This window comes from Mercenaria mercenaria, chromosome 11 (genome assembly GCF_021730395.1).
Source record: "Mercenaria mercenaria strain notata chromosome 11, MADL_Memer_1, whole genome shotgun sequence".
NCBI lineage: Eukaryota > Metazoa > Mollusca > Bivalvia > Venerida > Veneridae > Mercenaria > Mercenaria mercenaria.
In genome coordinates, this window is record NC_069371.1 from 68,334,878 (window position 1) to 68,479,056 (window position 144,179).

The following is a 144,179-nucleotide window of genomic DNA, read 5'->3' on the forward strand; positions in this document are numbered from 1 at the left end:
TTTCAATTATTTTAGTAAATTTAATATTTTGCATTGTGAAACAGTCGTACAGTCGGGAATTTCAAAATAATCTTTGTTTGACGTAGGACAGTATCAAGTAATTGATTGGCTTTTGTGGAAACGTACATGTTGAACAAACAACTGGTATATGGTGTATATTATACAACAAAGCAGTCATAGTAATATTTGTATTGCTATTTATTCCACTGCCTTGAAATAATAAGATCATTTATGTTTTTCAAACTTACTGCACAGCAATAATGTGATTTTATGGGTGTTTTATAAAATTGCAATACAGGAATGAGATACATTGTGGCGTCCATAATCCTGCGGGACAATGCTCTTAATTTTTGCTTTTTATCAGATCGTAATACAGAGACATTATTTTGCTGTTCATAATACTACATGGCAATAATAAGATATTCTGTTATGTTTTAATCGCACTGCAGAATGAAAAATGATATATTTTACGCTGTTCCTAATACTGCAGGACAATCAATAATAATAATATCTTTTTTTTTAAATTTTGTTCCTAGTATTGGCTGGCAACATAATGATTTTTAATCTTTTCTATCATACTGCAGGACAATAAAGATATCTTTTATGCTATTTGATGTTCCGCAAAACAGTGGCAGGGTCATATTTTGTGTTTTTGTTGTCTTATAAACACGTTCTTTAGAGACATTACAGCATTCTTTTTTAAAAATAAACTGTCTGTGCAGCCACGAAGAGGTGTCTAACAGTCCTTTACCGTAAATATTACTATGAACACATTAATCAGACTTTCTGACAACTGAAATATGCAGACAAATTAGCAATATCCCAAGAGAGATATTTGCAAACTGCGTATGTCCGAATTGCATTAGCATGAAGGAAGTCTAAAATACTTTTGTGCAATAAGTAAGTTTGGTCTGGCTGCAATAAATTCACACATACATCTTACTTTTGTATTCTGTATTCATGAAGCAAAACGAAACGAAACTAGTGACTCAGAAGTCGTGTTAAAATGTATATTGTTTTACAAATTGCTTAGGAGCTTTTCTATTTTTTGTCGAGAACGAGAACAATGATTTAGTTACACAGAAACTGTGGCAGATGATTTATTTAGAAAGGACGAAACTTAAGATTTGTGAATGAAGCATCTGAAATTGCATTACATTTTCTGTAGGCATTTTGTTTATCTTCGAAATGCATGAATAATATTGAACATCAAGGTTTGCAATTTCAGAAAAAAAGTTATCAGATGTTTAAATATCAAAAACTCCAATACGAGATATAACATTGTCCTCATAGTGATTTAATAATTGGCATTGTTACTTATCAAAGTGTTGTCGTCTAGGCCTAAAGCAAGTCTGTTTTATTTTGTTGGGTTTAACATCACAACGACACAATTATAGGTTACATCTTGACTTTCTATTTTTGATGTTGGAGGAAGACGCAAGTTTTCACTCTTGGTAGAACGTCCGACCATCCGTAAGCCAGCTGGATGGCTTCCTCACATGACGAACGCGACCCCCTGAGTTAGGCTCGAACCAACATCGGTAAGGGGCAAGACAGTGATCTTAACCACACGGCAACGGACTCCTCAGACACATAGCCGAAGGCCAACTCCTCTGCCAGAGGACAAGCAAATCAATAGAAAATCACTTAACTAATGACAATTTTTCGTCTTTGGATATTATGAAATATTCGAGTTACCGTAAAGCAATTATGCAGTTTCAAACCATTATCTAGATTTTTATTTAACCCTGAATTTCGAAAGCATCAATGTTTCAGGCATGAAATCAGAAAAGGTCGTATGTAGTTATGTATGACTAATTTAAAAGTCTTGTATAGTCTCGATATAACTTGCAATAGTTGGAACTTACCATATACATTTACTCGGTATTAGCTCAGTTTGTTTCATATTTATTTGTGTTATTTACCTAATGTCATATCTTATATTCCATTGTTGAATAATAGTGTTTGGTAAAACAGAACAAATATCAGATGAATTTCAACCTGTAAGCAGATATTATGAACCATCGGTTGGCATTATAAACTACAAATACACGGGGAAAGTACATAACTACGCATTCAATGTAGCCCGCCCGCTTAGCTCAATAGGGAAAGCGCAGATCTACGGATTGCGGGGTCGTGAGATCGATTCCCGGGCGAGGCATATATTTTCAGTGACAATTTGTTAAAAGACATTGTGTCCGAAATCATTCTTCCACCTCTGATTTATGCGGGTGAGTTATGCTTACGTATGGAAAACAAGTTTAAGGTGGTACAGAATCCAGGAAACACTGGTATGTTAACTTCCCGCCGTTACATAACTGACAAATTGTTGTAAAACGGCGTTTAACCGAAAACAAACAGACAAACAAACACGTAGAAGTTAAGGTTTATTTTAATATTCCTTGCTCTTACTCGTAACAATGAATCATAGTTGGTTTTTTTTGGGGGGAGGGGGTGGGTGTTGGGGGCATGAGGATGGTGTCGAAGGGGCGGGGGAAGGGGTGGGTGCGGCCAAAAGTAATTGCAGTCGTCTGCTATTCAGCGTGATATATTTTTTCTTGTGACAAAACGAGTAATCGTAAAAGAAGATCTGTATTGGTTTACAACATAATATATCATGCGACTTTAACACTCCATTTTCAAATTTATAAATGCCAATACAATTTAAAACCATGCGTAAACTATAAATTCTGCTTCCGATCCCGTTTGACACGTGCGTTTGCTTGTTAAAGAAATTACGTAAAGTTTCTGCATAACTAAATGTCTGGTATACTCATTGCCTAATTATGTCTTTTTACAACGCCAACCCACAATTTAGGTTAGAAATTTGCTACAGTGATTGAAAGCAGAATTGATTTACTCACGCCCATCGTCTGTAGTCCCTTTTATAACCAAAATAATGAATACTTTCACCCATCACAAGAAGTAAAACCATAAATCATGCATAGATCTACAGAACATTTCAAAGGGTAATTTCTAGTTTCAGAAAAGAAAAGTACAAAACATATTTAAAGTGCATTATGCGGTTTATGCAAACTAAGTTTATTCTTTAATGCTCCTGAAGTGCATTATGTAGTAATTAGCTTTGTTTTACTCCTTTGAATTTAGGATTATCGCATGAATATATTGAAATATGAAAATGTTTCGGCAATCCTTTCAGAAACATTTCCCTTAAATATTCTTTACAAGGTTGTTTTTTTTTATTTCGATCATTTAATAAAATCTATGAAAGACAGTTTATTTGGCAGTATTTCTTTTTGATTGATATAGCTTTATATAATACTAAACGTTCACAGGGAATTCTCTTCTGCCCAGAATGTGTTGAAAATGAACAGGGAAAGGTTAGAGTTCTTGTTTACTTTCTAAAGCACGCAGATACTACAGTGGAACCTCTCTAATCCGAACCCCTCTAATCCGAAAACCTTTCTAAACTGAACGATTTATTTGGTCCCATTTTTTCCTATTCATTCTCTATTGTAAGAATACCCTTGTTATCCGGAACCTCTCTACTCCGAAAACCGAACAAATTTTTGCGGTTTTTTATATCTGTATTAAGTGTCTTAAGCACGAAAATACCTGATATGTTTAACTGGCTTATTATAATCGAATAACAAGTTATTATGTTGAGATTTCAAGTAAGTAAGTAGAAGTTTCAAGTTAGTAAGTTGAAATCACGAGTTGGTATAATACAAATCTGAGTAAATGAATAACACTTAGTCTAATGCTTTTCCGTAGAATTAAACATTTTCGCTGTTAACGTTTATTGTACAAAATAAAGTCTGCGATGTTTAATATACAACCTCTTATGTGACATAAGACTTATCTTGAGGTCAATATCTTGCAGGAGCATGTAATTATATAATGTAAAATCTATGTGAAATGTGATGTGCGTTATTGTCTGCATTCTAAAAATAGAATGAAATAATTCGAATCAATCCAAATTCATCGAATACAGGAAATTAAAATGTAAAAACATATCCTAGAGATCTGAGAGTTTCATCAAATATTAAAAGCTCAGTTCTACATTAGCTAGTTGTCATGCGAAAAATAATGGTACGTCGTCTTCACGAATTACAATGTATCATGACCCGCTTTTGGCATATATTTGCAGGATGAATTTGATTTTAACTTTAATTGAAACTGAAATATAAGATAGATAAGCAATAGAACCAAGTTAGTGTAAAATATTGAATAGTATAAGAAATAAAATATTGATCTTTCTTGAGATATTCCCACTAGTACTTTACTGCACTTTACATTTACCGGAGAGCAAAGTAGATATACTTTGAATTCGTGTTCTTGTGAATTGATTCATATGGAGTTTTTTTTTATCAACTTCAGCTTATAAATACTGTAGATTAATCCTTCGATTAGATATAGATAAAATATCGTGATTTATTCATGCATGGAACAATACTATTAGTTTTTTCTTTTTCTTCGTTTCTATGTGAAAATCAGTAAGTAGGGTTCTTTAAATATAATGTGGTAATTTATAGTTTCATGGAATTTCATAAAATAGTTATCGATACATTGACAATTTATAGTAGACTCGGTCGTGAAATTTATCAAGATTATACTTTCCAAAACCTAGGGCATGTCAGAACGGAAAGAGGCATTTACTATAGACGAAAGCAAACATATAAATTCAATAGATTGGTTACAAGCTCTAGCATTGAATGGAATCAGACAGGAAGTGTCAATATATCTGTGTAAGACGACCTTGACCGAAAAAGCTTAATCACTGAATCATGTTTTCCCATAAGAATTTATATATTAACATTCAAAATTGTGATTCGAGCTAGTAATTGCAGTTAAGTACCTGATAATAGAGTTCAATCTTCAAGTGGAGAATAATAACTTTGGAGACAACACGCCATTATTTTTAAATTCTAGAATGATGTGTTCCAAGACAGAATAGAAATGAAATATCTATACTTTAAAATTGAACTATGCTTTCTGATGAAGACATACTAAATTGTTTCTTTTTAAATAACTTGTCGTTTTGTTACTGTATGTTTAACCCTTCATATTTTTCTGTGCTCTATGACAACTTCTGTAACCAGTTTACAACTTTTACAAAAGGCTCAATAGTTGAGGCTGATCAGCCTTAGATAAATGTTCATAGCTGCCATCGGCAAAAGAACAAACTTGGAAAAATAAAATATATAAACTTTCATTTTCAGTACTGCACTTCAAGCTGAAACAGGAAATTAAGATTAAAAGGAAAGAGGGACAATGTATGTTCAAACAGGCTCAAATACAGCTTTATAATATCTCTCTATATATTATTTCTTCTTCATCAAACCAAATGAATATAATTCCTGTTACACTGCCAAACAGTTAAAATCAAACTATTTTTATCATGTCAGTACACGGAGTATAATTATAAAACAACAAAACTAGTCACAGACGTCCGCTTTGTTAGAAAGGAGTAGAAACTTAATAATAAGATATTAAATTTTAGAATTTCTCTCCCCGGGCTATGACTTTACGAGCATTACAATTGTTCCTTTAGGGAGGTTTAATACCGTGAGAACGGAACACTGTTAAAATACATCTAATAATGTGTGTATTTTAAATAGATTTTCCTAGATATTAAAAGATTTGTACAGGCAATCATAAAAGATCTATAGAATAATCTAGTTTTGCTTATATCTTCATGACTAACTGTTTATTCGTGATTGGTCCCAGGTTAATTTACATTTCTCACTTCGTACTTTAATTTGATTTTTATGAAATCGATTATGCTGTTTGGACAAAATTACAGAAAATATGTCAGTTTCAAACGTACATTATATCTGCTTCATTTCCTCTTTCTTGATTTGCTTATAAGTGTTGTTTTTGTAACATGGAATGCTAGCTGTAAGGGATGACATAGACAAGTTCCTCATTACATAATACCCTGTTATTAATCAAAGGGAGTTTGGATGTTTCCTACATCAAACTATGGAAGCCCTGGAGGGACCATTGATTTCCGTACTTCCCACTTCAGACTTCTAACTTTTGCACTTCTCACTTCCAACTTCTTGACTTCCTACTTCCTACTTTTAACTTTCGTACTTCTGACTTCTAACTTCCACACTTCTGACTTCCAACTTCCACACTTCTTACTTCCAACTTCTTGACTTCTTACTTCCTTCTTCTAACTTCCGCACTTCTGACTTCTTACTTCCGCACTTCTAACTTCCAACTTCCTGACTTTCGACTTCTGATTTCCAACTTCCACACTTCTTACTTCCGACTTCTTGACTTCTTACTTCCCTCTTCTAACTTCCGCACTTCTGACTTCTAACTTCCTGACTTTCGACTTCTGATTTCCAACTTCCACACTTCTTACTTCCGACTTCTTACTTCCCTTCTAACTTCCGCACTTCTGACTTCCTCCAACTTCCACTCACTTTCTCCTATTTCCTTCCAACTTCTGCACTTCTGACTTCTAACTTCCGCACTTCTAACTTCCAACTTCCTGACTTTCGACTTCCTGATTTCCAACTTCCACTACTTCTTACTTCCGACTTCCTACTTCTTAACTTCCCTCTCTAACTTCCGCACTTCTGACTTCCAACTCCTGACTTCGACTCTGATTCTCAACTTCCACACTTCTTACTTCCGACTTCTTGACTCTACTTCTAACTTCTGCACTTCTGACTTCTAACTTCCGCACTTCTAACATCCAACTTCCTGACTTTCGACTTCTGATTTCCAACTTCCACACTTCCTACTTCCGACTTCTTATACTTCTAATTTCACCTTCTATTTTAACTTCCGCACTTCTACTTCTAACTTCCTGACTTTCGACTTTGATTTCAGCTTCCACACTTCTTACTTCCGACTTCTTGACTTCTTACTTCCTCTTCTACTTCCGCGACTTTGACTTCTAACTTCACACTTCTGATCTAACTTCTGACTTCCGACTTCCAATTTCCGCACTTCTGACTCCAACTTCTCTTTGAAGTCGGAAGTAAGAAGTGTGAAGTTGGAAGTCGGAAGTAAGAAGTTAGGAAGTTGGAAGTCAGAAGTGCGGAAGTTAGAAGTCAGAAGTGCAGACGTAAAAAGAAGGAAGTAAGAAGTCAAGAAGTCGGAAGTAAGAAGTGTGGAAGTTGGAAATCAGAAGTCGAAAGTCAGGAAGTTGGAAGTCGGAAGTGTGGAAGTTAGAAGTCAGAAGTGCAGAAGTTAGAAGTAGGAAGTAGGAAGTCAAGAAGTTGGAAGTGAGAAGTGCAAAAGTTAGAAGTCAGGAGTGGGAAGTGCGGAAATCAATTGTCCCGCCAGGGCTTCCATATCAAACAGACGATTCATTTATTTTTCATTATTCTGTTTCAGTTACCTAGTATTCTTAATTTGGGTAACAGCAAAATGGGCACTTTTTTCTTTCATATATTTGTAAAACAAGAAGTATAAATCTACAATAAATACATTTATCTTGATGTAAAGTAAAATATTAACTGATTGAACTGGGGCCTCCGTGGCCGAGTGGTTAGAGTCGTTGACTTCAAACCATTTGCCCCTCATCGATGTGGGTTCGAAACCTCATTTGGGGCGTAGAATTCTTCACGTGAGGAAGCCATCCATCTGGCCTACGGAAGGTCGGTGGTTCTACCCAGGTGCCCGCTCGTGATGAAATATGCACGGAGGGGCACCTGGGGTCTTCCTCCACCATTAAAGCTGGAAAGTCGCCATATGACCTAAAATTGTGTCGGTGCGACAATAAACCCAACAAAATAAATAAATAAATAAATAACTGATTGAACTGAATTGTACTTGTTTTAAAGACACATCTGACAGTTTCCTATATGTATATAGGCAGGAACTTTCCTATGGACAGGATTTCTTTAAATTTGTGTACTGACTGAGAATAAAGTTCAAAACAGAAATATGTATTAAAAATCATAGGTACCTGTGCTTGATCTTGAATTATCCGCCCTTGAAAATCAGAAAATACGCCCCCCCCATCCCCCCCCCCCCCCCCCCCAAAAAAAAAATCAAATTACCAAGGGCAAATAATTCAAGATTAAGGCAACGAAACTGAGCATTTTAATTCATATTTCGGTTTTAGTTATTATTTGCATTCAGTGTACAAAGTTCAAAGAAATTTGGTCTATGGTGAAAGACCAGGACTTTGAGGTATCATTTGGTCATGCTCATAGTGAAGGACAATTGCCACAGTGTCTATATTGACATGGGGCAAAATGTTATTACAGATAGAATTTCTTCTTTGAACTATGTTTACTGACAGAGAATCAAATCAAAAATAGAAATCTAAAATAAAGCAAATCATAGGTACCCAGCCTTGGTCATGAATTGTCTGCCCTTGAAATTCGGAAACTACTGAAAAATCTATTTTCAATGGCAGATAATTCAAGATCAAGCACCGGTACCTATGATTTTTAATACATATTTCCGTTTTAAAATTGATTCTCAGTACACAAGGTTTAAAGAAATTTTGTCCGTAGGAAAGTTTTTGCCTTAAAAGGAAACATTTAGTGTCTAACATTTGGTGTTATAGCTTCTACTTAGAAGCACGGAAACTGTATTGCATCGATAATGAATGACTTTGCAGCGGAGATAATGTTATAAAATGGAAAGCCAAAAATTAGTCTGAGGCTCTCACCAATATGTTGCTAAAGCAATATTATTTGACACATTTAGGTTATAAAATGGCATTCAAGGTAGCCGTTAAAGGTACAGTAGCACATAATCATTTCTAAGTAAAGAATTACCACGTGTTTTACAAACATGAAGATTTCTTCACTTTGGACACTAAGCCTGAAATATAAGAAAATAATTAACTATTTTTGACAATAAATAGGTAAATATTTCTTAAATTGCAAGACAACCCGACCCAACGCAATAATTCACATGAGACATTGCTTAAAATCATACGGTTATGATTTACACAGAATATATAATCATTTAGATTGAATATCATTCGCGAAAATTTAAGTTTTTGCTATTGTTTGCAAATACAAGGAGGCACGAGTACAAAACAGCTTTAGAATGATATTGTACATAAATTATATCAAATAAAAGCACTTTACGATTTAATACAATTTCACAAGTAGGACTGTTTCATTAGGAATGCTTTAATATCAGACGAATAAGTTAAAAGTCAAAATGAAGATGTTTAACAAACAAGAGAGCATGACCGCCATGGCTCACACCCAGGCAAATCATACTAAAAGTCAAAATGATTTTTTTAAAAATATAAATACGTTGGTTAAAGTCCGTTTTTAGATGGAAATATTTTCTGAAAGATTAATCTTGCAGGTTCGTTTTGGCTGGTCCTAATATCGGTATGATTATCGTATGCTACTTGGTCGGTGCAAGAAATAACCAGAACAAAATGTTTACACTAAAATACATTGTTTTAACAACTATTTATGGAGTGTCGTCCTTTTCTGCTATTTTATATTACATATTCATTTCATTAAATAATACTTGCAGGGCTAACCTGTATCTCCCAGCAGTCACACGTGTGTTTCAATAAATAACTGCATATTCTTTAGCTTACATATCGAGCTTTGATGTCCGGTATTGCGAAACAACCACATCAACAATAACATTTATTAAGCATTAACGTTCGTAGTACCTCTTACAACAAGAATTATTCAATACTAGAATATTAATGCTTTATAACTATCTACACTGAAACATATAACTATGTGTATTGTATCCATTGTATACCAGTGCTCGAAATCAATAAGATTTAAATACAATTATTGTTGATATTTTACACGAAATCGGGCACTCTTTTCAGGATCACATGTAATATCTTCATGTCTTGATTTCCTAACCCCAAAAAACAGAAAACGAGCCTGCAGTCTTTTTTTATAATTTACTAGAAACACCATTCGGCGTTACTTTGAGCAGAATCCCTGTTGTATAGTTACTCTTAGGTTTTTAGCGATAGACACTAGGTGTAAAAGTACTGAATAGGTAATCAAGCAGCACTTCCGAGCTAATCGAATAATGGCGGATAAAAAAATCCTCGATTTTCCCACGTTCAGTGACATCTTCATGTTTTATGTAACCCAATTTCTGCTTTTATTTGATTGTGGTGCCCTATTCTTGACGTTTTGGCAACATTTCCAGGGAGACATTTGGCATTTGATGAAACGTAAACTAACCTTCTTCATACCTATATTTTAGCTGTCAGTTTTGAAGATAATGTTGACCTGTCATGTGAAAAATCGCTGACCCTACTTTTCATTCTTTTTGTGGTTTATCCTTTCATAAACATACATATAAGTAAGTAATATTCCTACCAAAATTGGCCTTGCAATGTGTTGCAGCTCTCAGTAGATTGTTTACTTTATATGCAACATAAAGAATAGCAATTTATTTTACTACTGTCCTATCAACATGTTGTAAGTTCAATGACAATGCAACATGTTCGCCCATTTAAATGACTAAACGTTTGATGTCCCCCGTACTTGGATTCAGTGTTTTATATTTTTGGTCCTTTGGAATCATGGAGTCAATTCAACATGTGTGTAATAGTGTTCCGCTTAAGCCGGTGCTACCTGTCATGAACAGACTCAATCAAACCGAGTTGCATTCTTTGCTTCCAAAGGATCTTTTATTAACTATCACTTTGTCAACAGCAATCTTTAAGTGCCGCGTGGCGGCTGTAAAATGTCTCCTCGTACTTGGATTATTCAGTGTTGTTATATCTTCTGTTCCTTTGGGATCATGGAGTCAATTCAACATATGTATAATAGAGTTTCGCTTAAGCCGGTGCTAAAGGGCGTGAGAGGTGTTGCACAATTCCATACCTCTCATGAACAGACTCAATCAGCCCGAGTCTGCTATTACTCTTCTTGGTTGCATTCTTTGTTTCCAAGAGTTTTTTTTACAGATTTTCTTTGTATCTTCAGTTTAATGTAACGCACAATCAAAGGGAAACAAAGGCAATAACATATAACCAGAAACTCCCTAGTTTTCAGTTGACGACAGGATATTACTATTTAATATACTGCCAAAATATTAAATGTTTTGGTCAATATTCAAAAAAATCTTCCTTAAACATATCTAATTAAACACAGTTTTAATAACGTTGTTGTCAAACTACCTATACAAAATGCTTCTGTATCTAGGTAAAATTATCAGACGTTACAATTTATATACCATAGCGTTAAACGTCATAACAGCGCAATGAAAATAAAACCCTTTAAAAAAACCTGGCAAATATTCGTCAAGAATATAGATATCGATCTCTGATATCTTATTAAAATCGGGAAACTACATCTCAAACAGTGATTTCTTCTTGAATAAAATCATTATTTGGCATTCGATTGTATTTAAATGACAGATACATATCAAGAAAATAACTGGAAACGCACAATCACATTTGGTAAATATACGAGTAGAAATAATCATATCGAGGAATTGACGTCAATTCTGACCTTTGAATATTTCCGCTTTGAAGGCTTAATTTTATCTAGTGTCAATGCGGTAAATGAAATCTTAAAAACGAACATGCTTCATTTAAAAAAAAAAATGCATGTCAGAAATAGATTAAACTAAAAAAACATTTAGTGCAATTGTTGCTTATTTAGACTACGTTTGAGTTTAGACACTGTTGTTGATTATTATGAATAGATTATTTTTTATTTTGCAGAAGAAATATTGTGTGTTTTTCAAAAATTAACATTTCACATGACTATACTTTTAAAATTTAAAATAAATTGCCCCTATTTAGACAGATTTAATGTTAAATTGCTTACTCTGCTGCAAAAGAATATTGTCTTAGAATTTTGGCACCATTTTGAGAACATAATATATCTTTCAAGAGGAACGTAAATTACTTCTTTCCCGAAGGATAGCACATTAGCACATAAATCAAGAAAATGTCTCCACATTTATTTCATATCTACAGCATGCAAAACCGCATTTAATTTAGAGGTAAACCTCTGAGAAATATTTTTGTCCTAATGAAGTGAAATTTAAAATTTAGCTGATATAAGAAGTTCCTTATAAAAGGCGTCTGAGAAGCTATGCTGATATCTCTATTGATGACCTGAGTGAATATTAAAACATTAAAAGCATCTTGAGTTATTACTGTATTGCGTGAGTGGTATCATATAATTTGTAAACTCAAAGGCTGAATGTGTTATTTTCGTGACTTACTTAATGTGTCTAGAGGTCAGATGATCAGCTTTCATATGCTGAACTTTCGAGACCTACGAAACCTGTTTACCTCATAGAGGTAGCTTATTGTTTGGTGAACCCTTTACTATTTATACATTATATCTGCATATTTTATGTACGGGTTCTTTCAAGCTGCTAAGATGTCTGCTTGGTATAACTGTTTTTGGATACAAAGTAGACAACTATTGTTTTGTGTAGAAGAAATAAAGTTCCATTTCCGACTGGTTACGAAGAAAATTGATATGATATAGCTTTACCTGTTATTCAATCACACAATTATGAGGAGTGTGTAAGATTTGTTACTGTGTCATTAATCCAATTTTCTAAATGTCACAGACGTCCCAGAGCGAGAAATTTCACAAAGATAAGAAACGTTGATTGAGTAACAGATGCTAATCTATATATAGAAATTTTCATTCTTAACACACAGACGCGCGTCTGTATGTTGTGAATGAAAATTTCAAAGGAACTAAACAATTCTCAATGTAAACAGTATGTCTAGTTGTGAAATCTTCGTATACAAATCTCGATAATTTTAGTTTGCAGTATTTCAAATGATTTTCAATGAACCTTATTTTTTACAAAAGGAAGCTAATATGTTCAATGTTGTTTTATTGTGTACTTAAATATCTAATAATTGTTTACTGAAATAATAAAAAAAAACATCATACGCATACTAGAGGTTTCACATGGTACCCTGGTTTGTCTTGGGATTTTGACGAACCAATGATGGATGAGAATGAAAAAAATCATATGCTTTAAGAGTTATTAATGAGACTTTAAATATTTTTTGGTATTTTATGACTTCAATAAAATGAATAAAAACATTATTTCTTAAATATTATTATGGAACGTAGAAGTCACCTAAAATATAATTCCCCAGACTTTCTTTATTGACTTCCTAAAAGTATTAATGATAGAATCCGTCTGCGCTTACAAGCTTTTATCGATATTTCCAAGGTTTCGGGAAAAAGTGTACATTTTGTTCGTCTTTTTATCTTTATATTAAATTATGAGACGCACATTATCTGTTTTATTTTTCCTGACAGGAACATGAGATAATCAAACATAACTAAAATGCATATCACGTGCTCTTATTTTCACTTTATCCGTTGCTTAAAAATCATTCTAACACGACCCGATTTGTTTTCCTATTAAACAAAGAAGACTGAAAACTGTGTATTATTATTCAAAAATTCATTTTTCTGACGTCACAATTATTATGCCATAGCGTTAGACAGCTTAGCGGCGCGCTGGAAAAGAAATCAGCAGAAATCAGGCACATATTTGATGGATATCGTCAAAGACGTACATAATAATCCTTGATAACGTGTTAGAATCGAAATAATAGATCTCAAACAGTGATTTGCTTATGAATAAAATCTTTGTTTGTCATTTAGATGCGTATTATCATATCACTCGGACTCTGTCCTCGTGATATAATTCCTTCGCATCTTAACGCCAAACAATGGTTTTATTCAATGACAAATCACTGTTTGGGATATATTATATTTTTACGTAAAACAGATATAGAGTGATACTGAAAGCGGTTAAAGAGCTGTGTTTTTGTCTTCCTCCACCATCAAAGCTGGAAAGTCCCCATTTGACATAAATGTGTCGGTGCTACATTAAACCCAACAAATACAGCTTAATATAAGATTTTTTAATCAGTCTAGCAATATAACAAGCCCACCGTTGCATGTTTGTATTTCAGTCTGTGAACTGAATTCTTCATTCCAGAAAAATACGAATTTATAATCCAACAGATTCATTGACACTTTCATCGGTGGCCTTAATCTACTTTACATATGGACATATAATGGTTATAAAATAGACACTAAACAATTCCGTTTGAGGAAACGTTATCATGGCAGTTAATATTGTTGTCTGTAGTATAGGAGTTAATATGCAATAAAAGAAGTTCGCTGCGTAAACAGTCAATATTGTTTAAAAGAAACGAGACTGTAATGTCAGGTTTAATTCAAATATACTCCGTGTTTCTTGTTATGTTTCATACATTTTATTCAGACAGTTTGTTTGCATTGTTGGGCTTAATTAAGATCACACCGACACAACTATAGGTCACAGTGGAAGATGTAAGGCGCCTGTATAGAACCAACGACTTTTTGTAAGCCAGCTTGATAGTTTCATCATATGAAAGAGTTCTACACTTCAAGTGGGGTTTCGAACTCATATATGCACCATTATTAGGTATGGAAGGGAATCTCCGCCAGGACATGCATGCTGCTAAATGACATTGCTATGTTATTTACTTACATATGCGTTCTGCAACATTGCAACTGCATTTTAGTTTCTTACATTTGCCTTACAAGAAATTCATTTTTAATGCTTCTTAATGCTAAGAAAACAGTCCTTTCATGAATATCGGTTATTCTTGCATGTAATTGACAAGTGCGTTCAACCTTTTTGTTTGCTTACTGCAATATTGAAATGTACTAGTATACTCGTGCTATTACTAACAACTGTATTCTATGTTTTCTTACGCGTATTTGACGTTGTTGCAACTGAATGTAACGAGCTATTAACAACGTTAATTGTGACTTGTGAATATTCCGAAATTTTCATAACTTGATTGTTACTGCTTTTTGGATTTAACATTAGTGATGTTTGCAACCACTTGGTTCTTGTTTATATTACAGTTTCCCGGCAAAAATAATATACTAAAACACATGGCTTTAATAAATATTTAAACTTGCAGTATAACAAAAATTTAAGCACGGTAGTGCATTACAACATTACAGGGAACCAACAAAAAGCAAAACTTTTAGCGCAAATTAGTATACACGGGAGACCACTCTCGACAGCAAATTCACGTGTTCGGTAGTTTCCGTGGGTTTAAACGGTGAGAGAGTCTAAACTTACCCGTGTATACTTGTGTTGTTTTCGGTGGAAATTACGTCCCTGGACAGCTGGAAATTATGAGTACTTTTTTACTAAAACACCGTTCATGGTTTACTGATTTTACGGAAACTGCCGGAAATTCTGGTTCCCAGCTTTCTACGAATTTCATATTACAAATGTTAAAGTCGCATTTGATTAACTTCGTGCTGCTTAGTGCTTACTTAGCACTGTTTTCGCCTTGCATAAATTTCAATCATTGCAATATTAAGAATCCATGAATTTAAAGTAGGGACCTACATAGAAAAGGTCTACAGCAGGGACCTATATATCAAAAACAAAAAACAACGGGCAACAACTAAATGTTAACATGCATGTGTTAGTTTTATATAATGGAGGAACGATTTAATCAATTTGAGAAAGTAAAACGTACAAAACACTTAGAACTTGTTCACATAAACATTTTAATATGCCACACAATGGATGCATTTGCCATTTACACGCAAGAATATGCGTTTTACATGCAGTGACGAAAGATGCAAGGTATGTGCCACTAACGGATGGAAGGTAACACAAAGATGCATGGATGTTGCATTTTGTTTAAAATGAATAACACAAGGCAACATGCATTTGTCATTTAGCAGCATGCATGTTCTGGCGGAAATTCCCTAAAATGCAGTTGCAATGTTGCAGAACGCATACGAGGGATGTTCGAAATGAATTGCTTATTTCTATCTGGAGACTTCAAATTTCAAGTTAGCCCAAAAGGGCTCATTTCATGCCCTCGAAGTACTCCCCGTGGCTAGAAATGCAAAGTTTTAGCCGATGTATCCACTTCTTGAAGGCGTCACGGTACGCTGATTTGGGCACAGTAATAAGGTACTGATGAATGGCAGATCCAAGTGCCTGTCGTGACTGGTATTTCCGCCCAGCAAGGAATGATTTCAATTTCGGAAACAAAAAGAAATCACATGGGGCAAGGTCTGGGGAATACGGGGGGTGAGGCAAAACAGTTATTTTTTCTTTCTTCAAAAACGCCGTAACTATTGCGGATGTATGAGCGGGGGCATTGTCATGTAGAAGACGGACATGTTTAAAACCAGTGGGAGGGCGTCGTTTCTGATAATACTTTTTCAGTTTCTTCAGTACTATGTCTTTGTAGTACTTTCCGGTGATGCTTTTGCCCTTTTTCACCGGCACTTGTATTGCGACTCCTTCACCAGAGAAGAAGATTGCATACAAAACCTTCTTTGCACTCAAAGAACGTTTGGCAATTATTGGGCGTTTGCTGCGTTTAGTGGCCCAGATCTTATTGCTAACCTTTCTGACGGGCTCAAAATAATGGACCCAGGTTTCATCACCTGTGACGACATTGGCAAACAGCTTTTTGTCATATTTTGGAAACATTTGAAGCAGCTTTTTGGCAACTTTAACCCGTTGCCTCTTTTGCTCATCAGTCAACAGATGTGGCACCCATCTAGCAGAAATCTTTCTGACTTTCAAATGCTTCTTCAAAATAAGGTGAACCGTTGATAGTGATATGCCTACCTTTCGTGCAATATCACGAACTGTAAATCTGGCATCTCCTTCAATGACTTCCTTTATTTTGGAAACGATTTCTTTACGAGATGCAGATTTTGGCCTACTTGATTTCGGTGCATTTTTGATGGACTCTACACCAGACTCAAATTTCTTTTTCCACCGCCGAACTGTGTCATAAGACACACAAGAAGGTCCATAAGCAGTAGAAAGTTCAGTCATCAGCTGCTTCAAAGAACAACCAAGTTTTGAGCGAGCTTTGATGTAAGCCCGTATTTCATCTTTCTTGTCGACGCTTCTACCAACCATTTTTACTACAGTGGTCAATGATTGCGTGTATTCAAATGGCAAATTTTATGTCTTACACTTAGTCTAACATGTACATTTATACACCGTTGTGTACGTATTGAATAACCCTATGCAGGTAGGTATTGGTTTTTATCGTGCCCCACGTGGATATCGAGCTAGAGGACAATAAGCAATTCATATCGAACACTCCTCGTATGTAAGTAAATAACATAGCAATGTCATTTAGCAGCATGTATGTCCTGGCGGAGATTCCCTTCCATAATTAGGCACCATTATCCATATAAATATACATGTAGTAGTATAATTTATTAGAATAAAGCTTGACTCAGAGCAAAATTATATTATGAATTTAAGAATGTTCTGCTATATATTCAAAATACTTATGGTGAAATACTAGAGGCATCAAAGCATGAAGTGTTCAATTATCATGGAATGGCTTTAACACGGAAATTATTTTGTCAATAGTATATCCTATTTTCCTGTGAACCTCCATACTTAAGAAAGATACCAGACGGACCGGTTTTCATTAATTAATTTAGGCATTTTCAACAAGTTCTATGATTTTCGTGTCTGTGTGACTGTGTGTGTTCGTGTGTGTGTGTGTGTGTGTGTGCGCGCGTTCTATAAACTTCGCGCGCGCGTGTGTGTGTTCGGATTTTGTGGCTTTTGCAACAGCTTTCAGTCATATGAACGAAGCTGTTCACTTGTAGCAATGATCACAACGCCCAACATTATAGTACCGCCTCCCTGGAATATCGCGCCCTAGACACGTGACATGAAGCCCCAGTCACATTGTACTGGCACCAGGATGACTAATCCTAAAACTACCTCGTATTGCCGAGCGCCGAGCCAGGAAGCTACAAAAACCTATTTTACATCTTTAGTATCACACCATGAGGGAGCAAACTCCCAGCTTTCAGTATTCGAAGCGGATGGACTGAGATCGATAAATAATGTTAGTAAATCTAGAACAAATTCGGTTTTATTTTACCTGAAGTTATATCTGACAAAGGAAATCAAATGTCTGCTTTATGCCAAGATAATTCACTGAAAACTTGTACGACTGCTTTCTTTTAATATTTCAAAATGCTCAAAATCATGTTTTATTGGTAATAGTATATAACAAACACAGTGTAGCTTACATTTACCCTATCCTACTCCTACTTCATATTCATTAAACAATTATCTCCGCTTGAAAGGCGCGACTATGCAAGCGTTTATTTTATCTACACATATACACAAAGTCTGAATTTTGTTCATGCATGCATTGCAATAATGGCTGCAGAAATTCAGCTTAGAGAATTCGCTTATTGAGAAAGTAAGAAATTGATCATTGCCTTACAAAGATAGCGACATCACTGTAATGGTTTAACCAGTTGTTAAGTTTCACGTACCAATTAATTAATTACTCCCTATAGAGAACTCGACCAGACTTACTCTAGGGCCACCTATACCGCGTAGTATCGGCGCTATATTCTTGAAACTACAGCCCATCTCACGAGAATTTATGTTAAGCACTTGTTGGACACCTATATATTCCTTTAGGTGTATTGTTACGGTCACGCTCTCAATTTATGCTACTTTACTTAAATGAGTGAAAGCAGAATTGATTTAGTCACGCCAAATATCTCCATTCCTTTCAAAAGCAAAATAATGAATACGTTAACCCATCATCATGAATAAAAGCATTTATCAGCCATACTTAACTTAATATAAAATATAAAGTCAATCTTATCACGTGATGTCTTAAAAAGTACATCAAGCAACCCACGCAAATATATTGCAGATACAATAGTATCTAAATGCCGCCGTTGTGCATAGTTGCATTAAGGATTGTATGAAATAGCCTTAAATATTCTACAGCTGTCTTGTGAAAGAGTGTCCTTTTAATATTCTGTAAACATTTTTTTCGTTAAGTTTCTTTCTATCACATTATAGCGTTGATAATTTATATGTGCTTAAAGTGAATACGTTCTAAGATGTGTGACTTTAATCCCAACAAAAAAAAACTTCTTTTTTTCTTTTAAGATTTATATATATTTATACAGTCGAATTTGCTTGAGAGACCACATGTATCAAGAGACCACTTTTCCAGTTCCATCTTCTCTTGTTAAAATATATATTTTGCAGTTTTAAGACCATTTGGGTTAAGAAACCGTTTTTTTGTCTTCCATTAGGTTTTCTCTTTATACAGGTTGTAGTGTATATAACAAAATACATATAAATATGTTATTATTGCAATTAACTTGCGAGGTGCGCTGATTGTATATATAGTTTTCCAATTTGATCGGAAGATAATCCTGGATATGCATTTCTTGAATCTTTATATAAAGTTGCCAACAGAGTGCAGAAATGCCAAACACTTCAGGAATCGTAATTAATATATGAGCCGTGCCATGAGAAAACCAACATAGTGGGTTTGCGACCAGCATGGATCCAGACCAGCCTGGGCATCCGCGCAGTCTGGTCAGGATCCATGCTGTTCGCTAACAGTTTCTCCAATTCCAATAGGCTTTAAAAGCGAACAGCATGGATCCTGACCAGACTGCGCGGATGCGCAGGCTGGTCTGGATCCATGCTGGTCGCAAAGCCACTATGTTGGTTTTCCCATGGCACGGCTAATATTATGGATACACTCGTTCCACATGTTTACCGTTACCATAAACTGCCTAAAAATACCACTAAATTTTACTATTGTATCTAAAATCTAATTTAAAGTTTATGGAGAAGTAAACAAAGAACACTTCTTTGACAAGGAATCTGGCTTTTGAGATTATTATATATACTTCAAAAGATTCTCTGTCGTGGCAATCTGTCGATCGTATTTTGTGATTTGTCTCAACGACACTTGATGCGGACTCTATAAAAGGCAATATATCCGACGTATCTCACCTGTTTAGATGCCTGTTACCTTAAATTAAATGACTACTGTAAGAAAATATAGTGAAGTTTTTCTCACATAGCACTATAGAGTGGTATCTGTCTCAAAATAATAAACTGAAAGCTTGCCGTTTTATAGTATAATTGTCTGAAGGGATGACTAGACTGCAATCCATCATAACATCGATTTTTGGTCTTTCTGGAAGATATTGCTAAATGTAAAACTTGTCTAATCAAATTGATCTGACTGTATGCTCTTTATAACGTGATCTGTCATATTGTCAAAATGGTTTATTCTGCCAATATCAAGACATTGCAGCTGATAACAGAATATAAAATCATGTTCAGTACAAACATGTATGTTTCTCTAGGGTTGACCTTATAACAGACAGGAGCATATTTTGTCACGAACGCTAAAAGAAGCGAGCGGACTCTAACCAGAGCAGTGTATTTGTAGTTAATGCACGTATAAAGAACATACTCCAAGAAGTGTACGCTGGCAGAAAAAAACCCAGACAATTGTTTATTTGATTGACAGTATGTGAGGTTTCCGGAATAGCACCACATCGTTCTAAGACTTATCCAAGCTGGATGCAATTTTTCATGATGATAGTGTGGCCAAATCGGTATTAAAATCTGATAGAAACTGAATCGTTTCGTAAATAGAATGCAGAGAAAATAGATAATTAAATATGCACTACCAGGTTGTTGATTGGTATCTTGGTACCACAGATATAAGCAGATATACTGTCGCTGTTTCAATGTGTCTGTCTGTCTGTTTAGACTAACCTTAAGCTGCGTAGTACATTTTGTATAAAATTATAGGCAATTTGACCATATTGAATGACTTGTCCACTCTCGTCAAACAAGACCTATACTTGTGTTGCAAGACGACTTCTGACATTGACAGATCGTTAATATGCACTGGTGTATGATTCTACTTTGTACTGTTCCATTTATTTCGTAGGGGTAAATCTATATAAGCATCTGACTCCTTATGGATCGAAACGTACTTGGTCTGCAGCCAGCTGCCTTTAGAGGAAATCCCTCGACTGCCTGAGCTGCATTGTAATCGTAATACAGCACTGAACTCAGGAAGCTGATTTTCTGAAACTCAAGATGTGAGGAGTAAGGACGACGGTCAGCAGCCATTTGGCAATAAACATTAGATATTTGACATTTTGCATTTTGCATTTAGTATCAAATGTATTGCATTTAGCATTTGGTATGTAACATTATAGCATTATAGCATTAAGTATTTTGTTTAAACACAATTTATTAATACAGTACAGTTTTACAAATATACAAACATAGAGGATTGAGTAGGTGCTATAAGCTTTTTTAAAAAGCTCTCTCCAAAAAGAACTTGAAATTCAGCATTAAGTAATTGGCATTTATCATTCACTATCTATCATTTAGCATTTGGCAATTAGCATAGCACACTGGCCTTCCAATTTGAATAACCCTGATTTATGATGTGAGGGAGCATCCGTGGCCGAGTGGTTAAGGTCGCTGACTTCAAATAACTTACCCGTCATCAATGTGGGTTCGAGCCACACTCGGGACGTTGAATTCTGCATGCGAGGAAGCCATCCATCTGACTTACGGAAGGTCGTGTTGGAATAATGCACGGAGGGACACCATCAAAGCTGGGAAGCCGCCATATGACCTATAATTGTGTCGTTGCGACGTTAAATTATAAACCTAACAAAAATAAATGCAATTTACTTTAATTATTTGAAATACTTGGTAATACGTCTTTTTATTCACAAAATAATTCTATATAGGATAAGCTATTATAAAAAATGTTGAATCAAATAATGCTACTACAACATGAACATGACTATAGTTATGGACTATATGTTGAATTAAACTTGACATTGCCGACTAGTTTTGTGTTTAAACATTATTGAAAGATCACACAGCGGACTTATTATATTGCGCATTAATTCCTATAAGAGTCAGTTTTCTACAGACAATAATATTTCAAATACAATGTTCAATGCCACAATGTTTCCTTATACGGAATCATTTAGCATCTGGTATTTGTATGGTCTTTAAGAAGGAAACTGTTCTGAACTTTACATCTACGTAAAAGATACAGTAAGAGTGGAAAAAGAATAGAGTTATGAGATAACATTATACACCTACTGAATAGCTTTTCATTCAATGGTCAAAACTGTTGCCAGAGGCCCTAAGGTCAGGAGCCATGACATCAATTAATTTTTAATAATAAACTTATAAGTCTAGATGTTTGTTGGGTATAAACCTGTAAACAACATAATCTATGGACCGGCAATTTATAAGGAATCTTGTTATAATTTCTAATATAAGGAGTAAAAGTTAACAATATTATATATAAAAACTAGTAGTGGGGATGGAAAGCATGAGGCATAATATCTCCCTGACAACCAGTCATTTACCTCAAGAAACATAATATAATTTTTACCATAGTTCGTTTCGAAAATGACACATATTTTATCTGAGTGTTTCTGATATCGGATTACGGAGCATCCAATACCACGAACGAAATTCATAAATAACTCAAGACGCTTTTAACATTGTCTGTATTTCCATTTCAAAGTCATTTATCTTTTCAGTCAATAAAAATTTGAATAAACACACATTCTTTTGACAAAAAGGGAAATTGGTTTAATTTGCTAGGTGCGGGATTGAAAAATAAAAACATTTTTTTTCTTCTACTTTTTCAGCAAAGCTGAATGCAAAAACATTGCTAATGTTATTCAACTACAAAATAATTAATATATTGTTACTTGCATCTGGAAATATATTTGATAAAAAACATGAAAAAGCCAATATTGAACCACTCTTGAGTGCGCTTCTGGAAAAACCAGTACTGCTGTCATATTAAAAGACTTGATCATGACCCTAGTAGGGCTCGAACCCACGTCCCCGGGTTTGAGTGGCCGATAACTTAACCACCGCTCTCTTTGAATATTTACTCAGCAATACAATGACAAACTCGAATAGCAATAGCTGCTTTTCAAAGAACGCATTCTTTTCAAAACAAAACCAAATAGTAGCAATAACTGCTTACCAAGAACGCTGTCTCCCCAAAACGAAACTAATTAGTAGCAAAAGCTGCTCTCCAAGAACGAATTCTTCCCGCAAAAAAACTATGTATAAGCAATAGCTGCTTTTCAAGAACGAATTCTTGCCCCAAAAAACTATGTATAAGCAATAGCTGCTTTCCAAGAACAAATTCTTCCCAAACCAAAACTAAGTAGTAGTTTATGTATGTAAGTGCAGGCGAAAGACGTTTAACAGCCATGTAAGTGCGAAGTGAAACAAGAATACAAAGATATAACACATGAAAGGATCACGGTATCAGAAGTCTAACGTCATAATTATTATGTTATATCACTACATTACAATTTTCAACATTAATCAAGATCAAAAGATACACAATATTTTTTTTATACCATATCGGCAGTGAATGCATTTGTACGCATAATTTCATATAAACAGTTATTTAATATCAGCAATACAAAAGTAACATAATATGTATTATATAGTTTAGCAATACAAATGTTGCAATGAAATGTCTAAGTGTGGTATTCACAAATATCTTTTATAGAAATAAATATCCCCTAGCATGGAGTTCAAATGGAACTAGACCTCTATGTTAGGTAAAAATATGCCATCGAAAGTTTGCAATTATGTCAGTACAAAAAATATGGTCGAAAGTTTGCAAGTTCAGTACAAAAAGCAGTTGTCAAACCTTTCCATATACATCTACATGTAACATGTTGCCTAGTCTTGATTTAAAATAAGGAATGATTTTAGAAGTGATCGTAAGTTTACAATAGATACTTTTTATAAAGTGGAAAAGCTTGCAAAGCAGGTAGAACAGAAATGGTTACATATAAACTAGTTGTCAATGATGTAATTTGTCATCTAGCAACCTTCCTATAGCAAGAAGTACATGTATAGGAATACGCAATGTTTTAACGTCTATTGGTGTCTTTTGTTGTACTTCAATATATGTCTGTTGTTATCACGCATGTAGAATGCATTAAGTGTTAAATCTCAGTCGTCGATTTAATATGTCCTTACATTAACTCCAAACCCCATTATCATTTTCCGTCTGTAACAGAGCTTCTGAGTAAAAATAGGTACCAAAGTCTTTCTAAACGCATATTCAAATAAAATTTATTCCAAGTTAGCATGTATAAGAATTATTTAGTTTTAGGTGCATATTTTTGTTAACTGTTCGGAATTCGTGTATACAGATAATTCATATTTGCTTCGTGTGTAACAACGTTGTTCGTTAATTGTTTCTGTATCATGTGCAGACACTTGACTACTGAGATCCGAGATAATTTGCTAAACAAATGTTAATCAAGACATGTAGTTTATAAGTCTTGTAAATAAGAATAATTCGCAAAGAGCTAGGGTTTTGGGGATGTGCAGAGGAACAGTTTCTACTTTCAGACAGCTCATGACAATGTTGGCTTTGTTTTGATAATGTATTTTCATGCAAAGGCAAGTGGCAAGATGGCTGTTAATTTCTTCAATGTTTTAGCACCTTTCGCTTGTAAAATTGCGCATTTACAGACTTATCTGTATGTACTGCAACTAAAATATCAGAGCATTGATTTGTGAAGATGTTTGCAAACATGACGTTTATAACACCGATGGTTCGACTTGCACGGCATGTCTTTCAAAACGTTTTTATGTCTGTACATTTTTCTGGATCTCGACAACACTTAAGTCCTGCAGAACTTACAAAACATCGGCTGATCTTTCATAAAAAGACGCATGAGCAAATCATGACAATAGATGTCCTATAACCAGAAGCGTTGGCTTTCTCGTGATGAATAATTAAGCGTCTTTAATTGAATGAAGGGTTCTTATTTTATAGACATTCTTCGACCAGGGACGTCTCTGACATTTAGGAAATAGGTTTTTGTCATCATCAAATCTCATATAGGCTTCGTGGTTTTGAAAAAGAAATTGTCTGATAGTGTTACGTGTACATTTAGACTTTATTTATATCCTTCATCTCAGATCATTTTACTAAATTCCATTGACAACATTTTTCAACTCTTTAAAGACCAATTTCGCTATATACACTTAATAATTCTTCTAATGCAACACTGCAACACTTTATTTTATGAAGACTTGTTGATCTTAATGAATCCATTAGAAATATATAAACAGCAAATTTTCAACTGAATTATGTAACTACAAAATTTATATATTTTATTTCTAAACCCGTGTACAAATAAATTGGATCAATTTAATTTAATCTTATTGGTGAATTGGATATATTTTGAATTCTTGTTTCAAAAGTGGCTTGTAAGATTATTACTCCGAAATCATTTTCACCTCTCGAAGGTTAAAATACTTCAAAAATGGGTAACTCATCCGACGACATTTGTGTATGTTTGACAGGTATTTATTTCACTTGTATTGTCATTTCCAATGCTCCACATAGTATCTTAATACAACTGTGACTTTTTGAAGATTTGTATTATAGTAACTGAAATTGGTTTTAGTTTTAAAGTTGGCCAATCAGATTTTGATAAAGTGATTGATTTGTTAGAAACTTCAGCGTCTGATAATCTACACTTATTTTGGTTCACTCAGCGCTTCAAGCATGTTAGGTTTTCACTGAAATTGATTTCTTATAAAGGATTACCCGTTTGATTCTCCGACTATATTCGTTTAGCATTAACACATGATTTACTTATGGAATGACATAAAACACATGTATAAAACAACAGTATAACATTTATCCAATATTTGCATTGTTACTTATATGTTCAGCAAAAATTCGTTATAAATGAAAGTTTGTAAATTTATTATTATCTGCCATTTGCCTGCCGGTTTTTGGTTGGAAATAAATAAATCCAGAGCTACAAATAAAACCATAGTGTTGCAATATTCCTAAAAATATGAAATTGAAAGGTAAAAGAAATTCTACTGAAATCAAATTTTATTTTTTAAACATGTCTGTGACTTAAGAGCAACTCACTCTCACATTATCCCTTTACTATGAACGACGTTTTAGTTAAATCCATTGACCATTTGGTTTTATTTATTTATTATAATAGAATAAGATGATAAAGTGTATATATCATAATATCAAAAATATATCTTTAAAGGATGTTAAAGTTTTCTGTTCAACTTTACTCTACATGTTTTGTAACAATCTCCTCATTTAACGTGGAAATAATGATTTCGATTTTAAATTATTTATACTTCGCAGACCTGTGTGTTTGAGGACAGAAATATTACAGAAGCAAACAGTTTTACTTTTTATCCGATTGTCATTGACAAACTCTACTGCAGTATTGTGTAATCAGATTTGCGAGGCATTTCCTCTCCCTGACAACAATTATCTGACCCATAGTAACATTAGGTCATTTTTACATCATTCGTCACTTCCTCTAGTTGTTTTGTTGTCAGTTAACATATTGTCTGATATCACTCACGCAATTCAGAAATAGCTCAAGATGTTTGCCGTTTCTCCCTTTTAAACTGATTTACGTTTATAAGACAATATCGCGATATTTAAACAGAAGATAAAATATTGCGATTCATTCAGTTTCAAGACGATTTGTTTCTTCTGTTATGCAGTCACTTGAGTCATCAATTTATTGCCTATGGTATGATTTTATTGATGTCGTTTTCTTATGTATTCCTCCTCAGGACAGTGATACGGTAATCTTTAGTTTTACTTTACTTTGTTTACAAAATCGTAAAATGTCCAATAGGTCAGCCAATGAGTATAATCAAGAGAATTATGTTCAGACCATGTGCATGAAGATACAGATTTACTTTTTCCATCAAAGAATTCATAAAAGTATTAGACAAAATTACAAGAGTGTTTCATCACATTGGGGCTTTGGGGTAAAATAAAAAATAAAACAAAATAAAAAATAGTGTTTTAAAGATTTTCTTTACCATAATCTAAATCAGTCCCAGACTGTGTAATTGTTGTCATTATAGGAAAAATGATATAAGCCGCGCCATGAGAAAACCAATATAGTGCGTTTGCGACCAGCTTGGATCCAGACCAGCCTGCGCATTCGCGCAGCCTGGTCAGGATCCATGCTGTCCGCTAACGGTTTCTCTAATTACAATAGGCTTTGAAAGCGAACAGCATGGATCCTGACCAGACTGCGCGGATGCGCAGGCCGGTCGCAAAGCCACTATGTTGGTTTATGTTGGTGCGGCTCATATGTGCACATTAAATAATGACAAAACATTGAATATTTTCCGACGTTACAAGGAACGTGTGTAGACATGTGTAAAAAAATCTGTATCTCAAAGCCATTATCAAAAATGAGTTTTTGTCCTAGATGATAGTGAAACAGATCAGATAAATGAGGAGCAAAGAAAAATGAGTAAATACTTTTCGAACAGTTTTTCTCATGAATTTAATTGAAATACAGAATTGTATTTTTATTAAAAAGGGCAATTTCAAGGTTAAAAAAGTAAAATGAATTTGGTGAAAATGGCCAAATAGAAGAAAATGTGTTTTCGTTTTTAAAAATATGCTAGGAAGCAACCACTTGAAGAGATGCCTTTTTACAACACGAAGAACATTGACAATTTGTGCTGCTTTAACAAGAAATATTCTGACATTAGAGTTTATTGACATTTCATCATGTTTGATATGAAACAAAAACATTAGTCGCCTTTAGCAGATTTTTCCTAAAATTATTAGTCAATGTGTTGTCCTTCGGGAATTTTTAAATTTAAGTTTCTCTTAAAGGGAATGCAGATTTATGGAAATGGTGCCAAATTGACAGGCAATATAATTCCTTCTTCAACAAATTAAAGCTTTTTACAGTAAAAACAGCACTTTAAGCCATTTGATCCTGTCTTATATCTGACATTGTACACTACAACATTTCAAATGAATTTCAAAACATTCTAAACAAAAATCAAATAAAGTATATTATTTCAATCCTTGTTCCTTATGTGAACTTCTTTATAATGCTGTATATTAGTTTTGTAATATTATTTACGAAAGAAAATAAGTTGTTCCCGACAGGAATTTTCCAAAGCAACAATTGACGTGGATTCAGCTATAAAATCAATTCTACTAGTGTTTGTATTGGACAGCGCCTATGCATACGTTTTATATCTATCAAAACATAATAAGTAAGGGTAGATTTCTCGGAAGCACAGAACAACACAAACACACACACACTTTTCTTTCTGTCATTTTTATTAAAAAGAGCTTATAATTGTTATCTAGTAATATACTGCAATGAACCCAAATTTATATAGTGGATTTTTTAAGACTATCGTGTTACAGTCTTACAATGTAGTGTACACTAGACGCGTTTTTTATGTGATTTATAGATCATCTGCTTTACAACTTAATCATCACATAAATGAGACGTGCCATGGGAAAACCAACATAGTGGGTTTGCGACCAGCATGCATCCGCGCAGTCTGGTCAGGATCCATGCTGTTCGCTTTCAAAGCCTATTGCAATTAGAGAAACCGTTAGCGAACAACATGGATCCGGACCAGACTGCGCGGATGCGCAGGCTGGTCTGGATCCATGCTGGTCGCAAAGCCACTATGTTGGTTTTCCCATGTCACGGCTCACATAAATATGAATATAAAAAGGGAAAGACAGGGGTTCGAGTCCTGCATCTGACTAAACAGGCATTATTATTTAAAATATTTTCTTTGCTTTTCATTATATTTTCTCTAAAGTGACAGCTTGCGCAAGTCCATGTTACCTCAAACTTCAAGAGTCATTTATTTTTGGCTGGACACAAGATAAGACTTTTCCAAACATTGTATCAAAGTGCTCGTCGGCGAATCAATAATATTTACTAAATACAATAATTTTGTATGCACATAATCGAGCACTTCTTTTAGGGACCAAATGTTATGTTTCCTTGTCTTAATTTCGTAACGCAAATGGACAGAAATGTTGTTTATGTTAAAATATTATTCCGCTTTACTTGATCAGAATCGTTGTCGTATAGCACTCCTAACTTTACAGCGATAGAAACTAGGTGTAAATGTTCTGAATATGTAATCAAACAGCACTTCCGGGTTAATCGAATAACGGCGGAAAAAACTTCAATTTTTCCACCTTCAGTGATATTTTCATGTTTTATGTATTAACTAATCTAGTTTCTGTTTTTATGGCGATGCACTAGTTTTGATATTTTTCAATGAGACCTTTTTGCATTTCATGAAACGTACACAAACCTTATTACACATGAGTTCAAACCCTTATCCTAGCTGCAAGTTTTAATGATTTTCAATATTGTTGACATGTAAAATGCGAAAGATCGCTCCTAGGAGATACACGATCCTAACTTTCTTGCTTCTTTTTATTTATGGTTCATACATGTTATGTTAGTAAAGCTGAGACAGCTGAGAAAATTGTTAGTTGATATAGAACATATGGACAATTTATTTACTTCTGTCCAACCAATATGTTGTAAGTACAACGTCAGCGTCACAGTCGAGCAGCATGTTTGCCCATTTAATTAAGTGCCATTAAAGATGTTATCTTCGGTTTAATGCAACGCACAAACAAAAAGACACCAAGGTAATGACATATAACAAGAATCTCCCAGTATGCAGCTGTATGGCAGGATTTGACAGTTCTGCGCGTTTCGTAGTATAGCACAGAACGAATGTCTTAACATAAAGTAGCACAAATATTTGCGGGAAAGAATATTTGGCGCGAATCAGTCATGCAGTTTAGTCATGTGATATTTAGCGGGTATTTTGATGGATTGGCGGGTATTATTTAGTTCTAGGCTAGACTTCACTTCGACAGGTTGAACATTTACTTTGCTATTCAAATTCAAAGTTTTTTTTATATAACTGTTATATACAAATTGATTATTAACATATACATGCTTGGGTTAGATCCGGTATCCAATTTTCGGAGGAATATTCTGAGAAATCATTTTGATTTCGTGCCATACAATTTTTATTGTAGCCACGGTGACACGTTTCTTCGTAAGCAAAAATCTGATATAATATATCATTTTTATTTAATGTGTGGGCTCTTAGGGAGTTTTTCGTGTGCGGCCAGTATTCCAGAGATGAAAATACGATCAACTTTTTCAAGTTGGATAGTATTCTGTTCATAACACTGCAGTATCATTACTGTTTTGAACTGTTTTAGTCTGTTTACAGCAGCCGACAAAATATTCCGATTAATTTGATCGTAGCATGTATTACACATAAGTGTTTTTCGAGTAAAAAAGGATGGATACGCTTTAATATGTATGAATATGGAGAGTTCTATGCTGTTTAAATGGAAATGTATGTTGTTATATAACATGCGTTTATCTGAATTGCAAACATGTAAATGAAATCTGCCTTTCTTAATAAACCTGTCGCAAGTCTTGCCCACTGCAAACTGGTGTTTGTTTTTTGTGCGGAGTGATGTTAAAGACATTACTTTTTAAATTGCCAAAATGTGAATTGTATTCTTCAATATTCTAATAAAGCTTCCTAAAAGTTGCATTATCGCATGTAATTACGTAACAACGGTTTGGCTGCATAAATATGTTTTGCATATATATCACAGTTTCAATAGGCAAAGTCATCAAAATCAACTTTTTGTACGTTACAATTGTTACAGCATAGCGTTAAACGACATAACAGCGCGATGAAAATAAACCCTTCAAAACAAAAAAACAAAAAAAACTGGCAAATATTTGGTGGATGTCGCCAAGAACATAGAAAGCAATCCCTGATATCGTAGTAGAATCGAACGACTGATTACTTCTTTAATAAAATCATTGTTTGACGTTCAATTATATCTTAAATGACAAAAATATGACAAGGAAATAAATGGAAATGCACAAACACTTTCAGTAAATATGCAAGCAGAAATAATGATACCGCGGAGTTGACGTCAGTTCTGACCTGTGGAAATTTCGTCTGTGAACGCTTAATTCTATTAAATGTCAAAGCGGTAAAAACCCATAAAAACGAATAAACTACATTTTAAGCAGTAAACAAATTAATTATTTGGACAGTCGACAACGATGCTTCAATGCAAGCTTTAACATATATTTGTTCTGTAAGAACTGGGACATGCAAGAAATAGGATAAATTAAAACAAGTTTAGTTTTCACATTTAGTTTAATTGTTGCTTATTTAACCTTCGTTTGAGTTTAGGAACTGTTTTTGACTTATTATGTATAGATTATTTCATTTTGCTGCTGAAGAAGAAATAAGCCGCACCATGAGAAAACCAACATAGTGCGTTTGCGACCAGCATGGATCTAGATCAGCCTGCGCATCCGCGCAGTCTGGTCAGTATCCATGCTGTTCGCTTTCAAAGCCTATTGCAGTTAGAGAAACCGTAAGCGAACAGCGTGGATCCTGACCAGGCTGCGCGGATGCGCAGGCTGGTCTTGGTCCATGCTAGTCGCAAAAGCATTATGTTGGTTTTCTCATGGTGCGGCTCAAATATTGTTGGGGAGTTTTACCACTTTTTCAAAGAGACTATACATTTCAATATTACAGTTTTAATGTTGATTTAGTACATTTAAAGTGCTGGCTTTGCAGAAGAAGAATATTGTCTTAGAATTTTGGCACCATTTTCAGAACATAATATATCTTTCAATAGGAACGTAAATTATCTGTTTCCCGAAGGATAGCACATTGACACATAAATCAAGAAAATGCCTCTTTATTTATTTAATATCTAACAGCATGTAAAACCGCATTAAATTTAGAGGTAAACCTCTGACAAATATTTTCTTTCCCAATGAATTGAAAATTAAGATTTAGCTGATTTAAGAATAACAAATGTTTTTCTTCTTGGCGTGAGAAGTTATTTTAGCTCATACGCTCGTATCTGTATTGATGACCAAAGTGAATATAAAGAGTTTTACATGTTGAATGTCTAGCAAGTCAGCTCCTACAAATACCATGTACATTTTCCAATGTGTTTCGCTTTCTTGGACCGCAGTTTTTCCTTTTGTTTGTTTTGGGGTTAAAGCAATTTTTCAACAGTAGTTCAGTTACCTAACGGCGGGCAGTTAAGTTTCTAGATTCTGTACCAATACAAACCTGTTCTCCTTAAGTATCTGCTAACTTCACACATGAAAGGACGAATGATTTCAGACAAAATGCCTTTTATCAATTTGTCACGAAGAACATACGCCCCGCCCGGGGATCGAACTCACGACCTTGCGATCCGCAGATATGCGTTCTCTTTACTGAGCTAAACCGGCAGGCCGCGTGGCTTACTCTGTTGGATATGCATACTTGTATACTTGTGTGTTTTCTTCAAATAGAAGATAAATCGCTTTAAATGATTAAAAGCATCTTGAGTTATTACTGTTTTGCGTGAGTGGTATCATATAATTTGTAAACTTACATCAAAACGATCGGAGGTATACCTACGAAATATGTTTAATTCATAGAGCTGATTGTTTGGGGAACCTGTTACTCTTTATACATTATATTTACCTATTTTAGTACGGGTTTCTCCTAAGTTGCTGAGCTGTCTGCTTCATAACTGTTTTTGGAAACAAAATAGACAACATATAGTTTTCTGTAGAAGAAATAATGTTTCATTTCCGACTTGGGACGAAGACAATTAATACGGATTGGACCTACCTGTAATTCAATCACACGATTTCCGTTTCAAGACCATGAGGACTGTGTTAGATTTGTTACCGTGTCATTTTATGACTGAAAAAACAATTTCCTAAATGTCGCAGACGTCCCAGAGCGAGAAATGTCACATAGATAAGAAATGTTGATTGGATTACAGATGCTAATCTATGTATGAGCTGACGCGCGTCTGTGTGTTGGGAATGAACATTTCAAGGTAACCAAACAATGCTCAATGTCAGCAGTATGTCTAGTTGTAAACGTTGCTGAAGGCTCTTTGTATATCAATCTCGATAATTTCAATTTGCAGTATTTCAAATCATTTTCAATGTGCGTTATATTTTACAATAGGAAGCCATATAGATTTAGCTCTTTTTTGAACTTTGTCTTATTTTGTACTTACATAATCTAATTGTTTACTGAAAAATAAAACCATCATTCTCGCATACCAGAGGTTTCCCATGTTTCCCTAGTCTTGGGATTTTGCCGAACCTCTTATGTATGAGAATGAAAAACCATTGGCTATAGAGTTACTAACGAGACGTCAAAATATGTTTAGTGAATTTTATGACTTAAATATTAATAAAAATGTTTCATTATTCGTTAAACATTATGAAGAGGATGCAAATGGAACACACTCTTAGGATTATGGAACGTAGAAGAATATTATTGCTTAGAGTTTCTTCATTGGCTTCCTAAAAGTATTAATTATAGAATCCGTCTGCACGTACAAGCTTTTACCAATATTTCCAAGGTTTCAGTAAATAGTGATAATTTTCTTGGCTTTTTATTCTTATATAATAATTACATGATAAGACGCACATTATCTGTTTGACCTTTCCTGACAGAAGCCATCAGATAATCCAACATAACTGAAATGCCTATCACGTGCTCCTAATTTCACTATATCCGTTGCTTAAAAATCAGCAAAACTGGTATAGAGTGATATACTACTGACAGCGGTTAAAGAGCCTTGTTTTGCCATTAGAATTTCAGGAAATTCACAGTCATTCAATTCTCACAAAGTATACATTTTTACATTTATTACAAATACTAAGACGCAATATTTCGTTAGCATGAAGTGGTGTCATTTTTAAAAGATTTACTTTAACATTAATCAATAAGTTTCAGATAAGGAATGCATCACCTACTATATATACTATATTGCAGGACAGTATCAAATATATTTAAAGCTCTATCCGTATCGATTGTTACAGATATGTAGGTGCTTAATATAAGGGAGGTCTCCGTGGCCAAGAGATTAAGGTCTCTGGCTTCAAACCAACGTTGTGGGTTCGAGCCTCACTCAAGGCGTAGAATTCTTCATGTGAGGCCCACCATCTAGCTGGCTTACGGAAGGCTGGTCGTTCACCCAGGTGCATGCCCGCGATGAAACAATGCACGGAGGTGCACCTGGGGTCTTCCTCCACCATCAAAGCTCGAAAGTCGTCATATGACATATAAATGTGTCGGTGCTACGTTAAATCCAACAAATGCAAATATGAGATATTTTAATCAGTCTAGCAATATAACAAGCTCACCGTTGCATATTTGTATTTTTGAATGTTTTCATAAAAATGTGAAAAGTTACTCGAATTCTGCTTAAAAGAAATATACGATATTATAATCCAGATTAATTGAAACTTTCATTTGTAGGCATAATCTATTTTACGTATAGATTCTATATAGTTCACATGTTATGGTCATAAAACAGATACTAAACGATTCCGTTTAAGAAAAAATTGTGGCAGTAAATATTGTTGTCTGTAGTACAGGAACTAATATGCAATAAAATAAGTCCGCTGCGTAATCAATCAATACTGTTTAAAAGAAACTTGTTTGTTATGTCATGTTTAATATGTTCTCTGTGTCTTGCAATGTTTCATACATTTTATTCAGACAGTTTGTTTGTATTGTTGGGTTTAATTACCAGCACACCTTCACAACTATAGGTCATATTGCGACTTTCCAGCTTTTGGTGGTGGAGGTAAGGCGCCTGTGTAGAACCGACGACCTTCCGTAAGCCAGCTGGATGGCTTCATCATATAAAACAGCTCTACACTCCAAGCGAGGTATCGAACCCACACAGGCACAATAGTCAGATAAATGAATTAGTATAATTCTTTAGATTAAAATCTGGAAAGTAGATCCCTCTGAAGCACCGAGAACAAGGCAAAGAGTGAAAATTGCAGACTCGGTTTGATTGAGTCTGTTCATGAACAGTAATGGAAAATGCAACACTGCCCATGCCACCTCGAAAAAGGTACTGCTATATAATCGAAATGTTTATTGTGAAACGCCTAGAGGCATCACAGAATTTAGTGTTCAAGAACTACATCTTAATGCCGATCACCAAGCCAGGAAGCTACAAGTAACTTTTCACATCTTTAGTATGACGCCGTCAGGGAGCGAACCAACGACTTTCAGCACGCGTAGAGAGGGCTCTACAACTAGGCTACCGAGGGCGTTAAATAATGTTAGTAAGTCTAGAACAAAGTCGGTCTGTTTTTTACCTTAAGTTATCTCTGGCAAAAGTAATTAAATGCCAAGATGATTTACCGAAAACTTGTACGGCATATTTCTGTCAATATCTCCGAATATTCAAATTTAGGTTTCATGGCAATAGTATATAATAAACACCCACGTAGCTTATATATATTATCCTTTCTCAACTTATTCTATTAGCATTTTATCTTCACCTAAAAGGCGCGAACAAGCCAGCGTTTTATTTTATCATGGTGCATTTATTACAAATATATGCAGATTTTAAATTGCTCTTCATGCATACATTGCCTTAAGCATGATGGCTGCAGAAATTTAAAACCAAATTATATTGTTTTCCTCACTTTAGAGATATCGTTCATAGAGAAAGTCAGAAATTGTTCATTGCGTTACAAAGAATGCAGCATCACTGTTATGGTGGTACCAATTGTAAGTTTCACATACAATTTAAGTAATTACTCCCTATAGAGAAGTAGGCCAGGCTTACACTGGGGTCACATACATCGCCTAGTATTGGCGCTATCTTCTTGAACACCACAGCCTATCTGAAGAGAATTCATGTTTAACACTATTTCAACATTTATAAATGGATGGAAACAACGTCACGGAACACCTTCAGTATTAAATATGCTTTACAATTAATGTTTTCAATTTAACATTTTATCGGCGATATATGACCTTTTTGTGTCGATTCGCCGTAAAACCCAACTCATTCATTCATTCAGTTACAGCTTCCGATAAGACGTCAGACAAACTACATTTTTATTACAATTTTTATCAAAATTTCATGTTTTCTACTTTTTACGCAAACTTTACGTTCTGTCGAAATATATGATTACATTACAGCTAATATTTCTAGTAATTACACATAATGCCTGAGTTCTTTTAAAATTGCTTTTCTTTTAATGAGTTAAAGAAATTGTAATATCGTTTCTTATTCAAGACGGACAAAGATTTGTTTGAAACAGCGTGCATTCTAATTTTCCACTGTATTTACTTGTGAGTCTTCTGAATAGATCGCTGAAAACAAGTGAGTGAGTGAGTTGGTTTTACGGCGAACCGACACAAAATGGTCATATATCGCCGAGGGTTGAAAACAAACTCGAACCAATTTACAGACAAAATTCCTTTGAAATAAGTGTTACAAATAGAACATGAAATGACTGGCAGTAATTTTGATTTTGTTAAAGATGCTTTTTCTTTATCATGTCTTTAAAAGCATGTGATTTTATCTCATTTAAATATATTTGAAAATTTCTTTTTGTATATATATGACCAGTTAAGTACAGCAATAGTACAGTTACGCAAGCTGGCCAATCTGACCAAAAGTACTATTATCACTTCAATAAAAAGCACCTTCAAAGATGGAGCCTCGGTTGATTTAAGTACACCTTGAAAAGTATCACTTAATTGGTAAACGTAAATCAGAGAATCTCAATTATACGATCTTTATATTTCATTTGTACATGTATAATATATTTGCATTATTATCCCCCCTGTCCCAGTACTATCAGTCGTCTAGAGAAGTCGCCAATATGGGTCGCGACTTCAAATAAGCTTGCAAAATATGTAGAGTATCTCTGCATTACGCTCATTATTTCAATCTCATATAAATGACTATGCTACAAAATATCATTTAAGTGATAGTCTTGAAACGTGCATTAAGCGACCGCGCAAATATATTGCAGATAAAATGGTACATAAATGCCGTTGCTGTTGATTTGTACATAGATGCATTGAAAAGAGTTGTATAAAATAAGCTTAAATATTCCGTAGCAGTCTTGCGGAAGAGTGTCCTTTTAATATTCTGTAAATATTTGTTTCGTTAAGTTTCTTCTTATGACATTATAACGTTGAAGATTTATATAGCATATGCTTAAATTGAATAAGTACTAAGATGAGAAGAAATAACTAACAAGTTTTAACTATAATTGTGTCGGTTGACTTTTACCCCAACAAAAACACACACAAACACACACACCTTTTTCTCTTTTAGATGTATAGATGTAGTATATGTCTATACAGTCGAACTTGCCTGAGAGACCACGTGTATTAAAAGTACACTTCCATTAAGAGACCACTTTTCCAGTTCCATTTTTGTTGTTAAAAAAAAAAATGTTTTGCATTAAAAGACTATTAAAATTTTGTGTAAAGAGGCAACTTTTTGCTCTTCCATTAAGTGGTCTCCTAATAAAAGTTTTCCTGTATATAACAACATAATAAATATGTGATAATAAAAACTGATTTGTAAAGAGCGCTAATTGTTAATATTGTTTTGTAAGTTCCACTCATTTTGATGAGAACATAATCAGGGCTATGCATTTCTCGAATGTTTAGGTAAAACATTCAACTGAGTGCAGCCATGCCACTCTCTTCAAAGATCGTAATTAATAAATTATGAATAAACTCATTCCACGCGTTTACCGCGTTATCATAAATTGCCTAAAGATATCACTAAATTTTTCTATTGTATTTCAGATCTAATTAAAAGTTTATTGAGGAGTAAACATGAAAAGGACACTTCTGTACAAAGGAACCTGACTATATGGGGATGTTATTGAATATATACTTTAAAAGATTCTGAGTCGTGGCAATCTGTCAATCGTATTTTGTAATTTATCTCAACGAGACTTGATGCGGACTCTATAAAAAGCAATATAACTGACGTATCTCACCTGTTTAGATGCCTAGTACTTTCAATTAAATGACTACTTTCTAAATGTAAGAAAAATAAATTGAGGATTTTCTCACATAGCACTATAGAGTGGTATCTCAAAATAATAGACTGAAGGCTTGCCGTTTTATCGTACAATTGTTTGGCGGAATGACTAGACTGCAATCCACCATAACATCGATTTATGGTCTTTCTGGAAGATACTGCTAAATGTAAAACTTCTCTAATCAAATTGATCTTACTGTATGCTCTTTATAAACGTGATCTGTCATATTGTCAAAAATTATTTATTCTGCCAATATCGAGACATTGCAGCTGCTAACAGAATATAAAATCATATTCAGCACAAACATGTTTCTCTAGGGATGACCTTATAACAGAAAGGAGCATATATCACCACGAACTATGAAAGTAGCAAGTGGACTCTGTTAGAACACTGTATTTGTAGTTAATGAATGTATAAAGAACATACTCCAAGAAGGGTACGCCAGCAGAACAAACTCTAGACAATATTTTATTTGATTGACAGTATGTAATGTTTCCTGAATAGAAGCAGATCGTTCTTAGACTTGCATGATGTTTGTGTGGCCTTATCGGTCTTACAAATGCAGCAAAAATAATATATGCATTTTTGTTTAGGCTCTACCAGGACGTTGATTGGTATCTTGCTAACATAGATATAAGCAGGTTCAATGTGTCTGACTAAAGCTACCATATGTCCTTATTTATATCTGGTGCACTGTAGTTTTAGATTAATATATGCAATTCTTCCCTTATGAGTGACTTCTGTGCACACTGCTACGATGAACCGGTTTCCGGCTGGTGGAAGTAGAAAGTTAAACGGTGGTTTTTATTGGATCAGTGTTATTTTTTTCAAATGAATGACAACGTAAGTTGGAATGATAATAGAGATGACATTTTGTAATTTCATAAACAAACACAAATGGTTTCTTAATAACTGTTATTTCGACAAAATCAGTTCTCTTGGTGCGGGTGATGTTACTGTGATCATCACTACGAAGTATACAGGAGTGTGTACATTTTTGTTTACCGTTTTGTCTGGACACAGCCTGGCTTGGATTTTGTCATGTTATAACGATCGGAGTATTGATTGTCTAACCAGCTTCAATGATGATAATCTATTTCTTCAACGCTGCAAACAAGGTCTGTAGCTGCCAGTGGTGGCCACCTGGTCACATTTCATGTTATGTCTATCTTCAGAAATTTGTTTATATCCAATCACTGTATTTAGTAGATCGCTATAATACACATGACATTGACAGGGCGATTTTATGCACTATGTTTTTGTACTTTGTTTTAAACTGTTTCTATTAATTGGTCACGGTAAATCTATCAAAGCTTACACATAAGCATCTGTTGTCTTATGCGTTTAACCGAAACGTTCTTGTGCAGTCTACAAACTTGAGATAGCGTGTGTAAGAGGAAATCCCTAGATTGCATGTGTTACACCGTAATGCAGCACTGAACAGACATTGAACTGAGCAGACTTTCCAAAAATCAATATGTGAGGAGTTAAAATGACGATCAGCGGTCATTATTTGGCAATAAACATTAGGCTGAGCTATATTTGACATTTTGCATTTTACATTCAGCATTACGTTTATGACATTTAGCATTTGGAATGAAACATTTTTGCAATAAGTGTTTGGATTTTAGCATTAAACAATTGACATTTAGCATTTAATATATGTCATTTAGCATTTGGATATAAGCCTGGCACCATGGCCTTCAATATAATTTGAATAACACTGATATGATGCATGGAGTTATTAAAATCATAAATTCTACATTGTAAAACAATTTTGATCCAAATGTGTAGAACTTCCTTAAGTAAGGCTGACCACTCGCAGCTTACATTTTACTGTAAATAATTGGAATACTTGAAAGTACATCTTTATGACATCTCCAATAGTGGTACAAAACTCTGAATACAATATTTGAAACATGACCATAGTTGACTACATGTTGTATTAAACCTGACGTTGCCGACTAGTTTTGTTTTTAAACAGTATTGTTAGATCACACAGCGGACTTATTATATTACGCATTAATTCCTATAAGAGTCAGTTTCCTACAGACAATAATATTTCAAATACAATGTTCAATGCCACAATGTTTCCTTATACGGAATAGTTTAGCGTCTGGTATTTTGTATGATCTTTAAGAAGGAAACTGTTTCGAACTTTACAAATACGTACATGTATAATGTATAGTAAGAGAGGAAAATCTAGAGTAATGAGATAACATTTTACACTTATTGAAGAGCCTGTCGGTTAATAGTCAAAACTATTGCCATAGGCCCGAAGGTCAAGAGCTATTTGATAAATGTTTTATTCCATAACATCGGTTTATTTTTAAAAATTGGACTTAGCCTAGACGTGTGTTGGGTATAGACTGGTAAATAACACAAACTTTGGACCGGCAATTTATACAAGGTGTCTTGGAATAATTTCTAATATTAGAAGTAAAAGTTAACAACATTATATATATAAAAGCTAAAAATTCGAATGGAAAGCATGAGGCATATTATCCCCCTGACAATTGATCTTTTACATCAAGAAACATGATATTATTTTAATCATAGTTCGTTTCGAAAATGACATATTATTTGACTGTTTTTAATGCCAATTTATGGTTTAGTTTACGAACACAATTCATAAATAACTCAAGATGCTTATATTTCCATTTCAATGCGTTTTACCATTTTAAACCAATTTTAAACCAATCCAAATTTGATTAAACATACACTCTTCTGTCAAAAGTGAAATGTGTTTTATATGCTTATTACAGAATTGAAAAATACAAACATTTTCGGCAGCGATGACAATGATACTGCTAATAAAATGTATTCAACTACGATTCATATAATTGCTACTTGCTTCTGAAAAAGACATTTCATCGAAGCATGCAAAGGCCAATGATATATCTTACACTACATTATATAATGTATTCTAATACAAATGTACGATGCTATAATACAAATACAATACAAATGGGCTATGTTTGTGCTCTGATAAATTATTTATATGAATACAAGGACAAAGCTTGAATAGCAGTAGCTGCTTTCCAAGAACGTATTCTCACAAAACAGAACCTAGTAGCAGTTTATGGATGAATGTGCAGGCGAAAGACGTTTAGGTCAAATAAAACAAGAAGACAACAGTAGTAGTGTTACTGGCACATAAAACACATAAAAAATCACGGAGAAGCATACTTCATATCAAAAGTTTAACTTCATAAGATTAGCAATATAACACTATATTACAGTTTTTATCATTAATTTATTTAATATCGAAAGATACTCAAAAGTTATTCATACCACATTGGCTACTGAGTGCATTGTACGTATCATTTCATATCAAAAGTTTATTGATATCAGCAATAAAAGAGTGGCATGCCTACAGGTTTGTAATACAAAGGTCATAATGAAATGTCTGAGTGTTGTATTAACAAAAATCTTTGCCCCTAGTATGGGGTTCAAACGAGTAGATTTCTATGTGTAGGACAAGTTTATAAGCATCTTTGTTAACTGCCAGGTAGAAATTTGATCGAAAGATGAGCATAAAAAGCGGTTGTCAAACCTTTTAATGTTCAGGTATCATGTTGCCCTTTCTTGCTTGAAAATAATGATTTATTAAAGTTATTGTAAATTTACAATTCATACGTACATATAAACACCACATTTTAGATAATATATAAACTTAAGAAGCAGGCAGAACAGATATGTACACATATAAACTATACATGTAAAGTGCCAACTTGCAACCTGGCTATTGCAAGAAAACGAATATACAGTCAAACCTGTATATAAAGACCACCCTTAGGAGAGCCAAAATGTGGTCTTTATTGGGAGGTGGTCTTTATTCACAGGTTAAAATACACTGTAAATGTTAAAATGGGAAACAAGACATGTGGTCTTAAGAGCCAGGTGGTCTCTATTCAAAGATGGTCTTTAACACAGGTTTGACTGTATATACAGAATGTGCGCTGTTTCAATGTCTACTGCTATCTATTGTTTTACTTTAATATATGCCTGTTGCCATCACGCAATGGAAAAAAGGCATTCTATGTTAAATTCCAGTAGTAGATTCATTACTTCATTACGTATAATAGAGTACCTCCTTTTTGAAGAGTATTAAATTCCTAGCATAAACCTACTTTGACTGCAATTTTCAGAGGGGCGTAGGTTCAAACCCGACTGGGACCAGAATTTTTTTTTCATTTTTTTCCTTTTTTTCTAGTAAGTTTTTACTTCTTTCAAGACCTATTATGCATGTATTGTACAAAAGTGGAAAAATTTCATTTTATATGCGATTTCTTGCTGTTCAAAGTGAAATTACCTCTGAATCAGGAGGGGTAGAGTTAGAAATCTTTAAAAATACTGAGTTACATACGTTAAAAGTTCTCTATTTTGCCTTCATTCTTTAGACTTCATATTGTGAAAGAAATGCAGGTAGGTTTTACTTATGCCCCAAGGTTATTTTTGAATGAAGTGAGCAAAAATCAAAACAGACCCACAGGATTCGACCTAAATATTTCAATGTTAGAGTTAGAATTCTGTCACATTTAATCCGTTTACTTGAGGCACCCTAGAAAAAAAAATATATTTACAGTTTTATTTTGTATTTTATAATTGTTTAACAGAAGTTTGATGTTTCTTTTATAAAAATTAATGCTGTAATGAATCTCTACAAACATTTTAGATAGTGGCCATCACATTGAAATTTGTCTCCACTTTAGCTTGAGGAAATACCATAAATTATACAAAAATTACCAAAAAAAAACAAAACGGCACGGTAAAAGTTGTTAAAAATTTGCAACACAGTGCGCAACATGGTCAACTTTAAGAATATACCAAGCAAATGTCATTTTTAAACATTACTATTAGGGGTCCAATACCTTAACTTCAAACTTTTGTAAGGTATTGAATATCATTTCGCGTCTGAAACAGAACCACGGCGTATAAACATGTGCCAATATCTTTCTAAACGCATATACGTATGTATTATACAATCTATGTTAGCATGATTACAAATTATTTATTTTGGAAGTGTTTATTTTATTCTTAGTTGTTAACAACTTTTCGATTAATTCTATTCAAAACTTTGTAATTTTATCGATGGCTTTGTTGGATAGATATATTTGTTGTTGAGTACAGGCGGTTGACATGAGGAAAGCCCACATTCTCAATGATTTGTCTCCATTGGGATTTAACACACTGGTAGATATAAAACAAAGACATTTATCACTTCAGATGCATTTTCTTACATAATGCGCCAATGTGTTTTCCTTACGGAAACAAGAACTTTATGTCTTTCTTGAACGCAATTCTATTTTTCAAATTTTGTGCCTATGCTTTTCGATCATGATTCTTTTTAGCACACATTCTATACCTACATCAAACATACTACTGTAAAAGAGGTATTGTATTATTTCACATGTGTTAGGAAAACCTTTTATGTAATTTTCAATTATTATTGTAACATCTCCATATGGATGCCATAAAACAAATGTATGCACTACTCATATATATCTATTTTTGTTGATAAAATACATTTGGCATATGTCTACATGCAATTTACTAGACAAATATTTGTAATATGAATTTGAACATAATACAAAATGTCCATTTACTCTAGTACTAATCAAAAACAAAACACCAAAATACAATTTATCAAATTATAATTTGATAAAATCGAACGAATAAATGGAAGATATACTATATTGTTAAAATCATACTTACATTATCTCTGGTCCTCATAGTTAAATGTTTTACAGCGAAGGCGGTTTCACATGGATCACTGTAGTTGCTGTTCTCGATACACGAAATCTGTAATAAAATTGACACGTTCTTGTACGTTCAGTGATTCTGTTCTGGATAAACGAAGCCTGTAAGGAAATTGACAGGTTCTGGTACGCTCAATGGTGCACTAACATTTACGTGTTTATAGCTAGATATTTTAGAAAAAGTGTGCTTTTCATTCTGTGGCACTGAACGTTGTTAAGAACTGTTTTATCGTTTATTTTTATTATACATTATCAAGTTGACAAACTGACCTTTGCATGTTTTATGTAAACTATTTAATTCAAATTAAACATGAAAATATTTCGAAATTTTGACATCTGAGTGCATTTCCATGTACATTCTTCCGCCAGTGTTTACTCCTTATCAAGAAGTGGAAAGAAGGAATATTATGCTCAGTTGTTCACTGTCTAATAAATATAAATCAAGGAATTTATAGTCAGTCAGACACATTCTACAAATGCCTTTGCCGATCAAATTGTGAAATGACAAAAATATTGATATATCGTTTTATAAAAGTTTGATCATTTAAAAGCAAGTAACTTGGTTAAGTATCTGTTAGACGATTTGTACAATAAGATAAGTGATGTTATATTACTGATGTCATTTTCAAATACTAGCACATAAAGTCGCAGAATCTAAATAATGCAAACTTTCAGTAATCCTATACTTCTCTTAGCAGTTTCAAAAACTTAGATTTAGAATGATGCAGTCATTGGCAATTTTCTTTATAAGACACTCAATTGTAAAATACGATCCGCGTAAACGAAATAAGGAGTGACTCATTGAAGAAATTTACTTAACTATACATTTCGAAATGAATCAAATGAAGATATGGCAGACATTTTGTGCAATTACGCATGGTTGCCTAAGTTTTTGTTTAATATTTCATATTCCATAATGTTTAGACTCAGGTTGTCCTTTCTAATAGTTGTGTACTTGGCGATATGTCTCAATTGCTTTGTAAATTATTGGACACATTTGAAAGACAAACTTAGAACATAGTTTCTTCATATAAAATCGTACCTGAAAAACGAATTTGTCTCACTAATATTTTAAAAGTAGTTTGAAAATTGTACAAAGTTATTTTAGCTGAAGTTAACGAGATTTTTGTACCAATGGAGTTTGAATATATCTGCAACTGGGCGTACTGCTAACAATGAAGCGTTTTCATTGAGATCTGGTTGGTTCCTTTGAAATTTCTTCATTTTCTAACATATTTCTCTTGTAGAATTGCGCATTCACAGACTTATCTGTGCGTGGCATTCCCTGTTTGATGTTTTTCTTTGTTTTTTATCTGTATTACATGTACTGCAACTAAAATATCAGAACATTCAATTGATTTGTGAAAATGATTGCAAACATGACGTTTATGACACCGATGGTTTGACTTGCACCGCAAGGTCTTTGACAACGTCTTGATGTCTGTATCCCGTAGTTTACCATTTTCTGGGGCTCGACAATACTCGAGTCCTGCAGAATTTGCAAAACATCGTCTGATCTTTCTTGGAAAGACGCATGAGCAAATCGAGATAATAGATGTTGTCCTATAACCAGAAGCGTTAGCCTTCTCATGATATAAATCAAGCAAATTTAATAGAATAAAGGATTCTTGTTTTAGACGTTTTTCGATCAGGGACGTCTGTGACATTTAAGAAATTAGGATTTTGTCATCATCAAGTCTTACATAGGCTTCGTGGTTTTGGACAGGAAATTGTCTGACTGTGTTACATGTATACCTAGGCTTTTTTATTTCCTTCATCTCAAATTGTTTTGCTAAATTCCCTTGACATTATTTCTCAACTAAAGACAAATTTCGCTATATACTCTTAATTAAGTCTTCTAATGCAACACTCAGACCTTTGTTTTATGAAGACTTGTTATCTTAATAAATCCATTAGATATATATAAACAGCTGAATAATGTATCACAAAATTTATTCATTTTATGCCTAAACCCGTGTTATAAATAAATTGCATCGATTAAAGTTAATGGTGAATTGGAATGTATATTGTATTCTTGTGAGATTATTATTCCGAAATCATTTTCACCTCTCGAAGGTCAAAACACTTCGAAAAAGGGGTAACTCAACCAATGACACATACGTAAAGATTAATAAAATTAACATTGGTGTTTGTTTGAAAGGTATTTCCGAGGGATCTACTTTCCAGATTTTATTTACTTCACAACAGCGGGTGTTAAGTGCTGTGTGGCGGCCGTAAAATGTCGGCCCGACTTCATCTCAGTGTTGTTATATTTTCTGGTCCTTCGGGATCATTGATTTCAACTCATTTAGATTTAAAGATTGAATACTGCTTAAGCCGGCGCTAGGGGGCGTGGGCAGTGTTGCTTTTTCCATTACTGCCCATGAACAGACTCGGTCAAACCGAGTCTGCAATTTTCACTATTTGTCTTGTTCTCAAGGCTTCCGAGGGATCTACTTTCCAGATTTTATTTATTTTACTTGTATTGTCATTTAGAATGTTGCAAATATTGTCCTAATCAAACTATGGCTTTTTTAGGATTTGTATTTTAGTACTTGAAAGTGTTTTTAGTTTTAAAGTTGGCCAATCAGATTTTGATCAAGTGATGGATTTGTTAGAAACTTCAGCGTCTGATAATCTACACTTACTTAGGTTCACTCAGCGCTTCAAGCATGTTAGATTTTTACTGAAATTGATTTATTGAAATAGGATTATCCGTCTTTTTCTCCGACTATAAGATTTTCATTTAGCATTGAAACATGATTTACTTTTAGAGTGATATAAATACACATGCATAAAAACAATAGTAATCCAGTATTTGCATTGATAATAATTATTCATCGAAAATTCATTATATGAAAAGAAAGTTTGTAAAATTATTATTATCTGTCTTTTGCCTGCCAGTTTTGGTCGGAAATAAATAAATTTTAGAGCTACTCTTAAAAACTATAGTTTTGAAATACTTAGTTTTCCTAAATATATCAAATTGAAATGTAAAAGAAGAATTTCTACTGAAATCAAATTTTTTTTTTCAATGACTTCAGAGCAACTCACTCTGAAAATATCCCTTTACTACGTACGACTTTTTAGTTAAGTCCATTGAGCATTTGGTTTTATCTATTCTGATAATAGAATAAGATGATGAAATATATATACATCATAATATCGACTTATTTCTATAGGATGTTTAAGTTTTCTGTTCAACTTTATTATTACATTTTTTATAATAATCACGACATTTTACGTGGAAAGAATGCTTATGATTTTCAACTATTTATACTTCTCGGACTTGTGTCTTTGAGTACAGGAATATTACAGAAGCAAACAGTATTACTCTTTTTATCCAATTGTCAATCACTTTTGTGTTACCAGATTTGCGAGGCATACGTTCACCCTGACAACCAATCACCTGACCCCTAGTAACATTAGGTCATTTTGCATCCTTCGTCACTTTCCTCAGATAGTTTTGTTGTCAGTTTACATATTGTCTGATATTACTCACGCAATGCAAAAATAGGTTCCGTTTCTCCCTTTTAAACTGATTTATGTTTATAAGACAATATCGCTATATTTTAATAGAAGATAAAATGTTGCGATTCTTTCAGTTTCAAGACGATTTATATCTTTTGTTATGCATTTTCTTGAGTCATCAATTTGTTGCTCATGAATTAACTTGAGTTACGCTATCCTATGTATACCTTCTTCGGGAAGGTTATAAGATATCCTTTTAGTTTTACGTTGCATGCCCTGCTTTGTTTACAAAACCGTGTAAATTCCGAAAGGCCAATGAATAACAACCAGAGAATTTTGTTGAAACATGTGCTTAAGGAGAGATTAACTTTTTCATAAAAGAAGCAGGCGCATATTTAACAAGTATGCTTTACCAGTTTTGAAATATTGGGTACAGAGACAATGGTGATGTTTCGAATTTCCTTACCATTTTCAATGATCCCGTATGAGACCGTGTTCTAAAGGCCATTACAGGAGAAATGAAATGTGGCAAAAATACACGTGAAAATAATCTCTTCTGAGATTCAGCATTTCGATATCTATTATTAAAATATGTTCTACATATTAGTGTAATGTACGATTTGAAAGATTATTTATGAAAATAAAGGAAAATTTGATACGTTAATTTGGTTCAATTTCTTCTACTACGAACAACAAGCAGGACATTGAATATTCTTAAACGTTACAAGTAACGCGTGTAGATATGTAACATTAAAGTAGTAATTTTAAAAAAAAGCAAGCTGTCAAAGAAACGGCATCAATTCGTCTTAAGATTTACGCAGACGCTGTAATTAACATGTACACGCATGACGTAATTTAATTCACAAAGTCTGTATCTAAAAGCTGTTTTGATTCAAAAATGATGTTTTTGTTCTAAAGGAATATTGTGAAATCTGGAAAATGAGGTGAAAAGAATAATGAGTAAATAATTTTTATAAGTTTTATACCTTCATAACTGTAATAATGAAATGTATTTTTATTTTCAAAAAAGGCAATTTCAAGTTCTTTACATATTAGGTACTTAGAAATAAACACCCGAACAATGAATTGCAGTAAAAGTTACCACAAAGAAGAAAATGTGGTTTGAAATTCCGTATTTGAACAAAAAAAGGTAGGTAGCGACTACTCGAAGAGATTGCATTTTACAACACGTGAAACATTGACTTTTGCGTTTCCTTAAATAGCATTATTCTAGCCATAGAAAGTATCATCAAAGTATTTCATCAAGTTAGATATGAAACAAAAGCACAAGTCGCATTTAACATTTTCTAAAATTATGCGCCAATGTGTTGTCCTTCGGGAAAATTTGAATTTAAGTTCCTTTTAAAGGGAACGCCATTTTATAGCCAAATTCACAGACAATATTCTTTCTTTAACAAAATTGAAACTTTTTTTATACAAAACAACAGCAATTGATTTTACTGTGAAAGTTTAAGACATTTGATATGGTATTATGTCTGACATGATAAAGTAAAACTATTCAAGTGAATTTCAATACTTTCTTGACAAAAGTCTAATAATTTGAAAATATATTTCAAACATTGTGTCTTTTGTGAACTTTGGCAAATGTTGCATATTATTATTTTTTTTTTTTTAAATATAATTATCATTTACAAGAAATGAGATGTTCATCACACGATTTCGCAATATGATGACCAACACACATTTTATTTCTGCCATTTTTATCAAAAAAACATTGTTTCAGTGTTATCTGGTATGCAGCAATGGACCTGAATTTATTAATGCATTAGTATGACAAATTTGAATTCTGTCCTCGTAATTGTTTTCTTTTGTGTACAAGAAGTGTTTATTATGTGAATTATAGCTAATCATAAGAGTTCTCTATTTCAGTTTCAATGCCTTATCTTTTTATTAATTTTGTAACTTACCTACAGTTTAACTGTATTTGTATTTTCTTTAGTAAAGAAACTGACAGTATATGTTTTCTTCTTGTAAAATGATGATTTTAATAATAATAATTACAAATCTTCAATCATAGTTTTAGTTAAATAATATTTGATTTATGTTCCAATGGTTTGTATCCATTCTCGTCAATAAGATGATTAAAAATACATATGTGTATCCAGCAAACATAGACGTTTTATAACGTGATTAGAAAAGAAAATTATGCAAAGATCAAACCAAGGGACCTCACTTGACACTCTGTCTCATGATGGTGTACACTTTGCGAAGTTACATCAAAATCCCTCCATGCATGAAGAAGAAATGCTCCAGACAAAGTTTTCATTGTTGTATCCTTTGACGTCTCAGTGTGACCTTGACCTTAGACCTAGGGACCTGGTTCTTGCTCATGACACTCCGTCTTATGATGGTGAACAATTGTACCAAGTTACATCAAAATATCTCTATGCATGAAGAAGATATGCTCCGGACAAAGTCATTCTTGCATCTGACATTTGGCCTCAAATTGTGACCTTGACCTTAGAACTAGGGACCTGGTTCTTGCGCATGACACTCCGTCTTATGGTGGTAAACATTTGTGCCAAGTTATATCTAAATCCCTCCATGCTTGAAGAAAAAATGCTCCAGACAATGTTTTCATTCTTGTATCCTTTGACCTCTAAGTGTGACCTTGACCTTAGACATATGGACCTAGTTCTTGCGCACGACACTCCGTCTCATGATGGTTAACAATTGTGCCAAGTTACATTAAAATATCTCAATGCATGAAGAAGATATGCACCGGACAAAGTCATTCTTGAATTTGACCTTTGACCTCTAAGTGTGACCTTGACCTTAGATTAAGGGACCTGGTTCTTACGCTCCGTCTCATGATGGTGAACAATTGTGCCAAGTTTCATCAATATTCCTCCATTCATGAAAAAGATATGCTCCGGACAAAGTCTGTGGACGCTGCCCGCCAGCCCAAACGGCGCCCGCCCGCCAGGGGCGTTCCCTTAATACGTCCCGTTTTTAAACGGGCGTATAAAAAGATCTCATTATTTTTGATTGCCCTGCAGTATGAGAAACAAACAAAAATAGCGTACTATAATTACGCAGTGCGATAAAAAATTAACATAATATCTTATTATTGCCCTGTAGTATTATGAACAGTATAAAATGCCTCTTTACTACCAGGCAGTCTAATAAAAAGCAAAAATGAAGGGGTTTTGACCTGCAGTATGGTGAACGCCACAACATGTCTCATTCCTGTCTTGCAATTTTAAGTAAAAGTATCAGTATTGTCCAGCAGTAAATTTTAAAACATGGAACACTTAATTTTTTCAAAGCAGTGGGATAAACAACAATCATATTTATTATTTCTTTGTTGTATGATTAACACCACATACCAAATGTCTCGTCAAAAGTCTATCAATGAATTTGATGCTTTTACCTCACATTTTTGTCTGTACTGTTATTTAGCAACACTAATATAATCAACATTTACTCAATTGATCGAAATAAAAAAATGTCATGATAATAAAGTCAGAAGTGACGTTAAATACGATCTTCTATCTCAATTATTGAGATCGAAATGTTGAAATGGATATTGCAAGTGCAAAATTGGAAATTACCATTTGACATTAAATCAGTTTTGAGAAAATGAGCATAATTATGTTGTTTAATTATCTTCCTTCCTCTTTTAATCGTTCCATTAACTGAAACCTTAACAGTAGGATAGCTTAACTGATGATTTTGCGTTAATGTTTTGATAGCTTTTGTGTTGAATTACTTCTTTTCTTTATTAGAAACAAATTGAATAATATCATTAATTTATCAGATGGATGGATGGATGGATGGATGGACGGACGGATCAATAGATCGATAGATAGATCAACTATACTTAATATCACAATAACTCACATTCCATCTAATCACATGACAAGATGAATATCACAGATAAAACGAACTTGAAACTTACAGGATACAAAATCGTAACACACTTATCTAAATAAAAAAACAACATTTAAATTAAAGTGAAACAAAGTATACAAAATACTTATAAAATCAGTGTATTTCGAATAATCTCCTCCTCACAATTGTTGGCACACCACGGTCAGGGATTGTACTTTATGTACATATACTTCATACAAGAAAACTAACCTAATGGCTTGTAAAATGTTGATTATGGTGTAACATTTACCAGGCTGACTTCTAATACTTTCAATTTTAAAATAAAAATCAGTTTTCATGTCCCACTGGAAAAGAATAGAGACAAAATTGTATGATATGAAGTCATAATCAATAAGCAAAATAAAATATCCCGCAGCATACACAGCAAGAATTAAAAGTTTTGATAAAAATTCTGCGCCAGCTTACGTTTACAGCTCCTTCTGGAACAAAAGCGTCTTAGCTGTCCGACAAATCATATAATTAAGGGCATTTAATCAGACAAGCTTAACATTACTACGTCGTCTAAAGATGAATAAAAGTGACCAAAATCAATACCAAGATGGAGCAGAAAGCAGTTATTCCATAGTGAAATGTCCAAATAATGCCGTTTAAAAACAAACGGCTGAGCTTTTGTATTTAAAGCATTTGCCATATAGAAAGACGTCTCAACGATTGTTAAACACCAAATAGCAAAAGAAGTGTCACTACTCTTTTGATATAATAAAAAACATACGATATATTAGTTTGCTAAGTGTAACTTTTGATGTATTCTTACTAGTTATTTAGAAAACTGAATATAATTCGAAATTGAAACTTATTTCTACCAGATATCACCGATAGAATTAAGATTAATATGAATTAATTCAGTTTAAATTGATTTACGTTTTGAAAAAATATTGGAAGGATAGCTTCCCCCGAAATGTTACATGATAAACGTTAGTAAAATGGAAGTTATAGAAAACCGTTTTTACATGCGTATCCAAAACTACACACACCTGTTCTGTTAGATCATTGGTAGTCAAATGACACTATCTGGACTTTGTTTTCTGCATTTTTGTCTTATGCATTTGAGAAATAACCTGAAATTGAAATCACACGCACAGGCATCAGTATATCTGTTTGGAACACGGTTGTCTTAAACATACTCTTTAGATCTAAGTTCGAAGTGTCAGAACCATAATTGTAACACTGCACAAACTACTCTTTTCACGCCGAGAGACTCCGAGGAAGAAATAACCGAACGCCGGCAATGTTTTGAAATGGTTGGTAATATTAAGGATCTTACATGCCTTCCTGTTTTTCTATTGTTTTGTTGTTCTTTTCTTCTGTTTATTTTTTAATTTACGAATATTTCTGTTATATCTTTGGTCAACGGGTAAGTCTATAAGAAGATAATTTTGGAAACATAGAATTAAGATTCTGTTCATAACACACCTCCAAGGAAAGATAGCTATGCCCTTTTCAGTAAATGATTTACACGAATGGCAATATGAAAGATTTTCCGATATATACAAACATTATTTGTTTTTAGAGGATATCTAACAAGTCTTGATTCTATTTGCCTTAAATCGTATTATAACTATAGTAACTGTTACTGTCACAGTATTGGCCGTTGGGTAATGATAACAATATGTTTTCTTACTTCTTTGCAAGAGACTCGTCTATGGTATACTTGTAAATCATTAATGTAAATGCATTGCAACATGTAAACCTACAATGAAATATCTGATAATTTGAAAGCGCCCTTTAGTAAGTTAAAGCATTTTTATTCAACATGTCAAACTTAAGTGAAGCGATCATACCAAATCGCACAATATGCAGATTACAAAATACATGCATCTCTTTTTTCACAACCCTAAATTATAATTTGTGATTCCATACCCTGCTAACAATTAAATTGGGAAAAAAACTCTTTAACACTTATGCTTCTGCTTAGTCGTATCTTTATTAAGGTGTCATCTGCAGTGCTTTCTGCATACCGTGGCCATATACGAACTCCTGAATACGTCTATATATTTACTGTAGATCATTACATTCTGTATGTATTTATTTTTGATTATACCATTAAAAACATACTTACATGTACACCTTACCGAGACTGCGTAATGCAGGAAAAGGGTTCAGCATGTTAAAGACAAAACCTTTTTTCTTCTTGGTGAATCATCTTCAGACAAGTTATGCAAGCGATCTCTTTTGTCTAAGAGTTGGTGTGTACGTGAAAGGTAAATGTACATACACAGTTTCTACTAGCCTGGAGTATTGGTTGGGATAAGGATTCATCTCTTATGCATTTATCTAACTCTTGGGTTAAATTTATTAAAATGAACTTATTTTGATAAGTATTTACTTACGCATCATCAAAAGATCCAAATTATTTTACACCAGCTTTCAATTTCCAACCAGAGCCTTTTTAATAACATGGCTCCTATAAGCAGTATGTCTAAATGCCATCATTTGAATCATTGACCCCATAGTTTATATGGTTAAGTGATATCAAAATGGAGAAGCATGTTCAAAACATTTAAGATATCATAAAAGCAATACGTTCTTATCATGAAAATGAAGATATTTACTGATTAACCATAGCACTGACAATGAAATCCACCATTCAGTCTAACCGCCATTTGCATGCAGCAGTATAAGGCGTGGATGATGGTGACATCCTTTGTAGTTACATTGTCCCAATTGAATAAACACAAATAAGATGCAGCTATTCAACTGCAATCTTTCCATTTCTGGCTAAAAGAAAACAACAACAAAATTTATTTAAATCCAAATATAAAACAAATGGATGTAAAACAGGTCTTTTTACAAAGAAAATATAAAAGTAGATGAAATTTTGGGAATGCCATGTATGCTAATTCTGGGTAATTCATATTATTATACTCAGTCTATATATTTATTTTGGCAGATGTTGAATCTGCATCCTACAAATCATTGTTTCAATTGCATAAATAGTGTGGAAAGTGGAGGAGAGTTTGTATCAGTGGTAAAAAGTAATAAGAAATTCATGAAACTTTACACATAGATATTTTAAATCATCATCACTTTTTATTTACGACACATTTTGCAAAGTTTGACATCTGTGATGTCCTGATACGACGTTCACAATCTACTAACACGAAAGGTCATACACAGCGATTATTTTGACAAGTGAAGAACTGTGTATTAGACGATCATATTTATTGAAAACAAAAGAAAGAACATGAGATATATAATGAGAGCCACCGGGAGATAAATCTAATTTAAGGTATGTGGACTTACTGGCTATATTTTAGATAAATGGATCATTTGGGAAGTTGCCAAATAAATATGATACAAAGAATTAAGCATCAGTATGTATTCAATAAGATATCAGCATAGAAACAATTTACTAAATTAAATGTTATTGTAAATTATAGATAATTGGTTCACCATATACAATGGTATTATGTTGTGTTCGCTTTTTTGCTTAATATAAACCTATAACTAAATAAGTGTTGTTAATATTTCAATATTTTAATATGTCTTTTTTTGTTTTTGTTTTGGTTTTCTGTTTCTTTTTCTTTAAAAAACAATCTTATATGTTCTTTCAATACAATTGCAGAAGAACGAGTCATCGGCATTTGGGACCTGCTGAATACCTGAAAAACCCTTGATTGTTTTTCAGAATTTAGCCTCATAAGCATACACACTACTTTTAAATTATCCCATCAACCTAACGCACTGTTAACTACGGATATGACACTTTGACATTTTCTTAACAATTAAAAAATTAATAGATTAGATTAATATTAAAGCTAGAGAAAAATTTCCTTCAAAGTATATATGGCAACCACAAATAGTAGTCTGTTTGTAATGTAACACCCCTAGCATCGACTTAAGTGGTATTTTGTAACACAGACTAGAACATGTAACGACACTTCCAATACTACGAGATGGAAGAACTGTTTTCTAGATGTAATTCATTTGATTCGATTTTATAGCTTTGACCATTTTTACCTTCAAATAAAGTTTAGAATATAATCTATTTTTCTGGAAGATGCTAAATAAACTTCTCCACTTACTTTTACGAAATTATCTACTCTGATGAAAGGATTTATCGCATATTCCACAAATTGAATACCAAAATCTAATCATAAACATTTATTTATTCGATGTATTTGTTAAATATATTCACCTTTTATGATAATACACACTTTTTTCTTCGTAGGAGTACAGGTGAATGGAGGTGTTCTACATAAATATGAATGTTGCCAAAATAACAACAATAACATAAATAATGATGATAATGTGGTCGCGGTGACAATAATGAAGAAATTTGTGCTAATGGTAACGATTGTAGTGATAAAGGTAAAATAATGACGCTGATGATAATTAAAATGAAAAAGCTTTGTAGTTGAGATAATGCTTGTGACTGTGATTACTAGCAAAATGGTTATTTAACAGATGGCTATGGTGATGAAGCTGATGGCGACGATAAACTTGATAATGGTCATGGCCATGACGACCGTGAATGAAGTTTATGACAACTTTTATGATGATGAACTGAGATGCAATCCTCCTCACAACATCCTTGCAATATATTTTGTCTGTTGTGAAAAGTTTGACAATAACCGTAAGGGTAAATTTTCTATCAGTATTGAAAAGATTTTATCCATAAATGTGCAATGTAATAATCTGAAGTATCGGAAAATGTGATTTGTACAAGGAAGAGCAAGCCGAATATGAATTTATTTTATTTATTTATAACACGTTACGTTTGACACTTGATTGTAACCGATGTTGTATGAAATAAAATGTCATGTGACATTGAATTAGGATTTATTTTTTGAGAGAAATGTAATGTGGAATGAAATGAACAAATAAGGTCGTAATTGGCCCTCTCTTAGCGTTAACTTGCAATATTGCGCGTATGTTAATATTACTAATGTTTATTGTCAAATGGCTGCTGACCGTCGTGCTAACTCCTCACATATTGAGTTTCAGAAAATCAGCTTCCTGAGTCCAGTGCTGTATTACGATTACAATGCAGCTCAGGTAGTCGAAGAATTTCCTCTAAAGGAAGCTGGCTGTAGACCAAGTACGTTTCGATCCATGAGAAAGCAGATGCTTATATGAAATATTTGATAGATTTTCCCCTACGAAATAAATAGAACAGTTTTGAAACAAACTAGAATCATACACCATTGCATATTAACGCTCGGTCAATGTCAGACGTCGTAGTGCAACACAATTATAGGTCTTATTTGACGAGAATGGACAAGTCATTCAATATGGACAAATTATTATCATATATTTTTACTACGGTGCATGAGAAAGATGGTAAATACAGCAGGTTAGTCCACATAGACAGTCAGACACGTTGAAACAGCAACAGTATACCAGCTTATATCTGCGGTACCAAGATACTAATCAATATTCTGGTATATGTAGTGCATATTTATTTTCTCTGCAATTTATGTACGAAACGATTCCATTTCTTTCAGATTTTAAGACCGATTTGGCCACACTACCATCACTAAAAATTGCATCTAGCTTGAATAAGTCTTAGAACGATCTGGTGCTATTCAGGAAACATCATATACTGTCAATCAAATAAACAATTGTTTGGGGTTTCTTCTGCCAGCGTACACTTCTTGGAGTATGTTCTTTATACGTGCATTAACTACAAATACACTGCTTTAGATAGAGTCCGCTCGCTTCTTTCATCGTTCGTGACAAAATATGCTTCTGTCTGTTATAAGATCAACCTTAGAGAAACATACATGTTTGTGCTGAACATGATTTTATATTCTGTTAGCAGCTGCAATATCTTGATATTGCCAGAATAAACATTTTTGACAATATTACAGATCACGTTATAAAGAGCATACAGTCAGATCAATTTGATAAGACAAGTTTTACTTTTAACAATATCTTCTAGAAAGACCAAAAATCTATCATGTTATGATGGATTGCAGTCTAGTCATTCCGTCAGACAAATTATACGATAAAACGGTAGGCCTTCTGATATTTTGAGACACTATTTGGTGTTATGTGGGAAAACCATCACTATATATTCTTACATTTAGAAAGTAGTCTTATCGGACATCTAAAGGTGTAAGATACAATATATGTCAGATATATCATCTATTATAGAGTCTATATCCATTCTTGTCGAAGAAAGGGTAGCGTAACAATGTAAAAGGCTTACAGCACAAATACGTCGTGTCTCCAAACGTCAGGTCAGTACATCACCGAAAGCTTTAATTTTACACAATACGATTGACATATTTCTACGGCACAGAATCTTTCGAAGTATATAATAAATAACATCCATAAAAAGGCAGGTTTCTTGTCACAGAAGTGTCCTTTGGTTTCTGTTTACTTTTAAAAAAACTGTAAATCAGATATGAATTACAAATAGTAAAATTTAGTGATATATTTATGCTGTTTAACCACGTGGAATGAGTTTATTCGTTATATATTAATTACGATATTTGAAGTGTTTGTCATGGCTGCACGCTGTAGCAAAGTTTATCTAACAGGAAATGCATATCCCAGATTTCTTTCCATCAAACTGAGGGTAAGTTACAAAACTATATTTACAGTTGCATTTAGGCCAGAAAAGTTAATGTTTAGTTTCTCAGGCCACTTTTTGCAAAATTTAATGAGGCAGTGCGGATTTACTTTTTATTTTCTTTTTCATTAACGACATTTCCTGTTTTATATGGATTCCAGTGATGTACATCCATTTTTAACATATTTAAAGACATTGCATCTGATGTAGATAATAATTTATAAGAACAATACATGTTCTAAAGGTTGCATTGGGCACTCAATATATTTTGAGAAAATTACTATATATATTAAACAAGTAATTGTTGAAGCATGGATACCAGACGAAATGGACGGCAGACAAAATATGACCACAAAAGCTCACATTGTCACTACGTGACAATTGAGTTATAACAAATTAGCTATAAAAAACTGGAACTAAAGCACCATGAAAGTTTGTATATAATATGTTTGATGATGCTTTTCAATTTGTGTTGATAGGAACACTATGGTGGAATGTTGGCAGATTCAACCCATGTCAGGCAGCCCATATTAAGCCCGGGGTCGTGGTGTAGGTGATACAGTCCTGGACTTGTAATCTCTGAAACAGGATCGTACGTTCGGGCCCTGCTTCCAACTAGGATTCTTTATGTGAGAAAGTACGCATTTGCTTACGAACTTTAAGGTCAAGTACTGGTATTTCCCAGGAGTGATGGTTAGGTGAACTGACCGCCTGATATAACTGAAATAATGCTGAAAAAGGGCGTACAACCAAACACTGCAACTGACCCGTATAAAACAAGCACTTCTTTTATATAACTGTTCTCAATGCAATAAAAAAATATCAGTTTGAATTTTGTAATAATGTACATTTATAGAATAAACAGAACACAAAACGCCTATTAAAGGTTATAAAGCAGTAATTCGGTCAAAATGTGCTTTGAAAGAAGTCCTTATAATTAATAGATAGATCCTACTGTTTCGAATTTTCGCGCATTTGCGCGTAAGCCAGGGGCCAAATGGACATTATTTCTTTCGTGGAATGAATTGTACATAAAACAAGACACTTTTCATGCTGATATCCACATGTTTTCATGTTGTGTACTTGAAAACGAAAGTAGTGCGTTTATTCTGCGGACCACTTTCTGAAATGCGATAATATGACGGTACCTGACTTCAGTTGACTTGCATTTCTTTGCAAGCTATTCAAAACCCTTTTTTCATTTCGTTTTCTTGAAAAATAGGTCTACGACGGAGTGAAAATCTAGAAACTGTATCAAAACTGTTCTGAAGTTACTGTAGCTGAATTTTATATTAAACAGAGAACAATTCTTTAAATTTGTTAGCCTATAATCAAGATGAACAGAGTAACCGTTCTTGACGATTAATTCGTACTCACTTATTTTCGTTCTTTCGTCCTCATCTTTTTGTTGAATATTCTCTTTTCGCGAATTTCGTCAATTTTGCTTTGATAACAATTTTAGATGCGGCGGGTCAAAATCGTATGCGGCGGGGCCTGAGAAACTAAACATTATTTTTTTGGCCTTGTCACAATTTATTTTATGAGTAATATTGTTGTTATATATACACATATAAATGTAAAACGGAAGAAGTATTTTTTGTTGGGGTTAATGTCACACCGACCCAATTATAGTTCATAAGGCGAGTTCACAGCTTCTCATGGTGGACAACGATGCCCATTCGTGCAATATTTCATCATAGGAGAAAACCTAGGTACAACCACCGACCTTCCGTAAGCCAGCTGTATTTATCCCACACAAGATGTCTACGCCCAAAAGCGAGGCCCCAAATCACATCGGTTAGGTGCAAGTGATTTGCAGTCTGTGACATTAACCTCTTGGCCACGGAGGCCCACGAGAGAAGAAATATCCAGATTGATAGTTGTTTAATCGGAGCTTCCGGGAATATATAGTATCGACAAAATATTGCAGTCAGAACCTACTAAGTCCGATAGTGGTATGTTTTGTTAAATTCAGTTATCACACACTCTATTTTAGCAATATAAGAACAAAGACAAATTGAATGTAATGATTGAAGAAAGCTGGTAACTTTCAATTTTCAATTTAATTTTTAATTTTGCTTGAATAGACCAGGAACAAATCAAATGTGTTTACTCATTCATAAGAGCTATGTCCTCTCGACTTAACACTATAATGTCATAGAAAGAAACTTAACGTAACAAATGTTTACAGCATATCGAAAAGACACTGTTACACAAGGCTGCTACTGTATTACATAAACTTCGAATAAGGCTGCTACTGTATTACATAAACTTCGAATATTTCATTCAACGTTTCCCAATGCAACTATGCAGAAATCAACAGCGACGGCATTTAGCTACAGTAACTGTAACATTATATACGCAATATATTTGCGTGGGCCGCTAAATGCACTTTCCAAGACTTCAGGAGATAAGCTTGACTTTATATTAAGTTAAGTATGGATGATTAATGCTTTTATTCATAGTGATGGGTTAACGTATTCATTATTTTGCTTATAAAAGGAATGGCAGACACTTAGCGTGACTAAATCAATTCTGCTTTCACTCTTTTAAGTAAAGTAGCATAAATTGAATGTTTGTGTTTTAACAATAGACCTAATGGGAGAAAACGATACCTCAGAGATTTAGTTACTCAGCAAATCTACGTATCAATAGAATCATTGTGCCGTAGGTGATGTGTTGTCTACGCATTGCAACACAAATTAAGTAGTATTTTGTAGGAAATGGATTGACATGAGTTATGTTTTTGGAGGAAAGGGGCTCGAACTCACGAGCCCTGGGTTCGTAGTCATGTACGCTCTTAATTATACACTGTACATAATATGCTGGCAACATTCTCTTCTGTATTCACAATGATAAGCCAGCCTCGTTTATATATGGCGTGTCAAACGTTGCAAAAGTCAATAACTGTTTAATATGTGTGTTCTGTAATTGCATATATATGTTCTATAAAGTTATATTTGTATTGTAAAATTAAATATCTATGTGGTAAAAGTCATGTATATGGTGTTCAGGAAAAAAGCGCCAATACTACGCGATATATGTGACCCTTGAGTAAGTATGGTCGTATTCTCTATAGAGAGTAATCAATATAACTGTATGTGAAACTTTGATCAGGTAAAATATTTTTAGCCTAGTGGTAGAGCTCCCGCTTCGAGTACTCTACGTCATGGGTTTGCCCACATACTAAACATATGAATAAAAGTATCGTAGCTTCCTGGCTTGACGTTCGGCATTAAGTAGTAGGTCTCGACCACTTCATTCTTTTATACGCCTAGCATTACACTGTAAATGATTCAAAGTGGGGTCAAGCTTTAATTAAATGAATTATACTACTACATTTATCTAATGTCTGGGCTCGATACCTCGCTTGGAGTGTAGAGTTATTTCATATGATAAAGCTATCCAGGTCATTGGTTCTACACAGGTATGTGACCTATAGTTATATTGGTGTGGTGTTAATTAAACCCAACAATGGAAACAAACTGTACGAATATATTTGAATTAAACTCTTTTAAACAGTATTGACCGAATACGCAGCAGACTTAGTTTATTGCATATTAATTCCTGTACTACAGACAACAATATTAACTGCCACAATGTTTCCTTAAACGGAATCGCTTAGCGTCTGTTTTATGACTATACCGTGTGAACTATTTAGAATTTATACGTAAAACAGTTTAAGACTGCAAATGAAAGGGTCAATCAATCTAGATTATAATCTGGTACTTTTCTGTAATGCAGAATTCGAGTAACACTTTATACTATTGTTCACATTTTTTAAAAGTTTTAAAGTTTTGAAAAGTATTTTTTGTTATCGCTCCTTGATACTCTTGAATACTGGCGATTTGAAATAATTCTTTTCATTCCTGAGTGTACTTTTTAAGTCTAAGGAACAAAAAGAAGTTGCAAGGAGCTAGGACGTTGGGGAAGTACTGCAGAATAATCCAGATTCAAACTGTTTGTGATAATACTTGATAAATATGATGCTTACCTCCTTCAATTTTATTAGGCTAGCACCTTTCGCTTATAGAACTGTACATTTATAGACTAACCTATATGAACTGCAACTATAATGTTACACAGGGTGAGAAAATGTGCAGTCATTCCTGGGCTCGAACCCGAGAACCAGTGCTCTACATACTGAGCTTACTGGCTGACTACGCTAATTCCAACATAATTTCTTCCCCCTTTTAGTAACCAAGTTCCTCGCTAAATAAAATTAGTTTTCCGATCATTAATAGATTAGAGAACATGATCCTAAAAATTATACAGTCCCGGTCAAACGTCAGGTGTCGAATGTCACAAAGTGAGTAAAATTTGCAGTTCGTCCAGGGCTCGAATCAAGGATCCCTTGATAACAGGACGAGTGTTCTACCGACAAATCTATCTGTCTAACTATAAAATCTTATCCTATATCAATTATATTAGCATAATTATTTTTAAAGATTATGGCAAACATGACGTGAATGACACCGATAGTATGGTTTGTTTTGCAATACAATGTCTTTTACAGTACCTTGTTCTGTATTCTGTCGATCACCATTCGATGGGACTCGGCAACACGAGTCCTGCAAAACCTGAGACATACATGGAGTAACTGATCTTTCATAAAAATGGCACATGAGTAAATTGAGAAATAGATATCCAACAACCATCAGCAATAGCTTTCTCATGATATATGCTAGTAGATTTATTATTTAGCATCTGTAATTCAATGAACGTTTCTTATATTTAAGACATTCCTCTCTCTGGGACGTCTGTGACATTTAGGAAATTGGTTTTTGGCATCATAAAATGACACAATAACAAATCTAATATAATTCTTATGGTATTGAAACGGAAGTTGTGTGATTTAATCAAAGGTTAACCGAGATCATATGAGTTTTTTTCGTTACCAGTTGTCTTGAAACAGTTAAAAAATTTCTCATTTAATTTATTTTATTTTATTTAATCAATTGAATGACTGTGAATTTCTTCCTCTTTAGTCGTTATCAGTTATATGCCATTGTATACCAGTTTTATTGAATTTAAAGCAATGGATAATGTGAAAATAAGGGCAAAAGATGAGCATTTTAGTTGTGTTTGGTTAAAATCTTCTGATCGTTTGGCAAGGAAATTCAAACAGGTAATAAGCGTCTTATAATGTAATGTAAAAATAAAAATATTAAGTAAAAGTACACTTGTTACTGAAACATTGGAAGCAAGTGCAGATGGGTTATATCATTAATTATACCAATACCAATAAATATAATCTAAGCAATTTTAATTTATGTGGCTTCTGCGTTCCATAATCCTAAGAGCGTGTTCCATTTGCATCCTCTTCTTCAAATTCAAGGAATAACAAAACAACTATTTACTTAAATGAAGTCAAAAATACTTATGCTATAGTAAGTGATTTTTGTTTTGACACCTCGTAAGTAAATTTAATAGTGTTGAAATTTAGAATAGTTTTGTTCCCTTGAAATACTAATTCCCAACACACAGACGCGCGCGCACACACACAGACACAGCCACACACAGACACACACATGCGCGCACACGCACTTAGACACGCATCAGCTATAGCTTTCTCATGATATACTTAGTATACATTAGCATCTGTAACTCAATGAACGTTTCTTATTTTTGAGACATTTCTCGCTCTGGGACGTCTGTGACATTTAGAAAATTGTTTTCTGGAATCATAAAATGACACGAATATACAAATCTAACACAATCTTCATGGTCTTGAAACGGAAATTGCGTGATTCAATTACAGGTAAATCTATACCGTACCCATTTTCTTCGTCCCCGGTCGGAAATGAAACATTATTTCTTTTTCAGAAAACTATAGGTTGTCTATATTGTTTTCAAAAACAGTTATCAAAGCAGACAGCTTAGCAAATTAAAGACGCGCCACAAAATAACAGTTACTGTATTCGTTTGTATTTTCATGCTGGAAATGTAAAAGAATACAGTTATTTTGTGGTGCGTCTTTAAAGAGAAACCATCACAAAATATGTAAGTATAATGTATAAATAGTAAGATTCTTCCAAATATCAGCTCTATGATATACGAGGGGCGTTCAATATGGTCTTGAAACGGAAATTGCGTGATTGAATTACAGGTAAATCTATACCGTACCCATTTTCTTCGTCCCCGGTCGGAAATGAAACATTATTTCTTTTTCAGAAAACTATAGGTTGTCTATATTGTTTCCAAAAACAGTTATCAAAACAGACAGCTTAGCAAATTAAAGACGCGCCACAAAATAACAGTTACTGTATTCGTTTGTATTTTCATGCTGGAAATATAAAAGAATACAGTTATTTTGTGGTACGTCTTTAAAGAGAAACCATCATAAAATATGCAAGTATAATGTATAAATAGTAAGATTCCTCCAAATATCAGCTCTATGATATACGAGGGGCGTTCAATATGTAATGTTACTCCTTATGTAGTTCCGTAACCGCTTATTGTTTTTAGATGCGGTTTTCGGCACATTATAGAGCAGTTTATTGGCAACACAATGCAATATAAATTAGAAATATCGGTAGATTCAAAGTAAAAATATAATCAGTTGATCGAGGTACACTCGGGTATACTGGACAATGTTATGTCCAAAATATTGAGATTGTAATACAATTCCTTGATTCTACTGTTCAACAACTAGACCTATAGTTCAATTTTCAGTTTTAACAGATAAAACAAATCATGATCTTCACAAAAACATATGAAAACTAAAATAAAAAAGTTTATAACAGTTTTAAAATTGAGTGTGTATATTTTAACTCGAAAAATGATAAGGTGAGTACAATAAGCCTCTGCATTTTTGTCAGGCGCGATAATCATCGTTTAAAAATTCTTGTATTTTAAGTAGATACTAGTATCTTAATTCTCAATTGCGAAACTAGTTCTTATAACTTTGATTAATCGCTCTCAAAACCCATTCCAGATGGGATCAACCTCGAGTTTAGATTTTTTAGTTATGTAACAGTTGCAAAATTAAAAATGCAATAAATACTTTAAAACAAACGCAAACTCATCTCAAATTACTGTACTTCGTAGAAAAATGATAGAATTTTGTGATTTTAGAAGTTATTCTATTTTTCCGAGACCCTGGATGCCCAGGACAAACCTAAATTATAATTATGGTCCAGTATACCTGAGTACACCTCAATAAAATAATTATATTTTTATTTTGAACCAGCCGATTTTTATAACTTATATAGCATTGTGTTCCCAATAAATTGCTCTATAACATGCCGAAAACCGCATCTAAAAAGAACCAGCGGTTACGGAACTACATATAGAGTAACATTACATATTGAACGCCCCTCGTAGTCTCGAGAGCGAAGCATATGAAAACCGATCATCATGACCTCTAGAAACATTAAGTAAGTCATGAAAAAAAACACATTCGGCCTCTGACACTTTTGATTATATGATACCACTCACGCAATGCAGTAATAACTCAAGATGCTTTTAAACTTATCTGTATCTCCATCTTAAAGCGGATTACCTTTCATAAGAAATAACAAGTATGAGAATATGCATATCCAACAAAAAATGCCACGTGGCCTGCCCATTTAGCTCTGTAGGGAGAGCGCATATCTACGGATCGCGGTGTCGTGAGTTCGATCCCCGGGCGGGGCGTATGTTCTCCGTGACAATTTTTGAAAAGACATTGTCTCTGAAAACATTCGGCCTCCACCTCTGATTCATGTGGGGAAGTTGGCAATTACTTCAGGAGAACAGGTTTGTACTTGTACAGAATCCAGAAACACCAGTTTGATTAAATGCCCGCCGTTTGTTAACTGTTATACTATAAAAATGGCGTTAAGCCCGAACAAACAAAAGGGAAAACTACGTTCTAAGAAAGCAAAACACATTTGAATAAGTACATGGTATTTGGATTTCTAAACATTTAACTTCAAGACTATTTATATTTACTCAGGTCACCAATAAAGACATGAACGTATAAGCTAAAAATAACTTCTCAGACAGCCTTTATAACGCCAAGACAAACACCAATACTTGTTATTCTTAAATCAACTAAATTTTAATATTTTCAGTTCACTAGGAAAGAAAATATTTCTCATAGGTTTACCTCTATAAAATTTCGATTTTACATGCATTTAGATATGAAATAAATAAAGAGGCATTTTCCTGATTTATGTGTCAATGTGTTATCCTTTGGGAAACATGTAATTTCAATCCTCTTGAAAGATATATTAATATGTTCTCAAAATGGTGCTACAATTCTAAGACAACATTCTTCTTCAGCAAAATAAACACTTTAAACGTACTAAAGTAACATTAAAACTGCCTATATAGGGGACAATTTAGTCTTGAAAAGATGCTAAATTTCTTCTTCAGGAAATAAAACAATCTACACATAATAAATCAAACACAGTATCAAAACTCAAACGTAGTCTAAGAAGCAGCAGTTAGATTAAATGTGAAAAGTGGAAATGTTTTGATTTGTATTATTTCTGGCATGCCTCATGCAGTTCTTACAAACAAATATATGTTAAAGCTGGCACTGAAGCATTGTTGTCGACTCTTAACGTCTTCTTTACAGACTATTTGCAGTTTAAATGTTATAACAGTAAAAAATAATAAGAATATAACCCTAATCAAATTTTACAAACACTAATGTTAAATGTATGAATATATTTAAAATATGAATTTAAATATGAAATTATTGAAATTTTGAAACAGAAATGTTATTAAGTATGTATTCCTTGATAAACGGACTGTTACTGTCTAAAAACGTAGGTTATAAACTGAATGCTGAAACATTATTCTAAATTTTAGAAGTGCCAGACAAAAGTGATAACTCTAAATATTTTCATTGCAAACCACGTTAATAAAGGAAAAAATATCAACAACATCCGATATCCTACACAACTCACTGCATGCATTATTCCTGCTACCTTTGACTTTATCTTTTTCAAAATTTGCTGTTGTGTTCCTTGTTTGCGTTCTATGATTCGAAATAATCATCTAACAGATAGAGCTGAAAAATATTGAGTCCGCAGTGACTGTCCAACTTGTGTATTTCAACTGATTAAGAAACGGCTTGCACTGTAAATTTAGAGTATTAACATTACTGTTATTTTACAATATATAGTTCGAAAGACACATGGCGAAAACAGAGATCTAATTATCAACGTCGATTGAGAAAAGGACACTACAGCTTAGCTTTCACTTACAAAATACAATAAATCGAATGAAAAATCTGCACCATGTTACATCACGTGGAATCGTGTACCAAATACAGCTTGAAACATGGACATGTATTGGAAATTAACATATTCAGTATTGATTTATTGATTATAAACAGCTCATGATGTGTCAATGTCAAGCAAATGAAAGGAAATATAAACTAGCTTCACTGTATATGCTAATATACTAACATATCGCGTAATTTAAGTTGTAGCCGTGGGAATAACACTCCGGAGATTATTTTTTTATTGATGAAGTCTTTGTACGATGAATATGCATAACAGAGAAATGACTGTATTTATGGGAAACGTGTAGATTATTTGAATTTAAAAGTTTTTGTTTCAAACTTTTAAATATAACAAGATCATCAGAATGTTTAACAGATTCTTCGATACAGCGTTAGTACAAAAATGTATAATTGTATAAAAAACAAAATGTGGTTCATGTAGAGTTAGTTGAAAATTGATATATATACATCCTTTTAAAATCTTTCTATATTTCGAGACTTGCCGATCTAATGTATCCATAATAAATAGAGTCGAAATTGAAGTTTAAAAAAGTACTAAATTGATATTAAAGCATTCTTAATGAAACAGTCCTACTTGTGAAATTGTACTTTTGTTTGATATACTTTATGTACATTATCATCCTAAAACCAAATTTGCAAATACATGTAATAGCAAAAGCCTTAAATTTTTGCGAGGGATATTTCAATCAGAATTAATCGATCAGATTAATAACATATTCTGTGTAAAATCATAAGCGTATGGTATACGGCTAATGTGTCTATTTGCTGTCAATATAATTTACTAAATTGTTTTTCCTACAGGATAAGTGCCTTTCAAGTGAACAACTCTTCATGTTGGTAAAGCACGTGGTAATTCTTCACTCAGAAATGATTATATACCACAGTACCTTTAACGGCTACTTGAAATGCCATTTCATAACCTAAATGTTTCAGATGATATTGCTTTAGCATGATATTGGTGAGAGTCTCAGACTAATTTTTGGCCTGCCATTTTATAACATTATCTCCGCTGTAAAGTCATTCATTATGGATGCAATACAGTTTCCGCGCTTCTACGTAGAGGCTATAACACCAAATGTAAGACACTATATATTTCCTTTTAATGACAGATTATTGCCTACGATATTGATTTTGAAAGTATTATTTCTAGCAACATACATAAAATAGGAATTCCCGCTATTTGAAATAGCTTCGTGTCGGTACTGTCAAAAGTTACTTACTACATGATCACACATCACAAAATTAAAGATTCATCAAATAATGAAAAGGGCTATGTACGTGGCATTTTCTCCATGTTTTATGGTAATAGTACATAATAAACATCCACGCAGCTTATACATATTTACCTTTCTCGACTGTACATAATATTCATATTAACATTATCTCCACTTAAAAGGCGCGACCACGCTAAGGGTTTCTTTTTTATAAACGGTATATTAATTACACGTATATACTAATTCTTAGTTGTTATTCAGGCATATACATACATTGCCTTAAGTATGATGACTGCAAAAAATTCAAACCATGTGCCAACGCTTATAAAACACCAATTCCTTTTACAAAGGTAACTGGCCATTCCAGCGCGCTGTCAATCTTTCCAAGTTGTTGTTATATTGTCTACTCCTTTGGGATCATGGAGTCAATTCAATAGATGTATAATAGAGTCCGCTTAAGCCGGTGCTAGGGGGCGTCATTGGCCTCGTTTTAATAGAAATAAATGAAAAACTTCACCTACCGATTTACAGCTGGGTTTCATTTCCAGCTGGGTTACATTTCCAGCGGGCGTCAGGATACTAGCCGGTTATCCAGTGTGAAGATCAAGTACTTTAGCCAGATTGTATTAATTCCTGTACTACAGACGACAATATTAATTGCCACAATATGTCCTTAAACGGAACCGTTAAGTATCGATTTTATGACCATACCATGTAAACTATTTCGAATCCGTACGTAAAATAGATTAAAGCTACCAATGAAAGAGTCAATTAATCAGGATCATAATCTCGTATTTTTCTTAAATGTATAATTCTATTATTTTTTTAACTATTGTTCACATTTTTATGAAAACATTCAGAATTACAAACATACAACAGTGAGCTTGATATTTTGGTAGACTGAATAAAATATCTTATTAAAAGAACCCGAATCTGCGCAACAATCGACATGGATACAGTTTTATATATATTTATTGCCTGCTATAAAGTATGCACAAACTTATCGAGATTTTGGAGATCCGAAATATTTCTCATGCACCATAATATTCTAGTAACATAGTATATTATACAATTTTATAATGTTTATCAATTTTTGAAAAGTATTTTTGTAATCGCTCCTTGATTCTCTTGAATACTGGCGATTTGAAATAATTCGTTTCATTCCAGAGTGTACTTTTTTAGTGTAGGCTGCGAGGAGCTAGCACGTTGGGGAAGTACTGCAGAATTTTCCAAATTCAAACAGTTTGTGATAATACTTGATTAATGTGATGAAGAAATAAAATGTAGCAAACGCACGCGCAATGCGTATAGTAAACAATTGCTGAATTTCTTTAATTTTATTAGGCTAGCACTTTTCGCTTGTAGAACTGTATATTTATAGACTAACCTATATGTACCGCAACTATAATGTTACACAGGGTGAAAAAATGTGCAGTCAGTCCTGGGCTCGAACCCGGGAAGCCTCGCGTAGAGGGTAAGTGCTCTACCTACTGAGTTTATTAGCTGACCTCGCTAATTCCAACATAATTCCTCCCCTTTTAGTAACCAAGTCCCCCGCTAAATGAAATTATTTTTCGAATTTCTAATGGATTAGAGAACACGGTGAACATGATCTCAAACATTATACAGTCCCGGTCATTCTTCAGGCGTCCGATGTCACAAGGTGAGTAAAATTTGCAGTTCGTCCGGCGCTCGAATCAGGGACCCCTTGATAACAGGACGAGTATTCTAACGACTGAAAGTACTGCTGACCATAAAGTGTTAAAATTTAGAATTGTTTTGTTCCCTTGAAATACTAATTCCAAACACACAGACGCGCGCGCGCACACACAGACACAGCCACACACAGCCACACACATGGCGCACACGCACATAGACAGCTTTCTCATGATATACTTAGTATACATTAGCATCTGTAACTCAATGAACGTTTCTTATTTTTGAGACATTTCTCGCTCTGGGACGTCTGTGACATTTAGGAAATTGTTTTCTGGAATCATAAAATGACACGAATATACAAATCTAACACAGTCTTCATGGTCTTGAAACGGAAATTGCGTGATTGAATTACAGGTAAATCTATACCGTATCAATTTTCTTCGTCCCCCGTCGGAAATGAAACATTATTTCTTCTTCAGAAAACTATAAGATGTCTATATTGTTTCCAAAAACAGTTATCAAAGCAGACAGCTTAGCAACTTAAAGACGCGCCACAAAATAACAATTACTGTATTATTTGTATTTTCATGATGAAAACATTCGGCCTCCACCTCAGATTCATGTGGGGAAGTTGGCAATTACTTCAGGAGTACAGGTTTGTACTTGTACAGAATCCAGGAACACCAGTTTGGTCAAATGCCCGCCGTTTGTTAACTGTTATACTGTTAAAAATGGCGTTAAGCCCGAACAAGCAAATGGGAAAACTACGTTCTAAGAAAACATAACACATTTGAATAAGTACGTGGTATTTGGACTTCTAAACATTTAACTTCAAGACTTTTTATATTTACTCAGATCACCAATAAAGATATGAACGTATGAGCTAAAACTAACTTCTCAGACAGACTTTATAACGACAAGACAAAGGAAAGAAAGTATTTCCAGAGGTTTATAAAGTTGCGATTTTTCATACTTTTAGATATGAAATAAATAAAAAGGGCATTTTCTTGGTTTATGTGTTGATGTGTTATCCTTCGGGAAACACGTAATTTACGTTCCTCTTGAAAGATATATCATGTTCTCAAAATGGTGCCACAATTCTAAGACAATATTCCTCTGCAGCAAAGTAACAATTTAAACGTACTAAAGTAACATTAAAACTGTCTATATGGGGGACAATTAAATTTACTTTTGAAATGCATAGTCATGTAAAATACTAATACTTGAAAAGATGCTAAATTTCTTCTTCATGAAATAAAACAATCTACACATAATAAATCAAACACATTGTCAAAACTCAAACGTAGTCTAAGAAGCAGCAATTAAATTAAATGTGAAAAGCGGAAATGTTTTGATTTGTATTATTTCTGGCATGCCTCATGCAGTTCTTACAAGCAAATATAAGTTAAAGCTGGCATTGTTGTCGACTCTCTACTTAATGTCTTCTTTACAGACTATTTGCAGTTTAAATGTTATAACAGTAAGAATAATAAGAATATAGTTCCAATCAAATTTTACAAACACTAAATTAATGTTATGAATATATTTAAAATATTAACATAAATAGGAAATTATTGAAATTTTGAAACAGAAATGGCATTAAGTATTATGTATTCCTTGATAAACGGACTGTTACTGTCTAAAAACGTAGGTTTATAAACTGAATGCTGAAACATTATTCTAAATTTTAGAAGTGCCAGACAAAAGGAATAACTTCAAAAATATTCATTGGAAACCAAGTTAATAAAGGAAAAATTATCAATAACATCCGATATCCTACAAAACTCACTGCATGCATTATTCTGCTACCTTTGTCTTTATTATTCAAAATTTGCTGTAACAGTTGTGTTCCTTGTTTGCGTTCTATGATTCGAAATAACAGATAGAGCTGAAAATTAATCAGTCCGCAGTGACTGTCCACCTTTTGTATTTCAACTGATTAAGAACCGGCTTACACTGTGAATCGAGAGTATTAACATTACTGATGTTTTACAAAATACAGTTCGAAAGACACATGACGAAAACAGAGATCTAACTATCAACGTCGATTGAGAAAAGAACATTACAGCTTAGCTCTCACTTACAAAACACATTAAATTGAATGAAACATCTGCACCATGTTACATCACGTGTAATCGTGTACCAGATATTATTGATTATGAACAGCTCATGGGGTGTCAGTGTCAAGCAAATGAAAGGAAATATGAATTATTTTCACTGTATACTGCTAATATACTAACAGGTTGCGTAATTTAAGTCGTAGCCGTGGAAATAACACTCCGGAGATTATTTTTATTGATGAAGTATATGTACGATGAATATGCATAACAGTTATGACTGTATTTATGGGAAACGTGCGGATTAATTGAATTTAAAAGTTTTTGTGTCAAACTTTTAAATATTTTTAAATATAACAAGATCATCCGTCATTCAGAATGTTTAATATTTTCTTCGATACAGCGTTAGTACAAAAATGTATTGTATAAAACAAAATGTGGTTCATGTAGAATAAGTTAAAAATGATATATATATACATCCTTTTAAAATCTTTCTGTATTTCGAGACTTGCCGATCTAATGTATCCATAATAAATAGAATCGAAATTGAAGTTTAAAAAAGCAGTAAATAGATATTAAAGGATTCCTCATGAAACAGTCCTAATTGTGAAATTGTATTGAATCGTAAAGTGCTTTTGTTTGAAATACTTTATGTACAATTATCATCCTAAAACCAAATTTACAAATACTAGTACTTTGTTATGATAGCAAAAACTTACTTTTTTGCGAAGGATATTTCAATCACAATTACTCGATCAGATTAATAACACATTCTGTGTAAAATCATATAGCGTATGATATAGGACTAATGTGTCCCTTTGCTGTCAACATAACCAGATTGTTTCCTACAGTTCAGATTGTTTTTTCCTACATTTTAGGATATTAAGTGTTCTGCAAGTGAACAACTCTCCATGTAGGCAATTCTTCACTCACAAATGATTATATACCACTGTACCTTTAACGGCTACTTTAAATGCTATTTTATAACCTAACTGTGTCAGATAATATTGCTTTTAAGCAACATATTGGTGAGAGCAACATACTAAGTTTTGGTCTGTCATTTTATAACATATCTCCGCCGTAATGTCATTCATTATGGATGCAATACAATTTCCGTGCTTCAAAGTAGAGGCTATAATACCAAATCTCAGGCACTAAATGTTTCCTTTTAGGGACAGATTATTGCTTACGATATTGATTTTGAAAATATTATTTCTAGCAACAAACATAAAATAGGAATTCCCGCTATTTGAAACAGCTTCGTGTTGGTATTGTCAAAAATTACTTACTACACGATCACATATCACAAATTAAGTATTAATCAAATAGCAAAAGGTATGCATAGCCACCCCCCCCCCCCCCCCCCCCCCCCCCCCGCCCCACAAAAAAAAAGAAGAAGAGAAAAAAGAAAGTCACCAAAATTGACACTGCAGCGTGAAACATAGCATGTACAAAACACACTTTAGTATTATGAAACATTGTAAAATTATCGGAAGTGGCAAATATGCAGAGAGACACAGGCAAGACAGAATACAATACACATGAAAAGGCATGACAAATAAAATCTGTAAAAAGATCCTTCGGGGACAAAGAATGTAACCAAGCCAAGCGGAAAAATGGCTGACTCGGTTTGATTGAGACTGTTCATGAGAGGTAATTAAATGTGCAACACCTCTCACGCCCCTAGCGCCGGCTTAAGCGGACTCTATTACACATTTATTGAATTGACCAACCAGAAAATATAACAACAACTTGGAAAGATTGACACCGCGCTAGAATGACCAGTTACCTTTAAGTAAAAGGCATTGGTGGTTTACACGCGTTAGCACATGATAACCTACACTTATTCTAAATTCAACTTATTATTAATAATCACACATTCAAGCTGTCAGTATGTAATTTCTTTGTCCTTGTGTACTAGAAATATGTTCAACAATTATAGCCACTACGAATGTCGATATTTGATGAAATGTACAGTATTTGCATTTGATAGTACATGTAAGATTTCTGTAAATTTTTAAATACATAATATTTCGACATGTTTATATTCTACACGACCTCTTATAAAATTTCCTAAGTCATACTGATTTTCAAAACATTAGAAATTAAAAACAAAGAATTCCTTACCTTCTGTCGTATTCAAAACTACGTTACAGAGCATGCTGAATCGAATAACTCATGTTTCTCTTACAACGGAATTACGATGAAAATGATTCTTGCCAAAATAGGTTAAGTTAGTTCCGTCTACAGTCTGACTGACTAATATTTTTCTCTTAGGCTAAGATTTGATTAAAATGTACACATAAGAAATCTATGTAATCGCGTAATCTTTATCACCATGTTTGTCACAAAATGATATATGAGTCGGAATATGTAAAGAAATTGATATAATTCTTTCTGTGGAACGAAAACACATTTTCCTTATATTTTTTCATAAGTAAATAAACACATTTTTTTACAAAAAGGCGAGACTAAACAGATTAAAATCTAAGTTAATTAACAAGTGCGTCACTATAGAAAAAACATGTTTTTTTTTCACGAAGTGCACATAAAATGCCTCTAAAAGAATTAGTCAGGTCATATAAGTGTTATCTTGCAGTAAAGTGATTGACATAGGGTTAACTTGAGTGACAATTTATCTATATTTCAAGAGAAATGTTTTTATTGTTTATTACTTTCGGTTTGTACGAGAATTCATTAATTTTCTATATGTAAATGATGTATTCGACCAATCTGTATAAATATGGAGACAAATTGTGTATTGTCACACTAAACTGAAAGGAATGCACGCTCACACAGCAACCACTTGGTGGCTCGGAAGCCGGCCAGGGCTAAGGCCTTGCGCTCTGCGTAGCCGAAGAAGGAATGCAGACGGGGACAGAGAGTTATGAAATGCTTAAAGGCTTATTTGTGCTAGATGTGATTTTTTAGCTCTGTCAGTTAAAAGTTTTACTATTGGTGACGGAAAATAAACTAGATAGAAAAAAACAGTGTATTAAGTTATTCATCCAGCGGACTTAAGGAGCTGCTAGGCTACAAATGCTTTATTTTAGACATCATGTCTCAAAGCAATAACGGGATAAAAATTTACATTCTTAAGTTTGTAAAAATATATATTGGTGGGCTACAAGTAGTAACGTAACATTTTTTGATCGCATTGCCTCTGAAAATAATCATCCGACATGTGAGAATCGGTGTCATTAGAATCCCGCCTCAAGCTAGATAACTTGCAACAGTATATTTTACAGTATGCAAAAGAATTACCTTCTTAGCATGTGTAATGCAGTAGTCAGACCTGATCTTCCTATGACTAAGCCAGTCTCATACTGTACCTTATCTAATATTCTCCATTTGTTGAACTGTAGGAAAGGCCTAATATAGTCGGTAGACAGAATTTTCTTATTAGCAGACACCAGTATTCTAAAGAAAGGCTTGCCAGATTTATCGTTTCACTTAAAATGATTCATTTAGCGTCTAGCGTTCAGAAACGTGTATTAAATGACAATGGTTACTAATTCTCTACATTTTTTAAACAATGGAATCCAAAATCAGCAACGGTTACCTCTGATCACCACACACTAAGTTTAAGAAAATAAGTGCATATTTTGTTGTTACCCAAATTAAGAATACTAGGTAACTGAAACAGGACTGGAATTCGAAATGTCGGAAAATAAATGAATCGTCTGTTTGATGTAGAACGCATCCAAACTCCCTTTGATTAATAACAGAGTAATATGTAATGAGGAACTTGTTTATGTCATCCCTTGCAATTTACATTCCCTATTACAAAAACAACACTTATATGCAAAACAAGAGAGAGGAAATGAAGTAGATATGATTTACGTTTGAAACTGACATATTTTCTGTAATTTTGTCCAAACAGCATTGATTTCATATAAATCAAACCAACGTAAGAAGTGAGAAATGTGAATTTGCCTGGGAGCAATATCACGAATAATCAGTTATTCCTGTAGATATATCTCTTCTTAAGATTAAAGCCGTTTCGGAAGTTTATAAGCAAAACTAGATTATTGAACGGCTTATTTAAAATAGCATAATTAACTAAGAAATTCTATTTAAACTACACACATTATTAGATGTATTTTAACAGTGTTCCGTTCTCACGGTATTACACCTCCCTAAAGGAACAATTGTAATGCTCGTAAAGCCATAGCCTGAGAAGAGAAATTCTAAAACTTAATATCTTATTATTAAGTTTCTACTCCTTTCTAACCAAGCGGGCGTTAATTTTTACTATATTCTTACAAAACTAATGTATTGATATTGCAATTTCTGTACTTTATTCTTCAACGTTTGTTCTTTGCTGTAATGACCAAAAGGGTGAAGTGGATGGACAGCCATTGGTATCAGCGGAAAGATTATAAACGAAAGTCACTCAATATTTGACGTGATATTAGTTGTAGACCTTCATCCGTTTTTACTTGAACAGTAACACTAATCTTTATATCGATATTCAAAAAAAGAAGATTTATTGTAAACGATTCAATGTATAAATGTTGAGCTAGGTATATTAAATTACTAAATAAATATATGGAAGGATACATTGTATTTAGCAATATGACAAATGCATGTTTTTCTGTGTATCAGAATACTGGATAACCAAACTAAAACTATTTCTTATATATGTTAGAAAACCAAGTAGATTCTGACTTACCGTGTTAAACTCAATTTACATTTTTGCTTGTAACAAATTGTCACATTTATAAAAAGGTGTTATAATACAGGTAGGAAACTGTATTGCCCATGCTAACATGACCAGAAGTTGCTTTCTGCACGTTGTCTCACTGCGGTTAACAGTAGTGGCAAATTGCTTAAAATCCATCTATGGGTAAAACATATAGACAGGACACGAAATATAACTTCTTGCAGTATGGCCTTGACCTTGAACCGACAGACCGACATTTGTGTTCTGCGCATTGTTTTATTTTGTTCAACATTTGTAATAAATAATTTTAAAATCCTTTCAGGGGTCAAAAGATTCAAAATGGACACAAAATAATCCCTATTTTACATTTGATCTTAACTTGTGACCTTGACCTTAAATTTCCGTGACCGACAATTGAGTGCGATGTTGTTTTAATTATAGGTCAAATTTATTGCCAGTTATTAAAACGCTTCAAGAGGTTAAAAAGAAAGATAGCGGACATGCTTTATGACTACATTGTTATGAATGGAACCTATAAGAAGTAAACAAACAAGTAATTTTGTAATTCTTTACTTTTATTGACAAATAACAAAATCGGGTTTCTATAAATCCAGTTGAGTGTTTAAATGGGAGTCCGTGTGATGGTCTCTCTTTTCCAACGATTCGTCAATCTTGTTTTTTGCTTTGCGAGAGACTATCTTCAGTTGATTACGGTAGGCTCTAAAACCACCGCCGAAACTAGCCGCCATGAAGTTGTATTTACTATCGACGATCTTTTATTTGTTTTCGTTGCTGCAAATATAGATAAGTATATGCTCTTACACAGTAATAAAGTCAGATACTACTTTCTGATTTTGTGTTAGTTTCTTTTTGCATTTTGTTTATCGATATTTACTTACCTATTGTCATGATAATAGTGTCCCATCCGTTATCAGATAGATTCTTAACTGGTCTACTGGCTTAATCCTTTACGCCCGTTAACACTTTATTTTCTAAATGTTCAAGACATTCGCGTGATTTACCGTCTGATTTATTACGGTTTTGAGTTCACACGCGAAGGAATTGAATCAGTTCACCAGGTCGTTATAAAAAGTGTTAAACAAGCGTCTGAACGATATACCATACCTGCTAACATGTTCATTGAAATATTCTGATAACAGTCATGATGACTTTCATTTTATGAAATATATAACATTTCTGAAGTAACAAACGGGACGTCATGCAGCCATTGTACGTCATAATTGACGTCATAATTTTCTCTCACCCGTCCGGATGTTAACAATTGAATATCGCAGAACATACACTGCTTGACTACCTTCCTTGTTTAACTCTCAGACAAAACGAATTATGATAAGAGGGTCCTGCAAAAAGTTCTGCCATTGGGTTTGTATTTCTTAACTGCTACGTTTTACCTTTAAAGTATTTCCTTTTTACCGAAATACATTTTTGTAACTATTTTACCCAGTCACAAAAAGCAGATAAATAGTCTTCTTTTGGTATCAATTTGAGACATCGATAAATGGAGCTGCTAAAAGAACTTCTGGACTTAATTTATTTTTCTCCAGAAAGCATTTTCTTTAGCCCCCTTTGAAATAAAACAAAAAATCACAGGGACTCAGGTCAGGTGAATACGGCGGATGGTTTACAACTTCCGCGTTTTCAGAAGCCAACAAAGACTTCAAAACCTCGCACTTGTGAGAGGAGGCGTTGTCTTGTATAAGATGAACTCCTAACCATCCTTTGCTTGCTTAGACGTTTCTTATTGTAAAACATTATCATAGTCTTCAGTACGGAGTTCTTGTAGACTGTATGACCAGATGGACAAGGCAGTTGAACGACTGACCAACTAGAATTGAAGAAAATTTCCTACAATTTTTTTCAAACTTATGGTTCTTTTGGCAATACAGGGACGTTTTAGATCTTTTTCCTTCCATTGCTTATTTCAACCCTTTTCTGTTGCTCAAACATATGTACCAAGGTTTCGCTTTCATCGACAATCGCGTATCATGTTCGACCACAGCTTTTACAGCAGCGATGTTTGCCTTGCCAACAGATGTTTTCAACCTAGCAGAACGGGTATCATCTTCGACAGATAATTTCCCAACTTTAAAAGCTTTACCTAACTAGAATCCTCCGTGGCCAAGTGGATAACGTCGCTGACTTCATATTAATTGCCCCTCACTGATGTGGGTTCGAGTCTCGCTGAGGAAGCCATCCTGCATGTTTACAAACGGACGGTTGTACTACCTAAGTGCCCGCCGCTCTTGATGAAATAATGCACGGAGGGACACCTGGGGTCTTCCTCCACCATCAAGGTTAGAAAGTCGCTATATGATAAACAAAATTGTGCGATCTTAAACACAACAAAATAAATACATTTAACCCGTCTAAAATATGTGCGCCTTGAAATTTCCGAGATCCATATATACCACACAATTAATTAAATATCTGCTTTGAATCTACACTGACGAGATAAAGAAACGCCTCATTCAAACTCGGTATACAATTTTTCGTTAACCGTGATTCAAAATTAGAAAAGAACAATTCCATTCGCAAATTAGATGCTTTACAAGAATTTATGGTCAATAAGAAATCATTTCATTGTCGCATTATGCTTAAATCTTGAATTTTAATAGCCCGGTCGGAGAAATTGCATTAGAAAAAACAGTAGCGCGTGTGGCCACCTCTGCTAGCAACCACAGCAGCAAGGCGACGCCTCATAGAGCCGCACCAGTTGCGTAACAGATACCGTGGGATTCTGGCCCACTCCTGGTACAGCGCTGCTACCAGTTCCCGAACGTTTGCTGGCTGGGGTTGACGTTGGCGTAACCGCCGTCCGAGATAATCCCGCGCGTGTTCAATCGGATTGCAGTCTGGTGAACACGCCGGCCAAGGTAAAACATTAATGTTTCTAGCCTGTAGAGAGTCCCTGGTGACGCGTGCAACGTGAGGTCGCGCGTTGTCGTGCTGATAGACTAATCCTTGACGTTGACGGAATAAAGGGACAACTACATGACGTAATATCTGGTCGATGTAACGCCTGGCTGTGAGATTACCTTGGCAAACGACGAGTTGGGACTTAAACCTATGGTTGATTGCTGCCCACACCATTACTCCACCTCCACCGTAACGATTGTGCTCCAAAACGCAATTGTTTGCGTAGCGTTCATGGCGTCGTCTATAGACACGGATACGTCCGTCGGCGTTCCACAAGTTGAAACGCGACTCGTCAGTGAACACTACGTTCTGCCAACGCTGGCCGCGATGGTTGCGGGCCCAAATAAGACGTTGTTGACGGTGGCGTAACGTTAGAATTAGACCGCGGTAGGGCCTACGACAGGTAATTCCGCGTTCTCTGAGTCGAATTCTCACTGTATGTCGACTAATTGGACGTCCACGGTTACCTACAACTATACGTGACGTAGATTGCGCCGTCACAAATCTGTCACGTAAATGACGTTGACGTATATAATTATCCTGTCGTATTGACGTTACACGCGGTCTACCTGAACGTGGTCTATCGATAGACGTTCCCGTGTCGCTAACACGTCGAATAAGACGCACAATTTTCGAACGAGAGACGTTAAAACGTCTAGCAACTTGTTCCTGCGTTCGCCCACATTCAAGCATAGCCAAAACCTGAGCCCTCTCTTCAGAATTCAGCCTCGGCATTACGAAAACTAATGTTTTTTTCAGAGAATAGCTGAAAATATAGTTGTGTGTCGTATTACACATGTACATGTGCAAAAATCGTTCAATTAAACCACATGGTTTACATGCACGGACTGCACGAGGAAATCATGACCAGGTACATGAAGTGAACAAATGGCTGAATGAAATCGCGCGAGTTTTTGTTCACTGTGTTTTTCGGTCAGGGTACATGTAGATTTACTACATTTCACAACAACTAAAAGCGTTAGGAAAAAAATAACGCCAAATTTCAATGAGGCGTTTCTTTATCTCGTCAGTATATATCAAACCTAATTCGGTATTTAATACAGCTATAAAATTCAGTCTTTTCGTCCATTTTACAATGTGACAAGTAAACTGGTCAGTGTATATAACTGCATGTATTTCAATTTGAAAAACAATTCGCACGAAATAAACGGATATCATTATCTATTGGACACACTATTCAAGCGCAATGAAGCATTTTAAAACATATCTGAGATAAAACTATGGAAGCCCATTAGTGATATTTTTTGCAGGACCTTCATGGTATCATTAATGAACTGGTTGAATTTGACTTGTTGCTTTTGGTTAATCATTATATTGAAGCATTTTCATGAAAAAAAGAAGTACATATGTCAGTTGTCGGTTAGACCAGCTTATCCAGTTGCTAACGTTCTAAGCAATGTGTCAATGCCTAAACGTCTTAAATTAAAATTTTACAAATGTAGAGTGACTTAATGCTAGGTAGATGTCCATTTGCCCTGATAAACGCTTGTTGTTAAAATTCTATTTTTCCTTTTTGCAATGGTTATATAATAACATGATAAAAATACAATCGTTAAATACAGAAAGTTTTGGTAGTGCTTGTCCTTTGGTAGAGTTTATTTAGATTTTTACAGATGGATAATAAAACAACGTAATTACATAAACATTACATTTTAAGAATACACCAACATCAATGTTTCAAAATTTAATATACTGAATATTAGTAGAATAAAAGTAAACACACTTACGTTTTGTACATACAGATTCCGCCACAAGCGCAATTACCATTAGCAAAGCTAAAGGGTAAAATTTCATATTTCTTGATAAATCGTGCAACTTAACACTGCTTCGAGTATTTTATAATAATCAAATATACAATTTAGTGTGCAACGTTAAACTCGTGCGTGAGGAATAACAATAAATGTGAAATACTTGTATGTAACTAATTGAATAATGAAACTAATTAACAGTACAGAGCATAACAACGAAAGCGAGGCTGGGATTCATATTTGTCACCAAGTTAATTATTAAAGGGAATTCCTATAGTTTTTATGCGCATCTTTCTGCGCAGCCGACACAATCTATGGAAAATAGAAGTGAAGTCAACATTTGTTGAACCATAAGACTGACAATCTTAAATATGAAAAATCTTGAATAAAATAACATTTTTAATAAGTTTTATCAGTAATCAAATGTTGATACTGGTTTATGTTGTATTGACATGTATCATGCTTGACATGTATCAAGGAAATTTGGCTCTGTTTTCACAGCGCAATTTAGTACAAAAACACTATTGTGCATATAGACAATTAACTTTATACTAATAAGACAACATCTCCTTTCAGATCATTTAGTATTCAATTATAGAAAAGATTAAGAATTGTTTAGAAAATATTAAGAATTGTTCACAATACAAATATCTATACACAAGGAAAACAGGATAAAAGTTATAAAACATTTTTTTTCAAATTTAAAAAAATAAAATATATATTCTTTACTATCAGTATTTTTAATTGAAAAACGTTCACAAAAGTGAATACGAAACAAGATTTTTTTGATCTGTACCCATTATTGTAATGATATAATATTACAATTTTGACTATTATATGAAATAAGTATATAATAAAACCTGAAAAAGGAATGAATCTCATTATGCTGTCTTGATGCATATTTTTTTGGTATTTATAAAAAAGCAGAAAAGTATGAAAATGTTGAAAAATCGCTAGCAGTTTCAGCACCAGTGGGTGTGTTCAAAATTTTTCAGAAAAACAAGCCTGGTGACCCATTGTTTTTATTTGTTCATTATTTTCAGCATAAATTTTGTTATCATATATGTGAATTTGAAAAAAAAAATCTATAAAAGAACAAACTCTAGGAATTCTCTTTAAGGACCATGCAATGAGAAGTAACAGTTGTACTAAGAGTTCCTCTCACTCTATTCTGTATGGACGTTTTAAGGACTAAATTATCATGGACACACTCGTGTATACATTGTTTAGAAATCTCAAAAAGGAATAGCAAAGATTATCATTTTATGGTCTTTTAATATCAAGTTTCCGAAAGGCTATGTTCATTTAATACTTTGCGTCCGAAGCTTTGGCTTGCCCTCAAAAATATCTTTTTGTTCCTTGTTATTTATTGATTAAGTAGTTACATTTTGTATTTAGTTCAGACTGCTGGAAGTCTTACACTAGATTTTTCAAAGAAAAAAAAAGAAAATAAAAAACTGCACGTTTGTAGCTTGTTTTTATTAACTCAATCCTTTTCTGTTTTACAGTAATTACACCTTGTGAAAAACCTGACAAGTATTCATAGGCGTTCCCTATTAAGTATATCCATTACAGAACACAATGTATGTGTTTTTAATTTGTAGACCTAAAGTTAAGGAATTTTTTTTTAGTTTTTGCCAACGTTTATTGTTTTTCTAAACGTAAAGTATACATGCATTTATACAACTTTATTCCATTTTCATTAATACAATATTAAATTATTTAATTCATTTCTAAATATTCTGTCACGCTTTCTAGCTACTAATCTCAAGCGGTGATGTTTCGTTCTATGAAGATACGTCTACGTAATTGTCGCAGGTATATTGAAAAGACAACTATACTCGGTGCCGATCAGTCACTGGATATGAATATATTCTGGACAAACGTAATTTCGGCTTTATTTCAATTATATCGGAGTTATTGGCTAAACGGAAACATTCGGCATTTCGTTTTGACTGTTATATATCATCATTGACCTGACAAGTATGTATTAACGAAGTATATCGTACAAAATATCACATGTGTTTACAACACTGCTGTCCTCTGACCTTGGGGCATTGGAATGGCAGTGCACATGCGCAATATTCAATATTTTTAGTGGCGCCAAGTGGGTCTCAAACAATTATAGAACAGATCCCTAGGTCTGCCGACGACAGTTTTCTTTTTTACTCATTTCTTACAGGCAAAGGAAAAGTTGGTTCATATATTGATAAAAAATACCGTTTTTACAAAATGAATCAACGTCTGCATTTGCTTGGCCATGTGTTGAATATTGAAAAAGGGGTAACTAGTGGCCAGAAAACACAATCAATCTATATATATTTACCCCCACTTTGAGCATAAATTGTATTAAAACATATTCATATATTTTAGGATTTCCGAACACAGCACAAACTGAAATAGATTTGTTTTGGTTGGCTGAGTATGGTAAAATAAGCTCCGAGATATTTTCTGCAGAAGAATTTCATTTAAAGTGGTAACACGGGTTAAACATTGCTGTTACATAGTTCAACCCTGAGTATAGTTTAACCATTTGAATATTTTTGAACACATGTTTTTAGAAGGCGCAGAGAACAGAAAGACATAATCAACGATTCTTGGTAAAAATGTCAACGTGAAAAAGCCTTATCAGTTTTCCAAATATGTGTCCGGTGACTATTCCGCCATGTTGGTCAACGAAGAGCGTTAAAGTACCCATTTGAGCCTCAAAATGTTCGGTTGTTTGAGATTTTTAATTTTCATATGACAAATGAGCTGAAAATTTAACGGGGCAAAATTCAAGTACTTTTAGTGATCATTTTTGATAAAATGGCAAAGGAAAAACCCCAGTTTCTGTCCGGTGACTGGTCGGCATCCAGTAGGATTAGTAAGAGTCGGTTTTTCTTAAATTTACCCAAAACATGTGGTTCTACTTAACGCTGAAATCACCTTCTAAATATATAGGGACACTATTTTATTTTAATCTAACGTTCTAGTGATTAACTTTGCAACTAGCTTTATGAAGCTAGTAATAAAAAGGTGGTTTTGTACCCTAGAGGTATCGATCCGAATCATGGCTATAAGTTGACAAACGTTATCAGTTGACGAACTGGGTTATGGTAGTATCACATTTTCTATATAAGGCTTTTCTTCTCATATTTCATATCTGCCGTTTATAGGAGGACCTGTAGATTTCTATTTTATAGGTCTTTTTGTAGTAGAATCGCAGGTATATTTTGATTTATTATGCTAAGCCAATATTGTTTTTTTTTCGGCATTTGTTAGGAACCCTTATAGCCGAACATAATTCGACTCTACATTGTATGAAACTGTCTCTGTTTCAAAGAGTACCTAAATTTCATGTGAAGTTGATATTCTACGATATTGTCTATGTTTTCAAGATTTGATCCGAGCTAATTGTTTAGTTCCAAATGGAGGAAACGTTTGATAATTAAGATACTCCATAGGTGTTTCATGGAGTATAATGTGTACCAGAAATAGTCTTAGTACTACTACGACAGTTTCGTGGCTTAAAAACTATCTGCGTCGATTACTCTAGCTCACTAATTTTGCTATATTGGTTGATTAGAACAGTTTTATACATGAACATGATGTCGTAGAAAATAATTATAATCTTGGGCTTAGAAATATAAATTAACTTATATATAAAAAATGATCCCTTGTCCGAATATATAGGTTTAAAAAACAAAGCTATGTTTGTCAGACCAGAAATCAAGTGATGAGTGACGAATATTGCCAAGAACATTCCATAAAAAAAATCCGAGGGAAGGTGATTATTATAGTTAATCAAACATGCTGCGGAATCTCGTTTCATATTACCAAAGAAATTATAAAGTGTTTTGCAACATATCACTGCGTAAATTGACTTCTGTATCTTAAATCAGAAACTACACTGCCACGTGCTTTTACTTTGCATTTTACCTAGAGTAGTAGGCAAGCCAGTTTGGCTATATAAACTCACCCTAGATGAGATACTTTGAAAACGGGACTTTATCATAAGAAGTGAAATTGTCCTTTATCCGAACATTAAAAATTGTTTTTCAGTTCTTTGCATGATACAGGTAGTTGAGTAGTGGAAATGGATATTAGAATAAAGACACCAGCTAGAGCTATTGTACCACTTTATACAGCTATAGGTTTATCATTAAAAATGGTCATCTGCTATTTAACATTTTCATTGGTTATTCATTGAGGCAGATCTTTCACTGCTGTTGTTACCATATACGACCTTCCTGGTGCCGGATTGCGGGCATATCCTTTCCTGCAATATTTGTGTATCAAATGTGCTGCAAAATAAATAAGTATAAGACTTTAAATAGAGATAAAATCAGATTCCACTAAGTCTTGGCTAATCTTTTACGCTGAAAATCATTACATTCGTAAAAGAGGTAACCGGATCGCTACACAATGGATAACTTAGAATACTGCTTAAGCCGGTGCTAGGGGGCGTGGGCAGTGTTGCATTTTCCATTACTGCTCAGAAACAGACTCAATCAAACTGAGTCTGCAATTTTCACTGTTTGCCTTGTTGTCGGTGCTTCCGAGGGATCTACTTTCCAGATTTTATTGTCTACTGGCTAAAATTCAAACATATTCTGCACTATATTTTCGCCTATTAATTAGATTTGTTTTTGTTAGGTTTGACTTACACCGAAACAATTATAGATCATATGGCGACTTTCCAGCTATTGACGGTGAAAGAAGACCCCAAGTACCACTCCATGCATTATTTCATCACAGGCGGGCAGCTGGGTAGAACCACCGACCTTCCGTTAGCCAGCTGGATGAGATCCACACATGAAGAATGCAACGCCCCAAGTAAGTGATATGAAGTTACCGACCTTAACCACTCGGTCACGGAGGGTCCTATAAATGTTGTATATAGTGAATAGTGTCCGTTGTTTAATCCATATTTCAGAGCATATTTTATTATATAAGATCAGACACTTATCGATTAGATGACGCTTTAGTAAACCTCTGTTTTTAAAAAATCGATGAATGCGAAGAGCTATGGTACGGTCTCTAATACATGCTAACATACGATATTTCCTAAATGAAACACATACAGGCACATACAGGCGAGAGGGAGAGGTAGTTGCCAAATTTTTATATATGTCAAAGAAACTAATATTTCTGATATGAATTCAGCTCTAAGTAACCGACATTATTCAATTGGATAACAAAAGTATTGCTTTGTCACGGCTGAACTTCCCTATAATAATTGATCTGTGCCAGGTCGTTGTTTTTGTCGTAAAGGCTCTTCCTATACAAGTTAAACTAGAAATGATCTTAGCAGTCAGGGTGACTTGAGCACAGCGTTTGAAAAATAGTTATTCTCATTTGCTATGTTATTTAACTCTAATAATTTGGTTCACGACCTTTACCGCTGCCATGATGATAAAATGAAAAAAAAATCATGTTTGAAATTATGTTGCTTGATTTTTACACTATTTTGCCATTACGCAACAATAAGCAGGTTGTTTGTAAGTAGTTTCCGTGTGCATTTATATGTAACTTAGGAACTTTGTATTCCATAATATTAAAAAAATACTATTTCATTAGCGTCCAGATGTAGTCTAGTCCAGATAAACTGCAAGTCACGTCTTGATATCAGACATTGTCGTAAATACTTAACTTGTTACAGTTTTGGTCATACAATGCAGTTTGGAATCTTAGATACACATTTATATTTCCAATAGATTGTACATAAACTGTTGAAATACTGAAGTTGATATTTTATACAAGACATTTGGTCGCATTGTTCCTATTGTTGTTTCTGTTGCTTTGAACAGATATTTGAGATCATTCTCTAAAATATATGTTCAAAACATTTCTTTTGCATTAAGTTGATTCACTCCATTACATGAGGTAAACATCTATTACATGTTTTAAAAAATGCATATATTAAACGAGACTTACAGTAAAATATGTTCCACAGGTTTGATTTGTAAACAGTTATGAAGGATGAAAGCTTAGAAAGTCTATCGAAATCATAGAATTCTGGCAAGCAAACTTGTAGCAGACTTAGGTCATGAGGGGTGATAATATGTGCATCTCATAACGCCCTTAGCATGGAATTCTTTTATTTTATTTTTACTGGTAACATACACCATTATTAAACTCAGCTGTGACAAAATGCAGGTATCAAATATATATAAAAATGAATAAACTGTAACATAACAGATAATATAACAGAAAATGACGCTTTCAGTATTTTGGATTTTAATATGAGATATAAAGTTATTGTCCATAAAATAAAAGTAAATGTACTTACATGTAGATTCTGTCACAAGCGCAAGGACCAGCAGCAAAGTCATAATGTAAAAATTTATTTTTCTTCTTCCGCCAAATATCATAAGAATACAACCCAACGCTGCTGCGAATATCATATAATAACGAAATTTACAGATATAGTGTGTATAATTATATATGAAAATATAAAACGAATTTGACAGTTAATATAGAAACTACTTAAGTACAAAACTGTTAAAATAAGAACCATTATCGTGATAAATAACATTTGCAGATGATATAGAAAATATTAATTATTAATTATTCTTTCAGTGAAATTGCAATATAGTGTTCACACGTAAAAGATATCAAAACTTACATAAAAACAAAAATATTTTCTTTTTACATAATGTTTTAACTACGTTTACCAATTCTATGGACTGTTAACAGTGAAAAAAATTGTAACAAAATGTTGTTTTGTAAGTGTTTTTAAAAGTCTTGTCTGATTTAGAAATATAAACTTTCTGCATAAATACAAATACAATGTACATGTAGTTATTTTCTAAATCAATAAAGAATATATTTTGAAAGAGTATTTATGATCAAGTAATATTAGTACTATTCTAGGGCCCTTTTCTCAAAAACGCACGCACTATATCTTGAGTTTACTCCTTAATTATACTAAGAAAACTTGAGAGTCATATATTATAAGAATGTTTCTACCGTATCATTATTATTTATAGTGTGATGTAATTAACAGAAACATTGTAACATAAATTAAATCATTAATGTTAAATGAAAAGGTCATAAATATTACTTGTCAGACCTTCTCGACATTGAAGTGTTTCATTATATATATGTTTTACTGTACGTCATATATGTAAGTAATTTTTATGCCATGATGGGCTGATAGCCTTATGGAATAAATTTATAAACTCTGAAAGAAAAATCTAACTTAACTAAAACTGTTTCACAAAGTTAAATTATGCTTGCCCAAAATAATGTTTCTTTTAAGAAAGAACTCAAGACTTGTCTTTGCAATAATCAAATAATACATTTTATAGAAACTAAGTAAACCCAGTCAATCTGAATTTCAATGATTAAATATGTCTGTAGGAATGTTACATGTAAGAAAAGGACATATCGACGGGTGAATAATAATATAAAAGGAAACGTTATAAAATCACATTAGCAAGAAAAAATTGGTTACTTCAAAGACTTAAAAATCAAACTGTAGAATTTATTTAATGAGTTTCTGTCTTTGAAATCTTTAGGTTCTATCTGTAGTATAGCCATTGTCAGTATTTGAACCAGGTCTATACCTAAGGCCAATGGGTAGCCCCTATACACACAACTGTTACTGCATTTGTTTGGGATTTTTGCATTGGTTCTTGTTGAATATTACCTAGTGACAAATCTTTGAATGAATTATTTGTTTCAACTTTACGACTTTACGTTGCTAAGGGCTATTACCGTCTGTGTATGCAGATATTAGAACAAGAAAATATTGCATTTCATTTTATGTTTTTCGGTGGTTTATCGAAATATAACGGTGAATTATATTCTGATAAACTCACTGGCCACTCAGTGAAAATTATCAAATCTGATACCCGGATTAACGTCAAAAAGTTTACCGAGCGTACTGAAAGCCGGAAACAATATGACGATGACGTCGTTAAAATGACGTCATCTTTGCGATGCTTCCTGATAAAATGTCCCGCAAATTTCGACATTTTATTGAAATAAACACAACAAAAATAGAGTTTAGACATAAAATAAACAGAAAAATTGTTGGTATCGATGTAATATCACGGTAATTTCACTCGTGAACACCAAAAGTTGTTATTTTCACTCGTGGCTGCGCCACTCGTGAAAATATCACTTTTGGTGCCCACTCGGTGAAATTATAACGTGATATTACACCGAAACCAACAATTATCCTCTATGAAATTCAGCTTCTGACCGTTGATAAATTAAGAAATATGTATTCACTTGTTTTAAACTGTTCGACATAAATTTGATCTAATTTTTGAAAAGTGCTTATGGAGAAATGTCCAAAACACTATAGAACATGTGATTCAATGGAAGAATAGAAAGATCTTTTTATACGCCCAAAGGGATGTATTATGTTATGGTCCCGATGTCCGTCTGCCCGTCCGTCCGTCCGTCGGTCCGTCCGTCTGTCCGTCCGTTAGCAATTTCATGTCCGCTTTGTAAAACTTGAACCCTTGACGGATTTCAACGAAATATGACACAAATGTTCGCTACATCAAGACGACGTGCAGAGCGCATGTTTTGGATGTGTCAATTCAAGGTCAAGGTCACACTTAGGGGTCAAAGGTCATATATGACATTGCTTTGTGTATATTGCTCTGCATTGCAGTGCTCTTGTTTTTATTTGGCAGATCCCTTTTTGTTTTCTTACAATATTTTTTTTGTATTACTTCCCTTTCTTGTTACTATAAATAGCTTATTTTGAAACTTTTTTTATTATTGGCCATAGGGAAAAACCGAGACCACTTTTCTGTGGTACACCATGGATGGTATATCCAATTTTTTGATGTAATTTGACATAACTTTACCTGGTAAGATTTCTTTGTTGACGTAGAAATATTTTTTTTTTGAATTTCTTCGTTTTTGTTGTTCCTGTTCTTTGGGCTTCAAAAGTCAAGTTCTTTAAATTTTGCTCCCATCATCTGATGTAACCCTTCGGGCGTATATTGTCCCGCTTGGCGGTGCTCTTGTTTTATACTTAAGACATGTTACAGCTCATGCATTTCATTATCTCTTGCTTGGTTAAATAAGATACGTTATTTAGGAAATATTTAGGTAGAAGAGATTTGATCAAAATGGATCTTTCATGTTCTCAATAGCCTTTTGAATTTTGTCAAAAAAAATCTAATTTCATATTAGTTAAAAAAAACATTATTTTCTACAAAACAAATCGTTTTGATGAGCAAAACTCCTTACGTTGTGTGTATTTTATGTGTATATATGTATATTCCAGGAAAACAGATTGGATATGTCTCATATATTTATTTTTCCTTTGGTAGGTGTCATAAATAATTGGAAGTATGTCTGTTTCTGAACAGGCAGATGTATTGAGCAATTACCACGGGTTCTATCCATGTCTTTATATTACTTTGCTGTTTCAGCACTCAATATCTGAGACAAAAATAGAAACAATTGTGAGACAATATCTAATTTATCAAAATATGACAGGTCGGAACCGAATTCTAAGACGTTTGGCCTTTGTTCCGCTGCTAAGCGCACCCACACATACTCTAACGATAATATAAAATGAAAAAGAAATGAAAGAAAAAATTTGATGCAACCAAACACATACTTTCATGTATGGGGGCGGTTAAAATATTCCAAAACGTACTATTTACTTACATCTTTACCTCATAAGAAACTTAACCTTCACTATGCATAGAAATAATCTTTTAATCAAACTAACATAAAATTTATGAATCCGGCGGAACATTGAAAAAGAAAATTTTAAGTAACATTTTCTGTTTATAAATAAACACATAAAAATAAAAAGATACTTAAAACAATTTTCTATGGAAATTAAATGTGTCAAATGATATTTGTTCGAAAAAACATAGTGAACAGACACGATATTTTTGTTTTAGTGACAAAAATACCAGTGTATATTTGTATTGATAAGGTAAATAAATGACTCGTAACGCTCAATTACATCAAAATGTTCAAAAGCTATCAATTGGAAAACATAAAAACATTTTATTAGTTGTAAAACAAATTTAACTGTGAAAAACGAATGCTATCGAAGTTTTGTATCGTTTTACCTTGTAACTATTTACCTCTCTATGTTTAATAAAAGGAATTAAACAAAGGAGAACAGTATAAGCTGGCACTTGCATTGAGCGCCAGGCTTTGTAACGCGTTACGTCATCTAACCGAACATCAATTTTGTTATTTATATATTATCTGAGATATCAGAATTAATCGGGAAATCCTATCAAGTGAAAGAGTAGTACTAACGTCAGATGCAATTATAAAGAACTACATACACATTGTATAAGACATGTCTGTTTATTGTAACAGTGTTCATCAATTCAATGTCATATTTCAAAAGTCTAAGACAAGTAATTAATCAACCAATATCAACATATTATAATGACACATAAAGTCGTCCTAAAATAACAAAAAAAAAACAAAATAGTTATCAAGTAAATTTCGATCGAGTGTTCTTGTAATGATCTAAAATGATCAACTATTAAAACTTTGAATACTCATTAAACTGCATTTTTGTTCACCTAAATGTGTCAAAAAATTTGCTTTAGCAGAATAATGTCGAAAGCCCCAGAGTAAATTTTATAACTTAAACACCACTGTAAAGTCATTTATAATGGATGGAATGCAGTATCTGTTACTCTAAGTAGAGGCTATAACACCAAATGTCAGACACTAAATATTTCCTTTCAAGGCAAAATAATTGCTAACGCTATTGATTTTTAAATATTGTTGTCTATATAGAAAATAGATATAAGACAGACATTTCCGCTATTGAAATGGCTTCATGCCTGTACTTTCAAAAAATATTAATTTTCTAATATCATCCTTTGCCATGTTAAGAAGTATTAATTTCGTATAATATTTCTCGTTTAACTTCAGGCTATATAGATAAAACAAAACATATTCGTTTTAAGCTGATAAATGGAAACTTCAAAAACAGCTGTAATGGTATTTGTACAAGATTTATACAGTTGACTGATAAAATTTCATTCAAAAAAACCGAATCAGCTAAACTCTATATTTTGTGCTGATAACTCAAACATAATGTTCTTCGTCATAAAGTTTAAGATTATAATACTTGTATACCTAAGCCGACAAAAAAACTTTAGATCAAACTATTTCATCCAAAAATATAACAAGTTGATTTACGTATGTTTAGAGTTAAATATTATAAATCCACCGATTCAGGATCCATTCCTACAAATTATTCCACTCGAATTAATTTGATATTAATCCAGTTCGATTCTGAATAGTTTAAAGTCCCCAGTGTTGCTTCTGGAGGCATGTCCCTCGTGTTTCCTCATTTGTTCGTTTTATCTTCGCTTGCTCTGTGTTTAGCATGTTTAGATTTGTCTTTGTAGTTCTGTATATATTTTAACTATATACACACATATTCTTACAATTCAATTTTAGAGTTTGATGGAGCTGCCGTCCTGGAAGCTGGCTTCTCGGATTGAATATTTATGCCGGATATTTTTTTGACTGCAGACCATCTGTTTTATGGTGCATTGCAAACATTCCTGAAATTAATAATGAACAAAAATGTTTAAATAATTAGATCATTTATAAATTAAGCAATTAAAACATATTCAAGTGATTTGTTAATGTCATTTACAGGTGATAAAAGGAACATTCATTAAGGAAATAAATTAACGAATGAATTCACACTTTGTAATCAACAGACTTTTTACTTTCGGAAAACAACGCTTCATTGCTGATTGACTACAATGCTTGTAAGTTATTTCTTAGCATAAACCGATTCTAATTTGGGGGGTCAGCGGTTGAATATTTCAAATTGTTCATGTACTTGTCAAATTAGACATTCATATGTAAAAAAGATAAAAGGTGAGGGTAAATTTCCCGGAAACACAGAACACCGCACAAACAGCCATAGAGCCATACATCGCAAAGTAAGTCCACAACAAAAAGAAGCTGCAACGGAAAACTATTGTAGACGGGTAACTTAAAAAACTCAACAACAAGTACATTTTATTATTCTATATCTTTTTTATTTTCATCAAATCGTGAACGTTTATTTGCAACACGTGACCGTACAACATATTACCATATTGGACGTACGTGCGTACAAAAACCTTTATTTTTCCGTATTTGGACGATTCAACAGTCCCAACATACGATAAAGCCCGAAACGCCTGAAAATGTTCCGAATGTAAATCGGGTGAATTAGGCGCTCTATGTAGAGAGTTTGATTATGCGTCTTGAAATCAGAAAAGGTAGAAATACCAAATTCAGTGAATCATTTTTAATTCTAACTAAAATAAAATAGATATAGAATAAAAAGATTATTCAACATTGTACTGTACAATACGAGATATATTTGGACTAGTACCCAGCTGGAAAAACCATATTGGATTCGCCTGGCGGCTCGTCCAGTATGGTTTCCTCAGCTGGGTACTCGTCCAAATATATCTCCGTATTGTACAGAACAATGTTAAATAACCTAACAGTAATATACAAAAGAGGTGGGGTGGGGATGTAAGGGGAGAGTTTTCAAAGTCCGCTATCACGTAAAAAAGTGACAAAAATCTTTGGTACGTTTTATTATTCTGCACTTCAGATAAAGATTCCCCGAGGAGATTGAGCGTAACAAACGCAAGCAAGACCACTCCAAATTTATCATAAATAATTGATACTGTAGTGTAAAACATAGCAGACGATATACTTTGAAAACTATTCAACGAGATAAACTTCATTGTTACGAATATTTTAAAATTTGTGGAAGTGGCAAACAAGCAAGGAGTTGAGAGTCGAAAACAAGGTTATTAATACACACATGCAAGACACCATACAAGTAAGAAGGTATGGACAATGTAAATTGAAAAAAAAATGAAAACTCACTGGAATTATCAATTACTAATGGCGGTTTTCTGGCGTTTGGAACATGCAAACATCAAATTCATCCTAAATTTAATCTAATCAGAGAACAACATTTTTTGTCATTCCATACTAAAAATAGGTTTGATGGTAACAATACAATTAAGGCCCATTAAAAACGTCGATGCTAAAATGAATTTATATATTATTTGCATTTCATACCTCATTATTACTCAATCTCTTAAGAAGTTAATTTTCTGTATAACTACTTCTTAAGTCAGGCTGATTTTTTAAAACACTAGAAATTTAAAACCAAAAGCTGCTTTTCTGTTGTCATATCCAAATACTTATTTACATATTAATATAGCATGTCGAAACTTCCCTTGCAGCAGAATTACGATCAGGATACGTTGTGTCAACAGTAGGTTACATAAGTGTCATCTACTGTAAAAGTGTAAGCATGTAATGTTCATCAATATGTTTGTCACAAAAAGTATGTGAAAATTTCACAATTTTGTATGCTTCATAATTTCAATAACATCTCTAAAAATCATATCTGAATTAAATTCACAGCCTTTGTTAAACATGCCTCGGGAAATTTCATTCAAGTAGTAATGTAACACTATTTGAACGCATTTTGCTGGAAAATAATTATCTGACATGTGAATTCCGATGTCATTAAAATTCTGCCTCGGGCTGAATTGAAATATGCAACGAGTTTCGACTTGGTGTTAGCAAAGAAGTAGCAATCTAGCACACATCGCTAGTTTTTGATAATTTATATGAGTATGACCAGTAAAAGTTTGATGCAAACAAGCCAACAAGCAAATTGTCTGCAACGATATGTAGAATTTAAATATTTACCTACAGAGTGCTTCTGATTATCTATTGTCAAAATATTAAGCATTGCAAAATATTCAAACATTCAAAACACGGAATTAATTATACAGGAAAAATGCTTTATCAGTTTTATATTCATCTTTTTAGGTTGATTTTCTACATATATACTTCAGTTCTATAATGACTATGTTGCCCTTTTTCTTCGACACCCCTGTGTTCGATACCAGTATAGTTGTGCTACAGTTTCTTTATCTATTTTATAGCGATAATTAGAAGTTGAGGACATGTGTACTGTTAAACAGTTCTACAACTCAAAAAAAAAAAATTAGCCTGACGAAGTGAATATATGCCACAATGACGATTAGGTATATCAGCAATAAGGTTTAACCTTTCAAATGTTATGCTAGTCGTTCTTACCTTGTGGATTCGAATTTGATTTCAAGCTCTCGTCAAATTGGTACATCAGCTAAATTTTGGTTTTACAAATAGGCTTGCTAATACCCTTTTAAAACTGTCAATCAGTTACATCAAATACTTTAAAATTATAACTGACAGGAAGATGCACAATGTTAGAAGGAAGATAAACCGTGGGCATTTTACACACTTTAAGTAGATAAATGAATTATCGATTTATCAAATATAAACTTTCTCATATCCGTTACCACAGTATATTTTTGAGAAAAAATCGGTGACTAATCAACGTTTGACAGTGGAATTTTAATATTTGACAAAAAGTAAATTAAATAGCTGTTTAATATACAACTCCTGTCAATCAAATAATTTCCCCGTATTTAGATTAGACGACTGACAGTTTATAGACAGGTTTAATTTCAACGGCTATGCTGGATTATTCTCCAATTGATAAGATACGGCATGTGCTGCAGACTACACTAATTAAATGTAGGAAATTATTAATTTTTCTGCCAATATTTTTCGTATACCATAGGTCAGGGTTGTGCCTAATTATAATTATATTTTAATTAATTATATATAATCAACAAATTTGAAATAATTGGAAGTAATTATTAAGTGAGACAAAAACCAATTAAAACACTTGTAATTAATAAAGTACTGCTTCAGATTTGTCAATTATTGCCAATTAAAACTAGTTATTCTTAATCATCACCCTCATCTATTAGGGCTCAGGTGAAATTTCATACTGTAAAGTAATCTTGTTTTATACCTGTTGTGCTGTAAATAACATATTTTGTATTCTGTCATCACTTATAGCTTTAAGGCGCATTTATGGTCTGTATAAACTTTTATTATGGTTACCACACAAAATCTGTCATTTGCATTATTTTTTGGATATGTATGTGTGTGTGCTTATTATTGCAACTACTTATTACTTATGTATATTTAAGTACTTTTCCCGAAAAATTGTAATTAATTAATTATTTTATAAAATAAAAAGGCACAACTCTGCCATAGGTTTACCATGGTTCCTAGGTTCGTCATTGTATTTTGACTAAGCTCTGATGGATGAGAATGACAAGATGTGGATACCAAATCAAACCGAATATGCTTTTGTTTCATAGGCTTTGTGTTATGCTTTATATGCTATTCTTATAGATTTCATCGGAAAGTCATTTGATCAGGATTTTTGACTGAGTCATTTAAAGTCAACGCCGAAACAAGCACTACTTTTGTCCTTTAAATAAACACAATTCAGTTTAGCTTAAACATTTAATATTAAGTCTTTCATCACGATAAATGTAGCTACTGCACATCTGTACTAGTTACAGATATGTAGACAAACTATCTTTGGTAAATATAATATACAATTTATTATCACCTTTAAGACGAAGCTTTACACCAGAACATACAGAGAATTGAACGAGTGATACAGCGGGACCTACAGATGATATTTATGTATCAGCGAATCAAGGACATTTACATTATGTTACAGTATGGAAAAGCATAACTTATTAGCCTTTGAAATACTGGTGTCAGATATCATCTTGCTATGACTAAGCAAGTCTAATATTATACCTTATCTAATATGCTCCAGATGGTGTGTTACTGCAAAGGCCCAATATAATCGGCAGACAGATATCTCTTTTGCACAGACCAATATTTGAAAGAATGTCTTGCTGGCAAAACCGTCTTACTTAAAAGATTCATTTAGAGTCTGGCAATTAGATACGATTTCCAGTGTAGACAAAGTATGTTTGTCTTAAGTTAAGCATTGGTCATTGATTCAGTACTTTCTCATTGGAGTCTAAAATCAGCTACCTCCAATTACAAGACAGAAAGTAAAAGGAAACCTATCATATTTCGTTATCAAAATTAGAAATTGGCCACTGAAACAAAATGATAATATACGTGAAATAAAAAGTTTTAATCCTGTAGAAAAAGCACCCACACTCTTCTCTCATTGATAATGAGATAATATGTAAAGGGGAACTTTTAAACATGAGATAATTCAAACTGTAATATATGGACTTGCCGGCTAGAAATCTACTACTCACATCTCTCTCATTACAAGAACAATGAATGTAAGAAGACCAAGCGAGATGAAATCAAGCAGATATGATTAACGTCTGAGACTGACATATCTCTTACAATTTTATCCCACTTGCATTGATTCCATATAAATCAAATTAAAGTTAGAAGTGTGAGAAATGTGAATTGGCCGTTAACCAAAGCAGAAGGAAAATCAATTTTTAGTGCGAGATATCTCTTCTAAAATGATGAATAAAGCTCCTTTAGAAGCGTGTGAACAAACCTACATTATTGAATGGACCTTTTGTAATAACAGGAACATATTCTTATTTTGTTAAATTGAAATGAGAAAGAAATCTTGAAAATAAACATCACCAATTGTATTATAAGAGTGCACTACAGTTTTTAAAGCTATCATCCACAGTTAGGATGAAATTCGCCAATGTTCAAGTTAGGCATAGAATGTATAAAAATAAAAGTTATATATATTGGTAAAATGCAAGAAAAACGTAAGATTTCTGCCTATTTCAAAAGCGTAGAAACGATTTGCTACCTTCCGCACAAAATGTTTAGTTTCTTTTAAGAATATCTTGCAAAAATCGTATGCCAGTAAGTTTGTACGGCTAATGACATTCAGAGTACTCACTGTCTATTGATTCTTGAGATATTTTTTCTCCTAAAATGTGTGGTTAGTCCTTTTACTTTAAGACTAAAGACACTTCTGCAGTTTCTTGTATGAGAGATAGGCCGAAAAATTCCCAATAACTGAATTTGTTCAAACTTTGTATATGATCGCAGTTTCATGTTAGAAACAGAAAAATGCTAAAACCATCATAGGTCACTTTGTTTTTAATGAGTAATCTACCCTTAAAACTGGAATTTTCTTCAAATTTTCATATTCAAGGGCGAATGTTTTTGCAACTGAATTAGTACAAATTATAAGAGAATTTATACATTTGTTATGATGTAATTAATTTCGTGAATACCAACACTGATACCATTTGATATTTCTTTTGTCTATATTTAAAGCGTTCGTTCACAATTATACTTCCAGTAAATACATATGTAAAGAATTATTACTTGAAGTTTGTTATTAGATGACGCTACCATGTCAATATTATTTTTTGTAACCTGTCTATACTTATAACAGCCGTAGTGTCTTGCCAGACTTCTTAACAATATGACATTTTATGCAAAAATATGCACATTAAGATTAATTTGGTCAGACAAGTATTCCTTTTAGCAATACACCACCAACAGGAACATAAAAAAAGAAAAGATATTGATGTGTTGATTTGATGTTATTACGTAGTTTCATCAGACATGCATTCCATAAAATGAAAATTTCATTTCTTTTCACTCAGGAGTATATAAGCATAGCTCATATGATTCGAGGTCAGTGACCTTAACCACCCCTTTATAGCTTTACCAGTAGGTCAGGACGACAGTCCACAGACAGTTTAATTCATCAATGCAGTGCATTTGAAGGTTAAAGCTATATATTTGAATTCGAAATGTTTTGTTCCTGCTAATATTTTCATTTATCTAATCGTTTGCAAAAGGGCTTTTTCCGTACTTTCAAGTGTACAAATTCGTGAAGTATTCAAACTTAAAATTTCATCTTTAAACTGTATTTGTGATCACCTTAATGTTCCCAATAACTTGCTTAAGGAGTATGTTGACAGTCCCAGAGTAAATTTTTGCCTAAACGATCTTCCATTGCAGAAGTTGAAGAACGCTTTAAAATCATTGACAATGAATGCAATACAGTATTTTCCTTCTAAGTAGAGGCTATAATACCAAATGTCAGACACTAAATGTTTCCTTTTAAGGAAAAATTATTGCTTACGCTATTGATTTTGAAAATAATGAAGTGTAGGAAATAATCAACTTTTCTGCCAACATTTCTTACATACCATAGATCTACCATAGTACCTTGGACTCGTCTCGGGATTTTGACTACTAAGCTCTGATGGATGAGAATGCTGCCAATTAACATATATTAATAACTTGTAGAAATGTCTTTTTATTATGAAATTTCATTTAAATATTATAGTAAATGTATATGTGACAAATTATATATTAATATGAATTTGTCGATAGCACTTCCTTAAGCATTTGACATACTATAGGCTGATCACTACCAAATCTTATGTAAGTTTCCGCAGGTCCAGTCCAAATATAAATGGTGCTATTTTTCCTTTCCTAGGGCCTTTTCTCAATAGCAACATGTTTACTTTTACTCTACCGCGTTTCTGTTTGTATGTGTAGCATTCTATCGAAATCAGCATGTTCCTATCGTATGCTATGTAGAAATCGCAGCATAAGAATTTCATGTCTCGAAAAGAGACATTGAAAGAAACGAAAAGGAGTAAATTCAGCTGGTTGTATTTAACAAACTGTATTTTTCATTTAAAAAAGTGCACACCCCTTTTTCTTTTTCTATAGAAGCGATATCGTACTTCATGGGAATATAAGTCTCTGAAAATTTGATATGCTAGAAAATGTCGAAAAATTGCTATAAAGTAGGTTGATTTTATATGAAATAAAGAACATTTGAATTTAGTGGTGTTCAGCCTATACTAAGGTTGTCAATCATAACTACTTTTATTAATATCCAGAATATATAAACACTCGTCTGTCTTTGATTAAACCATAAATATACAGGGTAAAACGTTTAAAATAAGTTCATATCATCAACTGATTGTCAAATATCTTTTGTTAGATTTTAATCACCAGTTAGCTGAAGACGATATTTCTACTTTCAGTTAACGCCGACCATGTCAGTTTCTAGGCTGAGTTTTAAGATGGACACTTTTTCTCACGACGTCGTAATAGTTGAACATTATCAGTTTGCTGTTGAGAACATAATGAAGGTAAAATATATCTTGTCTGTGGAATTTTCTGAAGTGTGCCAGAAATTTTTATTCATTCAGAGAAAGTGGATTTATCAAATGGATTCAAAGAAATTATGCAAATTATACAAGAGAATCACTTTGACTTATATAATCGAGAACAATCTATACTGATGGCTTGTTTCGGGAAATTCATCCGTTTTAGTAATTGAAAACATTGGTATTCAGGAAATATAGACATTTAATATCAGGACACTCTGTCTAATATTGTTATATGTAGCGTTACTCAATTATCAATATATTTGTCATTATTGATTAGATGACAAGATTCATGTGTGGAATAATATTAGAGATAAATAGTTTTTAGTGTTTCTCCGTTTAGCATAAGCCAATCGTCGCAGCTCAATAAGCCATATTTCAGAGCCTTGTAGATCATGTAGTAACAGAAATGATACTTCATCTAAGCGGGCGCAAGGTACTGCGAGGGTGTTGCATCGAGAATGTCAAATCAAATCGAGTCTACATTTGTTCAATAGGCAGCGTGCTATGATTTGTATGGTCTTCTTATAGATTTGATTGGAAAGTCATTTGATCAGGATTTTCAAATGAGTCATTTAAAGTCATCGCCGCTAGGGGCGCTACTTTTGTCTTTTAATTGAACACATTTCAGTTTAAACATTTAATATATGTAATTATCCTTTCACTACGATAAATGCACATACATTTAGGGTCAGGACACCCAAACCCACCCTACTCTCCTCTGCCCCTGTCTAAGTTCAGAAAATATTTTTTAACATTTTAACATGTATTGAGCATAGGTGACGATCATAAGATGCATAGAGTAGGATTTCAGTGTGTTTAAGAAAATGTAAAATTACCATTAATGCTCTTGATATAAGAAGACTTGCAACTGTAAAATTGACACTAAAAGACAGTACCGGTAGTCGATTTAGCTTTTAAATTAGAACCCACCTATTAATCCCTGGTATCAATCGGCGATTATGTAACCATTCTGTCAAATGGCACCGGTCCTGACAAATGACGTTCGGGTTTCGACGAGAAATCAATAATTATCGATCAATCTTTCTTGTATGGAACACTTACCTGCTTTGCACTGCGAAAATCCTACGCAGGTACCAAACTTGGACTGTTTCATAGGAAGTGATGACCCTCCGGTATATAATAGTCGTATGCGTATTTATTTTTTTACCGGGTTTATGATACGCACATTACAAAGCTGGGTTCAAGCGGTTAGTAAGTGTTCCCAGTGTCAGCTTCACTGTTGCCAGTCTTCTTATATTAAGAGCATTGATGGTCAAAATGCATTTTTAAAACACGCTGAAATCCTACACTATGCATCTTATGATCGTCACCTATGCTCAATACATTTTAAAATGCTAATAATATTCGCTAAACTTAGGCAGGGGCGGAGAAGAGTGTGGTGGGTGGGGGTGTCCTGACCCCAAGTGTATGTGCATTCATTGTGATGAAAGGCTTAATATTAAATGTTTAAACTGAATTGTGTTCAATTAAAAGACAAAAAAAGCGATGACTTTAAATGACTCATTTTATATCTAATGTTATGCCTTATCTAATATGCATCAGTGTTGCTGCAAAGGCCCAATATGATCGGCAGACACAAACCTCTTTGTGCAGACCAATATTTGAGAGAATTCTTGCTTGCAAAACCGTCTTACTTAAAAGATACATTTAGCATCTGGCGTTCAGATACGATCTCCGGTGTAGACAAAGTACTTTTGTCTAAAGTCTACTGCTGAGAGTCTATTTGTTTGTGAAACATGCGTATTATATAGCACTGGCCATTAATTCACTACTTTATCATTGGTGTCTAAAATCAGCTTCCTCCGATTACAAGACAGAAAGTAAAAGGAAACCATTGCTATCTTACTTCGTTATCCAAATTAGGTAACGGCCATTGAAAAACAAAATGATAAAATACGTGAAAAAATGACAAGTCTTAATCCTGTAGAATAAAAACAACACCCACACTCTTGTCTCATTGATAATGAGATAATATGTAAAAAGGAACTTATAGGTATAACATGGGGTTATTCAACTGTAATATATGGACTTGCTGGCTAGACATCTACTACTTACATAAACAATTCATGTAGGAAGACCAAGAGAGATGAAATCAGGCATATATGATTAACGTCCGAGACGGACATATCTCGGGCAATGTTATCCCACTTGCATTGATTCCATATAAATCAAATTAAAGTTAGAAGTGTGAGAAATGTGAATTGGTCAGTAACCAAAGCAGAAGGAAAATCAATTATCAGTGCGAGGTATCTCTTCTAAAATGATGAATAAAGCTCTTTTGCAAGCGTTGCAAACCTACATTATTTAATGGACCTTTTGTAATAACAGAAATATGTTCTTATTTTGTTAGATTGAAATGTGAAAGAAATAAACATTAAAAATTGTATTATAACAGTGCAGTACAGTTTTTAAAGCTATCATCTACAGTTAGGATGAAATTCGTTTTTTCCCAAAATTTGGTATAGAATGTATGAAAATGAAAGTTATATATATTGTTAAAATTCAAGAAAAATGTAAAATTTCTGTCTTCTTTCCAAAGCTATGCAACGATTTGCTACCTTTTGCACAATAGTTTTAGTTATTTTAAGAATATCTTGCAAAAATTGTATGTCAATAAGTTTGTACCCCTTATGACTTTCAGAGTACTCTGTCTATAAATTTTTGAGATATTTTTTTTTCGCCCACAATGTGTGGTAAGTCCTTTTACTTTTAAGATTAAAGACACTTGCTGCTTTTTCTTGTATAAGAGATGGGGCAAAAATTTCCTAATAATAGAATTTGTTCAATTTTTTTTTAATTTAAATTTAGGATTTTTTTTACCCACAACTGTAGCGTCCTTAATACGAATATAGAGCATTATTGTAGTATAGGAACAGACAATGGTAAATACTGTAGAAATGAAAACAAAATGCTTTTCAGCTGCTTCACTGCCACCAACTTTATCATTAGTCTACTGTTCAGACTGAGCCAAATTTCTTCTACACATCGAAATATATAAAAGATAATTTTTCGCAGACAACAAGTCAAAACAAGTCTCGTTTGCAATTTTATAGAGTCTGCCTGTGGTATTAAGATAGATTTAAAGTGTAAAAGGGCAATTGACATCAAATGAGCCGTGCCATGAGAAAACCATTACAGTGGCTTTGCAGCCAGCATGGATCCAGACCAGCCTGCGCATCCACGCAGTCTGGTCAGGATCCATGCTGTTCGCTTTCAAAGCCTATTGCAATGAGAGAAACCGTAAGCGAACAGCATGGATCCTGACTAGACTGCGTGGATGCGCAGGCTGTCTGGTCTGTGTTGGTTTTCTCATGGTACGGCTCAAATATGTAAGAAAGGAGACATATACTGTAAATAAAAACGGAAAGGAGTCATAAGGTCATGCAATATTCCTATTGATGCCGGTAAAATAGTAACACGTTATGATTCGACTTTTATGAAAACGTTTTCTGTTTGGTACTCAGACCTTCTACAAATGGACGCTACTGGTTTTAGTGTGCATAATGAGCCAGTTGGTAGACTTCATTATATGCACTTGAAAAAGGTTCCTTTCAGACTCAGCTCTTTTGTCTCCTGTCCTGTCTAGCTGTGTCCTGAATGATATTTGTCTTGTGCTGCCTTCTAAATGCGTATATGCTTTGTTAATTTTGTTTTATATATAGTACATATGAATCATTTCTACACATAGAGTTTTCAATCATTTTGATGGTTACAATCAAAGCCTCATTAGGATCATTTTCAGGATTTTATTAAATGCCACAGCAGCAGTGTTAATGTGCGGTTTGACGCTGTTAAAAGTCTCCCAGTACTTTGACTCAGTGTTGTTATATTTTCCGGCTCTTTTGGATAATGAAGTGCATTCAATGTCCCTATGATAGAATTAAGACAAATACGTCACAACAATTTAGACAAATCACAAAATTAAGAGCAATTAATCGAATCAGTTTGTCTTAAAATCTTAACACTTACACGTCTTCTTTAAGGAATAAATAAGAATTGTAAACGATGTTAAAATGGATCACAAAGCTGCCATTCCATTCAACAAGTGTATAAATAAATAGATAGGATTTGTATCTTAATCGTGTTATTTTTTTAGTGCATTGCTCAACGTCTTAACAGTTTGGACAAATCGCATAACTGATCGCAAATAATCGGAATAATTTGGTCTGAAAAGCTTGACACTTATACGTCTTCTTTAAGGGATAAATTGATAGACATTAAGATTGATCATGACGCTGCCGTTCCGCCCAACAATCAAGTAAAAGTAAACAAACAGAGGCCATTATTTTCTTACACCTTTTCTTCAAGAGATGAAAGTGATATTATAATGCGTTTGTTCCGCGAAATTTTAATGATTGTTGTACATGTATTGTGTTTTATTACACTAGACGGTAGAAGTGTTACCGTTATCTGTTATAATTTGTTGACGAAAACACATGATGTATTATTGCACAAGTGATGTTTTTATACAGTTTGTAAGATAAACCTGTTATAGAGAACCCAAGATGCTTTTACAAATAGCATGTGTTAGTAATGAACCAAATGTGTAACAGACACAGATTGTCAAACATATCGCATGGACAACAATGATAAAAATGATATTTTTTCAATGATTTTGTCATGAAATGTGCATAATTGTCTAATGTTTTACCGGATCTTATGTTTGGAATTATTGTTCAAAATAGGACATTTTGTAAGGATATATTAAATATTGTCTTTCGTTAACAATAGATGAAATCAGTTTGATTTGATGTGCTGAATTTCCTGAATACCAGCACAGAATATCATTTTATGTTTCTGTTTTTCTATATTTAAATTGCTCTTGCACAGTTATTATAAAGTTTATCAAACTGGTGGCAAAATGTTTTCAGTAAGTATGTAAAGATTATTAATCCAGTTTGTTATTGGATGAAGCTACCATGTCAACATTTTTTTGTAAATTGCGTTGTAATTGTAAGTTACGGTATTGTCTTGTCAGACTTCTTAACTATATGTCTTTGAAATTTACAGCAGCTGTGATATGATTTTCTTGTACATCTTATTTCAGTGACAATACATTTTACTTTAAACACAACTTGAGTATAAGTACAATGTGGATGATGCATTCCTGTATTAACATAAATTAAACCTGAATTTTAAAAGGTGCTTCGTATTTTTAGAAATGTCCGGACACAATATTTAACATTTGGCTCAATGGACAGACGAATAGACAGATCATTTGTTTTTGTTATGGTAAAAGGGCAATTTCATCATATTAAATGGAAGTCTCATGTTCAAATAGCCTCATGAATGTTGTTAAAACGTTTGATTTCAGTTAGTTTCATATTCTTCTTTAAAGATAAGTTTGGCGCATTTAAACGAAACAGAGATATATATTCTAGTAAAATTACATGGGAGATTTCTAAATATATTTTACGTTTGGTTAGTGTCATAAATAATTAGAAGTAAGTCTGGTTTTGGACATGCAGATGTATTGAACAATTAACATGGGTTCTATCTGTCTCAGTACTAGTATATTACTCTATTGTCTCAACGCTATGTAACGTTGGCCAAAATGGAAACAATTAAGAGACTGTATCTACTTTTTGATTTATTACAATATGACAAATAGTAAGAAAATGTATAATACGATGTCTGGGGTTTGTTCCGCTGCTTAGTCATATCCTCTGAATGAAATGATAAAAAGTGATTTTCATGAAGCCAAACATATCATTTCATGTATAAGGGGCGGTTTACAACTTTACATATTCCAAAAACGCGCTATACACTAAGTCTTTATCTATAAATTTTTCCTTAGCATAGAAAGAATCTTACAGTTTAAGTAATCACACTTAATGCATCTGATGAAATGTTGAAAAAGAACATATAACATGCTTTATTTACAAATGAAATGCATGAAGTAAATTTTCAATTTTTTTTCAATCTATTGCTTAGAACTATTTTCCATGGCAATTCAATATATCAAATATAGAAGACGTCTATTTCAATCTATTTTACAAAGATGCATAATGAACAGACAGGAAACTAGTTATATTTGTATTTATATAATAAAATAAAATACTTTTTACGCTCAGAAACGTCAATACGTATCTCACGAGACAACAAAGCAATGGAAGAAAATACATTACCATAGTTGTAAAACAACTTGAACTGAGAAGTACGCATGCTACTGAAGTTAAGTATTATTTCACCTTGTAACTATTGACCTCTTTATGTTCAATCGTAAGAAATGAACATGTACACATGCGTTCAGTATTTAGTAGCACCTGAGTCGTGCTCCTACCTTCGTAACGCCTTAATATGTATTTTAACCGAGCCTCTCTTATGTCCGAGGTAATGGAATATATGAGAAAATACTGTCAAGTAAATGAATAGTACGAGTGCCAGTTATAATCAAAATCCGTCTGGCTATGAATATACAATGCATAAGAAATGTCAATTTTGGAAACTATATTTATTGTAACACAACTAACCAGTTCCATGTCTCATTTCAAAAGGCGAAGAACTATAACTAATTGGCCAGTATCAGCTTATTACAATGACACACAAATATAAATTCATCCTAAAATATTAAAAATTAAAACGATTACCAAGCATATTTCGATCGAGACTTTTTGTAATGGACTATAAACCGACATTTTAGAAAAAAGGTCCTTCACTAAACAAAGTATGTTTGTACTTAAGATAAGCTTATACTAAGTAATTTTTTTTTGAGTTATTCCCATCAATATTGTATAAAAAATGTTTACATTTATTAATAGTGAAGTTGAAACGAAAAAGCGTTCCTGTCAGATTATGATGTTAATCCAATCTGCTGATTCTTTTTTTTTTCTTATTGCTGCTCAAATTGATAATACAGGCGCAGTGTGTATCATTGGGTACAACACAGTATTACAGAGCTTTACTTATGTCTAAGTATTAAAGATAGCAAATACCTACTAGCTCCATTTCTTTTAAAGACCCACCATAACCTATTGTCCTACATTTTCCTCTTACATGAACTTTATGAAAATCATTCTTATAATACTGGTATAATTAAGCTATACTACAAGATGACAGTTGTACAATATAATTTATGCTCTCCCAGAATTAATGTGTTTTTTCAAAACCTCATCTGTAAACCTATTCACTCAATCTTTTTTTAGTACAGTTTTAGAAACACAGATAGATAACTATCTTTCTACTTAATAATCAAATAGTGTGCATATTGCTTCATTCAATCAATCAAATGTTTAGACATTAAACACAATGTCTTCGCTTACTATCAATTTGCTACTAGATACTGGTTTTTTACCGGTTTTTTTTTTCTCGTACAAATACGTATAATTGCCATCATGGAAATACAAAACAATGCAATATATAGCTTTCAAAGATATATTTACATTAAATGGAAACAGCAAATAGCAGATCAGGACGACAATCCACAGATAAATTAGTTCATTAATGCAGTTCATTGAATGATTATACAATATATTTGAATTCAAAATGTTTTGTCCAGTAACCAAGTAAACAATACTGATTATACCGGTATTAAGCCAACGCACATACTACTCAACATACTTAAACCTTCCAGAATTTTTTTTTATGCAATACCAAACATGTTATGTTTGATTGTTATACTAATTTCGACATTTACACTGTCTGTCAGAAATTATTTAAAATCAAACAACCATATCTGTGATATTCCTAAATCCAAAAATGAGGTATGGATTTCAATAAAAGACAAGTTGGAATTGTTTTGAAGTCGCGAATATTGGCGGAAAAATAGCGAGTAGCATTCAACCCAAATTACTAGGTCAAACTGATGACTGATGACTCAGAGATACATGTATTTCGTGAAAATCATAACCGTATTATATAAAGTTACTGTGTTTTGTACACTATAGCATCGGATCGGATGTAGAAATCAACCTTATTCGAGAGATATTTACCTATTTGTTGCAAAAATATCTTGAGTGTTTTTCCATTCTTTTAAGAGTAGTATCCAATTTTTTAAACTCTTCAAATTTCCACTTAAACCACATTTTTGTTCACCTAAATGTATCCAGTAATTTGCTTTAGCAACATATTGTTGACAGTCCCAGATTAAAGTTTGGCCTAAAATGTTCCATTTCATAACTTAAACACCGCTGTCAACTTGAAGTCATTCATAATGGATGCAATACAGTATTTGTTCTTCTTAGCAGAGGCTATAACACCAAATGTCAGACACTAAATGTTTTCTTTTTAAGGAAAGATTATTGCTTACACCATCGATTTTGAAATACTGTTGTCTGTAGGAAAAAGACATCAGCCGGAAATTTTACGCCATTGAAATGGCTTCATGCTCTATTCCAAATATTTACTATTTGCTTTGTTTAGTAGTTTCAGTTTCGTATTATATTCCTCATTTAATTTCAACCTTCATAAACTAAATAAGGCATATTCAGTTTTAAGCCGGACACTTCAAAACAGCTGTAATGATATTTGTACGGTAATTTGGCATTTGCTTAAACATATTTTACTCAAAAGACCAAAAAATCTTAAATTTGTTTTTGTGATAAACATTTCAAGCTGATAATGCGAACAAAATGTCCCTCGTAATAACATTTAAGATTTGAGTTTCTGATACCTATTCAACATCTATTCAATGGACAAAGCCTCAAGATCAAAACATTTCAGCCGAACATTTCTGTTTCCAGGATCCGTATATCTGAACGAAATGATTTACGTATAAATAAAGTTAAACATTCTAAATCCCTTAATTTGTGACCCATTCCTGGAGCTGAATTCCACGAATTAATTTGATAGTAAATCAGTTCGACTGTGAATAGTTTTAGTCCCCAGTGGTGCTTTCTGAGTCATGTCCACCGTGTTGCTTCATTCGTTCGTTTTATCCTCTTTTGCTCTATGTTTAAAATTGTCTGTGTAATTTTGTGTTTGTTTCAAGTATTCACATCATCCAAGGATGCAATGCTACATGTTTTAAGGACTGAATATATGAACGAAAATGTTTAAACACTTGAATTATTCTGAAATTAAGCAATTAAAACTAATTCAACTGATTTGCTAAAGTCAATTGCAGGTGGTAAAAGAAACATTCATTAAAGAAACGAATTACCGAATTCACACTCGGAAAACAACGTTTTATTGTTAATTGACTACAATACTTGTAAGTTATTTGTAAGCATAAACGTGTTCTAGTTATGCGAGTCATAGGTTTAATATTACAAATCATACATGTCCTAGCCTTTCATATGTAAGTTTACAAAATTACCCAGTGTTGCATCGAATGACCAGAAAATGTTCGGTTGTGTTATTTTTCTCCACTTCAGATAAAGATTCCCCAAGAACATTGAAAACAATGCCACTTGCTGTAAAACCCGTCTTCAACAAATTGACACGTTAGTGTAAAACATAGCAGACGATATACTTCGTATACTTATTAAAAATATTCACTTCACTGTTATGAAAACATTGTAAAAGTTGCAGAAGCGGAAAACACGCAAAAAGTTGAGAGGCGAAAACGGACGGACTGAAAACGGTCAATCATTATTGTTAACATAAAACAGACTGTCAAATCAGGACTGTCAAATACGACCTAGTTTACTCAATAGACCAAGTGCGTTTTTTTTGTAATACCGCTAGTGAGCACTTGACCTTGGTATGAATAGAATAAACAATAGAGGGAGCAGTTAGATGAAAATTATCGACAGAATCTGGAACTGCCCACTGGCATATAAACATACACATGATAAAATGTACACACGATACAATACATATAGAAAATGGAGGCAATGGAAGTGGCAGTTATTTTTTGTAAAAGACATTAATGGTTAACGCGCGTTTGGGACATGTCAGCCTCAAAGTTATCCTAAATTCAAGTAAAACCACAAAACAGCCGTATGTAACTTCATTATCACACTAGAAATAGTTTACTGGTAAAATATGCCAAATACCAACGTCTATGTTTGTGGAAATGTATAGTGTTTGCATTTCATACCTCATCTATAATACATTTCTTGACAAGCTAATTTTCTATATAACTACTCCTTAAAAGAGGCTGAATTATCCAAACATCAGAAGAAACCAAAAATATCTTATCTTCTGTCATACTAAAATACTAACTTACTCTGCATTTCGAAACCAGAAACTGATATTTCTCTTGCAGATGATCAGGATAGGTCGTGTTATAAGTTAATTAAGTGTCATCTACAGTCTAATTAACAGATATTTAACTGATATTACTAAATTCAATGAACATGCACAATAAGAGATACAGTGTAATCGTGTATTGTTCATCAACATGTTTGTCTCAAAAACATGTATGTCGAATGTTTTCAATGTGTATGCTTTATAACATCAGCATCATGACTGAAAGCGTATACCAGAATTAAAATCCACAATTAATTTTTGTGACACATGCCTGGGGAAACTACAAGTAGTAATGTAACACTAGTAGATAGCATGGCGTCTGAAAATAATAATCTGACATGTGAGCTTCGAAGTCATTAGAATTATCCCTCGTGCAAGGTAAATTCCATCTGGAGATTTCTAAATCGGTAATAAGTTAAGACTTAAAATTAGCTAGGAAGAAGTACTCGCCATCGCTTTTAAGTATAGACCTCGACTACACACATAACTAGTTCGTGATAGCTATCATGACAGTTGTCCAGTCAAAGCTTGATTCAAACAAAACATAAATTTCGACTTGCAGTTAACTAATCTGAGTCTTGCAAGCCAAAGCTTGATTCAAATGAAAAGAAAACTAATTGTCTAAAACGACACATATAATTTAAAATAGTTACAGAGAACAATCTAAGATGACCGCTGTTTCGGGATTAATCAGTTAAATTTATTGAATGCATCAGTATTCAGGAAATATAGAACTTTAATACCAAGGCACCCAGTCTAATATTGTTTTGTCTAGTTTACTTAGTTATCAATATATTTGTTACTTACTATATCTATTAGATGACATGGGCTATGTGTGGAATAGTAATAGAGGTACGGGATCGTAGCGATTTTCTTCCCAAACATAAGCCAATCGTCGCCACATTTTAGCAGCCATATTCAGGTGCTTGTTGATTATGTGGTGAAAAAAGATATCTCATGATAGAGTTTCGTTTAAGCCGAGGCAAATAATGCAAGGGTGTAAAATATGTAATGACCAGATCAAATCGAGTCTTCTTTTGTTTAACAAGCTTCAACTTAACCTCTTTATAAATACAATCTATTATCACTTTTAACACGACGCTTTTACACCGGAACATACCGAGTATTGACCAAATTCAACCGGACGCACCGAGTATTGACCGAGGACAGACACAGTGAGATGTACTTGGATAGATACAGCGGAACGTACCGAGTATTAACCGAGGACAGATACAGCGAAATGTACCGAGTTTTAACAAAGGATAGATACAGGGGAATGTACCGAGTATTGGCCGAGGATAGATACTGCGCAGCGGAACGTACAGAGTAATGACCGAGGGTAGATACACCGGGATGTATCGAATATTGACCGAGGATAGGTACAGCGGAACGTAACGAGTATTAACTAATGATAGATACAGGGGAATGTACCGAATATTAATCCTGAATATGTTCAGCGGGACGTACAGATCGAGGATAGATACTTTAAACCGAGAAATGTTCGCGGATACTATGTTTCGCTTTTTTCAGAACGTGGACAGTTTCGTGGATACAAATATTTGCGGAATCCCGCGAAAGTGAAGTCGCAAGTGGACGTATTTAGTATGCTTAGGTAATAGTTGCATAGTTGCATTTATAGTATCCTCGGAAACGTTCAGTATTTTGTACCCTTTAATTATAAATGTACCCCAATCCTTTTCATCCATATCAACGGTAACTCACACACCCGATTATTGACAGTCAGTAAATTGCTGTTATTACACTATCATATGTTTGCCATTTAGTGCAGTATCTTTTGTTAGGACATTAAACAACACTTAGCAGAAATAGACACAATATTTTACTTACTAATAATACATTAATGTATATCGCATTAGCTGCCGACTACAAATTGCATTATACGCCGTTCGATAGATGCATATTTTTTCTGTTTTTATCCCTTGTTTGCCTGACAGATCGATATTGAAAAGGCTGTTACATCATAGAGAAATAACTTGTCAATCAATTGAGTTAATGTGGATTTGTGCCCTCATTTTATACAATTATGGTACTAGAATTTGTGCTATTAATATCCAGGTATGTGTAAGCACAGAACCATTTTATAGCGATTTATTTAAGCTGAAGTTAGAATCTTTCGCGTTTTTGTTAGATCAGAGTTTCTAGGTTTACAGTACACCGGATCGTAGAGTATTGACCGAGGATAAATACACCGGAAGATACTGAGTATGGACGAGAATAGATACCCTGGAACGTACAGAGTGTTGGCCGATGATAGATACAGCGGAACGTACAGAGTATTGACCGAGGATAGGTACAGCAGAATGTACCGAGCATAGACTGAAAACAGATACAGCGGAACGTACAGGGTATTGACCAAGGATAGATTCACAGGAACGTTCAGAGTATAGACCGAGGATAGATACACCAGAACGTACACAGTATTGACCGAGGATAGATACACAGGAACGTACAGAGTATTGACCGAGAATCGATACACTAGGACGTACAAAGTATTGACCGAGGATAGATTCACCGAAACGTACAGAGTATTAACCGAGGATAAATACGACAGAACGTACGGAGTATAGACCAAAAACAGATACAGCGGAACGTACAAAGCATTGACCGAGGATAGATACTGTAACAGCCGAATGTACCGATTATTGACTAAAGATAGAAACAGCGGAGCGTACATAGTATTGACCGAAAATAGATACAGTTGAACGTACAAAGTATTGACCGAGGGTAGATACACCGGAACGTACAAAGTATTGACATAGGATAGATAATGCGGGACATATATATAATATATACTTTTATCAGCGCATCATAGACATGAACAAACTATTACAGCACACAACATACTTATCGGCCTGTGTAATACCGTTGTCAGACATCAATTTGCTATCACTAAGCAAGTATAATACTATATCTTATCAAATATGCATTAGTTGTTAGATTACAACAAAGGCCTATTATGATCGGCGGACTAGAATTTCTTTTGTGCACACTAATATTTCAAAGAAGTCTTGCCAGCAGCTATTTAAAGAAATATTTAGCGTCCTCCGTTCAGATACGATGTCCAGAGTAGGCAAAGTATATTTGTCTAACGTCTACTACTGAGACTTCGTTTATTTGTGAAACATGTGTATTATATGACATTGGTCATTATTTCACTACTTTTCGCATCATTGGAGTCCAAATCAACTACATCTGATTGCAAGACAAAAAAAAAGAAAGCCGGTGCTAACTTATTTCGTTATCCGAATAAAGAATATGTAACTGAAATAAGGTAAAAAACAAAACAACGTCATAACGCTGAAATGAATCATTCTAATCATAAAGACAAAAACAGAACATTTACTTGTTGTAAATTTTGTTTGTTTATTTTGGGTTTAACGCCGTTTTTCAACAGTATTTCAGTGATGTAACGGCGGGCAATTAACCTAACCAATGTTCCTGGATTCTGTACCAGTACAAATCTGTTCTCGGCAAGTAACTGCCGACTTCCTCACATGAATCAGAGGAGGAGGACGAGTGATGTCCGACGCAATGCCTTTTATCAAATCGTCATTGAGAACATACGCCTCGCCCAGGGATCGAGCTCGCGACCCTGAGATCCGTTTAAATGCGCTCTACCTATTGAGTTAAGTGGGCGGGCTACTTATTCTCAATAAGATAATTTGTGAAGAGGATCTAATATATAAAACATGGGACAGTTCAAACGGAAAAATATTAACTTTCCTTGACATGCACTACTTACATCTCTCCCATGTATTATGAAAAAAAAATCAAGTAAGAAAACCAAGAGAAAATAAATCAAGCAGATATGATTAACGTCTGAATTTGACATATCTCTTATAATTTTATCTGCATTGATATCTATAAATCAAATTAAAGTTAGAAGTGTGAGAAATGTGAATTGGTAGAAGGAAACATCAGTTATAAGCGCGAGGCATCTCTAAACTGAATAAAGCCCTTATGGAAATATGTGAGTACATTACTAAATTGACTTTTTTAAATATCGGAAACATATTTTATTTGTTAATTTTACATGAAAAATATTATAAATGCACGTTTTAAACTATTCATATTCTCAATCGTATTTTAATTAGGACTGCAGTTTTTTAGATTAATGTTGAATATTTTTGATTTTCGTAGTATATGAACAGAAACTGGTAAATATTCTAAAACTGAAAATTGCTTTTCAGCTTAGTCATCGCCATTGATTTAAAGGAGTTAATTTCAATCGCCAGTTAATTTCAAGGAGGGTTGAGTCAGCCCTGTGTCCTGGAGCAATAGTTCAAAACAATGCTCGTTTGCATTTTTCTCATAAACTCTGCTTCTAGTATTTAGATCAGTTTAAATTGTAAAATCGCATTTGGATTCAAATTCGTAAGAGAGAAAATATATACTATAAACACCGAATAGGGGTCATCTGGCCATGACAGTTTTCCTCTTGACTCAGATAAAATTGTAAGAAATTATGATCTGACTATTTTGAGAATCGTTTAGTTTGACCCTCATTCCTTCTAAAAGTGGACATTTTCCCCCTTACGTGTCCATAATAATCAAAATTGTATACCACATTATATTTATTTGTAAAATTTCTTTTGGACTCGGATTTTGTCCTCTGTCCTGTTTAGTTAGACCCTGAGTGATGTTTGACTTGATTTGCTTACTGGGATAATAAACAGTGCGTGCGTTTATGCTTAGTTAAATTTTCTTTTTTATATGTACAAATATGTTTAAAAATCAATCAGTTCTACAAACCGAGTCTTCTATTATAGTTTGTTTACGGCAAATGCTTCCAAAGTATCTATTTAAAATTTTTATGAACTATCCCGACAGCATTCTTAAGGTGCAATATGGCGGCTGTGAAAAGTCTCAGCGTTTTCTGACTCAGTATTGTTAAGTTGTCTGGTCATGGAGTAGTTTGTGTGTTACGGATCAAACCTGTAAGAATAACTTTTATTTACATTATCCTGTTACCTTGAAATATATGTAAATTTCGAGGAAAATAGGAGTGCGGGCGTATGTTAATCGGTTTAATTTCCCAAATGGTATTTTTCGCCACATAGACAAATTTCCGGTTAATAGCTCTTTTCAAAACAAATGCGTCTTAACAGTTTGGACATTTCACATACTCAGGGGAAAGTAGTTGGCGCAATTTGGTCTGTAAAGCTTAACATTTATACGATTTCTTCCAGGGATAAATAATAAGAATCGTAAATCGATGTCAAGATGGACCACAGTGCTGCTATTCCGCCAGACAATCATTTAATAGAAAGACACCATTCTTTTCTTATGCTTTTTATTGACAACTTCTGTCGATAAAAGTGATATGATGTGTTTGTTCCGCGAAATTTTAGTTGGTTTTGTGTTCTATCAAACTTGACATACTCTTTTTGAAGATTTATCAGACCTTTCAATAATCTATTATAATTTGTTGACGAACACATATCTTGTAGTTCTTGCATAAGTGGTGATTAGTTTAAGTAATCTGTAAGATAGACCTGTATGAGATGACAAAAGTCACTCTTACGTAAGAAATATGTTAGTAAAAGCATTAAATATACGAGTATATATTGAGAAAGATTTTCAAACATGACGCAACGAAAACAATGATAACAATGATATTTTTATGCCTTTGTCATAATATAAAATATTGCACAAAAAGTGCAATTTTTATGTAATAAGGACGGTGCATTATCCATGAAATGTCCCAAAAGAATGTTTAATATTTGGTTAAATTGAAAAATCGATAGACAGAAAATTTGTTCTTGTAGAAGTCATACTACAACTTTTACAATACATTACCTCTTGTTTGGTTGAATGATAATATTGTAATGTTTACAAAATATATTGGTATTAGTTTATTCATTATTAATCATAAATGGAGCTTTCTCGTTCTATATATTAGACTGAATATAGACTGAAAAGAACAAAAATGATTTTGATGCAACCAGACATATTCCGTCATGTCATAGCAGCTCAGATGTAATGATAAACTCAATGTGTGCATTATTGGATACACCATATAATAACAGAGCTTTACTATGAATGACAGCATATACCATCTTACTGCATGTCTTTTAATTATTGCTTATATTATTTGCTTATATTATATAATTATGTTACATAAAAAGAGAAAAGTTATGGCTTCCAAAGTTACATTTAAATTAAAAGGAGACAGCAACTGGCAGATCAGGACGGCAATGCACAGACAGTTTAGATCATAAAGCAGTTCATAAAGTGTTAAACAATATAATTGAATTCGAAATGTTTTGTTCGTGTTATCAATGGCGCTAACAAAGTCACAAATGATGATGATACTGGAATCAGGCCCAGGTCTAAACGAGTCGGTGTGTGTAGCTCTTTCAGAAAACTTTTTCTTCTAAAAACAAAGTTTTGCTTGAATTTTAAAAATATTTCAACATTTAAATTATCTTTCAGAGTACTTCATTTACAATTAAATAATCATAACAAATCTTAAAATTCTAAATTTTACTTTTTTTCATATACATGTACTAAATATTCATATATTTCTTAATCCAAAATGAAGAACTGAATACAATAAGGAACAATACGTGATTGTTTTGAAGTCATTGCACGTATTAGAAAATTAATTAACTTTCTGCGAGTAATATTCAATCCCAATTTCCCGGTCATATTGACCGTGTAAATCATAACCATATGGTGTAAAGCGACTTAGTCGTGTTCACTATAGCATCGAATAGGATCTTGAAAACAATCTTATTTGAAAGAAACTTACCTAATTGTTGTCAAAATGGCTTAAGTGTGTTTTTCTTCGGACTTTCAAGGCAAGTGTCCAAAATGATCATATTTTCAAACTTCAAAGTTACAATATACACTATATATTATATCAGTAAAATGTGTCTAATAATTTGCTTTAGCAACATATTGCCGACAGTCCCAGAGCAAATTTACAGGAAGGCCGTTAGTATAGTGGCAACATGCTTGAATGTTAACCCAGAGGTCCGTGGTTTGTATTCCAGCACAAACACTGGACATTCATGATATGCTCTTGAGTACCTCACACCTAGCTAAGATAAGATGACGGTACTGGTTTTTCCACTTGTATGTATCGGTGATTTATAAACCGGAAACGTTAAAGCATCGGACTGTCTATTCGTACATCGCCAGACTTAGCCGGAAAAGCCTGTATCAAATGGATTTATTCTCTGTCTGTTATAAGGACTTTCCCTCGCTCTGTCCCTCTGGTCAGGTCGCCCAGTGTCTGAACTAGTAGAGGATGAAATGCCGTCCTGGCTGCCTTTTTTCAAGCCTCTTTGAACGTGTTTAAAATGAAACATAAACTTTGGTCTACAAGATGTTCCATTTCATAACTTTAACACCTTCATTTATAGTGGATGCAATGCAGTTTTTATTCTTTTAGGTAGAGGCTTTAACACCATATGTCAGAAACTAAGTGTTTCCTTTAAAGGAAAGATTGCATACGCTATTGATTTTGAAATATTATTGTCTGTAGGAAATAGACATGAGATAGAAATGTTCGCTATTGAAATAGCTTCATGCTGGTACTTTCAAAAACTATTTCAAAAAATATAAAATTCTGCCTTGTTAAGTAGTATTAATTTTGTATTATATTTCTCATTTAATTTCAACCTTCATACGTAAAACAAGACATATTCAGTTTGAAGCTTATATATGTACATAGAGCTTTAATACAGCTGTAAGGGTATATGTACAACAATTTGACAGGTGCTGCTTAAAAATTTCTTTCATAAATTCTGACCAGTTTAAATATATTTTTGTGATAAATATTTCAAGCTGATAGTTCAAACAAAAATGTTCTTCGTCATAAAACTTAAGATTTGAGTACTTGTCTATCTAAGCATCTGTTGAAAAACGGCGTTAAACCCAAAATAAACAACAAAATTTACAACAAGTAAATGTTCTGTTTTTGTCTTTATGATTAGAATGATTCATTTCAGCGTTATGACGTTGTTTTGTTTTTTACCTTATTTCAGTTACATATTCTTTATTCGGATAACGAAATAAGTTAGCACTGGCTTTCATTTTTTTGTCTTGCAATCAGATGTAGCTGATTTGGATTCCAAAATGTCTTAAGATCAGATCAAAACTTTAATCCAGAAATTTCTTTTTCCAGGATCCGTATATAATCATTACAAGATGATTTATGTATATATTTAGTTAAACATTCTAAATACGCTGACTCGTGATCTATTCGTATAACTGAATTCTACTAGAAATGATTTGATATCAATCCAGTTCGACTGTGAATAGTTTAAAGTCCCCATCGGTGATTTAGGTATGTCTACATGGTTCTTTCATGTGTTCCTTTTATCCTCATTTTGCTCTATATTTAGGTTTATATACTAGTCTTTACATTTCATAAAAACGTCCGTACATACAATGTTATATTTTTTATAGAGCTATGCTCTTGGAGGTGTATAGCAAACGTAACTCTAACAGAAAAAACAGTTCTTATAAAGGAAGGGTTTTGGTACGTTGAACACACTCGTCCTGAAGTTTATATTGAGCAAAAATGTTTAAATAATTGAATCAATTTGAAATTAATCAATTAAAAGAGATTCAACTGATTTGTTTAAGACATTTGCTGCTGATAGAATGAACATCGATTAACGAAATAAATTAACAAATTCACACTTGGTGGTAATCAACGAACTTTTTTTTTATTTTCGGAGAACAAAGTTTCAGTTTTGACTGACTACACTGCTTGTAACTTATTTGTTTGCAGTTACTAATGAGACGAGTCAGAGGTTTGATATTTTCAATTGATCCTATATTTGTAAGTTAGCCATTCATATGTAAGTTTACCAAATGATCAAAAAAAAGTGTTTGTAACGTCCTTCAGATTAAGATTCCACGAGAACATAGAACATAACAAGCGCAAACAAAGTCACTTCACGTTAAACCTACCACCAAATGATTCACACAGAGCAGCACAGACGACATACTTGAAATACCAATGACAAAGATACACTTCATTGTTATGAAAATATGTAAAAGTTATAGAAGTGACAACACAGTGGAGAGGCGGGAACGTGCATATTAACACAAGATACGGACAAAATAAGTTTTGAAATAATGAAACCTCACTCGAATTGTCAGTTATCTTTTCTCTAAAGGGAATCAGTGGCTTACACGCGTTTGGGAAGCCAACCTCAAAGCTAGTCTATATTTAACTTAATCACAAAACAACTGTAATTTCTTTGTCATTGTGCACAAAGAATAGGTTGAGTGGTAACTGATATAATTGCTGCAAACACAAATGTCAATGTTTGATGAAATGTTTACTATTTGTATTTATTAATAATGATTTGATAATAATTTATCATATCATGCTGACTTTTGAAAACATTAGAAATTTTAAACCAAACTTTGCTTATCTACTGTCATAATAAAATACTAGTTCACTCAGCATTTCGAAACAAGAAACTGATATTTCTCTTGCCAGGATAGATCATGTCAACAGTAGGTTAAGTGTCACCTACAGTCTAATTAACTGAATTTAATAAAAATGCACAATAACAAATACCGACCAATCATGTTATGTTCATTAACATGTTTCTCGCCAAAAAGTCTGTAAAAATTTTACAATGTGTCTTTATATTTTCAATAATATCATGTTTCAAAGTAATACCTAAATTAAAATTCACACCCTATTTTAAGCCTAAGGAAACTACATTCAAGCAGTAATGTAACACTATGTGATCCCATTGAGCCGTAAAATAATAATCTGATATGTGAGCTCCGACTTTAGTAGACTTCCGCCTCGAGCTATATAAATTCATTTTTTTTTATTTCTAAATGGTTTTAATTTTGACTTGAAGTTAACATGGAAGTTTAAATCGCCTTCGCTTTACATATTAAAATTTAGAACATACATAGCCAGTAATTGATAACTTAAATGAGTATGGTCAGATCAAATTGTCTGAAACGATATATAGAATGAAACAACTTGTCTACATATCAAGCATTGTAAAATATTCAAATTTTTAAAACACGGAAAAAATAATAAAAGTGAAATGCTTAATCAATTTTGAATTCATCCTATTAGGCCGGTATATACATTTGTACTTCAGTTCCAAAAACGACTATTGTCTTTTTTCTTCGACAATACGATACAAATGTCCAATACAAATGTATAGATATGCTACAGTTTCTCTATTCTTTTATAGCAATAACATGTGTACTGTTAAAACTTTAAGCACTATCATTTGAAGAATCTTATCGTGAGCACACGCACACGTCATCACAGATACCTCCAAGGCACTATCAACTATTTTAGAATACGCGATGTTTTAATGCTCTGTTTTTGCAATTAATCTGCACTGCATGCTGTTTAAATGTTAAAAGAATTTGTCGATAACACTTTAAATAATGTATTTAAGGATAACATGGTGTAATAGCCATATTTCATATCTTGTAACTGGATTGTAATATTTAAATGAAATTTGTTCACTTTAAAGTCATTCAACATTTAAAAAAAATCACCTAGAGATTCTTCGAATTTTATCATGTTTTTGGGAGATAATCGGTATTGAAGTTAACATTGATGCCTATGGGAAATTTATAATTTCTTTGATTATGAGAATCTGAGCTTGAACTTCGAGAAAATGTTGTGGTAGAAAGCTGTATTATATGATTCTGATACAAATATCAAAAAGAAATCTTAAATTCCCCGTAAGGAAAAGGAGAAATTTGTTTTTCTAGCTTTCATGGAATATAACTCATGTGAAACCAAATTTATCAGGGAAGGTAATCTAAAGGAAATTTTTGAGAACTTCTGTCACTATATAACTTGTCAATATGCACCTTATTTCTATCGTTTGACATTTTCAAAGCTTACATTATCAAGCTGTATGTACGCTTTTGGTGAAATTGGGCCTATTACGGGTAGTCATCCTTATTATACTAAAATTATCAATCGTTACTACTTTTAGATAATAAATTATACTCGTCTGTCTTTGGTAAAACCATGTACGTACACGGTAAAGCGCCACCAAAACGTTTCATTCATCAAATAATTGTCAAATAACTATTGTCAGAATTTTATCCCCAGTTAGCTGAAGATATACTGGGCGTCATTTAAAAGTAACCACTTAATATATACCTCTTTACTTTTATATACAATATCGACGTCACTTTTGCACGGCCTGTGCGCGTTCTATTACTCATAGACCTTGTCTGATCATGTCTTCTAACCCATTTCATGACTGTAAGTTGAGAACAACAAATACGAGGTGCAATTTAACGACATGAAAGTTCGGCGTCAACCATGCCAATGGCCTGATGGCGTTGATCGTACCTTAAACGTGGCATTTTTAGCAAGGATATTCTGTTTTTTAACGTATTCCTTTTAGTCTGTCGACTTACTTTTAAGTGCGATGAATGATTTGCGATAGAATTTTCGTACATGTCGACATTGCTGGAAAAAAGTCATTTTGCACGTGCAGCCCGTGCCTCAAATGGAGTTAATCGAATTTGACAAATCTTTACACCAGTGACGTCTCAGTTGCGTCAAAAATGAAATCTTGTTATGCTTTTAACATTTTTCAGTGACGCTGAGTATATTTAAAAAAGGTAGAAAAGACAAGAGATACTTTTTGCTAACCCTGACCATATCGAGTTCTACGTTGATTTTAAGATTGGCATTTTTACTCATGAAGTATTTTAACGTTAGGAACCTAAAGTAAGAGAAATCTTTTCAGTGAAATCGTCTGCGGTATTGTCTTAAGTATGCCAACAAAATCTTTTTATTCAGACATCTAAGCAGCAAGTCATTAAGTGGATTTAACAATGAATTCAAAGAAATTATCCAAATTATACGAGAGATTCATTTTGAAATATATAACCGAGAACAATCTTAGATGACAGATTGTTTCGGGAACTTCATCAGTTTTAGTAATAGAATACGTCGGTAATCAGAAAATACAGCAATTCAATACCGGGGGCATCCTGTTTAAAATTGTTCTGTCTAGCTTTACTTATTTATCAATTAATTGTTCACTTATATTACAATGTCATGTGTATTTATTAGATGACAGGGATTATGTGTGGAATAATTATAGAGATACATGAATGTAGTGTTTAACTTTTTCCGTTTAGTATAAGCCAATCGCCGCCTGCTCAAGCTGCCAAAGTTTAAGTCCTTATTGAATATGCGGTGATATTTTCAGATAGAGTTTCGTTTAAGCCGGTAATGTGTGGAGTGTTGCACATGTAATCGCCTGTTGTGAATTCTAAATCTAATCAAGTCTGCTGTTGTTTTAAAGATTTCGTGCTTATTTTTTTAGCTCACCTGAGCACAAAGTGCTCAAGGTGAGGTATTGTGACCGGTCATTGTCCGGCGTCTGTCGGCGTCCCTCGTGCGTCGTCCGTCGTGTGTCAACATTTGCCTTGTGAACACTCTAGAGGCTACAGTTGTGACCCAATCTTTATAAAACTTAGTAAGAATATTTGTTTTGATGATCTCTAGGTCAAATTCGAATCTAGGTCATGTGGAGTTAAAAACTAGGTCACCAGCCGAGGTCAAATCAAAGGAAAAGATTGCGAACACTCAAGAGGTCACAGTTGTGGTTCAATCTTTATGAAACTGAGAATGTTTGTCTTGATGATTTCTAGGTGAAGTTTGAAACTGGATTATGTTGTTACCTAGATCAATAGGTTTGATCATATGAACAGCTTTTGAACACTTTAGAGGCCACAGTTGTAACCCAATCTTTATGAAACTTAATCAGAATGTTTGTCTTGATGATCTCTAGAATACATTTAAAACTGGATTATGTGGGATCAAACATTAGGTCAGTAGGTTAGATCATAGGAAAAGCTTGTGAACACCCTAGATGCCACAGTTGTGGCTAAATCTTTATAAAACATAGTCAGAATGTTTGTCTTGATGATATCTAGATCAAGTTTGAATCTGGGTCATGTGAGGTTAAAAACTACGTTATCAAATCAAATCAAAGGAAATCCTTGTGAACACTCAAGAGGCCAAAGTTGGAAATCAGTCTTTATGAAACTTGGTCAGAATGATTGTCTTGATAATTTCTTGGTAAAGTTTAAATCTGGGTTATGTGGGTTCAAAAACTGGGTCACTAGGTCAAATAAAAGAAATGCTTCTGAACACTCTAGAGGCCACAGTTGTAGCTCAATCTTTATGAAACTTTGTGAGAATGTTTGTATTGATGATTTCTAGGTTGAGTTTGAAACTGGTTTATGTTGGGTCAAAAACTAGGTCAGTAGGTTAGATCATAGGAATAGTTTATGAACACTTTAGAGGCCGCAATTGTAACCCAATCTTTTTGAAACTTGGTCGAATCTGGGTCATGTGGGTAAAAAGCTAGGTCGGTAGGTCAAATAAAAAAAATCTTGTTAACACTCAAGAGACCACGTTTTTAGGTCCAAACATAATGAAAATTGGACAGAATATTTGTCTTCATAAAATCACTAGGTAAAACATGCTATCACTGTAATGGTGTGTTACTCAGGTAAGCGACCTAGGGCCATCTTGGCCCTCTTGTTATAGTCTTCTAGTCAGTTATTTAAAGTCATTTTTGCTATGAGCACTGATTTGTCTTTAAAATGAACAGAATTCAGCTAAAGCACTTAATATCTAGCTGTAAATCACGTAAATGTGGCTACTGCAGATCGGTGCTACTTACCTAAACTATCTTTATATTTACAATTTATTAACACCTTTAAGACGACGCTTTACATGGAACGTACCAAGTATTGACCGAGGATAGCTACAGAAAAGACGACTTTCCTATTATATTTTTTTGTATCTGCTCATCAAAGACATTTACAATATGTTATAGTATGCAAAAGTATTACATATTAGCTTTTGTAATACTGTTGTCAGACATCGATTCGCCATGATTAAGGGAGTCTACAAATATGCATCAGTTGTTGTATTGCAACAAAAGCCTAATATGATCGGCAGGCAAGAATTTGTTTGCGCAGTCCAATATTTCAAAGAACATCTTGCCTGTTATACTGTCTTATAAAAAGATCCATTTAGCGTCTGGCATTCAGATACAATTTCTAGTGTCGACAAAGAATATTTGAGCCATGCCATGAGAAAACCAACATAGTGGGTTTGCGACCAGCATGGATCCAGTCCAGCCTGCGCATCAGCGCAGTCTGATCAGGATCCATGCTGTTCGCTTTCAAAGCCTATTGCAATGAGAGAAACTGTTAGCGAACAGCATGGATCCTGACCAGACTGCGCGGATTCGCAGGCTGGTCTGGATCCATGCTGGTCGCATAGCCACTATGTTGGTTTTCCCATGGCGCAGCTCATTTGTCTAAAGTCTACTGGATGCGTAGACTCAGTTTAATTGTGAAACAGTGTATTATATGACACTGGTCATTAATACCCCATTTTTCATCATTAGAGTGCAAAACTAGCTACCTCTAATTACAAGACAATAAGTCAAAGAAAACTAGTGCTAACTCCTTTTGTTATGCAAACTTAAAGTATGTAACTGAAACGGAATGATAAAAAGCGTGATAAGTGGAAAAGTGAATCATCCTATTCATGTCCTATCCATGCTGAAAAATATCCACATTGTTTTCTTGTTGACAGCAAGGTTATATGTAAAGAGGAACATATATATGAAACATGCAATAGTTTAATCTGAAAAATATGGACTTGTCTTGATATCCCCATCTCTCTCATTACAAAAAAACATTCATGTAAGCAAACCAAGAGAGAGGAAATCAAACAGATATGAGTAACGTCTCAGATTGACATATCTCTTACAATTTTATCCCACTTGCATTGATTCTATATAAATCAAATTAAAGTTAGAAATGTGAGAACTGTGAATTGTCATATGACCATAACATAAGGAAATATCAATTATTAGCGCGCAATATCACTTCTAAAATCATGAATAAAGCTCTTTTGAAAGTGTCTGAGCAAATCTCTATGATTGAATGGACCTTTTATAATAACAGAAACAGATTCTGTTTGTTAATTTGACATGAAAAAAATATGATAAAGACATATTTTGAAACTACACAGACACATTATCAATTGCATTTTAACAGCTCAGTACCGGTTTAAAACTAATGTAGATTATTTAGCAATTATGTAGTATATGAACAGAAAATCGTAAATTGTACAAATTAGTATAGCCTTGTTTCTTCCTCGCCGCCACCGACTTAATCATCCATCTACTGCTTAGATTAAGCATACTTGCTTCTACACTGCCAAATATATAAATGTATAATACTATCATAACATGTAGACAAATTTGCGGTCTCCGGGGGCTAATATCAGTTTCCGAGAGATCCGAAGACTGATATGTGTCTCTAGGGCTCCAATAGCTGATATCTGTTTCCGAGGGCTGATCGCAGACAGTAATAGTTCAAGTTTCGTGTGCATTTGTTTTCAAGGAGTCTGCCTCTTGTGTTTAGATTAATTTAAAATAACATTTGAAATTAAATACGTAATAAGATATAGAATAGAAATATGTTGTTAATTAAACAAGAAGGGGTCATTTTGACAAAAAGTTTCATTTTTGACTCCGGTACGATTGCATGAAGCTGTGATCCGACTATTTTGAGAAACAATTTCTGTTTGGTGCTCGTACATTCTTCAAATGAACGCTTCCCTCTTTTAGTATGCATAATAGACCAGGTGGTAGACTCAATGATATGCATTTGTAAATTTCCTTTTTGGACTAAGCTGCTTTGTTCTCTGTCCTGTCTAGTTTGGCGATGAATAATGTTTGACTTGTGCTGACTTCTATAGTTATCATAACAGCATTCTTAAGATGCAGTATGGCGGCTGTAAAAAGTCTCCATGTTCTAAGTGTTGTTATAGCTTCTGCCGTTTTGAGATCATTCAGTAATTTTACTATGATAGATATCCACTTTAGCGGTCCTACATATAGGAGGCATGAAAGGTGTTGTACATTTCATTACCAGTCATAACAGACTCGTTTAAACCGCGTTCGCTATTATATTGTTTAGTTGCGTTCTTTGCTTCCAAAACATCTTACAGATTTTATGACATTACATATTGCCTACTTTGCTACGGTATGTTTGTAATTGAATTACCTCGTACCTTTGAAATGAATGTACTTTTCAAGGAATTTAAGATTGTGTTCTTCTGTTCTTTCTGCGGTTTAAACTCTCCAACAATTTTAGAAATAATAGAAAACGTTTCGGTTAGTAGCTTTAGTTCATTGATCTTTCTAAAGTAGATACGTCTTAACAGTTTGGACAAATCACATTGGCAATTTATTGGATCAGTTTAGTCTGAACAGCTTAACACTTATACGTCTTCTTCCATGGATAAATAAGAATTGTAAATCGATGTCAAAATGGATCACAGTGCTGCCATTCCGTCCGACAATCATGTAAATAAATAGATAGCATTCTTTTCTTAATCTTCTTATTAAATTTATTCTAATAGTAGCTTTAGTTCATTGCTGTACGTCTTAACAGTTTGGACAAATCGCATAATGAATTGCATAAGATCTGTTTCGTCTGAAAAGCTTAGCCCTTATATATCTTCTTCAATGGATAAATAAGTAGACAGTGCTGGAATCCGTCCGACAATAAGTACGAAACTGCATCCGTGCAGTCTGATAATGGTCTGCACAGTTCGCTATTCAATCAGTAAATTTTCAGTGAACACCCATTTCAATGATAAGTGATACTGCCCAGCTTGAATGACAGAACAGTCCATTTTAGAAATCTAGCAGGGTAAATGTTAAACACAGCTTGAGTACATATATGACGCGATTAAAGCTTACACATGCAGTATAAAATGTATGGGAGAGAAGTGGATCTCCTGGCGTTTTGGAGAAATAAGGATGATGCATTTCCGTGCTTTAAATTGTGAACTATGCATTTGACTTGATTTGGTAAAAGTGCTTAATTTATTTGATAGATAGACAGACAGACAGACAGACCGACAGACAGATAGATAGATAGATGGGTGGACGGCTAGCTAGCTAGATAGATAGATTTCTGCATAAAAATGTATAAAACGTGGCATTACAATACATTATCCATAAAAACAGCAAGAAACATGTGATAATGATCCATATCAACTACATTATATACAGAGGATGACACAAAAAGAGACATGAAACCTCTTATTTCCATTGTGGTCCTTTAACTACAAAACAGTTTGATATAGGAAGACAACTTAAAAATTGGAAAAGTATGGTGCACTTTTAAATGCTAGACATGGACTTCTTCATGTATTTCAGAATTTAGATATCACTACAATAATAAAATGATAAATCTCTCTATCATAGATAAAACTCATGACTAAACAATGAAACAAAAAGGAGAAAGAAAGGCTTAGTTCAGTAGACAAACGAATAGACAGATCATTTGTTCTTATTTAGACCATATAACAACTTCTAATCTGAATAAGTTTCATTGTTGCTTAGTTGCTTAGTTTCATTAAATATACAACATATACTGGTATATGTGTAAAGTCTCATAAATGGAGCATTCGTATTCATGACAGTCAAACGAATTTTGTCAAAACTTAGGTTTTTAATTAGTTCCATTTTCTTCTTTAAGAAATAAGGAAGTTGGTGTATTGAACCCTTTCCCTGCTAAATTTCTATGATAAACTTGTCTATTTTTTATTTTGGACAGTACCATCAACTGTAAAAAGGGGTGCTTACTAAATATATACTGACTGAATGGCAAACAATGCAAATCGTGAGCAAACTGCAAGCTGATTTTGGTCTGCACTGGTCGCAAAGGTAGATTCACTTTCCATCAGCAGGCTAAGGGTTAAACGAAACAGAATATATTCCAGTGAAAACACATGGGAGATTTCTCATATATTTTTATTTTTGTTAGTGTCATAAATCATTAGAAGTAGGTCTGCTGTTGAACAAGCAGATGTATTAAACAATTACCATGGGTTGTATTTCTCTCAGTATATGACTTTGTTGTCTCAGCGCTCTATAATTTTGCCAAAAATAGAAACAATTCGGAGACAATATCTACTTTATTGCAATATAACAAGTAGGAAGGAAAATAGTAACAAAAACGTTTAGTTGATGTTTGACGTTTGTTTTGATGGTACATACACATACATGTACATTCTAATGATGATATAAAATGAAATGATGAAAATAGTTTTGATGCAAAAACAAACACGAAAAACACATATCCTGTCATGTAACATTGAAATTATCTGTAAATATGTTTTAAATGCAAGTAACTATATACATATGAATGGATAATATCGCGGTTTGACCCGATTGACCCAGAATTCATACTGAACTTTTAGAACTTAAATTGATATGAGTAACTTTCACTTGATTTGGATGTAGCGGTTTCAATGTTTCAAAGTTTAATCAGTTGATATTATGATGCCGCATCTTCAAGCAGCATTATGTATTGCGCAAATTAGACTCTGCAATAACAACTTCGCATTGAATTTAAAGACCAACTAACCTAGTGACTTTGTTCAGACTAGCACAAGCATGAAAATTTAGCTCCCACATCGTCACAGTAAGACAGCATTTATATATTTTACATTGTAGCTACATGTAAGCATAACCTAATACACTACATTCACGTATCCAAGCACATACTAATTTTCAAAATAAGGAATAACTGAAATGGGAATTTTTTGTCTACGTGATCCTTATTTCAGACTTCGATACCAACCCACAGCGACACGTTAATACAATTATCTTATTATTACACAATTTTATCGCCTCTCGTAAAACAGAATCAAAATGATTTTGCTTTACAAAATAAATTAAATTGCACAAACTATAGACAGAAATAGTATGACTGTATAAATTACTTACTTGTCTGAGAAATTTGGCTCCAATGTTAGAAAGAAATTGCATTTCATTCTACGGTTTTGTCACTAACCACATTCCCAGTAGTTTAGGCTTGGTATGTATTTTAAAGAAAATGGATGATTTGTTATGGTTGAGTCTATTAAATGTACAAATGTATACTGATTGTATTTATATTTAATACAAATAAATCACATTTTTCCTTCTCCCCTGTTCAGGTTGCTTTAGGGCTTATAATGTCAAAATGAAGAAGGAGAAGTTTATTGTCCATCGTTCAACAAGACAGATCATTGTCTCATAAATAGCTTCTTAACATTTCATACCTAACACAAAATCACTTTTCCGTAATTAAGTACTCCGTCAGTCTTCTGTTTAAAGGTATAACATTTTCACATTAATGAAAAAAAAACAAAAAAAAAAAAAACGATACGATAATTTAAATATTAATTTCAAAAAGAGTTATAGAAAATGTTGTTAAAGTTCTAATTCATTCACATTAGATAGTTTGTAAAGCGCTGTATATATATTGTTCAAACAAATCCTCTTAGTCATTTTGAGGGCCAAGTAAGCTGTTGCGTATTTACCTCAAAATCAGCATCGTGCACACCGCATAGACATATTGACCGAAGTGTAGGAAAGACATTCTAACAGACTGTTTTGCATGGAAATGTATATTTTGTATTTTATTATCGAGTTATATAACTTGAAAATCATTATCCTATTTCGTAGAAAACATCAAACTTAGTTTTATGTGCTTATCATATTAAGTTTTTAAATAATTAATTCATATGCATCGAATATGAGTCTCAGAAATATCTTCACCAAATTGTGTATCAATTCTGTCACTTTTACAACACATTGTGCAATGTATATATTGTATAATGTAACAATTGTCTTTTATAATGTACAGTATTAATTTCTCAAACAATGTATTTTATTAATCATTATATCAGTGCGAAGAAGTAATATATTACCTTATTTACAACATTCAATAGAATATCTAAAACAAAAAAGCATTGATTGAGGTTATTGAAATATGAGGTCGAAAGGTCCATTGACAAGAACGGTCGGCGAACATCAAACGTAATCTGTATATAGTAATATGAATTATTATCAGGATATAAACAAGTACAAACGTAGCAACAGTTTTGCTAAAAATCAAGGCTAATAAGATTACAATTAACATACAATAACCCGCCCTCTTAGCTCAGTAGGGAGAGCGTTGGTCTACAGATCGCGGGGTCGCGAGTTCGATCCCCGGGCGTGGCGTATGTTCTCCGTGACGATTAGATAAAAGACATTGTGTCTGAAATCATTCGTCCTCCACCTCTGATAATTCATTTGGGGAAGCTGGCAGTTACTTGCGGAGAACAGGTTTGTACTGGTACAGAATCCAGGAACACTGGTTATGTTAACTGCCCGTCGTTACATGACTAAAATACTGTTGAAAAACGGTGTTAAACCCAACACAAACAAAACAGACAACAACTAAATCAAATTTGCTCAGCAGAGAAAAGGGGCATAATTTTGTAAGTTATTTAATCTGTGCACTGCATTTTGCGGTTTATTGCAGGGAACAGAATGCCTGCTTCCACACACATAATGACTTCGACTGAAGGTTGTGCACAATAGGTTTATCTATTCTTCAAATTGTTCAACTTAGAATGAATCGAAACATAATCATGATGATGTTAAAAAAAAACAAGAAAAACAATATGCGCAGCAAAAGTGGAACAAAATGAAATGGTCTAGTGTTAAAGGTTTACATCACTGAGACTGAATATTGACGTAGGGAACACTCAGAAAATTTCCGTTCAAAGACAGTTTTCCATTTGTTATTGCGTGATTTGTGATGACAAACGCCAATTTTCGAAATGTCACAGACGTCCCTGAGCGAGAAATGTCACTAAAACAAGAACTTCCATTGAATTAAAGACTCGTAACTATACATAATGGGACAGATCTTACTGCTGATTATTTAGCATCAATATTCTCGATTACAACTGATGTTTCGCACTAGTCAATATTTCGGAAGATCAATTACTCATTACTTTGCCTCTTTGACTTTATTAATGTAATGTCACTGACTCTTTTACTTTTCTAAAATAATTTTCGACAAGTAAATTCATTTAAATACTTTTTATTAGAACATTTTATGAAGAAAAAATTCTAATTCATGTTGCACATTTAATTGTTAGATCTAAGTTTACAAAATGATTTTCCAATATATTTCGATATGTCTCAGTTTAATAATAGGACACAGACATTAAAATATCCATATTTTCATATAAAATATTAGAATGTCAGTAATAGGGTAATGACTGTAGAAGCTGCCCGGTTGAATATACATGATTTTCGCTTTTCGCTTATACAAAATGATATGCCTCAATTTTATAATAGGGCAAAAACATTGAAATGTATGTATCTATATATTTTTCACACCTGGTTGAATATACATGTTTTTCTCTTTTTCCTTTGACGTAAGTTTGACTTTGAAACAATGTAGTCCATCTACATGTAAAACTATTAAATGTTATATTCAGCTGAAACAAAACGAAGTCAAATCTCGTGTAATATGTTTCTAAAAGTTAAATCTGCGAGATCTTTGCAAATTAAGGGCGTAATTTATTTTATTTTATTATTATTTATTTTTGGAATTTGTCCATTATGCGTTGGTTCTTACGTCTCCTAGCATGGCCCTAACTAGATTTTAATATTCATAAGTATTGATTGAACACTATTGTCCTATGGGACCTCAACTGTAACAACACTGAGTCCAAGCTCTGGGAGACTTTGTACAGCCACCTAATGTCACGTTGTGATATTTAGCAAGACACATAAGGGGAGCCTTTGGAGAATGCTACTATGCAAATCAACACCAGCTTCGATTTGATTTAGTCTGTTTAAGACAGGTAATAGAATGTGCAATAATTATTTGAATTTGTTTTGCTTGTATCATATGTTTTAGAAAATAAAGCAAAGACATAGTGTTATTCGGTATTTGTATTTAAATCAAGCGTTTATAATCAAAAGTGAAAGAAGTTTTCCTAAAGCTCGTCCATGGATAGACAAAAAAAGGAATGTAGGTATATTTCAACCCACTTCTTAGTAAATGGTTCTCAATTTATATATTTTAATCTACAAAAGTTTTCATACTTGAAATTAAGGAGAACCATTGCGGGTTTAGATTGATCATGAGACATATTCATAATCATCGCGTTTTACGAGAATGTACTAGTAATACTTGGCCCACACAACATATTTTAACTTTTACATCACTATGAAGTAATTCATAATGGATGCAATACAGTTTTTTTTCCTCTTAGTATTACCTATAACATTATAAAGCAGATACTTAATTTTCTTCATAAGAAAAGATTATTGTGTACAAGATTTTTAAATATTGCTTTCTGTAGGAAATTAGACATTTTTCTGCATTAAGATTAACGTTGCAATTGGTGCTGTGGAGATCCATTTCAACTAAAACCTAATGGCTGCTTTACGTGAATTCATTGCCTATACATATTGTATTTAATCCTATATATGAAACTTTAAACAGATGAAATTTAAACTGCACAACGTACTAAAAACTGAAACTATAAATTGTTTTATTTATCAGTTTCCAGTTTTACATGATATAATTGTATTCTAAATGTTCCCTTTCGTTGAAAATATAGATTCTTAGTAAGTCAGGGAGAATTCATATCAGGTGTACCATTCATCACATTACCTTGGTTAGAAGCTGGTGTATTCGTTAACATATTTCATTGTGCGTGCCAAAACAGTTGTGGTAGAGTGAAGGCCAATTCGTGGTTCAGATGTTTAAAGGAGATAACGTCAAATGACGTAGAGAACGCTTATTTGATAAATGTTATTTAAGATCAAGTCACAATGTGTTGTTGCTTCCCATACAAACATTTGTAGCAGTTAAAGTAATTAGTGTGTTCCGATGATACCAACTATATTCATTATGAATTTAATAGTGTCATAGTTTCGCCTTACTCATATTCTTTATTTGCAGTATAACACAAATGTTATAAATATACAATATTTAAAGTTTTATAGTCATAGTCGACTTCAGTATAGTAATAAACACCTGTTGCACTGATTTCTAGTGGTATTGATTTCTTGTGGTATTTAAAATATCAGTAATATTTATTCACAAAATCAGAGTCCTCATTTGTCTTTCTCAAGGACGATGTGTACTGTTACAAGTTTAAACATTATCGGTTTTTAAAAGGCTGTATCGATTTAGAAAACAAAACAACATGAACACAAGAACTTGAGATCACCATTATCTTTGAAGCAAATTTAAATGCTCAATTTAAGTCATGAACGGTTTGCAAAAATTATGAAATCATATAATTTCATGTGCACGGATATTCTTAGTCTCTGTACAAACGAGACTTTCGTAGCGATATAAATTTTCAAATATCACCCTTTCAACAGAATACGAGTGGAAACTTTACGTTGGAAATAAATTTCGTTTATTGACTAAACAACATTACCCACAAATATTAGTCACGTAATATGATTTCGTTATAGAATACCTTTTATCATATTGGTAGAATTAGATGTAGTGTAGATACTGTATTAGTTTTGTAATTAATATGAACCTATTAGGTATGGAACAAATAAATGTTTTGTTTCATATTTAACATTCACTTAAGGTGGACCTGCAATGACAATCGGCAATTTTCACTGTCATTTTCGGAGTTCTTCTGTTGTTTTTACGAAAGCAATGTGTGCGTAGAGTTTGAATTACGTATAAAATGTATACCGAATTCCCTAAAGAGAGAACTATTGGTTGATGTTTTGTAACTGTGTTGTAAATATGTACAATAACTTCTGAATCTGAGTTGTATTTCTTTCAAAGGATTCTAATAGATTACATTTGATGTGTTCGAAACCTACTTGACCAGAATTCATATGCATGTAATACCCTCACGAATGGCATGATGGAGCTTGTTGTATTTTGGCCTTGAGCAGATTTGTTTATCTATGTATTACAACGAGTTTTGTTTTCAGTCAATTATGTTTCCTATTCAATTCTATGAGTTCCAGTTTCATCAGGTTCAGGAGAGTATGAGGAATGTTACACGTTTCTTTACATCGCATGAACAGACTCAATCAAGCCGATCTTGTTTGCCTTTTTTTGGACTTATACATTTTATTACATTTCTTTAGTCAAAACACATAAATATTTTTATAAATAATAACATTAACATAGCACATTTTCTCCTGAGCATATGTGTAAAGTGGTGATCGAAAAAAAAGGCTAGATCAAACAGATTAATTCTGTATTTCTTGTTTCGGGCTAATTCTACGAAAGCACTTAACTAATCCTCAAGGGAGCTCTTTTTCCTGTTTTAGATACCCTGTGAAATTGATTCTTATGGTTTTGATGTTGAGTGCATTTTCAACAGGATTTGCTAAAACTCTTTCGCGTTGGTAAAATTATACGGATACACTTCAGAAGATGGTTTAATCATCAATTTAGAAATATCTCGTTACGGAGGCGTCTTTATTCTGCATTGCTTTTAGGTCGATCTGCATTTGTATTTCCAAGTTTAATTTGATTTATTGAAATCGATGCAAGTGAGGCTTAATTGTAGGAGACATGTCATTATCAGGCGTGAATCATCTCTGATTGGTTTCATCTCTTTATGCTTACTTATATAAATCTTTTTTTTTGGGGGGGGGGGGGGGGGGGGTGTGGAGTGGGGGGCTGGGGGGCTCAGTTACGGGAGATAATTTTACAAGTGGATTCCATGAAAATTACTACCAAATGTATATGCTTCATATGTACTTAATTTTACATGTATTACATCATGTAATTAATACTATTTATTAGATACGAAGTATAAACATAAGCACGCCATACGTACAGAAAGAGCCTTACAATGTCGGAAGATAACAAATTATGTATTCAGTGTTGCTATATTTTTTTCTGCTTCTTTGGGTTCATGAAAAAAATCATATTACGTGTAAAAGAATTCCGCTTATGCCGGTGTAAGAGGGCGTGAGGGTTGTTGCATTATTCATTACCTCTCAGGAACTAACTCAACCAACCCAGAGACTGCTATCATTTTGCTTCGTTGCATTCTGTGCACCAAAAGGAAATAGATTTAGTGCGATTGAAATGGACAGCGTATTTGTTATACGTCATTAGTTCAGAAACAAAGTGTAGTTATATCTGAGTTATACTTTCTATTAGTAGACAGATTTGAAATACGTAACATGTTTCATTTCTTTAACAAAGCTTGAAGTGGAAACTGATTGACTCTGCTTCAGTAACACCAATCATGTAAAAAGTTTGTTGATATGTTTTATCAAACCCATTGTCAAACAAAATGGAAAAGTAGCCCATAATGTAGGCGAAATTCTTCAACTATTTCATTTCCACCAAGTTTGGCATAGAATGTATACATGGCACTGAAAACAGTTGGTAAAGAAGATAAATATTGATGCAAATACAAGAATAATGTAAATGTTCTGCATTTTTTAAAAAGCGTTGCAACGGTTTACTATCTTCTGTACAGTGTATTAGGTTATTTATAAGAATATCGTGCAGAAATCGTACGTTAGTATACATAATTTATGTACCACTAGTTTCTTTCGGAGTACTTGCTTTTCATTGATCTTTGAGAGTAATTAGTTTGCCTAAAATGTGTGGGATAGTCCCTTCAACAAATAAAGAAGTTCAACGTTGCTCTCTTCTTATTATAGGTCCATTATTCTTTCTGGTAAACATTGTATTGCCCTAGATGTGTTCACGTTGTCACTCCTATAAGGACAGTTATATTCCATTTACGGAATCACTCGGTATCTACATCTGTGAAGCAGTAAAAGCAGAATTCATTATTTATGTATGGCAGTGTTCCACTTATGCTGGTTTTAGAGGGTTTGAAAACTGATTCGCCTTTCATTATCCCTCATAAACAGTCCAGCTAAACAGAGTCCGTTATCATAATTTACCTTGGAACATTTTATGCCTCCTTGGGATCATTCGGCAAGTTTCATTATTTTTACAACTATTGTAATGATTTATATGTCTCGCCTATAAAGTATGGTTACAATATTGCAATTTATATTGCTTTGCATTTGGTTCTCTTGTTCTTAACAATAAATCTGTTGTTTTAGGTAGCATAAAGAGTTTTATCGCGTTTTTATTTTGCTGAACCTTTGTAGTAGTTTTTTTGTTTTGTTTTGTTTTCGCTTTTTATCTTACATTCAATAATATTTTGTTTGCATTTGTATCAAAGTATTTTTATTAATTGGCTGATTTCTATTCTAAATCAATTGTAATAATAAATATTAGCAACATGATGCGAAATGGGTAAACGTTTGAGAGACACATTTCCGAAAATATAAAGAACTGATATAATCAAATAATGAAACATGACATAAGAAATTATTCTAATAAATACTATCTCAGTTAAAGTTTTATACTTGATGCAGTGCAGATTACGAAGCTTTATACTTGATGCAATGCAGGTTTTGAAAAGTGTTCACCAAAAAAAAAAAATCGATATTTCACATCACATTTACATGAGTGAATTTTAAAATTGATTGATCTATGGCATTTGTGCGAGGGGAAACATACTTTGCCGTACTTATTTGCAACTAAAACATTTTTATTTCACTATTTTTCATCATAAGTAATCATGCAATATTTTTTGAGAAGTGTCAGTATCTATATGAATAAACTTTAATGTTTTCCGTCGAGTTAAATATTATTTGATTGTTAGTCTTTGCGTTTCAGTAAAAAGAGCATTTATATTGAAATGTCATTTAGTAGCACTTGATCGTGATTGTTTTCGTAATGTATGAAACGACAAAGGAATAGCCGCGTTGCAAGAAAAAAATCCAACAGCGGTAAAATTTGGGACATGTAAATGTCATTTATCTACACAGAAATACTTAAACAAAGTAAAACAATTATACAACAAGAGCGAAATAACCTAAAGAGCGTTCAGCTGCAAATACACCACTATGGAGGTGATGTTAAACAGTTTAACCTCATCTTGACTAAAGTCACAGAGTAGTGTAAACAACAGTTCATCACAGATTCCTTAATTGTTTAATTTCTTGATTTCATGAAAAAACAACATATGAAAGATATTTTTAGTGTAAAATTGAAACATATAGATTCTTTTTTCAATGTTTTTGACTTAATTCACCCATTTTGTAGTTTCTTACCAGTGAAAATATTTTTTGACATTTTCACTTTAAATACCATGTTATATTTTGATCATTCACTGAAAAACATGTAATAAGAATGCTGTCTACCCTCTTTTCGTATCAGAAATCTAAACAGACAATAAGGTAAAACATTTGAACAAGCTAGGATCATAAAGATAGCTGTGACAAAAGAAAGCGTAATTCCTGGGAAAGAACGAATCATTACCTTATTTGTATCTTTAAACTGTCAAACATATTTGTTTGAAGAACGTAAACAGCAGTATTACAGTTCTTAAAAATTGCATTTATATCTAGTCTAATCATTTTATCTTCCTTTCGTCTAGACATATAAATATAACGAATGTTTATTTAGCTCGCAACTTAATATTAGAAATTAAAATAGTCTGCACTTTCTCTTGGTAATGGTTCTATGACGTAAATTTTAATAGTTTTATGAAATAAGATTAGTAATATTTGGTGTCAATCTTACGTCTACTAGGTAATCTTTTATACTGCCTGTCAACATTCTGAATGCATATGTGAATGCATGTATTGCTTTAGTATAAGTGTAGCTGTTCAAAATTACAACAGTTACTTCAGCTTACTGTCTCAGTAAGTCTACGATTGCTAGAACTGAATTGTATTTTGTGTTTACCAAACTCTGTTAAAGAAAGACCCCTTTTAGATAGGGTTTAGCAATATCTGTTTATAAATACTCTTTTAATATAATTAGTCTCTGCTTTCTGTTAAAAAAAAACCGGGACGGATGGTATTTTTCGGCTATGTTTTTCTGCTAAAGTCGAATGAATCTTTGGTTGTTTTTATTTGATCAATTCTGTAGAAAGACATACCCTAAGCCCGCTTTATACAAGGGAAACAATTTGTTAATGGGGTGAAATCTTTTATTGAACACCATTTTTTCAATCCTAATCATGTCCATGTAATATCCATGCAATGGAAAAGTAAGCTTTTTCAGACCATGATACTTTAATTATTTTTTTCAGACTTTGTACCTACTTTATATCTAAAATGATTAGTTAAGCAGAAGAAGATTTTTGGGGATTTATCTATTATATATTGATTTAGCACGAGTGTCAGCTGACGAATCGGTGTGATTCCTCGGGTTTAAATTAACTTGCATTTTGGAATTGTATAGGATTTATCCTCAGTTAACCGTTCGTTTTCATGTGTTCTTACTTTAGTGAATTCCGAAGTGTAAGTCAGCATAGGACAGGACACAAAAAAACGTAGGATAATGAAAATATATATTCGTCCATGAAACTATTCGATCGCATTCGTTCCTATTCGAAGTAAAGTAAGAGTACGCAAATACCTACGAAATAATATGGCGTTATTGCTACAGGAATACGCAAACTTAATTAACTTTATGTTAGTGTCTGAATTATTAATAGTTTTTTTTATAGCCACAGGGTGATAACAAATTATCATTTATCTAGAACTAAACATTATAAATACATTGTATATGTGGTTGCAGATAAATGTCAACGTTGTTTGTTTGCAATAGTCGTTACCTTTATCCCGCAAAAGCTTTCATCCCTATGTTTTATTAAGTTCCCTTTCCGAAATGATTCGTGTATCAATGATTAAAACAGTCGTTATAATAGAATTTGAATGCTCGTCGATATAATATTTCATTGTTTTATTACTAAAGTTATTTATATTTTAGACAAATGAGTCCCTACGTTAATCAAATATTCCAAGTCATCACCATTATTTTATCAGTCTGTTTTATCTTGAGTTATCAATTTGTTTTAGCAATCATATTTTACATCAGAGTTTTTCTCTCATAACTCTATTGTCCAATGAGCATGATGCTGTAAATATTCATCATTGTAAATTTTAAAGATGTAATTGATGAAAACGTTTTTTCCCTTCAGATGAACACAGTCTATGTAATTAATGATCACAAATGCATTAAATGCTTTTGTGAATAATTGCTCCGGGTGGAAAGCTAAATCACCATTATTTCTTTGAATGCAGATACCACGTAACCGTTGATACCATCAGTCGTGCAATTGCTTCAATGTTAAGAGTTAATTCAAGATAATAGCTTAACATTCAACATCCAGCACATTGCATGTGATCATACAGTGTGACGGAAAGTTAAAATGCAAGGCATAAGAATTTCAAATTAGTTACATTGTAATAAAAATACTATTTTTAGGATAACATAGCATCAGAAAGGTATGAAAACGTTTATTACTAATATGGACAAACAAGTTACCTTATATTATTTGACTGCATACAAATATTGAAAAAAAGATCTTTTGGACGCATAAGAACGCAACCGAGCAAACTGAGAGCAGACACAGTTTTACCACGGCTATTCATGAGAGGTAAAGGAACAAGCAACATCCCTCACTTCTCCTGGCTAGCATTAGATTATGTGAAATCCTATTTTACAAATACATCCAAAGGACAATGAAATATAAGAACACTGAACGAAAAAGCATCATAGCTTATCTTTGCACAGATGTTTACAGATGTCCCAACATTTTTTTTTGGAGAAAATTCAATGTAATTTTCAATTTCGACAATTTGTTATAGATAATATTTAAAAATAAAATCTATAAAAAGGTCCTTATATGCTTTATCAAAGTTACAGGGCTTATTGCAATATGAAAATATGTGTAGGAGAAAAAGAGCATTGTAATGCAACTACATCATGGATCAAACAGTCCTCTGACCAGGATAAACTACATTATATCAAAGCTGCAGAGTTAATTGGTTTCCAAAAAGATGAAACGATAGCTACGTTATTTATTACAATTTGATCTCTATTTAACTTTGTTAGCATATAAAATTAAAGCATGAGTTTTGTATTTTTGTATTAGAATGGACGTTGTCACTGATTTAATCCATGTAGATGAGCGGTATTCTCTTTTATTGGATATTCAGGTCTGTTTCAGAAACAGTGAATAAAGGAGTTAAATAGAACTCATAACCTTGTTGGTAAAATAACAAAATAATACATAAACTTCTGAAAGTTACAACAGAAAAGCACAAGGTGGTAAAGACCTTAAAAATCGAGGGCCTAGCGGCAGAGCGCCTGATTTAAGTGCAGACGACGGCCGCTTCATATTAATGACGTGAAAAGTGGTATCAGATGCCACCATGCTAGGGTTCAATATTGAGGTTTCCTGATTGACGTTCCGAGAAATGATTTTTAAAAGATGTATAGTGATCTACCTTAAATAAATATGAGCTGTAGGCCATCTGTATCATTGTTTGGAACTGTACTTATTTTGAACTGTAGTAATTTACATCAATTAGCATATGTCTGTCAAAATATCTTGCACTGACCTTTTACGCTGTTCACAAAGTATCGTATTGACTTCTGACAATTATTCTATTCGTCATCGTCATTTCTCTGCTCGACGAAGTAACTTCGTCAGTACGTTACGTCATTTATGCAATTACCGGGCTAAGATTTGTATGTAAGAATGTAGAAACCAAGCTTCAAAGGAAATACAATATTCCAGAGGAAGATTGATCTTACCCTTACACGAGTCTTGGTATCGCAGTAATTATTTTATCTAATCAATCCAATTAACTGTTCCTGTGGGCAATTGTACGAGACATAACTAAGGGAGACATAAATGAGGGACTCGTATATAAACCAAACAATCATGCTCACAGGCAAATTAGACGAACGGTTTCCTTTGCGGAATTTGCTGTTTAATGTTTAAACACTTCGTAAGGTTTATCTTTATTGTAAACAATGTTCATTTTGAATTCATTATTGTCCTAATCATTCTGCATTTTTTGTATATATTTCAACAGGCCTTTCAAACTCTTTCAAATAGACATGCTGCATGTGGAGTGGCTGCTAGAGCACGGGTTCTTAGCACACTGAGCATGGAAAAAACAGCCAGAGCCACACATCGTGGAAAGATATAAAAGAGCGCGTTCGTCAAATGCTAATTTACAAGATAAAGTGCCATTATATAAAAACAAAATTAGAAAGGTAAATGATTTGAAATTATCAGAATTTTGAAATTCTCTAGTGTGTCTCGCAAAAAAATTAGATTTCAGGGTGTTCGATTACAAGTTATTAATGGTTTAAATATTAAATCGAAATTGAAATAGAAACTGAAACTGACGAAATTTCATTATAGTCGTACGTTTTCTAATGACGCCACAATTGCCATTAAACTGACGTCAACGGTAAAGTTTATGGAAAATATTGCTCTTCAGGTTCCACTGAAACTTCTTTTCTATTTTGTGAACTTTTCTGATTGGAATTATTTAAATTTACTGAAATTGTGGTGGCCATGATAACTGAATTTAATATTAAATAATTATAAGATTTTAAACCATCAATCTAAAATTTAATATGATATGACAGGAATTACTATAATAAAGCGACTTGATTATTTTTCTCTAAAATAAATATGCATTAAATATGTTAAAGGGCAGACTAATTGGTTAATGTATAAAATACTACTGTACAATACTATAGACGCTGTCCACATGATAGATAAAATCATATCATTTCTTACTTTTCTTCTTTTAATCAACATATAACACTCCCTGCAAAAACAGTATATAGTGTTGTTAAACTAGGTTGTAGAAGACATATATTTCAAAATACATTTTTCATTATACGTAGACGATGACACAGAATTATATTTAATTTATCACGTTCTATATATTTGTTATGCATTGCATAATTGGTGCTTAAGAATGGACGTTTAGAAATAATTTCTTTTAATTTGGCGAGTTCCGTTGTATTAAGTAAACCTTTGGTTTTTTCTAAATTATTCCTGCTAATGTTTTGCTAAGAATGTATCTCCTACGGTTATTGTCTAAAAAACAAAATCTCAGATCTTACCGGAAGGTACTAACACAGAATAACCAAGTGAGAAATTGATCTTGTCCTACCAGAAAAAAATTGTCCTCAGCATAATTTTTTCATCATGTGTAACTCAGACCTACAATCTAATCAAATGCTCCCTGTGGAGAACTCGACAAGATATAATATAGAGGAACATCGTGTGAGTAATTTCGCAATTGTTTCGAAAATGGTCCGTGTTTAAATCATCACATTTATATTAAGTATCTGTGGATACCAATGAATTCAATCTATACAAATATACATACAATGTTGTTTGTGAAGTACAAACATGCTATTTGTGTTTTTGATATATTAACTATATAGTTCATTTTACCATTTCAACAAGGGATTTTGCAACTCATGCGTCAAGGTACAGACTACACAATACGTCATCATTTGTCACAATAGAAATGCTTTCATAATACATAATATACATGCCTGTCAATCTCAATACATGTTTATCATAAGTATATGCATTTCATAAGTGTACTGGATCAAAGAACACATATAGGAAGAAACATTTTGGTAAAATCCGTTTCAAACTGGCAACGAATTTAAACAAAATATATAAAACACCAGTTAGTAGTCCGTGGTATATTTCATCATAGTTTAGAAGTGTTCCAAAGCATAAACAATCGAAGATGTTAAATTCTCTTGACAAGCCGTACTCTCAAAGGGAATAACAAATATTATGCCACACACAGACTTAATCTCAGTAAATATGATTCAATTTAATTTTGCTAAAAGCTATGTATTATCTTTATCGCATTGTATCTGTTTATTCATCACTAGGGTGAAGTTAACTTGAACTGTGTTTCTCTTTAGATCCATAAATGCAGAATTTTAGTGTTTGTCTATGCTGATACATCGCAAATGCACGACGAAACTTGAACTGATGACGTTATGTGACAGATAAAGTAAAATTTTAAAGTAAAAGTAAGGAATTAAATTAAACAGACAACAATAATATTTATTGTGAATAAAATCTAATTTACTAAAACATACCGTCGAAGCATTTTTGCACTCTGGGCAAAAGATTTGCCTTAATTTAAATTCACGTCAAAATTTTATATTCATAGAAAAACATAATAACGGTATCAACGTCTTAGATGTTAGAGGAAGAAAGAATTGATATCTTTGTTTTGGAACAACTTTCAATAATGTCCCTACAGTAATGAATATCCTATATTCAAGGAGAGGCAATAATTTTTTAAGTAGGCTATTGTGCAGACCTAGGTGATTAACTTAAATTGGTACGTTTCCAGTAGTATCGGCTTAGACTCAAAGCTGGGGACTATATATGGAAACTGAATCGGGCTCGACTGGTTATAAAATGTGCCACATCCATTATAGGTGGGGAATGAAATCGACAGCTCACGCTAAGTAAGAAACTATCTTTTAGTTTGATCTTTTGATCTCGTTCATTTAATGTTCTTGTTCTATGAATGCTTTTCTCTCAAAAAGTATTCGGTAATATTTAGAACATACGTATTTTTCAAATAGCTCAGGGATGTGCAGTGTAAGTTTCCACAATAGTCCATCTTTCTTCTGTAAAAATGTTTTCAGTTATAATATATCAGTTAACGTATGACCTTCATGATCTAATATATCATTAATACGTTAGTTCCTATTGCAATATAGTTAAGTAGTGTGCACAATATTAAGACTCTATGATTCCGTTACAAAAAAAAAAAATACATTTTTAGGATGAATTTGAAATATTGTTGTCGACTTTGGATTACCTTTGTTTTTAAAAAAGTACTGCTGGGTATAACGTAAGAAATATGCCAAGAAGTGTCTTTGTGTTTAATTAATAATTACCGAGAAAAGAAAAGAAAAGAAAGTAATCAACATCATCCGTCAAAACCTGAGGAAACTCTTAACCTAAACATTGAAAAGAAATAACAAACCTAATCAACAGGATGTAGACAGACCACATTTAATCCGTCTTTGTGTTTTACAGAAGGTTTGTTTATTTACTTATGACGTGTTTATCTTAAATTTGTTTCAACTTAATATTTTCGTTCAAAACTACCTTAGGCTTTATTCTAGTTTTTACCACTGCGTCTGTATTCTCATCCGTTCCAGCAAGATTTACTTGCATTTGAAGGTACTTTCTTTCCATTGTGTATATGAGCCATGCCATGGGAAAACCAACATAGTGGCTTTGCGCATCCGCGCAGTCTGGTCAGGCTCCATGCTGTTCGCTTTTAAAGCCTATTGGAATTGGAGAAACTGTTAGCGAACAGCATGGATCCTGACCAGACTGCGCGGATGCGCAGACTGGTCTGGATCCATGCTGGTCGCATACCCCTTATGTTGGTTTTCCCATGGCACGGCTCATATGTTTTCGGTTGTTAACACCAAGA